The 129,170-nt window shown below is 44.3% G+C and overlaps 3 protein-coding genes across 6 annotated transcripts; 2 read left to right on the forward strand and 1 right to left on the reverse strand.

Moving 5' to 3' along the window:
- Positions 1-5,523: 5,523 nt before the first annotated feature.
- On the forward strand, positions 5,524-18,195 carry LOC115472558 (ATP synthase subunit d, mitochondrial-like; the record flags this gene model as incomplete). Its single annotated transcript, XM_030206854.1, has 4 exons — positions 5,524-5,538; positions 14,971-15,045; positions 16,868-16,930; positions 18,029-18,195. Coding segments are annotated over 4 exons (285 nt in total), but the record flags the coding sequence as incomplete, so codon positions are not given.
- Positions 18,196-20,242: 2,047 nt separating this feature from the next.
- LOC115472559 (5-hydroxytryptamine receptor 3A-like) lies at positions 20,243-71,648 on the reverse strand. Its single transcript, XM_030206856.1, has 8 exons — positions 71,606-71,648; positions 54,295-54,466; positions 52,135-52,315; positions 48,963-48,980; positions 28,532-28,672; positions 25,208-25,418; positions 22,679-22,852; positions 20,243-20,508 (listed from the first exon to the last, which is right to left on the reverse strand). Exons 1-8 carry the CDS (start codon positions 71,646-71,648, stop codon positions 20,243-20,245), a joined length of 1,206 nt encoding a protein of 401 aa, XP_030062716.1.
- Positions 71,649-114,752: 43,104 nt separating this feature from the next.
- LOC115473387 (ATP synthase subunit d, mitochondrial-like) lies at positions 114,753-127,169 on the forward strand. Of its 4 annotated transcripts, none has more exons than XM_030208318.1 (6): positions 114,753-114,865; positions 115,917-116,047; positions 122,859-122,955; positions 124,003-124,074; positions 125,802-125,864; positions 126,962-127,169. In XM_030208318.1, exons 2-6 carry the CDS (start codon positions 115,926-115,928, stop codon positions 127,091-127,093), a joined length of 486 nt encoding a protein of 161 aa, XP_030064178.1. In that variant the 5' UTR covers positions 114,753-114,865; positions 115,917-115,925; the 3' UTR covers positions 127,094-127,169. The 4 variants fall into 4 exon arrangements, with proteins under 4 accessions (XP_030064178.1, XP_030064179.1, XP_030064182.1 ...); XM_030208319.1 differs by having other exon boundaries at positions 114,824-114,912; XM_030208322.1 differs by lacking the exon at positions 114,753-114,865 and adding an exon at positions 114,896-114,916.
- Positions 127,170-129,170: the final 2,001 nt, after the last annotated feature.

Raw genomic sequence — 129,170 nt, forward strand, 5'->3', positions numbered from 1 at the left:
AGCAAGAAGCAAGATATTGAATTGTTAAAGTAAGGTTGGGAGGGTTTAGTTGGGAAAACATGTTTAAAAAAAGTCACGCAGCTCAAACACTGTAATTGCTTATTGTTTATTCAGAGATGGCTGTACCTGGATATAGTTTGAATTGCAATAAATAAAAATTTTAAAAAAATGAAAATTTGAATAAATAGATTGAAAAACATTATATAGTTTATTTTAGAAATACGAATGTGTCTATTTCTCGAACACAGTGGAAACTAAAAAAAACCCGCTTCATTAAACAAACCTCCTTGGGACGAAGGCGCCGGCTTCGTTACTTGGATACAAATGCCGCCTTCTCGGACTCTTCTACGATTGGCTAGAGCTGGCGGATGTGGCGTATGACGGACGGTCGGGTGACGGGTCGACAATCGACAACATTGCTTGAAGGCCATTTTTGGTGTCTCCCGGACACGGAGTCCCGGTAAGTGCGGGCCGCAGCCTGGCTGCAGATTGGGAAACTAGCAGAAAGTGGGTAATACGGTGGTGGGACAGTTACAGAGCAACGAGCGGGAGTCGGCCACTCATTTACTGAATTTCCGGTTGCTTCTTGGAGTTTAAGGATGTCTCATACGTGACAGGCTGACCTTGTTCTGTCCGCTGTTCCTGGGGCACCTCGGTTCGTCTTTCTTTTGCTTTAAACCCATAGTTCTGTCCTGTTATGTCCCGACACCCGGCCTCTGGCCTTATTTTCTCCTGTTCTCTTCCTTAGAGTGCTGAATTGATTTCAGATTTGCTTGGAAAGGTTGACACACTTCTTTGATTTTATGACTGAAAGGCGTTTTAGCAAGAACCTAATAAAGTAAAACTAAACTACAGTCCTGTAGGGTTCAGGATTCACGTTTTAACCGAACCCGAAGGGATTTGTAGTTGTGTGGAGGAGTAGCCTAGTGGTTAGAGCCGCAGGGAAGCCTGGTTCAAATCCCACTGCATTGCATTGTGATCTTGGGCAAATCACTTCAGTCTCTCGACTCTGGGCAAGCTTAATTTGTAAGTCCTCTGGGGACAGGTTACCAATTGTATCTGAATGAAACTTGAACAGAGCTATCAATCAAACGGCATGAGCTTAAATATGAATATTTTCCAATTTACTATGTTACTATGTTTCCTAAGAAAAGCAAGACTGGAAATCTGTGCATTCAAAGGGATAACTTCAGTATTGCATGAACCCTGCTGGGCAAATCTGCAGCCAGTTGGCAATCCTGTTTCTACCCTAGTGAGCGCCAGTTGTGTTCCCGGCTGTCTGTCTCTTATGGGCCCCACTGCCATTAGTCTCGTAACAATGCAAGGTTTGTTGGTTTGAGTAGCTGAGAAGAACTCTCCTTTTTTTTTTTTCCATGCTCAAGTCTCCCACCTAGTATTTTTGCACAAGTGTAAGGATTCCAGAGACCTAACCCTGGAATGGCGGTCATTATTTACTTATTTATTGCATTTGTATCCCACATTATCCCACCTCTTTGCAGGCTCAATGTGGCTTACAATACATCATGAATAGTGGAAAGATGAAAGAAAGTATACATTTAGTATTACAGAGGATCTAGAGTAACGTGCTAACTAAGAACATGATGGTAGTTTAACAAGCAAATGTTGTAAGGCAATTCTGGATGTACGTTTAGGAGTTCATATTTGTTGATCTTTGTGGTATGCCTTGTTGAAGAGATGCATCTTCAATAGTTTGCGGAAGTTAGTTCGTTCATAGATCATTTTTAAGTTGCGCGGCAGCGCGTTCCAGAATTGTGTGCTCAGGTAGGAGAAGGTTGACGCGTGCGTTAGTTTGTATTTTAGGCTTTTACAGTTGGGGAAGTGAAGATTAAGGAATGTGCGGGATGACTTTTTAGCATTCCTGGGTGGTAGGTCTATCAGGTCTGACATGTATGCTGGGGTGTCTCTGTGGATGATTTTGTGAACTAGGGTGCATACCTTGAACATGATCTGTTCTTTGAGTGGGAGCCAGTGTAGTTTTTCTCTCAGGGGTTTAGCACTTTAATATTTTGCTTTACCGAATACGAGTCTAGCTGCAGTGTTTTAAGCTGTTTGAAGTTTCTTGATTATTTGCACTTTACAGCCAGCGTAGAGTGCATTGCAGTAATCTAGATGGCTGAGTACCATTGATTGTACCAGGTTGCGGAAGAGGGCCCTTGGGAAGAAAGGTTTTATTCTTTTTAATTTCCACATTGAATGGAATATCTTCTTGGTTGTTTTTCGCGTGGCTCTCAAGTGTTAGGTGTCGGTCAGTGGTAACTCCAAGAATTTTTAGGGTGTCCGAAATTGGAAGATTCAGTTTTGGTGTGTTAATGGTGTTGAATTTGTTCGTGTTATGTTGCGAGGTGAATATTAGGCATTGGGTTTTTTCTACATTGAGTTTCAGCTGAAAAGCGTCCGCCCATGTGTGCATGATCTGTAGGCTTTGGTTGATATTGGAAATTTCCTTTAAGTCTTGTTTGAATGGGATGTAGATCGTTACATCGTCTGCGTATATGTACGGGTTAAAGTTTTGGTTTGATAGTAGTTTCGCCAATGGTATCATCATTAAGTTGAATAAGGTCGGTGAGAGGGGGGGATCCCTGTGGAACTCCGCATTCAGGTATCCATGTGGCTGATGTATTCGAATTAGCTGTCACTTGGTATGATCGTGTGGTTAGGAACCCCTTGAACCATTTGAGAACGTTGCCTCCAATTCCGAAGTACTCGAGGATGTGTAGTAGTATTCCATGGTCAACCATGTCGAAGGTGCTAGACATATCAAATTGTAGAAGTAGTATGTTCTTGCCAGTTGCAATCATTTGTTTAAATTTATTCATGAGTAACTAGTACCGTTTCCGTACTGTGATTAGATCGGAATCCTGACTGGGAGTCGTGTAGTATTGAGAATTTGTCTAAACGGTTTGTGAGTTATTTGGTTACCATCCCTTCCGTTAGTTTGGTTATTAAGGGGATGGATGCTACTGGCCTGTAGTTGGTTAGTTCACTGGCACTCTTCTTTGGGTATAGGGGTAAGTAGAATGTTTCCTTTCTCCTTCGGGAAGAGTCCAGTTTGTAACATATAGTTCACGTGGTTCGTGAGGTCTATTATAAATTGTTGAGGGGCAGATGTCATGAGGTTGTTTGGGCATATGTCTAGTTTGCAATGATATTTGGCGAATCTTTTGAGCGTTTGGGAGATATTATCGGAGGATACTATCTCGAAGTTAGTCCAGGTTCTGTCTGCTGGGTATACTCCAGGGTCTGGATCTAGACAGTCAAGCAGTTCGGCGTAATCGGCGGTACTGACCGGTATTTTAAGTCACAGTTGTATGATTTTCTCATTGAAGTATCTTGTGAGATTGTCTGCTCCTGGTGTATCTTTGCTGTTGGTTGTGACTGGTGTGCTGTCTAGTAGTTTATTCACGAGTTGGAAGAGTTTATGTGTGTCTTTGTAGCCTGGTCCGATTTCAGTTTTATAAAATAATCTTTTAGTTTGTCTTATGGTGTATTTATATTTTCTTTGAAGTTGTTTCCAGGCGTTAAGTGTGGGGTCGTCTTTCTTTTTGTTCCACGCACGTTCTAACCTTCTGACTTGTTTTGAGTTTTTTCAATTCTTCATTGAACCATGGTGTTGATTTCTTCCAGTGTGAGGTTCTGGTTTGAATTGGGGTGATGTCTAATATTGATCTACATCTTTCGTCCCATTCAAGGAGGAATTGGCTTGTGTCTGTCTTTGTTGTCCATCCGTTGTGGTAAATCTGTTGCCAGAATAATACCGGGTCTATTTTTCTTCTCGTGGTGTAGGTTTTTTGTTCTTGTTTAATAATTGTGTTTTTCGTTCGCCATTGAAGGGAGATGTGTGTTTTATAGTGGTCTGACCACGGTGCGGGTGTCCAACTTGTGTCTGTTAGTGAAAGGTTTGAATCTGGATCGAATTTGTGTGTGATAATGCCTATAGTGTGTGTCCTTTGTTGTGAGTTGGTTGTGTATCTGGTATGTGAAGGTCCCATAGTTGTAGAAACTCTTTGCATTCTTGGGTGCTTGTTAAGGCAGGATCTTCAAGGTGCAGGTTGATATCTCCTATTATAAGGTTTGAGGCAGAGACACAAGTGTTTGAAATGAAGTCCATGAAGTGTATTTGTGAGTCTTGCCAGTTGCCTGGAGGTCTATAGAGTAGGATTACATTAAGGTGTTCCTGCAGGTTTGGGTGATTGATTCTTACCGAAGCGATTTCAAGTTGTGGTATAATGGATTCAGCTGTGGTTGTGATAGTGAATTCGGATTTGTATATTATGGCTATTCCACCACCTCTTTTTCCGTTTCTTGTCCAAAGGGTAATTTTGTATCCTGGTGGGCATAGATCTAAGATTATGGGGTCTTTAAGGTCATGGATCCAGGTTTCAGTGATGAATAGGAGGTCACGATTGTCTGTAGTGATCCAGTCTGTTATAATCTCTGTTTTATTTACTACTGATCTGGCATTTATGTACCCCAGTTGGATTGATTGGTAGGGTTCCATATGGGGAGTAGATGTGTTAATTTTTATTAGGTGCCTGTTTTCTTGGTATCTGGTTTTATTTCCTTTCTTCCCTTTCTGTTGGTTATTTCCGTATGTATTTGTTTTTCCTTTTATTTGGTTGTTGTTCTTTTGGTCTGGTAAGTTGTAAATGGGTTGTTTGTATGTTTTGTGTATTGTGGGTAGATTGTTGTTTAAGTTGGGAGTGGTCCATGCGTGGTAGATTAGGGGGAGGAAGTAGATTATCATGAGTAATTTATTGGTGTTCATGTTGGCTGTAGTTCGTGGTACTTGGTAATGTTTGAGAGTATTAAAGAATGAAATTTGTATGGACTTCAATCAGTGTTGACATCAGGCAGTGTGAACAATTAGTAGTGAGTAAATGTAATTCCATGCGGTATTCGCATTAGGCAGTCTTATCATCAACCGGTGTCATATTAAGCGTTATCAACATTTAGGCATGTATGATAAGAGTCTCAATTATAGTCCGTGGTGTGGTTCTCGTCTGAGGCTCAATTCAGATTAGTATAGGGCAGCTGGTGCTTATAGGAACATGCTACAACGTTGCTGAGCCATCCATACAGTAAGCATGTAAAGGGAGCATGCTACAACGTTACTAAGCTACTAAAGTAGTTAAATCATTTAAAGGGAGCATGTTGCAACGTTGCTAAACCAAACATACTATAAGCATTTGCAGGAAGTCTTTACAGGTTTTGTAAGCCACATAGAGCCTGCAAATAGGTGGGAAAATGTGGGATAAAAGTGCAATAAATAAATAAAATAACTGAAGTAGGATGACTTATTTCTGTGGTCATGTGTCAGTGCTGGTGATCATGAAGATCAAATAGAATTGTTTGGTTTGCTGGGGCTGACTGATGCTGTTCTTTTCTTTTAGAGCACAAAAATGGCAAGCCGTAAAGCAACTCTGATGGCCATTGGGTGGCTTTTGTAGAGAGGGTACCTCCAAATCAGAGAGCAATGTTTAATAATCTTAAAACCCGGAGTGATACGATTGCGGCCAGGTTAGTGCCTGCATGTTAGTGAATGAAATGTTTTCACAACTGAAGCAAATGAAATAAACTATGACTGTCAAGAGTATCAGAATGTAATATTAAGTATTTCAGCTAGGACTACTTTTCTCTTGCCCAGATACAGAAATGTGAAGAGTACTTGGCAGTCTGTGGTTAAGGTGGATCACAGAATAAAATAGCTGAAGTAATTCACAAATTAAATGTATGTGCATGAACTGAAGCTTTGAAAGGAGTATGTTAAAATTAGCACCTTCTATTCCAAGAAACACAACCTTTTATCAAGCTGTTCCCCAACCTGAGTCCTGGGTGCAATTGTGATTTGTGAACCTCTTAAATGCTATAAAAGCTGGCAAGCAACAATAAGATTACAAAAAATCAGGAAGATCAAATCCAACCAACCAAGTTAAACCTTAAACTCACTATAGTAAACTTGGGTTCAGAATAATTTATCTTTTTATATATATATATATGTATGCACTTTAAAAAGATGCTAAAGTGTTTTAAATTGTTTTAAATGTGCTCAGACCATACCGTTTACACCCATTATATCCCCAAGAGGAATATGTGATGGTGTCACAATGGAACCATCATTGCACATATGATGTTCCACCTCCTAATATTTGTGTATGTACATACAGCTGCGCCCAAGTAGATCTTACTCACCAATGTATGCGTATATCTATAATACATATGTATAAGTCATGGACTATTCACATTAAATATTGTTAGACTTGAGCTCAAACCTCCGCCCATAAATTATGGTACATTCCATATTACCTTCTGATACATGGATAATAAAACATACAGTTCACCGTTTGTTTAAACCTAAAGGAGGAATATGTTAATTCATGACACCCTGATTTCTCTTCCCCCACATATCTTACACAAACCAACCCACAATGCGATATACACACATATTCACATAATTATTTCACTTCCCTTGGGGTATATTGTGCTCGTGCTTGTGCTTCATTAAAATCGCATATCATTCATCCATTCCAATCTTGCCATCAAAATAACTGCTCCCTTTAACTCTGGCCGAGTTTCAAAAGTCTTCATCAGAAATGGAAACTAAAAATAAAAACACACTCTTACAAACAACCCACACTTACAGGGTAAAGTATACACTCACAATGCTTCAAACAAACTCAATATATTAAAACAAAATAACTCACAATACTAATCTTTTAAACCAATTTTCAGGCATCATAAATCCCCCGGATGGGATCGCCTCTGGAGTCCTTCCTCACTCCTCGGAGAGCATCTGAAGTCAGGCTCCCATGCTCCTTAAGTGCCTGAATTAATGAAGCTCTGGCCTTAACATTTACCAGCTGGAAACAGCTTCCCTTAAAGTGACAGCAACTTTCTTAAAACTTTCTTAAACCCTCCCAAGCCTGCAGCCCTTAAACGTGAATACCAAACCACAGAAACAATTGTAAAACCACAGGGGGTCAAATTAACACCAGTCAAAGCCACTCCACCTCCCTGTTCAATCCAGAAGGATGAACAGTGTTCCAGGAGAAAATCAGACGCTGCTCCTTTTGGGCTAGAATTTCACTTAAATTGCCCCCTCTGGTCAATTCAATGTGAAGCAGCACTGTGTAACGTAAATCCTGAATATGATGATTATACTCCTGCCAGTGTCCAGATAAAGGAGCCTCAGGCTTACATATACGGATGTTACTGACATGTTCCCCAATCCGAATCTTGATTTTTCTAGTTGTATAACCAATATAAAAAAGCCCACATGGACACCATATACAGTATACAACCCCCTGAGAATTACAGTCTGTTCTCTTTTGCATGTGAAATACCTGTTTATTATGGGGGGGCTTAATTGTATCCCCCTCCTGCACATATCTACAGTACAAGCACCCCCCACATTTATAATGTCCCGGATGTTCCTGAGATTCTTCCCTAGGTCTGGAGAGGATTTCCCCCAAATTTTGTGCCCTGCTATATGCAAAACAGGGAAATTCTTGAAAGGGTGCATGCACTTGCAGAATGTGCCAATGCCTATAAATCAACTCCCTAATGTTATTAGACATCCTAGAAAAAGGTAAAACACATACTAGAGATTTTTTCTCCTCCTGAACACTAGGACGAAGAAGCCACTGACGGTCCGCACTAGATGCTCTCTTATATGCTGTGCGGACAACTTGGTCAGGATACCCCCGTCGATTAAACCGCTGACACATATCTGCCGCTTGTCTACTGAAATCCACTTTCTCAGAACATATCCGCTTCAGCCGCAACATTTGACCTGCTGTAATATTATTGCGCAAATGTCTAGGATGGAAGCTAGAATAATGGAGCACCATATTACAATCTGTTTCTTTTCTGTAGATCGAAGTGCCTATCCTTCCTCCTTCTATCTTGATGGAGACAAGTTTACTATAGTGAGAAGCAACAATAAGAGCCAGATCAGCAAAGACTTTCTTGATGTTTGATCCATGCATTAAACCATTGTTTAACTTTGAGGTGGCAAAACTTCCTTTCAAATGATCCACTGAACTTTAGTTGTCTTTCACTCTTTTGTAATTTTTGTCCTATTTTGTGTGTGTGTATATATACATACACCATATGCATTCTGTTTCTGATCTATTTTGCATCAGTCAGCATCTGACTGGAGGTGGGACGGTAACTGATTAGATTGTAAGCTCTTTGAGCAGGGACTGTCTTTCTTCTATGTTTGTGCAGCGCTGCGTATGCCTTGTAGCGCTATAGAAATGCTAAATAGTAGTAGTAGTAATGTTAATATGTTTCTGTACTGCCTCCTGGGCTCTATGCAGAGCTGCTCAAGACAGTGTATAAGGTAAACAGAGAATATAAGCATAAAAAAACAATTATATGAGTACATTACCTGATGGTCAAATTGTGTTATAAGTACATAAGTAATGCCACACTGGGAAAAGACCAAGGGTCCATCAAGCCCAGCATCCTGTCTATACATGTTATTCCTGGAATTGTTTTAAATTTACTACATTGTAGTTTCATCGCATGCCCCCTAGTCCTAGTATGTTTGGAAAGCGTGAACAGACGCTTCACATTCACCTGTTCCACTCCACTCATTGTTTTATATACCTCTATTATGTCTCCCCTCAGCCGTCTCTTCTCCAAGCTGAAAAGCCCTAGCCTCCTTAGTCTTTCTTCATAGGGAAGTCGTCCCATCCCCGCTAGCATTTTAGTCGCCCTTCGCTGCACCTTTTCCAATTCTACTATATCTTTCTTGAGTTGCAGCGACCAGAATTGAACACAATACTCAAGGTGCGGTCGCACCATGGAGCGATCCAACGGCATTATAACATCCTCACACCTGTTTTCCATACCTTTCCTAATAATACCCAACATTCTATTTGCTTTCCTAGCCACAGCAGCACACTGAGCAGAAGGTTTCCCTGTATTATCGACGACGACACCCAGATCCCTTTCTTGGTCCGTAATTCCTAACGTGGAACCTTGCATGACATAGCTATAATTTGGGTTCTTTTTTCCCACATGCATCACTACTACTACTACTACTTAACATTTCTAGAGCGCTACTAGGGTTACGCAGCGCTGTACAAAATAAAGGACGGTCCCTGCTCAATTGAGCTTACAATCTAAAGAACGAAATGTCAATTTGGGCAGTCTAGATTTCCTGGGTAGAGGTGTAGAGGTTAGGTGCAGAAGGCGAAATTGAAGAGGTGGGCTTTAAGCAGAGATTTGAAGATGGGCAAGGAGGGGGCCTGACGTATGGGCTCGGGGAGTTTGTTCCACGCGTGGGGTGAGGCGAGGCAGAAAGAGTGGAGCCTGGAGTTGGCGGTGGTGGAGAAGGGTACTGAAAGGAGGGATTTGTCTTGAGAGCGGAGGTTACGGGTAGGAACATAAGGGGAGATGAGGGTTGAGAGGTTAGGAGGGGCTGCAGATCGAGTACATTTGTAGGTTAGTAGCAGAAGCTTGAATTGAATGCGGTACCTGATCGGAAGCCAATGAAGTGACTTGAGGAGAGGGGTGATATGAGTGTATCGGTTCAGGCGGAAGATAAGACGTGCAGCAGAGTTCTGAACGGACTGAAGGGGGGATAGGTGGCTAAGTGGGAGACCAATGAGGAGTAGGTTGCAGTAGTCAAGGCGAGAGGTAACGAGAGTGGATGAGAGTTCGGGTGGTGTGCTCAGAGAGGAAAGGGCGGATTTTGCTAATGTTATAGAGGAAGAAGCGACAGGTCTTGGCTATCTGCTGGATGTGCGCAGAGAAGGAGAGGGAGGAGTCGAAGATGACACCGAGGTTGCGGGCAGATGAGACGGGGACGATGAGGGTGTTATCAACTGATATAGAGAGTGGAGGTAGAGGAGAAGTGGGTTTGGGTGGGAAGACAAGAAGTTCGGTCTTGGCCATGTTCAGTTTCAGGTGGCGGTTGGACATCCAGGCAGCAATGTCGGATAAGCAGGCCGATACTTTGGCCTGGGTTTCCGTAGTGATGTCAGGTGTGGAGAGATAAAGCTGGGTGTCGTCAGCATAAAGATGATACTGGAAGCCATGAGACGAGATCAGGGAGCCCAGGGAAGAGGTGTAGATAGAGAAAAGAATGGGTCCAAGGACAGAACCCTGAGGGACTCCAACAGAGAGCGGGATAGGGGTGGAGGACGAGCCATGAGAGTGTACTCTGAAGGTACGATGGGAGAGATAAGAGGAGAACCAGGAGAGGACGGAGCCCTGGAAACCAAAAGAGGACAGTGTGTCAAGAAGTAAGTTGTGATTGACAGTGTCAAAAGCGGCGGATAGGTCGAGGAGAATGAGGATGGAGTAATGACCTTTGGATTTGGTGAGGAACAGGTCATTACAGACTTTGGATAATGCTGTTTCTGTCGAGTGAAGTGGGCGAAAGCCAGATTGAAGCGGATCGAGGATGGTATGAGAGGCGAGAAAATCAATGCAACGGCTGTGAACGATTTTGGAGAGGAAGGGTAGGAGGGAGATGGGGCGGTCGTTGGAGGGACAGGTAGGGTCAAGTGAAGGTTTTTTGAGGAGAGGTGTGACAACAGCATGCTTGAAGGTGTCGAGGGCAGTTGCGGTGGAGAGAGAGAGGTTGAGGATATGACAGATGGGAGGGGTGATAGTAGGAGAGATGGTGATAAGTGGGGTCTGAGGAACAGGTGGTGCATTTCGAGGAGGAGAGAAGATGGGCGGTTTCCTCTTCGGTGATATCAGGAAAAGAGGAGAAAGAGGCTTGGGTTGATTGGTTGAGGGAATGGGTGATAGGATGAAGAGGAGGAGAAGGTTTAGTCGTGAATTCGAGGTTGATCTTCTGGACCTTGTCGCGGAAGTAGTCAGCCAGTGATTGAGGAGAGAGTGGGGGGGGGGGGGGCGGGTGGGAGCGGAGGGCACTTTGAGGAGGGAGTTGAGGCGAAGAGACGACGAGGGTTAGAGCTGAGGGAACTAGTCAAGTGAGTGTAGTAGTCCTGTTTGGCGAGGAATAGGGAGGACTGGAAGGAGGATAGCATGAATTTGTAGTGAATGAAGTCAGTATGGGTGCGAGATTTCCTCCATAGGCGTTCAGCCGATTGGGAGCAGGAGCGAAGGTAATGAACGGGTGCAAGGGTTAAGCCAGGGCTGGGGATTAGTGCGCCTTGTGGGACGGGAAACAGACGGTGCAAGGGTGTCTAGGGCGGAGGAGAGAGTGGCATAGTACTTGGAAACAGCCTTGTTGACGGACTCGGAGGACGTGATGGACGGGAGGAGATCGGAGATATTAGCGGATAAGGTGGGGGGGGGGGGTCAACAGCCTGGAGATTCTTGGAGGTAGTGGTTAGTGTTGGGTGGTACTAAGGGGGAGGGTGATGAAGTGTGAATGTGATCAGGTGATGGTCAGAAATGGGAAGAGCAGAGATGCAGAGATTAGAGGGCGAGCAGGTAGAGGAGAGGACTAGATCAAGACAGTGACCAGATTTGTGAGTAGGGGTGGTGGAGCTCAGTTGGAGGTTGAAGGAGGAAGTTAGGGTGAGGAATTGAGAAGTGTATGAGTCGGATGGGTTATCAGTGTGTATGTTGAAGTCACCAAGAATGAGGGATGGGGATGAGGGCTCAAGAAAAACGGAGAGCCAGGCATCAAAGTCGGTAAGGAAGGAAGGGAGGGACTTATCAGGGGGGCAGTAGATGACTGCAACTCGGAGTGGCAGCGGGTAGAATAGATGGATGGAATGGACTTCAAAGGATGAGAAGCAGTGAGACTGTGGTAGGAGGAGGGGTTGAAAACTGCAGGAGGGCGAAAGTAGTAGGCCAACGCCGCCACTGCGGCTAGTTGTGCGGGGCGAATGGGAGAAAAGGTAGCCTCCGTGGCAAAGGGCTGCGACTGAGGCAGAGTCGTCGGGGGGGTGAGCCAGGTTTCGGTTAGGGCGAGCAGATGGAGGGAATGGGAGATGAAGAGATCATGGGTGAAGATAAGTTTGTTGCAGATTGAGTGGGCATTCCACAGGGCACACGAGAAGGGGGGAGGAGGGGAATGGAGATGAGATTGGAGATATCGCGGGAACGTTTGCATAGATGAGACGAGTACGAGGACATGTGTGGTGGACCTGGGTTGGGATTGATGTCTCCCGCGGATAGCAAGAGAAGGAGCAAGAGAGAGCGGAGAAGGGTGGGGGAGGTAGGGGCGACGAAGGCGCCGAAGGCGGGATGCGCAGAGGAGGAATGGGGAAGGGTTCATGGCAGGAAGGAGGTGTTGGAGGTTGAGAGCTAGGAAGGAGGAGGAGGAGGACAGTAGGGATGGTGAGGTGGTGGGGGATAGGGGTAGGTAGGGTATTGCAGTAGTGGGCAGGACGGGGGGGATGGGTAGTGAGTTCGTGTGGTAGACAGCGGAGGGAGGGGGAAGAGATTGGGGAGGGATAGGGTGAGGAATAGAATGTGAAAGGGGGCCATAGGTAGTGAGAGAGGTAGGGAGTGAGTGAGCAGGCAAGTTGGTCAAGCTGGTGGGGTGGAGCAAGCTGATGCAGATGGACTGGAAGCTGGATCAGTCGGGCTGGAGCAAGCTGGTGCAGATGGACTGGATCGAGCAGGGGACACTGGATCAGGCTGACTGGAGCAAGCAGAATTAGGCGGGCTGGAACAGCAGAAGCAGAAGGCTGGAGAGCTGGATCAGGCTGACTGGAGCAAGCTGGATTAGGCGGGCTGGAATGGCAGGAGCAGGTGGCTGGAACAAGCAGGAAGAGCTGGTTCCGACAGAGGCTGGAGCAGATGGACTGGGACGAGCAGGAAGAGCTGGATCAGGCGGGCTGGAGCAAGCTGGATTAGGCGGGCTGGAACAGCTGGAGGGGCTGGAACGAGCAGGGAGAAGCTGGATCCAGGCAGACTGGAGCAAGCTGGATTAGGTGGGCTGGAACAGCAGGAGCAGGTGGCTGGAACAAGCAGGAAGAGCTGGATCCAACGGAGGCTGGAGCAGATGGACTGGGACAAGCAGGAAGAGCTGCATCCGACAGAGGCTGGAACAAGTGGACTGGGACGAGCAGGGGGAGCTGGATCAGGCGGGCTGTAGCAATCTGGATTAGGCGGGCTGGAACTGCTGGAGAAGCTGGAACGAGCAGGGAGAAGCTGGATTAGGCGGGCTGGAGCAGGTGGCTGGAACAAGCAGGAAGAAGCTGGATCCGACGGACTGGAACAGGGTGCAGATGGACTGGAACGAGCAGGGAGAAGCCGGATCAGATGGAGTGGGACGAGCTGGATCAGGCGGGCTGGACCAAGCTGGGGCAAGCAGGAAGAAGCTGGATCCGACGGACTGGAACAGGGTGGTGGAGATGGACTGGAACGAGCAGGGAGAAGCTGGATCAGATGAAGTGGAACAAGCTGGGTCAGGCGGGCTGGACCAATCTGGAGCAGATGGCTGTAGTAAGCAGGGAGGCTGGAAAAGCTGGGTCAGCAAAGTGGAGCGAGCTGGAGCAGGCAGATGGAACAGAGCAGGCAGGCAGATGGAGCAGATGAGGCATGCGGATGGGTCAGAGCAGGCAGGAGGGAAGAGCTGGGCCTACAGACTCATTTGCAAAGCAAGGCTGTCTGGAAGGTTTGCTACCAGGTCAGACAAGGTATCCAAGCAGTCTGAGGCTGGGGACAGGGACCCATCCTTATCCTCCATCAGATCCCCTTTCGCCATGACGCTGAACTCATCCTCTGAGTTATCCTCTGACACAGAACCAATGATGAAGTGCGAGTGCTGGTCCAGGTTAACATCTTTGGGCCGAGATGCCTCACTCATCGTTTCAGTAAGACAGGGGTTCTCAGCACTGAAAAAGCAGCAAGCAAGGCAAACATACACCCTGCACTTCCACTGTAGATCGGGACAGCGCAAATGCTGTCCGTGAGCCGTCAATCCCCGACTCCTTCCACCAGTGGCTCCATCCCTTTCAAGTGCTGCTGGCCTGGGATTTCCCCTTGGCTGGCGGGGGTCTCCAACCCCTGTCAGATAAAGCCTTGTCCAGTGCCGGTCTCCAGCGCCACCGCATTGCCCAATGCTTGCGTATGCTGGTCGCTACTCATGCAGATTGATCTCAATGGTGACACTTTGCAGTTGCTCACATTAAACGTCATCTGCCATTTAGCCGCCCAGTCTCGTAAGGTCCTTCTGTAATTTTTCACAATCCTGTTGCGAGTTAACGACTTTGAATAACTTTGTGTCATCAGCAAATTTAATTACCTCACTAGTTACTCCCATCTCTAAATCATTTATAAATATAATAAAAAGCAGCGGTCCTAGCACAGACCCCTGAGGAACCCCTCTAACTACCCTTCTTTATTGTGAATACTGCCCATTTAACCCCACTCTCCTATCATATCCATTTCCTCCTATCCCATGACCCTCCAATTTCCTCTGTCCCCTTCTCCTCTACTGCTAATTCCAGACTCCGTTCCTTTTATCTCGCTGCACCTCATGCCTGGAATAGACTTCCCGAGGATGTACGTCTAGCCCCGTCTTTAGCCGTTTTCAAGTCCAAGCTAAAAGCCCACCTCCTAACCACTGCTCACTTGCCCTGTACCTTTTATCCCCTCCTCTTTAATTCCCTTACCTCTTAGTTGTTCTGTCTGTTACCTGTCTTATTTAGATTGTAAGCTCTTTGAGCAGGGACTGTCTTTTATGTATGGTGTACAGCGCTGCGTATGCCTTGTAGCACTATAGAAATGATAAGTAGTAGTTCAATTACTCTATCACAATAAAATATGAAAAGATCTTTTAATGGATACTTTTTGTAAATATAGATACTATTGTGTTATTGTTTAAATATTACTGTAAATGGCCAAAGTAATGAATATGTGGTGGTTCTTTGTTTTGTTAAATGAAATTAAGAGAGAGAAATCCAAATATTACACAGATCTGGTTCCAGCCTGTTTGTTTTGCTTTCAAAGCTAAGTCCAAAGTACATTTTAAATACCTTGTGATTTGATTTTTTTTGCATTCAGTTTAATGCAGTAACAGTTCCTGAGCCCATCAATACTCAAGAGACGGCCAAGATTGATGCCCAAGAGCAAGAAGCTGTAAGTATTACATTTATATGTGTGTTCTCTCGGATTAGTCTTGAGATGCAAAAGTTAGATTTGGTGGGAATGGGGAAAGAGAAAGCAGGAGGTGCTTATGATAATACAACAAAGTTCAAACCTTCCTATTTTGAGCCTCTGCTTAAGTAAAATATCATCAAACAAATGAGATTTCTCCCTCTTGGAATGGCCCCATTGGGTGCTGATATTATACTTCTGGTACAGATTGCTTGGCAGTAGTGTTAATATATGTGTGGGAGTGTCTATGCACATATGAACAGATTGAAATTGATCATGCAGTCTCAAAAGCTGCTTTGGGTTGGTTATTCTGGTGGTATTGTACTTTGAAAAATCCCAGGGAGTCAGGGTACCCTGTCCTAGCTTAACTGTTTAAAAGTGCCCTAGAAATAAGTGCCTGAACTCTGCAACTCAGCAAAACCAAAGCTCATAATGGACACTACATAACCCCTCCCCTCTTATATCCCTACTGTGTCTGAAACACATGAACCTTATTCGACCACATCGTCACCTTGTATTTGTTTCTCTACCGGACTTGGCGAACGCCTTTACGGTACTATTAGGCATATTTTCAAAGCACTTAGCCTTCCAAAGTTCCATAGGTTTCTATGGAACTTTGGAAGGCTAAGTGCTTTGAAAATGAGCCCCATATATGTAAGCCACATTGAGCCTGCAAATAGGTGGGAAAATGTGTGATACAAATGTAACAAATAAGTTTTTATTGAATGAGTTTAGGTAATCTTTTACAGAAGTATACCAATAGGTGTGTTGTCACAAGAATATTTATAGTAATCACAGCATCTTTATAACATCTTTTTAAAGTTTTTAGATGTGAAGTTCCAGAGAATCTTGGAACAAACTACATTGCTCATAATAAACAAATCAATAAGTCAGTAAATCGGGTCAGTCCATGTACATTGGAAATGTGTTAACCTACATGGAGTCATATTCCATTCATTAACATATATTGATTATCCAGTTTGGTTCTTGTTTGACTGTAATAAAGAGAGTCCAGTTGAAATTCTGTGCAGGGATACAGAAGACCTTGGTCTCGCCTTCAGCTATTTGGCCAGTTTGGGATAAGCCCGTTTTCCTTCCTGGTTGTTTCTCCCCCTGCTTCTCCATTTCAGACTTGAGAGAGAACATGTATTATTTCACAATGGCATTTGGAGTGATGGCATATCTCCTGACATATGGCATAGGGAATTCCCAGCATTGTAAGGAAGGTATATGCCACTTTAGGGTTCAAGTCAATAGTAAGAATCCTGTTGGGTCTATGTATCCAAAACAGGACCGCTAGTTTTAGATCTAGATGTAACGTTATGATGAAAATGTCTGTTTCTGACTTAGTTCAATCTTATTTTTGAACTTGTTACATCCTCTCCTCTCCCAGTTGATAGTAGCCATTGGTTTAAGGAAGTCATTCTCTCTCACTTGGCACTATATTTTGATACAAAGGGGAGATAAGTATGAGAGGATTAGCATTTGTAATGGAATTTGCATCACAGATTCCTGGTGCTCTTAGTAACACTTTCTTGACTTGGAGCCACCCCCTCAGTTGTGTAAAACTCTTCCTACCAAGGCTCATCAATGAACAGCTGGAGTTTGTTGAAGCTGTGGTTGATGGGATGCCATATTTTTCTTCCATTTATGGACAGTTGCTTAGGTAATAGGAGAGTTGCTTCCCCCTACCCCCCCCCCCCCCCCCCTTGTAGATTACATAGAAAACAGCACTAGTTGGTTTGAGTCATCTAGCTTCAACTTTTAATGAGTGGTTTATTTGTAACCTTTTGATCTCTTGCAGAACAAAAATGCAGCTGCCTATGTGGAGGCTTCTAAAACCCTAGTTGCCAAGTATGAGAAAGAGGTAAGTTCAATACACTTTTCTTCTTCCCCATGTTCTCTCAGAACAAGGAACTGGGAATTTGGGTTTAAAAGTAGAACACAACAGATGAAAGTTCATCCAGTTTTCCTTTTTCCTGCCTAATGCTGTAGCTCAGACTCCATCTGATCTCCATTGTTCTTTCTTCTTTACTACTTGGGGTTGTACCATGTTTTCTTGGATTATGTTATCAGAGTTGATCCTCTTTCCACTAAGAGGCTCTTTTATGTATTCACTACCTTTCTTGGGGAAGAATGTTATGTCACACCCTTCTGAATTTTCATTTACTAATCTTTTCTTGTTATCTTTAGTTTTGAATGGGTGGTTTTGCTTATTTGCTTACAATATCAAATATGCGGAAAGCAAAATGTCCAAATATCCTTAGATTTTGCTAAATACTGCCAAGCGGAAGGGACCACTTCATTGCATAAATATGTAACCAAATGAAATCTGAACTGCTCAGGGGAGATGTTCAAATATCTCTCAATTCTCCCTCATGGGCTTCTATCACTGATTTCCCAGCTCTGGTAGGTGAGCAAATAACTGTTCCTCCTGACGCAGCTTTTACGAAACAAGGGGGCCCTTACTTCGTCAAGGAATTGTGGCGTGCTAGATGTTTAAAGATCAAGGATATGCTTCTGAAGAAGATTGTCAGAAGTTCTGAATAGAGCTAAATGATTGTTTTTCATGGTATGCACAGCTTTTTTTTCTTATTGTTTGGCTCACTTTTTTAAATCTTTTTTTATAAGCCTTTAATAAGTTTTCTAGTCCATCGGAGTGGATCCAACCATTGCAAACTTGTGTAGTTTCTCCGAGTTTAACAGCAGTTTTTTCTCCACATATTGCAGTTGTTTTCTACTGTTTCTTTTTACCGGAGTTTGGAAACCGGTGATAGAAGCCCATTTGAGGGGAATTAATTGTTTGAAAACCTCCCCCGGGCAGTTGAGGTTTATTTGTTTACATATGTTTACTTGCAATGAAGGGATCCCTTCCGTTTGGCGGTATGTAGCAAAATACTAGCATATTTGGATATTTATTTGCTTACATCTTGTTATATTTTCCATTCTCCCTTTATTTTTTCAGCTGCAAAAGTTTAAAAACATGATTCCTTTTGACCAGATGACCATTGCAGATCTGAATGAAGCCTTCCCTGAAACCAAGCTTGATAAGGAAAAGTATCCCTATTGGCCACACAAACCTGCTGCTGAATTGTAAATATCTATTTATTTTAGAAACGGCAAATGATGATAACCTTGAATATCTGAGAAATAAAATTAAATATTGTACAGAGTGTCCCGTGGATTTCTGGTGTTGGGGGAGGAGGTGGAGAGGATAGCTGGATCTTATTTATGAAATGGGTACACATGGCTTATAACACACAACATTTGATTTTCAATTTAAGCAGAGGGAGAAGCAGAACCTTTCACTCAAAGCTTGGGTATACTGTTTTAGCAATAACCCCAGAAGTTAATATTGATGATATATCAAAGCTTCACTGGGTTTCTTAACATGTTTTATGTACATTGAAGGAAATGAGGGAAAGGGTTTGGATGTTCAGTTGGAGAGCACTGGAGCGAAAACAGAAGCTTAGCAGAGTACTTTATTCTAATAGTTTGGAAACTCTTTTGGTTCTTTTAAAAATTAGCTGTATAATTTTTTTCCATCTAGGGTAAAGCCTTAAAAGTTTCTTAAGTCATGGTTTTATTTAGACAACAGCTCATAATTACAGCATTCATTCTAGATTCATAATACAACAATCTGCACATTATTCTGCAAACCTCTGTTAGGCTCTTTTCCTCATGTGAATCTGTTGTCCTGCTTGCTTGTTTTAATTGTTTATGAATTGAACTCTATATTCTTGCACATTCTAAGCTTTTGTACCCCATATATTTAGTGTCATGCAGTTGGGAGACTCAGTGACAGGCATATTTTCAAAGCACTTAGCACTGGAATGCTAAATTGTACAGTTTTCAGATCCTATGCATGAGAAGAAACACAGTACACAATAGGGAGGGGGGGGGGGGCTATGGGTAAGGATAGTTATATTGTTTCTCCTTTTGCATTCCTATAAAAATAAAGGGGCTCATTTTCAAAGCACTTAGCCTTCCAAAGTTCCATAGGTTTCTATGGAACTTTGGAAGGCTAAGTTCTTTGAAAATGAGCCCCTTTATTTTTATAGGAATGCAAAAGGAGAAACAATATAACTATCCTTACCCATAGTCCCCCCCCCCCCCTCCCTATTGTGTACTGTGTTTCTTCTCATGCATAGGATCTGAAAACTGTAAAATTTAGCATTCCAGTACATGAATCTTTGAAAGTATTGCCTTGCCGTTGAGAACTTAAACTTCTGAAGAAATTATGGGGCCCTTTTGCTAAGGCACAGTAGGCCTAACACGGGCCTACCTCATGTTAAAAGAGAACTACCGTGTGACGCTCTGAGGCATCCTGCGCTAGTTTTCTGCTTAGCGCATGCTAATCCCACACTGGAAAATATTTCTTTTCCAGCGTGGGAGGCACACCCATGGGCAGAGAGTATGCATGGTTGCTCTAATCGGGTAGTGTGGGCACATTACCATGCACAACCTGATTAGCATGAGGGTATTGTAGGAGCCTTTATCACCTCCTAAATAGGTGGCGGTAAAGGGCGCCTGTGGTAACGTGGAAATTAATGCATGGCCATTTTACTGGCGTGCTAAAGGTGGCCGCAGCAAGGTAGGGCGGGCCACCTTTTAGCACGCTTTAGTAAAAGGACCTCTGTGTGCGGAATGATATCGCACCCAGTGTTTACATTAAGGAAAAGATTTGCTACACTTTTTTTCAGTATTTTAAATGGCTGAAGGCCAATGCAGTCGCTATTTTATAATTTAGTTATATAAGGATTTGTTATAAAGAAGAGCCTTGGGAACTTACAATATTTCAAACATCTAGTGGCTGCAGTGCTATATAGCAGAAAGTGGGTTCATCTGAAGTAGGTGTTACACATATTTATCATTGTCTAAGGAAAAATTTAGTTTCAAATGAGAAATCTGTATGAAGCACGATTGACTGTCAGAATGTAGGAAGAACTGGTGATAGATGTTTTTTTGTGATGAACTCGTCCCATAGTATTTCCACCAGTCTCACCTTTGCATTCTTTGTCACTAATATAGTTGTACTGTTTTGGGGGTTGGTAGTTGGCAAAGTGTGTGCTGCCTCAGTTCCTAGCAATCAAAAGAAGTGGGTACTTCTAGCAGCTAAAAGCTCCCCTTGAACCTCAAAACTTGAAAATTAGCAAGCCCTAAAACAATCCTTAAAGTTTCATATTGTGCTAGTCCATTTTAGAGCAAGAATGACACAGAACAATATAATACAGCTCATATGAATATAGAATATGCCCCTTTCTATGGCAGCAAGAGCAGACGCCTTTTCGGTGTGGGCTGGATCTTGGCTTTTGATGAGGGCCACTTGCATCTCTATCAATTGCACTTCAGAATGGATTTTCTTCAAAAGTCTGATCTCTTCATTGTCTGTCTTCATCGGGCTCAGATCCCTGGGTTTGCCCAGTGCTTCATTAGGAATGCAGACTGAAAAGGGTAGGAGATACAGAAATTGAGTGTCGGTGTAAGTCGGAATAACTAATCTACATGAAATCTTAGTTTTAGGCTGGGGTGTGCTGCTGGTGTCACCGTTTTCAGAGAATGTTCATGGTTGATAAATACAATAAACAAAGTTGTCATGGACTTGTCTAACCATGGTTAACAAAAAAGATAAAGGTGGACTTACTAAAAACATTTCTTGACTAGGTGTTTGGGAGTTTACACTTCTTTCCTCAGATCAGAAGAGAATGTGCTAAAAAATAACACTGCCCAATCTTGTAATAATGTTTGTTTTTAATTTTAGCGCCTTTAAATACTTCTACTTTGACATTGCTGGGAACAGTTACTTTCTGTTCACCTGGATGAGCAGTGGCAAGGCCCATGTGCCTTAAATGTGAGCTTGAGAACCAGGGTAGTGTGGCATGTTCAGTCTTTATTTGAGTCTTGCTGTATTCTTAAGACTGCTGTGTGTGGGGTGGGGGGTGGGGGGGGGGAAGAGCACTGTGGATTAGAGAAATTTAGTAATGCTCATACCTGTTTGCTGGAAAGTGGGAATTGGATTAAAAACTTCATCCTAACTACACACAGATGCATCTGGATGTACAACATCTTGGTATTGGCATTTGTTTGTGATGTATAAGGAATAGGATATGTGTGTCTTAGTCATAAAGTGGAATTTTGAAGTCTGTCCGCTGCGTATGGTGTTTTAAAGTATTGAATTATGCCTGTATGATGATGATAATTCTCCATCTCTGGTTTGCTCTAGGATGAAGTTCAAGGCTTGTGATAGATCTGTAGGTTTTGGGGGTAATTTTTATAAACCTTTTTCCATATGTCATGGCTGTGTATACATGTGAGAGGGCATATTGAAAGAGCATGCCTGGTTTTACTCGAACTGCATATTGATGCTTCCAGAGGGTGTAGTATGGCTCGAATAGAGGTAGACTTGCGATGCATACATGTGTCTCATAAATATTTGAATACATGGTGAAGAGTATGCGCACACATTTACGTGTTTTTCAGAGTCGGTGCAAGTTTGTGCATGGGGATTAGTAAACTAGTGGAGCTGATTTTGGGTATGTATTTTGTAAAGGCTCAATAGTGCTCTAAGGTTAGGATTATTTTACAACAACAAAAACCCAGATATGAGGTCCGTTAAGAGTGCTTCACTGCCAGCTGTGGCAAGGGTTGATTTTTAAGATTTTATGCTTTTGCTTTTAAATGTTTTTATATGGAAATTGTCCATTTTATTTTCTGAGGCTTTTAAAAGTTAGATCTTGTCCAAAGTTATGTGGTCAGTACATATTAATAAATTTGAGATACCATTGACGTCATCTATTCGTTTAAATTCAATAAATAAGGAACTTATTTGGTTATGTAGTTCCTGTGTTATGGAACTCACTACCTGTATCAAGAAGATGTGAAACCAACTATCTAAGGTTCAGAAAATTGAAATCTTGGCTATTTACCAAATATCTGAATTAGGTTCTAGCATTAGTTTATCTCATAATAGCTAAGATTGTTAATGATTAGTAAGGTTTATTTGCTTTTTTTCAAATGTATTTTTTTCCTACATAAAACGTTCTTGAGCCAAGTGGTAAAGATGGTATATAAATATTCTGTTTAATTTAACAAAAGTGTTAGTCGCCATGTGTAGTTCCCCCACCCCCATGCCTCCCACAAATAACTTTTGTGTTTTGGGGTCCTATCAAAATGAGGAATGTAATGGCCTTTCTTTAGGGTATGTGTGTGTTTGTGAATACAGCTGACTGTAAATTTATCCTGACGACAGCAGTATAATACACACAAATACACAAAATATATCCCACTGTGATATCTAAATTTTTTAGATGTAGCTATCACAGTGGGGTATATATTGTGAATTTGTGTGTATGTGTGTGAATCCATATTTTTTGATATTCATTTTGTAATATCATTAAGGATTTCTAAGTTAATATTGTTGTCCTATTTTTGTACTTATCAAGTGGTTCAGGACTTAGCCATCAACCTTCACTTCATACTGTGTAGTCGTATAACAGTAGATTACTTTTTTCCTTATTGTTATATGACATCAAAATATTTAAGAATCTGTGGGACAGAAAGTCTAAAAAAAAACAACCAATGCACTTTGAATATCTATGAGGCTCTGCATACGAACCCAGATTGGAGTCGTGTGACATTTTAGTCTTTTTCTTGTCTCTCTTGAAGTATTTGAGCATTTGGTTGATGAGCCTGGGTAAAGGATGCTGAGGCTTTTCTTTCAGGTACAGTAAGAAGAAAATCTCAAGCAGACCAGTAATCATGAACATAAATGAACCTGTGAAAAACAGTGCTGAAGAAGAAAACAAAACTCATTAAACCTGTACAGATTTGGATGTGACATTAAATTTATCTTGTGGTCCATAGCTGCTCTTCATACAGTCTAACTGTAGCCAAGAAAATGCACTGAGGTGATTTAATTTCCTTTTTTTTTTGCTGCGTACAGAAATTTCAGTGTTGTAAGCACTCTCTCTCCAGGCCCTAATTTCCTCCATTCATTTTTCATAATGGCCCCAAGGCTGGCTGGCGTCTATCTACTTTGCTAATGGACACAAGCAACTTCTGTTCAGGAGGAAAATCAGTGTCATGCTTAGAACCCAGGGTCAAAAGATACCTTTCCTGAAAAGCTGTATAATTATCACAACCAGAAGCCCCAGCTGTATCTGGGAAATGGGCTGAAATGAAGTCATGCATCATTAGGTAAAGATCATCTCTGCATACTTCTTGTATGCTTATGTAACTAATCCTACGGTGATGTGAAAGTGTTTGCCCCCTCCTGATTTCTCATTTATATATGTCACACTGAATGTTTTGATCTTTAAACAAAATGTTATGTTGGACAAAAGGAACCTGAGTAAATTTAAAAACTGGGTTGTGATTTATTATATCATTTTAGTTAAAAAAAAAAAAAAAAAAAAAAAAACCAGTTACCCATGTGAAAAAGTAATTGCCCCTTGAAGATCCTTCTACTAAGTTGCGGTAAAAACTTTAGCGTGCCCATAGATGGGGTTTTCCCCTGTGCTAAGGCCATTTTACTGCTGTGGTAAATATGACTGAATTTTTCCTTTTTTAAATCAATGGCCATGTACTAATTTTAATAAAACAAAAACCGGGAAACTCGCCCACAGCGATATCTCAATGTATAAATTACTAATAGCATGCGGTGGAAAATTTCAGCACTATGTACTGTAAAGTGCGAAAATAAAAGGAGGAAAAGACCTCAGCAATTCTTTTTCTCATTGTCACCAACAGATGAAAAACTACTCATTGGCCGAAAAACTCCTAAACCTTTTTACTTAACATACCCCTATTAAATCCCCTAATGAAGCCTCAGGAGAAATGGGTCCCCTTTGGGATTCAGTGGGAAGATAATTGCTTTTTTTTTGCGAGGAACGATGAGAAGACTGTGATTTTCAGAAGTGCACACTGTTAAGTTATAGATTTTGGAGGTTTTTGGCCGATGATTAATCTTTCGTCTGTTGGTAACAATGAATTGTTGAAAACCACAGACCCTGCTGAGGTTTTTTTCCTCCTTTTATTTTTGCACTTTACATAGTCACAAAAGGGAGGGTAAAACAGCATACAACAGAAACAAAGGAAGCAACACTGGGCCTTCAGGATAGAGATAAATGTCCTTTAATGTGAAAATGACCCAACATGGGCTGTGTTTCGGCGTACTAGCGCCTGCCTCGGGTCAGACTGATCCTTCAAAATCTAGACAAATGAAGACATTCAAGCATTTCAGATTTATTACCAGAAACTGCTAATTGTCCCCAACTGGGGGGGGGGGGGGGGTCTTTTACTAAAGCTCAGCTCGAGTTATCTGCAGCAGGGCCCATTTTATTCTTATGGACCCTGCTGCAGATAAGTCAAGCTAAGTTTTAGTAAAAGATCCCCTAGGTGACTTTTCAGGATATCTACACTGAGTACACAGGAGAGACATTTTCATGCACTTCTTTCATTTATCTTGTACATATTCATTGTGGATATCATGAAAACCCAACTGGGCTGGTGGTTGGGAGGTGGGGCTAGGGCTGGGCAGACTTATACGGTCTGTGCCCTGAAAAAGACAGGTACAAATCAAGGTAAGGTATACACAAAAAATGGCACATGTGAGTTTATCTTGTTGGGCAGACTGGGTGGACCGTGCAGGTCTTTTTCTGCCGTCATCTACTATGTTATGTTACTATGGATGGATGTTGCTGCAGGACGGAATTGATAACTATTGTTCTATATAACATAGTAGCAGCCTTATTTGCCTGATTTTGTTCATGATCTGAGAGCACAGCTGTATTGAATATATGTCTTTGTGTCCCTAAGTTTGAGCTCTAACATAGAAATACAGGAAGTGATTTTTGGATTTGCTCTTGTCTTTCTCACTAGTTCAAGATGAGTTACAGGAGGTATTAAGTAATGGCAGATAAGGACTGTAATAACCTCACATTCTCCCATCTAAAGATTCTCTATGCTTGGCTCAGGCTTCTTGTTTTTCTTAAATTTTGCATTCCGCATCCCCAGCACTTGGAGACAGTTCCAAGCGTTTGTCACTCTTTCCACAAAGAAATATTCCTTTTATTGCTCCTGAGTCTACCCTTCTTGAGCTATCTAGCATGACCACTTGTATTAGATCAATAAAATTAAAAGATACCTATTATGGGAGGATTATTGGAGGTAGAAGGCAGGATTTCATTAAGCAGCAAGGATAAAACTGAGACTCCAAGAATCAGTGTTATTTTGAAACTGATCTTGTCTCCATAGTTCCCTGGGATGCTTGAAATGGCTATATCCAGTATCAGAAAGCAGGTGGTTGGCAAGAGAAGATTCAAAACATATAAAACTGGTCTTCTTGTCATGGATATCTGTCAAAAAATCAAGACAGGTAAGAAATAACTAGCTGGTTAGTGTGCTAACCAATCCCTGTGATACAACTCTGTAGCCAAAGCAATGTGTGTTGCCATTCTGCTGAAATGAACTTTTCGTACAAATGGGACTGTTCTGTGGATTCTTTTTCAATTCCCTTCCATTAGACATTGTTGCAATCACGGAGACGTGGCTAAATGGTTCGCATGAATGGGATGCAAACATACCAGGCTATAATATGTTTAGGAAGGATAGAGAGAGTCGTAAAGGTGGAGGAGTAGCTCTATATGTGAGAAATGATATCACAGTGACCGAAATAACAGGGACCTGGGGAAAGGAAGAAGCGATATGGATCACCTTAAAAAGAGAGGATAGAACCTCTATACACGTGGGTGTTGTCTACAGACCTCCAAAACAATTGGAGGAACTAGATAAAGACCTGATCGCAGATATTCAAAAGTTGGGAAACAAGAGAGAGGTGCTGTTGCTGGGAGATTTCAATCTGCCGGATGTAGATTGGAAGGTTCTGCGGAATCGGAAAGAAATAGAGAGATCGTGGATGCTTTACAAAGCGGTTTGCTCAGACAAATGGTGACAGAACCCACGAGGGAGGGAGCGAGCGACACTGGATCTGGTGCTCACAAATGGGGATAGCATGTCAAATATCCAAGTGGGTGCCCACCTGGGCAGCAGTGACCATCAAACGGTTTGGTTTGATATTACAGCTAAAGTGGAGAGCAGCCACTCAAAACTCAAAGTTCTGGATTTCAAGCGTGCTGACTTTAGTAAAATGGGGGAATACCTGAGGAAGGAGATGATGGGCTGGGAGGAAATACGAGAAGTGGAAGGACAGTGCTCCAGGCTGAAAGAAGCTATAAATAGGGCCACGAACCTTTATGTAAGGAAAGTAAATAAAAGCAAGAGAAAAAGGAAACCGATATGGTTCTCCAAGCAAGTGGCTGAGAAAATAAAGGCTAAAGAGTTGGCGTTCCAGAAATACACAAAAACTAAAGAAAAGGAACACAAGGAGGAATACAGGATGAAACTGAAAGAAGCCAAGAGAGAGATACGTCTGGTGAAAGCGGAAGAACAAATGGCTAGAAATGTAAGGAGGGGTGACAAAAATTTCTTCAGGTATATAAGTGAAAGGAGAATGACGAAAAAGGGAATTGTGAGACTAAAAGATACTGCGAACCGCTATATGGATAATGATGAAAAAGCAAATTTGCTAAATAGATACTTTTGTTCTGTTTTCACAGAAGAAAATCCTGGAGAAGGACCGCGATGGACTGCAAAAAGTACAAATGAGATTGAAGTGGATAGAGCACCGTTCACGGAAGAGTGTGTGTATGAACAGCTTGAAAAGCTAAAGGTGGATAAAGCCATGGGACCAGATGGGATCCACCCCAGGATATTGATGGAGCTCAGAGAGGTTCTGGCGGGTCCTCTTAAAGATTTGTTTAACATATCCTTGCAGACGGGAGAGGTTCCCAGGGATTGGAGAACGGCGGCGGTGGTCCCTCTTCACAAGAGTGGTGATAGGGAAGAAGCTGGAAACTACAGGCCGGTAAGCCTCACTTCGGTTATTGGAAAAGTAATGGAAGCGATGCTGAAGGAAAGGATAGTGAATTTCCTGGAAGCCAATAAGTTGCAAGATCCGAGACAACATGGTTTTACCAAAGGGAAATCGTGCCAAACGAATCTCATTGAGTTCTTTGATTGGGTGACAGGAGAACTGAATCAGGGACGAGCTATGGACGTAATCTACTTAGATTTCAGCAAAGCTTTTGACACGGTTCCCCACAGGAGGCTCTTAAATAAACTGGATGGGCTAAAGATAGGACCCGAAGTGGTGAACTGGATTAGGAACTGGTTGACGGACAGAAGTCAGAGCGTAGTGGTGAATGGAATTCGCTCGGAGGAGGGAAAGGTGAGTAGTGGTGTGCCTCAAGGATTGGTGCTGGGACCGATTCTGTTCAATATATTTGTGAGTGACATCGCCGAAGGGTTAGAAGGTAAAGTTTGCCTATTTGCGGATGATACTAAGATCTGTAACAGAGTAGACACCCGGGAGGGAGTGGAAAACATGAAAAAGGATCTGAGGAAGCTAGAAGAATGGTCTAAGGTTTGGCAATTAAAATTCAATGCGAAGAAATGCAAAGTGATGCACTTAGGGAATAGAAATCCTCGGGAGATGTATGTGTTAGGCGGCGGGGAGAATCTGATAGGTATGGACGGGGAGAGGGATCTTGGGGTGATAGTATCTGAGGATCTGAAGGCGACGAAACAGTGTGACAAGGCGGTGGCCGTAGCTAGAAGGTTGTTAGGCTGTATATAGAGAGAGGTGTGACCAGCAGAAGAAAGGAGTTGTTGATGCCCCTGTATAAGTCGTTGGTGAGGCCCCACCTAGAGTATGGTGTTCAGTTTTGGAGGCCGTACCTTGCGAAGGATGTAAAAAGAATTGAAGCGGTGCAAAGAAAAGCTACGAGAATGGTAAGGGATTTGCGTTACAAGACGTATGAGGAGAGACTTGATGACCTGAACATGTATACTCTGGAAGAAAGGAGAAACAGGGGTGATATGATACAGACGTTCAGATATTTGAAAAGTATTAATCCGCAAACGAACCTTTTCCGGAGGTGCGAAGGCGGTAGAACGAGAGGACATGAAATGAGATTGAAGGGGGGCAGACTCAAGAAAAATGTCAGGAAGTATTTTTTCACGGAGAGAGTAGTGGATGCTTGGAATGCTCTCCCGCGGGAGGTGGTGGAAATGAAAACGGTAACAGAATTCAAACACGTGTGGGATAAACATAAAGAAATCCTGTTCAGAAGGAATGGATCCTAAGGAGCTTAGCCGAGATTGGGTGACAGAGCCGGTGGCGGGAGGCGGGGATAGTGCTGGGCAGACTTATACGGTCTGTGCCCTGAAGAGGACAGGTACAAATCAAAGTAGGGTATACACAAAAAGTAGCACATATGAGTTTATCTTGTTTGGCAGACTGGATGGACCGTGCAGGTCTTTTTCTGCCGTCATTTACTATGTTACTATGTTTTAAAATCCCTTCTGAGGGGTAACAAATGCAGTGGTATAAGCTTCAACAGTTTAATACCTCATAAAAGATGCTTGAATATTCCATGCTTTCTTCTGAGACTCCTGCCACATTTTTGCTTCTGATTTTTATCTTGTTAAAGTTCCATTCTCCAGTGCTTAAATAGAGCTTTTTGCTTCTTCTGGTTACTTGGGCTGTGTTCTTGATGTTTCTCAATACAACTTCTTTGACTGTAGGAGCAGGAAGAGAAAGGCGATATTCATAATGACATACTGCATGGTGCTGAAGCCTACAGCCTACTGAGATAATAAGTATGGAGAATTGTTCTCAAAGATTGGGCCCGATTCAGAGATTCACAGATATAGAATGAGAGAAGAGTCTTAGTAAATTGGTTGTGACTACTTATAAATCTAGAAAATATGTGCAAAAGTTTCGTTAATAGTTTGTTTGGATGCCTCTCTCTATATATCCAAATGTGGAAGCATTTTTGTTTCTACAGTAATAATCTTTTCTGTATTACTCCTGGTAGAATGTTGTATTCTGTACAATTTCTTTTATTACTGTGTAGACTTCATCCAGCATAAAACCCTGGCTCTTCAATAAAACCCATCCTCCAGCTTAGCCTTAATCACCCCTCCCCCAGCACTCACTTCCCTCCCTAAGCTCTCCGCTCCCTCCCTTCTGCCTTTTTGAGGTTCAGTCCCCAGTTTTCTCTACCCATGGCCTTTCCAGGATAGACACCCTTATGTTTCTCTTTTTCCACCCCCTAGTAGGATTCCCTCCACCTCCTCTCTCAAACCCCTCCCTCATGCACACACATCCCATAGCTCTCTCAGAACCCATCTCTTCTCCCCCCTCACAAATGCCCATAGATTTCTCTCACAATCCCTCAGTATGCACACCACTGTAGCTCTCTGTCAATCCTCCCTCCCTGAGGTGCAAACCCCTCTCTCAACCCACTTCCACCCTGGTGCTCACAACACCATAATTCTCTCTATGTACTTATTAAAAAGGGGTTAGACGGTTTCCTAAAGGACAAGTCCATAAACCACTACTAAATGGACTTGGGAAAAATCCACAATTCCAGGAATAACATGTATAAAATGTTTGTATGTTTGGGAAGCTTGCCAGGTGCCCTTGGCCTGGATTGGCCGCTGTCGTGGACAGGATGCTGGGCTCGATGGACCTTTGGTCTTTTCCCAGTGTGGCATTGCTTATGTACTAACTCCCTCCTTCCCACAAACACTATTTTTGTGAATCCCCTCTAAATACAGCTCCCCAGCTCTTCCCCCTCCCCCTCCCATAAACATACCAACAAATAATGATGTTAGAAGCAGTCTTAGATATCATTACCATTACAGAGACATGGTCTAATGTCTCCCATTAACAGGACACAACCATACTAGGCTATAATCTGTTTATGAAGGGTAAAGATAGTCAAAAAGGAATAGTAGTAGTGCTATATATGAAAAATAGTATTAAAGTGGTTGAAATATTGTGTGTGGGGGGGAGCTGCGGAAAAGGTGAAGCAGTATGGATTATCTTGAAAAGAGAAGATGGAACTTCTATCCACACAGTGGCAGCTTCTGACCTCCATCACAAATGAAGAGTATGGACAAAGATCCGATCTGATATATCCAAAAGCTGGAAATGAAGGGGAGGTGCTGTGGAGGGGCTTTGACCTGCTGGATGCAGATTGGAATGTCCCATCTGCAGAATCAGAAAGAAGTAGAGAGATCATTTGTGCTTTTCAAACTGCTCTGCCCAGACAAATGGTGGTAGAATCCATGAGAGAAGGGGTGACACTGGATCTAGTACTCAAAAAGAGAGAAAGTGAGTTAATGACCAGGTCGGTGCCCATCTGGGCAATAGTGATCATCATATGGTGTGGTTTGATAGAAGAGCTAAAGTGGAGGGTAGATGCACAAAACTCAAAGACCTAGATTTCAAACATGTTGACTTTAGTAAAATGGAGGAATACCTCAAGAAAGAGCTGATGGGATAGGAGGATATGAGAGAACTGGGAAGACAGTAGTCCAAACTAAAAGGAGCTATAAAAAAGGCAACAGCACTTTATATAATGGAAAGTAAATAAAAGCAAGGGGGTGTTTCTCCAAACAAGAAATTGAAAAAAAAAATAAGGTAAAAGAGTAATGTTTGTGAAATACAGAAGATTGCATGAGAAGGAATAAAGAAGAAAAGAATACAGGATAAAACTCAAAGAAACAAAGAGAGATGTATGGCTGGCAAAACCACTCGTAGAATATAAAATGTCTACAGATATAAAGATAGGTGACAACTTTTTTTTTCAGGTACATTGGGGAAAGGAGGAAGACTAGAAAAGGAATTGTAAGAGTAAAGGATGCTGGGAACAGCCATGTGGAGAATGATAAGGAAAAAGCATACATGCTAAACAAATACTTTTATGGTCATGGAAGGAAACCCTGAAGAAGGATCACAATCGACTGACAAAGATACATGGAGGAATGGAGTAGATACTGTATTGTTCCTGGCAGAAAGTGGTTATATTAACTTGAAAAATTAAAAGTGGTCAAAACCTTGGGGTTGGATAAGATACATTCCAGGATTATGAGGAGTCCAGAGAGGTTCTGGTGGGTCCTCTAAGACTTAGAGATCTCTCTATATAAAACGCACCTCCAACGTTCTAATGAAGCCTCACTTCCCCAACGTTCTAAAGTGAAGTGGCTGAGAAGTTTTCGTCCATGAGTGTCTGCCCCGCCCACGCGTCAAACGTGATGACATTGAGAACAGAGCAATGACACTCTATGAATCACATCACCCACCCACCCCCAACATCAAACACCCCCCTCTCACCACATCCACACACCCGCCCCCCCCCCCCACATCACTCCCTCCCTCCCAGTTCAAGGCCCATCACGCACCTCCCACCGAGTTGCATACTCCCCCCTCCCTCAGATTTAAACACCCCCCTCTGCATTAATGACACCTGCACCCCCCTGCCGTGGCACTCTGGATACCACCCTTTCATCCGAAATACCTCCCCTCTGCTGACAGATCCGAAGTTCTGTCCTGCGGGGCGTGGCTTGATGAATGAGCATCTGTTGAAGTCTCTGTGCGTGCGTCTGACATCAGAAACTTCAACAGATGCTCATTCAACAAAGAACGCCACGCAGCCCAGAACAGCACTTCAGATCCGTCAGCAGAGGTACGCGACGGCTTCAGGGGAGGTATTTCGGAGGAAAGGGTGGTGTCCAGAAGGTCGCGGCAGGGGGGGTCCAAAGGTCAATAACGCGGAGGGGGGGGTGTTTAAATCTGAGGGAGGGGGGGCTCTGCAATTCGGTGGGAGGGGTGTGAAGGAGGCCTTAAACTGGGAGGGAGGGGGGTCTGTAACTCTGGAGGGACTGAAGGGGGGCAAGGGACCGAGCAGGGTGGTGTCCAGAGGGTCGCGCCACGGGGGGCCAGGCAGTAACGTGAAGGGGGGGGGGTTACAATCGGAGGGAGGGGGGAGTCTGCAACTCGGTGGGAGGGCGTGAAGGGGGCCTTGAACTGGGAGGGAGGGGTGTCTGCAACTCGAGAGGGAGGAAGACACAAAGGGGCGGAGGGGGGTCTGCACCTCGGAAGGGAGGGGGGTATGGAACTCGGCAGGGAGGGAGGATGGGTGGGAGTTTACCTTGCTAGTGCCCGTTTCATTGCGTTTCGAAACGGGCCTTTTTTACTAGTTATTTTAATAAATCCTTGGAGACGGGAGAGGTTCCATATGATTAGAAAAGAACGGATGTAGTTTGTAAGCTTCACTTTGATGGTTGGAAAAGTAATGGAAGTGCTGCTGAAGGAAAGAATAGTGAACTTCCTAGATTCCAATAGATTACAAGATCCAAAGTAACACGGTTTTACCAAAGGAAAATTGTACTAAACAAATCTGATTGATTTCTTTGACTGGGTAACCAGAGAACCAGATTGAGGACACGTGCTAGGTGTAGTCTGCTTGGATTTTAGCAAAGTTGATGAATAAACTGAGTGGGCTACCCAAAGTAGTGAACTGGATTAGAAACTGGTTGACTGAGAGATGACAGAAGATGATGGTTAATGGAATTCACTTGGAGAAAAGAAAGGTGATTAGTGCAGTACCTTAGAGATCAGTACTAGGGTTGGTTCTATTCAATATTTTGGGGAGTGTTGCAGTCACGGAGACGTGGCTAAATGGTTCCCATGAATGGGATGCAAACATACCAGGCTATAATCTAGGAAGGATAGAGAGGGTCGTAAGGGTGGAGGAGTAGCTCTATATGTAAGAAATGATATCACAGCGACCGAAATGACAGGGACCTGGGGAAAGGAAGAAGCGAAATGGATCACCTTAAAAAGAGATAATAGAACCTCTGTCCACGTTGGTGTTGTCTACAGACCTCCGACACAATTGGAAGAATTAGATAAAGACCTGATTGCAGATATTCAAAAGTTGGGAAAGAAGAGAGAGGTGCTGTTGCTGGGAGATTTCAATCTGCCGGATGTAGATTGGAAGATTCTATCTGCGGAATCGGAAAGAAGTAGAGAGATCGCGGATGCTTTTCAAAGTGCTCTGCTCAGACAAATGGTGACGGAACCCACGAGGGAGGGAGCGATGCTGGATCTGGTGCTCACAAATGGGGATAGCGTGTCAAATGTCCGAGTGGGTTCCCACCTCGGCAGCAGTGACCATCAAACGGTTTGGTTTGATATGACGGCTGAAGTGGAGGGCGGCCACTCAAAACTCAAAGTCCTGGACTTCAAGCGTGCTGACTTTAGTAAAATGGGGGAATACTAAGGAAGGAGCTGATGGGCTGAGAGGACATACAAGAAGAGGAAGGACAGTGGTCCAGGCTGAAAGAAGCTATAAATAGGGCCACAAACCTTTATGTAAGGAAAGTAAATAAAAGCAAGAGAAAAAGGAAACCGATATGGTTCTCCAAGCAAGTGGCTGAGAAAATAAAGGCTAAAGAGTTAGCGTTCCAGATATACAGAAAAACTCAAGAAGAAGAACACAGGGAGGAATACCGGATGAAACTGAAAGAAGCCAAGAGAGAGAGATATGTGTGGCGAAAGCGCAAGCGGAAGAACATATGTCTAGAAATGTAAGGAGGGGTGACAAAAATTTCTTCAGGTACATTAGTGAAAGGAGAATGACTAAAAAGGGAATTGTGAGACTAAAAGATACTGCGAACTGCTATGTGGATAATGATGAAGAAAAAGCAAATTTGCTAAATAGATACTTTTGTTCTGTTTTCACAGAAGAAAATCCTGGAGAAGGACTGCGATTGACTGGCAAAAGTACAAATGAGAATGGAGTGGATATAGCACCGTTCACGGAAGAGAGTGTGTATAAACAACTTCAAAATCTAAAGGTGGACAAAGCCATGGGACCGGACGGGATCCACCCCAGGATATTGAGGGAGCTCAGAGAGGTTCTGGCGGGTCCTCTTAAAGATTTGTTTAATAAATCCTTGGAGACGGTAGAGGTTCCGAGGGATTGGAGAATGGCGGATGTGGTCCCTCTTCACAAAAGGGAAGAAGCTGGAAACTACAGGCCGGTAAGCCTCACCTCGGTTATTGGAAAAGTAATGGAAGTGATGCTGAAGGAAAGGATAGTGAATTTCCTGGAAACCAATAAGTTGCAAGATCTAAGACAACATGGTTTTATCAAAGGGAAATCATACCAAACGAACCTCATTGAGTTCTTTGATTGGGTGACCGGAGAACTGAATCAGGGACGAGCTATAGACGTAATCTACTTAGATTTCAGCAAAGCTTTTGACACGGTTCCCCACAGGAGGCTCTTAAATAAACTGGATGGGCTGAAGATAGGACCCAAAGTGGTGAACTAAATTAGGAACTGGTTGACGGACAGACGCCAGAGGGTGGTTAATGGAATTCGCTCGGATAAGGGAAAGGTGAGTAGTGGAGTGCCTCAGGGATCGGTGCTGGGGCCGATTCTGTTCAATATATTTGTGAGTGACATTGCCGAAGGGTTAGAAGGTAAAGTTTGCCTATTTGCGGATGATACTAAGATCTGTAACAGAGTAGACATCCGGGAGGGAGTGGAAAACATGAAAAAGGATCTCAGGAAGCTAGCAGAATGGTCTAAGGTTTGGCAATTAAAATTCAATGCGAAGAAATGCCAAGTGATGCACTTAGGGAGTAGAAATCCACGGGAGACGTATGTGTTAGGCGGTGAGAGTCTGATAGGTATGGACGGGGAGAGGGATCTTGGGGTGATAGTATCTGAGGATTTGAAGGCGACGAAACAGTGTGACAAGGCGGTGGCCGTAACTAGAAGGTTGCTAGGCTGTATAAGAAAGAAGAAGAAAAGAGGTTTTAACGCCCCTGTATAAGTCTTTGGTGAGGCCCCACCTAGAGTATTGTGTTCAGTTTTGGAGGCCGTATCTTGCTAAGGATGTAAAAAGAATTGAAGCGGTGCAAAGAAAAGCTACGAAAATGGTATGGGATTTGCGTTACAAGACGTAAGAGGAGAGACTTGCTGACCTGAACATGTATACCCTGGAGGAAAGGAGAAACAGGGGTGATATGATACAGACGTTCAAATATTTGAAAGGTATTAATCCGCAAACAAACCTTTTCCGGAGATGGGAAGGCGGTAGAACGAGAGGACATGAAATGAGATTGAAAGGGGGCAGACTCAAGAAAAATGTCAGGAAGTATTTTTTCACAGAGAGAGTGGTGGATGCTTGGAATGCCCTCCCGCGGGAGGTGGTGGAGATGAAAACGGTAACGGAATTCAAACATGCGTGGGATAAACATAAAGGAATCCTGTCCGAAAGGAAGGGATCCTCAGGAGCTTAGCGGAGAATGGATGGGAGAGGCGGGGCTGGTGGTTGGAAGGCAGGGTTAGTGCTGGGCAAACGTATACGGTCTGTGCCCTGAAAAAGACAGATACAAATCGAGGGGCTGGTGGTTGGGAGGTGGGGCTAGTGCTGGGCAGACTTATACGGTCTGTGCCCTGAAAAAGACAGATACAAATCAAGGTAAGGCATACACAAAAAGTAGCATATATGAGTTATCTTGTTGGGCAGCCTGGATGGACCGTGTAGGTCTTTTTCTGCCGTCATCTACTATGTTACTATGACATTGCTGAAAGGTTAGAAGGAAAAGTTGCCTTTTTGCAGATGAGACAAAGTTTTGCAACAGAGTGCACACCAGAGGGAATGGACAACGCAATGTACAAAAAATAAAATGGTCTAATATTTGACAATTTAAATTAAATGCAACAGAGTGCACAGTGATGCACTTGGGATGTAGAAATTCACAGGAGTTGTATATGATATGGGGTGAGACTGATATTCATGGACCAGGAAAGAGACCTTGGGGTGATCTTGTCTGAGGATCTCAAGGTGGCAAAACAGTGTGACAAGGTCATGGCCAAAGCCAGAAGGATACTAGACCACATAGAGAGAGGCATGACCAGCAGAAAAAAGGAGATGTTAATGCCCCTTTACAAGTCATAAGGCAGCACTTGAAGTTAAGGATATAAAAAGAGATGAGTTGGTTCAGAAAGTGCCAAAAGACATATGTAAAGAGTCTTAAATCTGAATATGTATACCCTAGAGGAAAGAAGGGATAGGGGAAGGGATAGATGTTTAATTACTTGAAGGATATTAGTGTATAAACAATTTTTTTTTAAATAAGGGGAAGCAACCTGGGGGGGGTCATAAGAGCACAGGTCCTTTGGGGGGAGTGAAAGGGGGAGTTGTGTCTTTCTAGGATTGTGAGTGGGGTAGGGGGTGGGAGGAGGGTGGGGTTGAGTTAGTATTGGAATTGTTTTTGCAACTGCGTTGAGGGTAGTAAGGAGGGCAGAAGGGAGGGAGAGACAATAGAAGTTGGATTTGTTTTCAAAAAGTTATGAATCTTGAGAATGTATTGCATTTTGTTTGTATATGGATTTCTTTAATAAAAAAGATTTAACATAAGATAAGGGGAAGCAATAGTGCCAGAGAACATGAATTAAGGTTACAGGTGGTAGATTTAGGAGTAACATCAGAAAACACTTTTTCACAGAGAGGGTGGTGGATGCCCCGGATACCTCCCACTGGAAGTGGTGGGACAAAAAAATGTGAAGGGAATTAAAAAATGCATGACATATAAACACAGAAGATCTCTGTAGAAAGAGGAGGGAATCAGAACAAAACTCAAATGAGTGTTATACTTTAAACAGGACATAGGGGCCAATGCTCAACACTTATTGGGCTTGTAATGTTTCATTTAGACCAGTTTTAGCTGGTTTTGTGCCAATGCACAAACATTTTCAGTATTGCTTTTACCATTTGCGGAAGCAGTGACCAAAAACACAATGCAAATGTATTAAAATGAGCTCATTAGTATTAAAAGCAAGCCCATTAGCATTAAAATGATCATTCCCTGTGATGCACAGATGTTTCTGTGCAATGCACAGAAGAGAATGCCTACCTGCAACATTTACATTTTACTGGCAGGTCTGAGGTGGAGTTACACGTGAGAGGGCAGCTTCTTGGTGGAATGGTCTGCTTGAAATTTTTTAATTCAGGTGTGTGTATTATATGAGTGTGTTCTGCCTGGAATAGTGCTGTAAAAAAAAGTATAGGTAAACAGAAAAAGATAATGCTGATGAGCTCATATGATGTCCATCTATGACGCACGGGTAAAGCGGTTTGCTTTACAACAGGATCTCTCATGAGATTTCTCTTGTTATAAAACTTTGCTGTAATAGAACCCATTCTTACTAGTGCATGTATCTTGCTGTCTGAAATGGTGCCTGTATCTTGTGTGTCTGTCTTGCACATGTACTTTGTGCAGGCATTCTGCTGCAACTGGAGCTATGGATGGAGGTTTCTTCCTGAGTTTTCTACAGGAGTATGAAGATGGTGAGCAGAAGAGAGAGGACACCAAGGAAAAGAGGAAATGGCAGCTGTCGCCATTTCTGCTTTCTTTTTCCAGGGCATGCGCAGACCATTGACACTTACCGCAGGACTGTTCTGCACATGTGCTAGGCGCTTTCCCTACTGAACTGGACCCAGACTTTCCATGAATCCCATTTGCATGCAATTTCCTTGAATTTTGAGCATCAGCCCCATAGGCAGATGTAACCTGCAAGAAATGACATGTATGACTCTGGCCACTTTGTTGGACACACTGGATTGGGGTAGACTGGCAGTAATCGGGGCCCCCAGGCAGTAAAGGTTCTTGAGGCCCCCCTGGCCACTGCCTGCCACCCCACCAATACACTGCCACCTCCCTCCACACTACAACCCACCTCCCCACCACCGCAGTTGCTGCCCCCTCCCACACACTAAAGCCATCCCCGGTCTTACCTTGAAGGGCCCTGGTGGCCTAGTGGCTTCTTCGGGGGCAGGAAAGAACCCCACTCTTTCCTGCATGCTGTCACGACTGTTCCCGGTGCTGCTTGTGTTTTAAAAATGGCTGCCGAGACTTCCCACAGTAGTCTTGTGGGTCTGGGCAGCCATTTTTCAAACACGGCAGCCGTGCAGAGCAGAGTAGCAACAGCGGGCAGGAAAGAGTGTAATTCTTTCCTTCCCCCACAGAGGTCACTACACCACCAAGCAGGGGCGTATCTGCGTGGGGCCTCAGGGGCCTGGGCCCCTGCAGATTTTGCCCTGGCCCCCCCTACCGCCATCAACCCTCCCCCGCTGCCGTTCTTACTTTTGCTGGCGGGGGACCCCAACCCCCGCCAGCCGAGGTCTGCTTCCACCTGCCGCTGCCTTCAAAACTTCTTCTTCAGCCGGCGGGGGACCCCAAACCCCCGCCAGCCGCCCCGCGCTGTTTAAAATTCATCTTCGGCCTCCGTGGCCGTGCTGCTGGGATAGGCGGCGCTGTTGAAATCCACTTCGGAGTCTGACGTCGCAGCACGTACAACGTACAACGACGTCAGACTCCGAAGTGGATTTCAACAGCGCCGCCTATCCCAGCAGCACGGCCACGGAGGCCGAAGATGAATTTTAAACAGCGCGGGGCGGCTGGCGGGGGTTTGGGGTCCCCCGCCGGCTGAAGAAGAAGTTTTGAAGGCAGCGGCAGGTGGAAGCAGACCTCGGCTGGCGGGGGTTGGGGTCCCCCGCCAGCAAAAGTAAGAACGGCAGCGGGGGAGGGTTGGCGGCGGGAGGGGGGTGGAGAGACTAAGTTATTGGTGGCGGTGGGGGCTCGGCGGCGGCGGCGGGGGGGGGCGGGGGGGGGGGCGCTAAAATGTGCCCCCTCCCTCTGGCTCTGGCCCCCCCTACCGCCGGAGTCCAGATACGCCCCTGCCACCAAGGCCCTTCAAGGTAGGACTTGGGAGGGCTGTAGTGTGCAGCGGCAGCAGTGGGCAACCTTGCAGAACCTCCGGCCCTGTAGGGGTATTTACCTGAGATCTCACCTTTGCTGGTCTTGGCCTATACAAGCCTATAACCATATGGATGCTACAGCCTGTGACCTGAGTGCATCTTTAACTTTTAGAACCTAGCTTTCTTGCAAAGGAAAATTACTGCTGAGCATTGCAAGATTATTTCATCCAAGGACATATTCTTTGTTGCAAACTAGTCCCGTTATCTCTTGGGAACAGTGGACACAGCTCCTGGAGTATGCAATCTATAACAAAGGCTTCTTGGTGATCATGAAGCTGGCTGAACATGATGTCATCGTATGTGATTGGGCCACAGGTATCATCTGGCCCTTGGATACCAGAAGTTTTGGACTGAAGAATCAGAGAGTCGGAGAAAAAGAGCGGAAGAAAGCTAGAGTCGGAGACCACCGAGCGGAAGGAACACCAGAAGGAGGAAGAGGAAGAACACCAGATGACTGGCAGGTGAACGGAATGCTCGGAAGAGCCAGAGACTGATTTTCCTAAAAGCAGTGAACTGTATACCTTGTGACAAACTCACAAGGTTAGCTCAGCTACCACAAGGCCTTATCTAAGACTGTACCATTTGTATCCAGAATAAATCTTGGACTTATTCTTGTACTGAGACTCGCTGAGACTTCTGCTACAGTCAGAGGAAAGAATCTGCTTCTCTACCATTGGGAGTCTGTGTCAGATGGCAAGGTGAGATACCAGGATATATTTCCTGTGGTCTCGGGGAGAGTTAGTCTTTAGTTTTATCTGAGATAGACAGGGTTACATCAGGATTTCTGGTCTGTGTATTGCTGATAACTGTATTTTGCATAAGACAAGTTAGGTTCTTATAATAATCATTAGGATATATATATATATATATATATATATATATATATATATAACAGTACTGAAGCAAAGTGCCAAGCAAAATACAAAAATACTTGTTATAAAAATAGATTATCACCAGAATAGATAATACAATCTGAATACTAACAGGCTAACTAAATAAGTGAATATACAAATCACAACTGATATCCTAATCTATATTAATAAATCCCACCTTGAACGTTCTGAAGCTCACTCCAAGGCAGAGAAGCACAAAAATCCTGTAGTCTTCATAAGCTAGGACCAGTCACCCTCACTCATAGACCCGCCCTCAGCCACGCCCCATCTGTACATAAAATGCTACCTCAACTTTCTGAAGACAACCTGCTGAAGCCATCTGCAAAATCCCTAAACAGTTCGTAAGTTCATGGTGGTGAAGCCATCCAACTCACCATGTCTCTGCCCCGCCCTCGAGGGCAGAACACAGAGAGTAAAGGGATCCATAAAGGCACCCCTACCAACTGGCAACCCCCTCCAACAAACAACGACCCAGGCAGGGGGAGTGTTTCTGTACTCCTCCCCTGCCTAGGAATTGCTACAGACTGCTGGCAAACTCCCCAACCACACGACCACAAAAGCCACCCGCAACCATCTCCCCCCCACACACACACAAACACACACACACATAAACACACACAAACACACACACATAAACACACACACAAACATACACACACATAAACACACACACACGCAAACACACACAAACACACACACACGCAAACACACATAAACACACACAAACACACACACGCACACATAAACACACAAACACATACACACATAAACACACACACAGAAACACACACACACACAAAGACAAACACACACAAACACACACAAACGCAAACACACACACATAAACACACAAACACATAAACACACAAACAAATGCACACACACAAACACACAAACGCAAACACACACACACAGAAACACACACACACAAACGCACAAACACACACAAAGACATAAACACACACAAAGACACAAACACATGCACACACACACACAAACGCAAACACACACACATAAACACACACACAAACGCAAACACACATAAACACACACAAATTGCAAACATACACACACAAACACACACACACACACACAAACACATACATAAACACACAAACAAATGCAAACACACACACAGAAACACACACACACAAACGCACAAACACACACAAAGACATAAACACACACAAACAAATGCACACACACACATAAACACACACACAAACGCACACACAAATTGCAAACATACACACACAAACACACACACACAAACGCAAACACACACATAAACATACACACAAACACAAACACACACAAACAAATGCACACACACACACAAAGACATACACACACAAACACACAAACGCACACACACACATAAACACACACAAAGACATACACACACAAACACACACACAAACGCAAACACACACACATAAACACACACACAAACGCAAACACACATAAACACAAACGCAAACACACAAACACACACACAAATTGCAAACACACACATAAACATACACACATAAACACACACAAACACACACACACACAAACAAACATAAACACACACACACACAAACACACACATAAACACGCAAACACACACATAAACACACACAAACACACAGAAACACAAACACACACACACACACACACAAAACACAGAAACACACACACACACACAAAAAAACAAACACACACACACACAGAAACACAAACACATACAAACACACACACACACATACATACAAACACACACACACAGCCTCGACGGTGCACCTCTAAGTGCCCCCCCGCCGCATCGCCACAACAACCCGTGCAACGGGGCACCAGAAAGCCCCTACCCCCCTTCCCTCCTCGCCGCATCACCCAACCCCTCCCCCGCCACTTCACCAAGCCCCTCCCCCCCCCACATCGACCGCCTCGCCACCCGCGACCGCTAATAAAACTCTGCCCGGCGGCTGCTGCTGCTTCTATTCAGCAGCAGCAGCCTGTACATAAAGAAAACAAACAAACAAAAAAACAACCTCCTAAAACGCACCTCCGTGGAGAACCATCTCACATTGGCTGACGTCTCTGCAGCCGCTCCTCCTCTCCCCTCAACGTCAGTGCCCCTGCCGGAAGACCCCGGAGAAACGCCGAGACGTCAGATGGGAGAGGAGGAGCGCATGCTGAGACTTCAGCCAATGTGAGATGCTTCTCAACGGAGGTGCGTTTTAGGAGGATTTTTTTTTTGTTTTCTTTATGTACGGGCTGCTGCTGCTGAATAGCAGAAGCAGCAGCCGCCGGACACAGTTTGTATTAGCGGTTGTGGGTGGCGAGGGGGTTGATGAGGGGGGGAGGGGCTTGGTGATGTGCCACGGTGTGGGGGTCGGGTGATGCGCGAAGGGGGGGACAAGGGGCTTTCTTTGGGTGCTGCGCCGGCTGGGGGGGAAGGGGGGGGGTCTCGCTGGACATGGGTGGCTGGAAGGAAGCAGGGGGAGGGGAGGGGAGGGTCGCTGCACATGGGTGGCTGCAGGGGGGGCAGGGAACAGGGAGATAGGGATGGGGCTCCACACACCACATGGGTGCCTGCAAGGGGGACAGGGGATACAGGACAGACACTGCAGGGCGGGCAGGGGGACAGAAGGGTTGGTGGTCATCAGGGGGGACAGGTGGGTCGATGGACATGGCTGGCCACAGGGGAGGAACAGGGAAAAAGGAGAGGAGTGTCCTCAGACATGGGTGGCTGCACAGGAGAGGAGGGTCGCAGGACATGGGTAGCTGCAGGGGGGGCAGGGGGACAGAAGGGTCGCTGGACATGGCTGGCTGCAGGGGGGACAGGGGAGAGAGGAGGGACGCTGCACATGCGTGCCTGCAGGGGGACAGGAGGGATGCTGAGGGGGGGGGGGCTGAGACCACATGGGTGGCTGCAGGGGGAGCAGGGGAGACAGGAAGGACGCAGCAGGGGGAGAGGAGGGTTGATAGGCATGGGTGGCTGCAGGGGGATGCTGGACATGGGTGGCTGCAGGGGGAACACGGGGAGAGGAGGGTCGCTGCACATGCCTGGCTGCAAGGGGGCAGGGGAGAGGGAGGGGGTGAGGGGGTTCCTCACACCACACACGCAGTCGCTCATTCTCTGTCTGCCACATACACTCTCACTCACACACTCACTGTCTTTGTCCCTCTTTCTCACACAGTGTCACACAGAAACACAAACACTGTCTCTCACACACTCTCTCGCACAAACACATACACTCTGTCTCTCTCTCACATTCTCTCTCTGACAAACACGCTCCATCTCTCACACACGCTCTTTCTGAAACATACACTCCAAGGAAAACCTTGCTAGCGTCCGTTTCATTTCTAACAGAAACGGGCCTTGTTTACTAGTGATTATTATAAGAACCTAACTTGTCTTATGCAAAATACAGTTATCAGCAAGAGGAAACTCACAAGTGGAGTTTGAGGAAATTGACTTGTTCCAGCAGCAGAAATATATTGTATTTTTGTTAAAGGGGGGGAAACTTTCAGAGGGTATACCCAATATTTCTACAAAATACTTTTTCAGCATGTCTTTAGCAGAGAAAAGAGGAGATTTGAGGAAATTCAGGAAATGTAAATTATTCCTCCTTAGCTGGTTTTCCAAATAGTCAATTTTTCATTTCTGGAAGTTATTTTCTATTATTACCACAAATATAGAAGATTTAACAGATTTTACCTCATTTTCTAAGGCGTCCATCTTGGTAGTCTGCTCTCCAACCTTACCAGACAGTAAATTATGAGCTTGAGATAATTCCACCACCTCTCCTCGTAGCCAGGGCTGGTCAAACCCAGTAAGCGGGGTAAGCACCGCAGGAGGGCGCCTGCCTTCAAAGGCGCCGCTGCGGTGTTGCGCCACCATACCACGCCGCCCTTGGTGGTTTAAATCTTTAATTTACCTCCGTCCCAGCAGCCATGTCATTTCAAAACCCTGCCCATCTCCAGACTTCCCGCCCTTCATGAGTTCGTTCCTTCAGAGTCCCACCCTCGAGGAAAGAGGAAATGATGTCAGAAGGCGGGACTCTGAGGGAACGAACTCATGAAGGGCGGGAAGTCTGGAGATGGGCAGGGCTTTGAAATGACACGGCCGCTGGGACGGAGGTAAATTAAAAAAGACTTAAACCATGCAGGGTGGCAGGAAGAAAAAAGGGGGATGTTGGGGGGAGAAGAGGGTGGGCAGGTGGCCATAAATGGGAGGGGGATGGGGGTGAAGGAGAATCACGACATGGATGGCAGCGGGAGGGGAGGGCAGGGAGGGGACAGAGGAGACTCGCTGGGGATGGATGGAGGGGGCAGGGGAAAGGAGAATCGCTGGGGATGGATGGATGGATGGATGGATGGGGCAGGGGAGGGAGAGAAGAGAATAGCTGGGGATGGATGGATGGAGGGGGGCAGGGGAGGGGAGAGAAGAGAAGAGAATCACTGGGGATGGATGGATAGAGGGGGCAGGGGAGAGAAGAGAAGAGAATTGCTGGGTATGGATGGATGGAGGGGGGCAGGGGAGAGAAGAGAATTGCTGGATATGCATGGAGGGCAGGGGAGAGGAGGGTTGCTGGACATGGGTGGATGGAAGAGAGGGCAGGAGAGAGAGGAGGGTTGCTGACAATGGATGGAGGGGAGATCAGGGGAGAGGAGAGTTTCTGGACATAGGTGGATGGAGAGGAGAGTTGCTGGACAGGGGTGGATAGAGGGGACAGGAGGGTTGCTGGGCATGGGTGGATAGAGGGGGTTGCTGGATATGGGTGGATGGAGGGGAGAGAGGAGGGTTGCTGGACATGGGTGGATGGAAGAGAGGGCAGGGGAGAGAGGAGGTTTGCTGACAATGGATGGAGGGGAGATCAGGGGAGAGGAGAGTTTCTGGACATAGGTGGATGGAGAGGAGAGTTGCTGGACATGGGTGGATAGAGGGGAGAGGAGGGTTGCTGGACATGGGTGGATGGAGGGGAGGGCAGGGGAGAGAGGAGGGTTGTTGAACATGGATGGAGGGGAGGGCAGGGGAGAGAGGAGGGTTGCTGGACATGGATGGAGGGGAGGGAGCAGTGGCGTAGCCAAGGGTGGGCTTGGGTGGGCCCAGGCCCACCCAGTACCAGCATGGCTATAATGTGGCCGGCAGGGATCCCCAAGCCCCACCAGCCGAAAACTCCCAACAACTGTCCCTCCTGCATACCTTGTAAATAGCAGATCTTCGCCTGCAGTGAGCAGTGACTGATGCATACTGCTCGCACCGGCCCCATAGCCTTTGCTCTGATGTATTCTTGCCTAGGTGGAAACAGGAAGTTGCATCAGAGGGAAGGCTATGGAGCCAACATCAGCAGTGTGTATTAGTTGCTGCCCGTTGCCGGTGAAAATCTGCTATTTAAAAGGTATGCAGGAGAGGGAAGATATTTGAGAGACCATATGGCATGCAGGTGAGAGGAGAGACCACATAATCTGTGGGATGAGGCGGGGTTCTTCTGCCCACCCATCTTGGGCCCAGGCCCACCCAAACTTTGGTGTCTGGCTATGCCCCTGGTAGGGAGAGAGGAGAATTGTTGGACATGGATGGAGGGCAGGGAAGGGACGACAGGAAGGAGATGATGGATGAAGGGGAGAAATTCTGGACATGGATGGAGGGGAGGGAAGACAAAGGAAGGAGATGCACATGGATGGAGGGGAAGGGAGAGAGAAGAAATGCTCGACATGGATGGAGGGGAGGGAAGAGAGAGGAAGGAGATGAGATGAGGGAAAAGGGAGAAAACCTACACATGGATGGAGAAAATAGACAGCATGATCAGAAAAACAATCACCAGACAACAAAGGTAGAAAAAAAATCATTTTATTTTCATTTTAGTGTTTGGAATATGTCCACTTTGAGAATTTACATCTGCAACATCTACTATCTTATTTTGCAATGTATAGCAATGTGTTTCTTTCTATTTTTCTGGTATTGTGCTGCATGCAGAGTCTAACTTCTTAGGATTTCAGGTTAATTTTTGAAGAGGGGCTATCTCTGTTCTGCATGTGTGACTGCAAGGCCAAGTGTCTGAATAGGGATCGCTTTGTTAGATTCTGAGATTTTGCTAACACATTGTTCTACAGAGTTGGCAAGACTGTCTGTTCTCATAATTCCTGGTCTGTATGCTAATTTGGTTTGTGTCATTTTAAGTATAATGGAGCTGTAACAGCTTACAGAAATTATTTATAATGAACCCCCCCCCCCCCCCCACAAGTTATTTTTCTTCTATACTGGTGTAATATTTTCAATGATGCCATGGTTGGTAAAAGGGGTGTGACCACTGTAGGGGCGGCGCCATAGTGATCCCACCCCTGGATGGGTAGGGGCGCCAACTAATAGGCTGCAGGAGGGCACCAGAAACCCTAGGACTGGCCCTGCTCGTAGCAAACCAGCTATTTGTTGTAAAGTTGTGTTTAGACCCTGGAGACAACAGATGGTTTTACAATTTCTCCAATCTTCATGGAGGGTTCGCTCAGTCTTTCCACAGGCAGGGGAGTTTGTAACGCCAAACCTGTCTGGTATGCTATTCCCACTGGTGACAGCATCGCAACGGGGTCTCCACACACAGCCGCTGGGACTCCGCTTCTGGGCTTCTCAGCTAGCTGTCTCACCGTTGCCATCGTTTCTCCTCCAGGTCTTGGAGGCATTGTCATCGGAGGGGGACTCAAGGTAACCCCCTCTGCACTAAGGTCCAATGTATCTTGTGGACCCCTCAAAGCGTCGGCTCGAACTCCCGGCGGTTGCATGCCCGACTCCTCCAAAGTCAGCTGTCGAGCGGCAGGAGGGTTCAGCCGGCCTGTGGAGGTAGGCACACTGGGCTTCCCTTTCCTCTTCCCCATTTTGGGTCTGAGAGCACTCCCGTTCAACAGAAGCTTATAGCGAGGCAGGAGCTGCTTCTCACACATCCACACTAGGCGTCATCTTGGATCGGCAGCACCTATGTTGTTTTAATCATTCCTGCAATAAACGTAACTCCCTAATCCTTTATTTGTTCTGTTTGTATGTCTTGCATATATAGGAGAGCAGCTATATGTCTGCCCCCATTCTTCTTCTCTGCTATGCTGGCTCTGACCTACTGAATTTAAACTGTACCTGTGGAGGTGAGGAGCTCACTGTGAGAGTTTGGGGTGGGGTCAATATTAAGGGAATTGTATACAAATTCTGCATTGCTCAGTTGTACAGCATTTCCCCCAGTAATACTAGATAAATATAATAGGTATGGTTATTGTGGATGATGGGAGTCTTTGTATCTAATCTTTTTCCAGTTGCTAAAGTACCTTAATCGTTTATGGCCCCTATTCACATTCTCTTCCTAGCTCTGTCCCTTCCTAATCTTTTCCCTCACCCCCTACCTCTCCCTGCTACAGGAACTCACTTCCCATCCATTGACTTCATCACCTCACCTTCTCTCCTACCCTCTTCCTCCCTCTTGGCTTTTAATCTCCGTCTCTTTCTTCCCTCCATTTTGCCTTCCCCATTCCACCTAAATACCTCTCGCCTTCGACGCCTTTGTGGCCACACCTCTCCTACTCTCCTCCGCTCTCTTTTACTCCTTCTCTTACTCTCAGCTGGTGACATCAATCCCAATCCTGGCCCTCCTCACCAACTATTATCCAAACTCTACAGATCTCACCGTGACCTCTCTAACCTCATCTCTATTCCTCTACTCCCCTCCTCTTCTCTGCCCTTCTCTTGCGCCCTATGGAATGCCCACTCTATCTGTAACAAACTCCCCTATATCCAGGACCTCTTTATCTCGCGTCACCTCCATCTGCTCGCCATAACAGAAACCTGGCTCTGCCCTGATGACTCTGCTTCAGTCGCAGCCCTGTGCCATGGCGGTTATATATTTTCACATACTCCTCGCCCTGCTGGCCGTGGGGGCGGTGTTGGACTACTTCTCTCTCCCTCCTCCAGATTTCAACCCCTTCTTCCACCTCAATCTCACTGTTTTTCCTCCTTTGAAGTCCACTCTATCCGCCTTTTCTCTCCTCTGCCTCTTCAAATAGCGGTCATTTATCGTCCCCCTGATAAGTCCCTTTCATCCTTTCTCAGTGACTTTGATGCCTGGCTTGCCTTCTTCCATGATCCTTCCTCCCCCTCTCTCATCCTTGGTGACTTTAATATTCCTGCTAATGATCCTTCCAACTCTTATATTTCCAAGTTACTCGCTTTAACGTCGTCCTTTAATCTCCAACTATGCTCCACCTCCCCCACTCATCAAAATGGTCACTGTCTTGATCTCATCTTCTCCTCCAACTGTTCACCTTCTAGTTTCCTTGCCTCTGATCATCCCTCCTCTGATCACCATCTTATAACTTTCACACTTAAATCTCCTCCCTCCCAGTCCCGTCCTATCCTATCTAATTTATCTAGGAATCTTCACGATATTGACCCTTCATCTCTATCCTCCCATGTTTCAAACCTCCTCTCTACTGTGGCACCATCCACGTCTGTCAACGAGGCTGTTTCTTCTTACAACAATACTCTATCCTCTGCCTTAGACACTCTTGCACCTTTGATGACCCGCCCTGTAAGGCGTACAAAACCCCAACCTTGGCTGACTTCTAATATCTGCTACCTACGTTCCTGTACCCGCTCCGCCGAACGCCTCTGGCGGAAATCTCGGGCCCTTGCTGATTTCTTACACTTTAAGTTCATGCTGACCTCCTTCCAATCTGCTCTTTTACGTGCCAAACAGGATTATTATATCCAACTGACCAACTCTCTTGGCTCTAATCCTCGACTTCTCTTCACCACATTGAACTCTCTCCTCAAGGTGCCCCTCCCCCAACTCCCCCTTCATTATCTCCTCAGACCCTTGCTGAATTCTTTCACAACAAGGTTCAAAAGATAAACCTTGCTTTCTCTACCTCACCACCTCTCCCTCCACTAGTCCGTTCCCCTCTCTCTCCTTCCCCTCATTCCCTTTCCTCCTTTCCTGAAGTTACTATTGAGGAAACTACACTTCTCCTTTCTTCCTCAAAATGTACCACCTGTTCCTCTGATCCCATTCCCACCCACCTTCTTAATGCCATCTCTCCTACTCTTATTCCTTTTATCTGTCACATTCTCAACCTCTCACTTTCCACTGCGACTGTCCCTGCTGCCTTTAAACATGCTGTGGTCACACCTCTCCTTAAGAAGCCTTCACTTGACCCTACTTGTCCCTCTAATTACCGACCCATCTCCCTCTTCCTTTTCTCTCCAAATTACTTGAGCGTGCTGTTCACCGCCGCTGCCTTGATTTTCTCTCCTCACATGCTATTCTTGACCCATTACAATCTGGTTTTCGCCCTCTCCACTCAACCGAAACTGCGCTTACTAAAGTCTCCAATGACCTATTACTGGCTAAATCCAGAGGTCAATATTCCATCCTCATTCTTCTTGATCTTTCCACTGCTTTTGACACTGTCGATCACAGCATACTTCTCGATACCCTGTCCTCACTTGGATTCCAGGGCTCTGTCCTTTCCTGGTTCTCTTCCTACCTCTCCCTCCGCACCTTTAGTGTTCACTCTGGTGGCTCCTCTTCTACTTCTATCTCTCTGCCTGTCGGCGTACCTCAGGGTTCTGTTCTTGGTCCCCTCCTCTTTTCTATCTACACTTCTTCCCTTGGTTCATTAATCTCATCCCATGGCTTTTCCTACCATCTCTATGCTGATGATTCCCAAATCTACCTTTCTACCCCTGATATCTCACCTTGCATCCAAACCAAAGTTTCAGCGTGCTTGTCTGACATTGCTGCCTGGATGTCTCAACGCCACCTGAAATTAAATATGACCAAAACCGAGCTTCTCATTTTCCCCCCCAAACCCACCTCCCCGCTCCCCCCGTTTTCTATTTCTGTTGATGGCTCTCTCATTCTCCTTATCTCCTCAGCTCGAAACCTTGGGGTCATCTTTGACTCTTCTCTCTCCTTCTCTGCTCATATCCAGCAGACCGCCAAGACCTGTCGTTTCTTTCTTTACAACATCCGTACAATCTGCCCCTTTCTTTCCGAGCACTCTACCAAAACCCTCATCCACACCCTTGTCACCTCTCGTCTAGACTACTGCAATCTGCTTCTTGCTGGCCTCCCACTTAGTCACCTCTCCCCTCTCCAGTCGGTTCAAAACTCTGCTGCCCATCTCATCTTCTGCCAGGGTCGCTTTACTCATTACCCCTCTCCTCAAGACCCTTCACTGGCTCCCTATCCGTTTTCGCATCCTGTTCAAACTTCTTCTACTAACCTATAAATGTACTAACTCTGCTGCTCCCCAGTATCTCTCCACACTCGTCCTTCCCTACACCCCTTCCCGTGCACTCCGCTCCATGGATAAATCCTTCTTATCTGTTCCCTTCTCCACTACTGCCAACTCCAGACTTCGCGCCTTCTGTCTCGCTGCACCCTACGCCTGGAATAAACTTCCTGAGCCCCTACGTCTTGCCCCTTCCTTGGCCACCTTTAAATCTAGACTGAAAGCCCACCTCTTTAACATTGCTTTTGACTCGTAACCACTCGCCTCCACCTACCCTCCTCTCTTCCTTCCCGTTCACATTAATTGATTTGATTTGCTTACTTTATTTATTTTTTGTCTATTAGATTGTAAGCTCTTTGAGCAGGGACTGTCTTTCTTCTATGTTTGTGCAGCGCTGCGTATGCCTTGTAGCGCTATAGAAATGCTAAATAGTAGTAGTAGTAGTAGTAACTATTGTTGGCTCTGGCCACTAGGGGATGCTGTGTGCAGTGCAAAGAGCATAGGGTAGAAGGGTCTTCACTATCTCCCATGATAGTGGCAGATGCTAGAACCTCATGAGAATGAGGGGCAAAAATGTGAACATGGGTTGATGTAGAGCAGGGGAGAGTCAAGAGTGAAGAAATCCTTGGATGGAGGGAGTAAGAGTGCTGAGTTCAAGGAGAGGGAGCTAGGCTCCAGTGAATATTCAGCTATTTTTTGGGAACTGCCAGGTACTGTTACTTGGATTGGCCACTGTTGGAGACAGGATGCTGGGTTTGATAGACCTTCAGTCTCACCCAGTATGGTAATTTTTATGTTCTTATTCATTTATTTGGTACATAAGTACATAAGTAATGCCATACTGGGAAAAGACCAAGGGTCCATCGAGCCCAGCATCCTGTACACGACAGCGGCCAATCCAGGCCAAGGGCACCTGGCAAGCTTCCCAAATGTACAAACATTCTATACATGTTATTCCTGGAATTTTGGATTTTTCCAAGTCCGTTTAGTAGCGGTTTATGGACTTGTCCTTTAGGAAACCGTCCAACCCCTTTTTAAACTCTGCTAAGCTAACCGCCTTCACCACATTCTCCGGCAACAAATTCCAGAGTTTAATTACACGTTGGGTGAAGAAAAATTTTCTCCGATTTGTTTTAAATTTACTACACTGTAGTTTCATCGCATGCCCCCTAGTCCTAGTATTTTTGGAAAGCGTGAACAGACGCTTCATATCCACCTATTCCACTCCACTCATTATTTTATATACCTCTATCATGTCTCCCCTCAGCCGTCTCTTCTCAAAGCTGAATAGCCCTAGCCTCCTTAGTCTTTCTTCATAGGGAAGTCGTCCCATCCCCGCTATCATTTTAGTCGCCCTTCGCTGCACCTTTTCCAATTCTACTATATCTTTCTTGTGTTAATTCCAGGTACTCTGGATATTTCTCTGTCCTAGGAGGGCTCACAATCTAAGTTTGTACGTGAGGCAATGGAGGGTTAAGTGACTTGCCCAAGATCACAAGGAGCAGCAGTGGGATTTGAACTGGCCACCTATGGATTTCAAGACTGCTGCTCTAACCACTAGGCCACTCTTCCACTCCTCCACAATTTATGTTCTGTATCACCAATTCAGACTCCCTTTATATCCTTCATCAACCTAATCCTCTGAGTCAGAAGTTCAATGAAGAGAGCAAAGAGCAGTGGGGACAATGGGCACCCTTGCCGAGTGCCCTTCTCGATCGGGAAGGCTGAAGAGTAACCCCCATTAATACAACCGCTTCTGCGAACCCAGGAGACCAGGTCCCATTCCCATACATTGCAGCATTTCCCACAGGTAGGGCCACTTCACCCTGTCAAATGCTTTTTTGGCGTCTGTGCTCAAAAGGGCCACTGGAACTTCCCTCTGTTGGGCTTCCCACAGAACATGTAGTGTACGGCACATATTATCTGCCACTTGCCTACGAGATACAAACCCTGATTGATCTGTACGTATCAATTTTGGGAGTACCTGGACCAACCTATCCGCCAATACCTTAGACAAGATTTTAACATCTAAATTTATCAAGGAGATTGGACGGTAGGATCCACAAAGTGCCAGATCCCGCCCTGGTTTCAATAACACAGATATACATTGTCAGTAATAAGAAAAGAAAAACAATTCATTAGGGATGTAAAGGCTTTAAAATACCATCAAAATACCTGAATGTAGCCAGAGTGAAATGGATAATTCACATGACTGTGTGTCAAATGGAAACTTATTGACATCTAGGTTGCAAGTTGAGATTATTTGATGGGGGCCACCTATAGCCATGGTACCATTATGCATAAGCTTAATATAAGGCATCTGAGGTGCTTTATCCTCACCAACCCTAAATAAAGCAAAAATGTTAATAAAATGAAGACTCGGATATAAGTGATTCTGCAGCAATACATATAAGGCAATCTTACTTGTTTCCAGAATAAATCCACCAATAATTCTGAGTGAGCTTTCATGAGGATTTTAATTTGCAGCATGGGTGTAAGAGGCTCTTTTACTAAAGTGCAGTCAAATGTGCAGTTACCGCAGCTTAACGCAGGAGTTTACTGCATAGTAACTGCAAATTTAGGGGGCCTCTTTTACAAAGCCGCACCAGCGGTTCCTGCGTGGGAAATGAGAGGAAGCTCATTCAGTTCCTATGGGCTTCCTCTCATTTGCTGAACAGGAATCGTTAGTGTGTTTACTAAAAGAGGCCCTTAAAACGGCAACTACTTTGGGGGGGGGTGGGACAGAAGGGCATACCCATTATGTCCTCTACAGGTCCTGAGTAAAATGTCCATTAGCACATGATACTTAGTGTGACCTTAGCATGGAGGTGGTAAGTGGTCCCACTCTAATGACACATTAATTAGCAATTCGTCAGTGTAGTGTGCTAATTACTAAATGCCTTCAGTGCCCACTCTCTGCCTATGACACACTCCCTAACACAAAAAAAAACATGGATAGGTCTACTAAAGGGCGTTAAGCCCTAACATGCACTTATTGTTTACCGCAACGTGTGTTAAAGTGTGTTAAAGTGTTTTCTGGTAAGTAACCTGTTTGTGTGTGCTAAAGGTGGAGAATGGGCATGGATGTGCTATCCAGTTAGCACATTCTGATTGCCCTTAACCCTTGTTTAATAAGACATGGCAGGGGCTCCCCCATCAATTTTTTTTAGGTGAACATTGGTGCACAACCTGAAAAAGAAATACTGGAAATTGCCCTATTTCCTTGGTGCACTAATTTTTGCTAGCACCTTTTTTTTCCCCAGTGGTAGCTCAAGGTGAGTTACAGTGAGTATTTTCCCTGGAGAGCTCACAATCAAAGTTTGCAGATGAGCCAAGGGAGGGTTAAGTTTCTTGCCCAAGATCACAAGGAGCAGTAGTGGGATTTGAACAGACCACCTCTGGATTGCAAGACCGGTGCTCTAACCACTAGGCCACTCCTCCACTAAAGCGTCAGGTGCACTAACAGAACTAGTGCATGGTATATGCTAAGAAGCCCATTGTATATCTATGAGCTTCTTAGCATTTATGTTAATTCCATTAGTGTGCACAAAGCTTCAGTAAAAGGACCCCCCCCCCCCCCTTAATATGCAGTTTACTCCAAGGTAACTGTAAAAATACTGCAAAGCCCCCAAAATAGTTGTGTGCTAGCTGTAACCACACAGTAAACCACACATTTAACCTCCAGATTCTATATAAGGTGCGGCAAGTAGCACACATTCAAAATTGTGTGTGTGGCCAATTTACATGTGCTGTTCAATTGAGTAATGAGCCAATTAGTCATGATAATTGGCCAATAACAGCCAATTTATCATCACTAATTGGCAATAACTGGAATTTACGTGTACTGCTTTTTAGGCGTAGTCTAAAAAGAGGTGTGCTTAAATTCCAATGCACATAGCTTAAAAGGGGAGGAGTGTAGGCGTATCAGGGGCATCAATCACATGCACGTTGTTAATAGAATTTGGGGGAACACGCGTACTTTTAGGTGTGGGTATTTACACCAGGTTTTCAGAAGCATAAATGGCTGCTCCTAAATGTATGTATGTTCCCCCAGCCTATGTGCTATTCTACAAACTACATCTTACTGTAGACACGGTTTATATAGAATAGTGCTACTCATATTATTCCAACATGCCTACATTTAAGACACCTCATATAGAATCCGGCCCTAATGATTTATTAAGAGGGCCCCTTAGTCTTTCAATCATAGTTTTGCCCCACCCCTACATCATTTCTCACTTGTTTTAATAATTTTAAGTTTCATAAAAATAAAGAAAAAAAAAGACTTCAGCTTCCTGCAAAGATAAATCCAATAGAATCTTACTGTTCTACAAAGAAGATGTCTGGGACCCAGAATAAGTTCACTGGCAGTGTAATATAGGTGATATTACAGAAGTCCTGAGGATTCCAAGACAAAAATTCATTTTTCCAATGCTGGAAGATAAAACGTTTGTTTATTGATGTTTGTGAAAAAGAAAGCTCAATTTCTTGTTCACCTAAGAGAAAATATTACTGAAAACAAAGATTCTTACCATTAGTAGCCAGATGTAGAAGGTTGCAGTTTGTAACTTTTCAACCTAGAGAAGTGAAAGGGGAACGGTTTAGTATCATGGCAATTTTATATAATGAGGCACTTGCCAGCATAGGTTGTTTTAGATAGCAAAATAGCTGTTTTTGGTGCATATTGACTGTACCATGTTTTTATTTTTATATTGTGTGTGTGTGTGGTTTTTTTGTTATTATACATGTGGTTAAAATTATGTGGTAGACATGTTAATCCACTTTAAAGTTAATAAGTAGAAATAAAACAAAGAAAAGAAAACAAGAAGATACCTTTTTATTGGACTAACTTGATACATATTTTGTACTAGCTTGTGGAGGCAATACTTTCATGTGATATTGTATTATTTTCTTCACTTTATTGTGTTTTATTTTTATTTATTATATATGTAAATTTGTACTCTGCCTAGAACTGAAGGAAGAGCAGAATATAATTTTTTTAAATATTTCCAATTCCAATCTCATTTACCCTCAGGCCCACCCATATCCCTGCCCAGGGCTGAATTTATGCATATCGTGGCCCTTAAGGGCCTGCCTTTGATTAAGTAGGAATTAAATTTTAGCTTTAATAGTTTCTCATGACAGTGAAGTGTGAGGCAGCTTGTAATATGAGACTCTAAGCTGTAGCTTGGTTAGCTTATACATAAATTCAGCTCTGCTCCTGCCTCAGAACACTTTCTGTCCCCCCCCCCCCCTTTTTTAAATATTCTAATTCAACTAACAGTTCGTCATACGTCCTGTAATTTAGTTCTGCTGTCATTGACTCCTTTTTGTACATATGATCCCTGCTCCCGCTGTCTCATGAGCCTTTCCTATTGGCTTCATGCCTGCTGGGTAAGCAATCCCCCCCTCCCACTGTGTACTAGGAGAAGGTCTCTATTTTTTAAATGCCTTAAACCCTGCAACCAGCCTGCTCCTAACTTGCTGCCAATCCTTGAAGCTGTTTTGTCTTTTTACCAGTGTCACACAATACTCACCAGCCACTGATCTCCCAGTTCCTTCAGGCTGAAGGTGCTGGGTTGAAGGACAAATTCCTTTCTGCAAAGACAGTGGCTCCGGTTCAGCAACTTCAGATGCAGTCTTGTCTTTTGTTTATCTGCATTAATGTATGTTACTATTGGAACTAGTCTTGAGTCTCCTTGTGTTGGTAAGATACTTGTTTAACTCCTTGACAATCACTGTGTTGGACATCTTTTGTTTGGGCAAGTCACAGTCAACAGCACACGATCATCCAATGTAGTGTACAATTCTACAAGGATTCCCTCATGATCTCTGAAGCATCCAATGGTAATTAAAGAATGTACAAATGAAATGTAATTGGATTTTGGAGAAAATGAGGTGATAAAAATTGAGGACTACTTAAACCACTTTTTTCAGTTTTGGCGGAAACTTAACCCGTGATCAAAATTTGTTGCATGGTTTCAACTGAAACCGGCTGCCCCTCATCTGTTTCGCTCCCTTATTCCCTCCCTCCCCCAAACAGAAGCAGCTCTTCTCCTGGACCCCTGAGCCTACCTTACAATTGGTGGTCTAGTGGTGCAGTTGGAGCAGAAGCAATCCCCGGTTATTCCTGCCCATGTTGGCTCCAATCTCAAAATGGCTGTTGTGACCTCTAACCGCAGTCTTGCAAGTACCCTGCAGCTCCTAAACAGTAGATCCACAGTATTTTTTGTTTGGTTTGGGGTGGACATATCTTTCATAGGAAAGAGAGCCACAGTCATTCCTCATCCTATATAATAATTTGCACCTCCGTCTGGATGCCTGGGTTTGTAACACACTTCCCATTGGTCCATCCTGGCGATGATTTCAGATGGTGGACCAATGGGAAGGGAAGACAGCACCAGCCAGCGGAGGTGAGTACCCCCTCCTTCCCCCCATCCTCCCTCCAAGTTCCAGGTCCCCCTCCCCTTCGAGTTGCAGGATGCCCCCCTGTCAAGACTCTTGAGGCTTGTTAACTTGAGGCTTCATTATCTTGCAGTATAACCTTGGCACACAGTCACACCTAGAGTCTCTATTATTTTTATGAAGTCTCTTTATTGAATAAATCACAGATAATTTACTCAAAGTCAGATGTTCTGCCCCAGGGCACAGAGACTCCACAGTTCTGGGAGCTGTTTCAGTGGTTGGAGGTGAGATCTAAAGAGAGGTAGCTTATTGCAGGTGAGAAATAGTTGAGTAGATAGGAGTGGTTCAAAGCTGGGTGACTGGAATGTGTGATATCTCTTTAAGGGGGAGATATTTTGAAGGTAAAAACCCAGGTTTGTTGCAGGGAGTTTCAGCAGGACAAGCTGTCTGGGCCATGATGGTAAAAATGCCTCGTGGCCAGAGAGGCAGGGGGTCAGGAAGGCTCACAAGCCCAGGGAGGAGGAGTTAAAGACCAATCGGGACAGAGCCTGCCGTAGGGTGGCAAGGGTGGACCGAGAGGATGGCCCTCGATTGGAGGGAAGTCATGCCTAGCTGACCTCTCAGGACAGAGTTAGTAAGAATGATCAGGAAATGACAGCAGTTAGACAAAAGGGGCCAAGCTTGGCTAAGAAAGAGCGGAGGTCTAGGCAGAGACCCAAACTAATGGTAACAGTTATTATACAAATAGGCAAGTGTGGCTGCATTTACCTACAAACTACATTACACATAATGCACTGCTCATGTAACTTTGCAGTGAGACTGCAACCATGAAAGTCCTAGGAAATGAGAATAACAGTAAAGGCATTAAACACGTTTTAGGATCACATTACGAACTAGGGCAAGGCTGCTGGAGGACAGAACACCCCCTCCCTCCGAGTTCCACGCCCCCCTCTCCTCTGACTTCCATGCCCCCGCGCCTCCCTCCCTCCCTCCCTCTCTCTGCCCTCCGAGTGCAAGCACGACCTGTCCTCCGGCAGCCCCTCGCCTTCCTAAGTGCCGGCTGTAATTTTTAAAATCTTACCTCGGGGTTTGGCATCAGCATTGAAGGCGAACGGCGCTTCAGACTGCCTTTGCATGTGTCCCCGACGAGGTAACTTAGATGACTAGTAAAATTCAGAGGGAGGGGGACTGGAACTTGGTCGGTCGGGGATTTCTGCCATTCTGTTTGCTTTTTTTGACCACTGCTGCACACTGGACTGAAGATCTCAATATACTATTCACAGGGACTCCAAGGTCTTTTTCCATTGTAGTGACTCTTACTATGGAATCCAATATTATGTACCCAAGATTAGGATTATTTTTTCCCTATCTGCATCACTTCCATCTCTATCTATCTATCTATCTATCTATCTATCTATCTATCTATCTATCTATCTATCATTTATTTTACCCATTTAACTTCTTGATAAAGACAGCAGTTATGAGTGTTATAAATGGTTTACAATCAATAAATTACTCAAAGCATTACATGAAAATATAATAAAAACATATAATTCAGTAAACAGAGAGCAAAGCGTAATAATGCATAGGTGTGTGTAATAAGAATTCTAACAGGAAAGGAAAACCTGCCTATCTCAAATTTAAGAAAAGGTATAAAAGAAAAAATTTAAATGGGGTGGGTTTTAGTTGAGGTAGGGTTGGTGGAATCCTGGTCTGCTCTACGACTAGCATGTGGGTTTCCCTGTGTGCTGAGACCACCTTTAGTGCAGACAGAAAATGTCTGAGTTTTCATTTCCTTAATTAATGGCCACATGCTAACTTCCCAATTAGCATGTGGTCATTAGCACGTGAACCCTACCGACACCTAACCATGCACTAATTGGTAGGCACACGGCAGTGTAGCTATGCTAACCAATTAGTGCTGGGCATGCCTATGCTCCACCCCAAAACACGCCCCCCAGTGCTAAAAAATGTGGGAACTGTGCACAGATGCCAACACTACAGAGGGACGCCAGACTGTACCCTGCTGTAGTCCATTTTCCCAGTTAGTAAAAGCAGCTTAGCTAGGTTCAGCCAGGTTGACAGCGCAGGGGGAGCGAGAGTGGACTTCCGCCGGCGCACATTTTCAGTGTTGTACAATGAAAAAAATAGGCGCCGGCACCAGCAGAACTCCATTTGGGGGAGCGGGTGCTCCCCTGGCGCCCCCCTAGCTACGCCACTGAGTAAAAGGACCCCTAAGGTTTAAATTCCAGCAGAAGTTTCCCTCTAGTTATATCAGTATAAACTAACAAGAGAAAAAAAAAGTGTTTAAATAAAACAAGGAATTTAAAAGCCAGCACAATTTTAAATAAATGAAAATCTGAGAAAATCAAAAAAGATACAAACGGAACACCTAAACCGAAGGGATTTCTAAGATTCCTCTCCAAGAGGCAGAAGATGGAGTAATCTGAAACAGCAACTGCTCTTTGGCTGTAATGGTACATTGTTTACTCTTTGTGTTTCTAGAACCAAGAGTTAAACAGCTCAGTATTTGGTTTGTCAGCTCTCCATATTAAACCAGACAAGGTGCTTTTGCTGCTAAACCCTGCAAGACTGCAGATCTCTTCTGCCCCCTTTTGTTGTTTTTTTTTCAACATGGCACCAGCTATACACACACAAAAACGAAACCCAAAACCCCTTACGTATAACCCAAGACACAATCCAAACAGTAAGGGTGGACCAAAAATTCTTGGCAGCCAGAAGTAAGATGCAACAAACTTTATTCAGCACCACTCATTTATATGACCCATATTCACTCTATATAGAAAAATAGCACCAATCTTAGGGCCCTGTTTACTAAGCCGCGTTATAGGCACGTTAGTGTCTTTAAGGTGCATTAATCATGTACGCACGTTAACCGTGTACATGCCTACAATATCCTTATAGGTGCCTACATAGTGCACATGCTAATTGCAGGCGTGTTAAAAATGCTAACGTACCTTAGTAAACAGGGCCCTTAGATTGGCCTGTGTCATTTTGAAAGCCAGAAGAAGTGAGATAGGAGTGAGTGGATCTGTTCTGTCTGAATTAAACCCCTAGATGCTTAAGAAGGGTGTGTAGGTGCTGAGGGGACCCTTTGCTTTCACTGGTTTGGGAGGCGTATAGGAAAGGGGAGCTTTGCATGTAGGGTTTCAGCAGTAACAGCAACAGCACAACGAGTAATGCAGGCAAGTGGGAAAGGGGTTAAAATGTTCTGATGGGGATGGGGAAGTGGTCAGGAGAGTGGGAAAGGGGTTAACATGTTCTGATGGGGAAGGGGAAGTGGTCAAGTGAGTGGGAAAGGGGTTAAAATGTTCTGATGGGGAAGTGGTCAGGAGAGTGGATAAGGGGTTAAAATGTTCTGACGGGAATGGGGGAAGTGGTCAGGAGAGTGGGAAAGGGGTTAAAATGTTCTGACGGGGATGGGGGAAGTGGTCAGGAGAGTGGGAAAGGGGTTAAAATGTTCTGACGGGGATGGGGGAAGTGGTCAGGAGAGTGGGAAAGGGGTTAAAATGTTCTGACGGGGATGGGGGAAGTGGTCAGGAGAGTGGGAAAGGGGTTAAAATGTTCTGACGGGGATGGGGAAGTGGTCAGGAGAGTGGGTAAGGGATAAAATGTTCTGACGGGGATGGGGAAGTGGTCAGGAGAGTGGGAAAGGGTTAAAATGTTCTGACAGGGATGGGGGAAGTGGTCAGGAGAGTGGGTAAGGGGCTAAAATATTCTGACAGGGATGGGGAAGTGGTCAGGACAGTGGGAAAGGGGTTAAAATGTTCTGACGGGGATGGGGAAGTAGGTGAGTGGGAAAGGGGTTAAAATGTTCTGACGAGGATGGGGAAGTGGTCAGGAGAGTGGGAAAGGGGTTAAAATGTTCTGGTGGGGATGGGGAAGTGGTCAGAAGAGTGCCCTGATGAGGAAAGGGGTGACGGTGACAGAATTTCCTGTGGAATGGAAAAGTGCTAAAAGGGGAAAAGTCGGTTTGTATGTTAAAATGCCTCAAGGGAGGAAGTCAATAAGGCTCAGACAGAGGGGACCTTTTCTGATCATTCAAAAGGGGAAAAGGGATCCTAAGTACATAAGTATTGCCATACTGGGACAGACCAAAGGTCCATCAAGCCCAGCATCCAGTTTCTAACAGTGGCCAATCCAGGTCACAAATACCTGGCAAGATCCCAAAAAGCACAAAACATTTTATGCTGCTTATCCCAGAAATAAGCAGTGGAGTTTCCCCTGTTCCATTTTAATAATGTCTATGCACTTTTCCTTTAGGAAGCCGTCCAAACCTTATTTAAACCCCACTAAGCTAACCGCCTTTACCACATTCTCTGGCAACGAATTCCAGAGTTTAATTACACGTTGAATGAAGAAACATTTTCTCTGATTTGTTTTAAATTTACTACTTTGTAGCTTCATCGAATGCCCCCTAGTCCTAGTATTTTTGGAAAGGGTAAACAGACGCTTCATGTCTACCCTTTCCACTCCACTCATTATTTTATAGACCTCTATCATATCTCCTCTCAGCCGTGTTTCCTCCAAGCTGAAGAGCCGTAGCCGCTTTAGTCTTTCCTCATAGGGAAGTCGTCCCATCCCATTTATCATTTTCATCGCCCTTCTCTGCACCTTTTCTAATTCCACTATCCACCTTATAATCGAAAGAGAAAAACACCCATATTCCGACCTAAATCGGAAGATGGACGTCTTTCTCTCGCGGGTGCCCAAATCGGTATAATCGAAAGCCGATTTTGGGCGTCTTCAACTGCACTCCGTCGCAGGAACGAATAAAGTTGACGGGGGCGTGTCGGAGGTGTGGCGAAGGCGGGACTGGGGCATGGTTATCGGCCGAGGAGAGATGGGAGTCTTTAGCTGATAATTGAAAAAAAAAAAAAAAGGCGTTTTTACCACGATTTTGGGTCACTTTTTTGGACCCTTTTTTTCACGAACAAGTCCCAAAAAAGTGCCCCATCTGACCAGATGACCACTGGAGGGAATCGGGGATCACCTGCCCTGACTCCCCCAGTGACCACTAACCCCCTCCCACCAAAAAGAACCCCACTTTACAAACTTTTTTTGCCAGCCTCAAATTCCGTACCCACCTCCATGACAGCAGAATGTGTTCTATCCTTTGACAGCCTTTCCCTGGTCCTGATGTGGGTCTCGGGTGAGTGTGACACCTTTTCTGATAAGGGCACTGTAGAGTCACATCAGCAATGCATTGTGGTGGGTGTAGGGTATTGGGCTCCGAGATTCCACTAGCTTGTGTTAAATGCTCACGATGTTGGTAGTTGGTAGGCTCTACTCCCATGGTGCTTTTCCCTCTGCTTACTGGGTCAGAGTGTGCCCTGTTTTGTTTCCGGTAGTCCATGAGGTAGTGGCCATTTTCTAAGCTAGTTTTAGATCCTGTTCATGTGTTAGCCACGTTATAGCACTTAGTTCTTACCTTGAATGTTGCTGAAAGAGGGCATTGTACACCATTCTGCCAGCTCGGACCTACTGAGAGACTCGTTGCCAGTGGGGCACAACCTCTGATTTGCAGTTAACTGTGAGTAAACGTGCTTATTCAAATAAAGGACGTTTTCAGCGAGATTAGTCTTCAGGTGTCAACTGGTGTGCCAAGATTATACAGCAGCAACAAGCCCTGTCCTTGGAGCACTTTTAGTGGGTACTGCAGTGCACTTCAGGCAGGCAGACCCAGGCCCACCCCCCCCCACCCGTAACACTTGTGGTGGTAAATGGTTGGCCTCTGAAACCCACTGTACCCACATGTAGTTGCCCCCTTCACCCCTAAGAGCTATGGCAGTGTTGTACATTTGTCCCTCCCACGACCAAATGGCTTGGATTAGGACTTTTCTGAGCTGGATGTTTTTATTTTCCATTATCGCAAAAAAAAAAAAAAAAAAAAACCCGCCCAGCTCAGAAAGGACCAAATCCATGGCATTTGGTACGTCCAAACCGTATTTTCGAAACAAAAGATGGACGCCCATTTTTTTTCGAAAATACGGTCTGTCCTGCTTCTTCACGTACCCGTTTTCGGACATAGACGCCCATGGAGATGGGCGTTCGCGTTCGATTATGCCCCCCTATATCTACTATATCCTGCCTTCAGTTATTTGACTTAGAGGAAACATAGTAACGTGAGTAACATAGTAGGTGATGGCAGAAAAAGACCTGTACGGTCCATCCAGTCTGCCCAACAAGCTAAACTCATATGTGCTACTTTATATGTATACCTGACCTTGATTTGTATCTACCATTTTCAGGGCACAGACCGTAGAAGTCTGCCCAGTACTAGCCCCGCCTCCCAACCACTGGTGCTGCCACCTAATCTCTGCTAAGCTTCTGAGGATCCATTCCTTCTGAACAGGATTCCTTTATGTTTATCCCACGCATTTTTGAATTCCGTTACCGTTTTCATCTCCACCGCCTCCCGCGGTATGGCATTCCAAGTATGCACCACTCTCTCCGTGATACAGTTATAAAGGATCAGCATTGTTGGATTATTTGTAGTAAATAATTAGCAGATTTTAGTACACACAGCTTCAGCTTTAGAAATGTTAATTTCTTTCTTCATCTCTCTCTCATTCACCCCTGAATAATTCACTGCTGAGTCACTTTAAAGTTGAAGTAACAAAACATCTGTTTACTCACAGTTTGCAGTTAGATTATAATCAGACAGGCTTATATATACATATTACTATACATTTGTATTATCAGCTCCTTCCATGTGCTTAGATGGTAATGGATGCTCACACCACCATAGATCCTCTCAGGTTAGGAGAGATCATGAGCTCCATGTGCTCCATGTGCTGCATCTAACCCCCAACAGGAAGTTGCATAGCTGTGTGACCTCTCTAAGTAATTCACATCAGAGGTCACAGAGTAATCACAGAGAAATAATAGGTGACAGGCAATGCATGTAAAATACAATTACATTCCAACAAACCCCTTCTCATGCATAACTGTCATGCAATTATTTATTCATACAAAGTCCAAGCTTTATACGCAGATTCACAAAATGTTCTCTGGGTAACGGTTTGGTCATGATGTCAGCTGTCATCTCACTGGTGTGACAATAGTGTAGACTGATGACCCCTTCTTTCGCCAACTCTCGCACGTTGTGGTATTTCGTTGCGATGTGCTTGGTGCGTGACTGAACCTTGTCATTCTGTGACAGTCGGATGCAGCTCTGATTATCTTCCATTATCTGGATTGGTCTCTGTTCAGCTATTCCGAAATCCAGCAAAAGTTTTTCAATCCACATCAGTTCTCTGCACGCTTCCGATACGGCCACATATTCAGCTTCTGTAGAAGACAGACTCACAATACTTTGTTTATGACTGGCCCATGAAATTTGTACATTTCCATACATAAACACATATCCACTTGTGGATTTATAATCAGAATGATCCCCTGCCCAATCTGAATCACAGTAACATATTAGTTTTGGATTACTATTGGCTGAAATCTTTAATTTACAATCAATGGTACCCTTTAAATACCTTACCATCCTTTTAACTGCAGTCCAATCTGATTTGGTAGGTGAGCTGACCCTTCTGCTCAAAATTCCTATTGCATTTGCTATATCAGCCCTGTATGTGGTAGCTAGATATAAAAGCTTACCTATGGCTGATCTATATTGGATGTTATCTGGTAAAGGTTCTCTTACTGTTTCATCCTTCAGAAAATCAGTGATCATGGGAGTGCTTACAACTTGGGCATCTTGCATACCTAAACTTTCAATAAGCTCATTTATTTTCTGCTTCTGGCTTAGAAGATAAGAACCATCATTTTGTTTCTCAATTTCTATCCCAAGATAGTATGACACATTACCAAGTTCTTTTATCTCAACATTCTGGTTTAAACACTTTACAATGTCCTTGTACTCTTGCTCACTTTTGCTTGCAATGAGCAGATCATCAACAAAAGCTAAAATGTATGCATATTGTCCATTTGTGCACCTAGTGTACAAGCATTTATCTGCTTCACCTTGCTTAAATCCTAAATTTGTCAATATTTCATGCAATTTTTCATTCCAACATTTTTCACTTTGCTTTAATCCATAAAGACCTTTGTTAATTTACACACTAGCTGTCTTTGTTTTGTATTTATGAAACCTGTTGGCTGTTCCATGTACAAGTCTTCAGTTATATCTCCGTGAAGAAATGCTGTTTTCACATCAATGTGGTTGACTTGCATGCCTTTTGAGACTGCAATGCTCAGAAGTGTTCTGATTGTCGTGTGTTTCACTACAGGTGCAAACACTTCATCAAAATCTTCTCCATATTTTTGAAGATATCCCTTTGCCACTAATCTGGCTTTATACCTTTCCACTTTTCCTTGTGCATTCCTTTTTAACTTGAATACCCATTTGCATCCTATAGCTTTCTTGCCAGGAGGTAATTTTGTAAGAATCCAAGTATTATTTTTATCCAATGCATCAATTTCTTCTTGTGCAGCTTTATGCCATTCAGCAGCTTCTTCTGCTGGCATTTTCTCAATCTCATCCCATGTTAAGGGCTCTTGAGCTTCTGCTGACTTTGTTAGGTAAGACAGTCTTGGGGGTGGAACACCTTTGTTTTCCCTGGATGAGCGTCTGACAACAGGTTGGTCTGACCTTTCTGCATCCTCTATATCTGAGAGTTCTTCTCCAATTGATTCCCCTTCTCCAACTGTACTGTCTTCTTCAATGATCCTTTCTGTGTCTGCTTCCTCTGCCTGTTCCTCATTAGATACAGGTGAGTTGCTTTCAGACATCTGCCTTGGTATGGCATTTATATACACTGGCATGTCTATTATGGTTCTAGTTTCATATTCTGGATGATAAGGCTCATCTGGGATAATCCAGCCTTTATCAACCCTTTTGTTTTCATCAAAATATGTAACATGTCTTATGCCAACAATGCCAGTTTTCAGATTCAAAATTCTATATCCTTTGTGTCCTGGAGCATAGCCAACTAAAATGCCCCTTTCTGTTGTGGAATCCAGCTTATGCCTTCTTTGCTTTGGTACATGAGCATATGCTGTACTTCCAAATGTTCTTATGTGTGACAGGTTTGGCTTCCTACCATGCCATGTCTCATGTGGTGTGCGCTCAGCGCCTTTAGTTGGCATTCTGTTTTGTAGGTACACTGCTGTGAGAATGGCTTCCCCCCATAGTCTTTTAGGGAGATTGCTATCTGACAGCATACACCTGGTCATTTCCACAAGTGACCTAAATTTTCTCTCTGCAACAGAATTTTGCTCTGGTGTATAAGCTACTGTTGTGATATGTTGAATGCCTTCTTGTTCTAGAAATGTGCGCATGCTTTGTGAAGTGAACTCACCACCATTGTCGGTCTGAAGAACCTTTGGTTTTCTTTCAAATTTATTTCTCACCATGGCTACGTATTTCTTCAGCATGTCTGTGACTTGACTTTTTTCTTTCAGCAAATAGGCCACACAATATCTAGAGAAATCATCCAAGAATATTAGCACAAATCTGTTATTTCCCAATGATGGGATATTAAACGGTCCACATAAGTCACTGTGTATTAAGTCCAGCACTTTATTACTCCTATTTCCTGTGTATGCAGGAAATGAGGGTCTCACACCTTTTTGAGTAACACAGTCTATGCATTTCTCCATTTTACCAGCATTCTTCCTTACTTGCGCCATATGTGAGGCTTCACCTGAAATGTTCAGCTTATAAACATCATTATGCATAAAAGCTTCAGCATACACTTCATCATTTTTAGAGATTGTGCACTTACTATTTTCAAAATGAATCACAAATCCCTTCTTATCTAATGTAGATACACTAAGCATATTGCAAACTGCTTGGGGAATATACAAGACATCACTTACAGGAATTTCTTTAACTTCATTAGACACTTTGCATTTTAAGAATCCAATACCTTTTGCTTGGATCTTAGCAGTCCCTGCGTTTGCAGTTTTAAGAATACCTTCCTCTGGACACATTTCCTGAAAGAAATCTTTACAATTGGTTAAATGGCATGTGCTCCCTGAATCCAAAATCCAAGTACTTTCATTTGAATTATTATTTACCATAGTCAAAGATTTTTCTGTCATTAGAAAGCCCTTGTGTTTATCTTTGTCCTTCATACATTTCCTGGTTTGAAAATTCTTTAGTTCCATTGGCTTAGGTGAGCTAGAGGGAGTGTTTTGTGTTTCCTTACACCATTTAGATACATGTCCCTCCTTTCCACATGAGTAGCAAATCAGCTTGCCCTTGGGTGGAGTTTTCCCATAGCTCCGCCTTCCTCTGTTCTTTGCCAAGAAATTTGTTTCATTTCTCTCTGACTTGCTTTGAGAACACATCTCCTCAGAATCATTTATTATGCATTCCTGCCTTAGTTTTGATGTTGTCTGTTCAAAAGATTGCCCTTCAATGGCCTCATTTACAGACCTAAAAACATCAAACTTCTTTGATAGTGAGGTAAAAAGAAATGCTCTTTTCAATGCATCACACATGGGAATTCCAGAAAGTTCTAGCTTTTGAAATGAAGACATAAGATACATAATGTGATCATTACATTTACTTTTATCCCTTAATTTGGTTTCATTCAACTCTGCTAACCAAATTGGTTGCTGCTTTGCATATGTAGTTGCATACATAGTTCTCAGTTTATATAAAATGTCCTTTGGTGTATCTTTTCCCTCCACTAATATGGCTTGTTTCTCTGAGAGAGCTTCCAAAAGCATGCACTTCACATAATAGTTTGCATTGTCCCATTCAGCCATATTTTCAGCTGTTCTGTCTTGATCTAAGCATATATTTAATCTTTTTGCTCGAAGGAGACATATGAATCTTAGTTCCCACTGCCGATAATTAAACTCAGTTAATTTAGGCACCTTGAGAGAATAGAACAATGGTGAATTTCTTCCCTCAGCCATTTTCTTAGCCTTCTGTCTGCTGTGTGGGGGGAGAGAGAGACAGACTGAATCTTTCCTTTAAAACTTAAGAGAAAAATGTGGCCTTTTTTTCTGCCTGGTAATATTTCTCTTCTTTTTCAATTCCTGACCCTGGGCCCATAACCCTTTTGTTGGATTATTTGTAGTAAATAATTAGCAGATTTTAGTACACACAGCTTCAGCTTTAGAAATGTTAATTTCTTTCTTCATCTCTCTCTCATTCACCCCTGAATAATTCACTGCTGAGTCACTTTAAAGTTGAAGTAACAAAACATCTGTTTACTCACAGTTTGCAGTTAGATTATAATCAGACAGGCTTATATATACATATTACTATACATTTGTATTATCAGCTCCTTCCATGTGCTTAGATGGTAATGGATGCTCACACCACCATAGATCCTCTCAGGTTAGGAGAGATCATGAGCTCCATGTGCTCCATGTGCTGCATCTAACCCCCAACAGGAAGTTGCATAGCTGTGTGACCTCTCTAAGTAATTCACATCAGAGGTCACAGAGTAATCACAGAGAAATAATAGGTGACAGGCAATGCATGTAAAATACAATTACATTCCAACAAGCATAACTTATGAAGGTTTTCTACAGCTGACTAAATTGAATCTAAAGTTACCACTGGAGGTCTATCCAACAAACGTAGAGGCTCCAGAGAAATTCCAGAAGAAAACATCATAGTATCGTGTTGAGAGACTCCAGCGCCACCATCTGTATTTGATGCCGTTGATGAACCAGACACTGGAATATGATTGAATACCTCGGGCCTCAATTGTGCTGGACTTGCTGGCACTCCAGGAGTTTTCCAGGCTTCCTCCCTTGGCCCAAGCTATCCAGCTTCGACCACCCAGGGACACGGGGGGGGGGGGGGGGGGGGAGGGGTTCAGGTCCCGATGGGCTAAGCGAAACATCGCTCACCATGTTGGGGCTCATCCTAGCCTCAACCACAGCTACACCTGTAGAAGGAGGAACTGCAACGTTGGTAATTATTGCAGTTTAGCACTGAACAGAAGATGACAACTGGGGGGGGGGGGGGGGGGGGGGAGGAGGAACACCCCAAATCTTGACCCTTCACTTCAGCATGAACAGGTAAGAAAAAATATCCCCCCAAAAAATAAAAATCACAGAATGGCAGAAGTACACTTGAGGCAGTAACAACCATGCCTGGATTATCTGGGCACAGAAAAGTGAAGGTAAAATAGTAGGTTTTAAGGCCTTTGGTTTCTAGACAAAGATAAATTGGTAAACAATTCCACAAGGCCGGGGCTGAATAATTTAAAGCAGAAGTACAAGTAGATTCTAGTCTTTGCAGCGAGGGAAGTAGAGATGTGATTGTTCTAGTTATGACTGTCTCCTTTCCTATTGGTTAATGGCGTTCCTTTCTTACTTTGATTATAATTGTTGTACATTGCTTTGATTTACATGTTTAAAAAAGCAATTCAGCAAGTTTTAATAAACAAACAATTTTTGTTTAATGATCACAATATCCATGATGGCATTCTTTTCATATTTTATGTGTTGATTTTAGTATTGTAAACCGCCTAGGTATTTTTATTTTAGTTACATTTGTACCCCGCGCTTTCCCACTCATGGCAGGCTGAATGCGGCTTACATGGGGCAATGGAGGGTTAAGTGACTTGCCCAGAGTCACAAGGAGCTGCCTGTGCCTGAGGTTCCCCAGGACCAAAGTCCACCACCCTAACCACTAGGCCACTCCTCCACTGTTGCTACTATTTGAGATTCTACATGGAATGTTGCTATTCCACTAGCAACATTCCATGTAGAAGTCGGCCCTTGCAGATCACCAATGTGGCCGCGCAGGCTTCTGCTTCTGTGAGTCTGCAGGACGTCAGACTCACAGAAACAGAAGCCTGCGCAGCCTTCTACATGGAATGTTGCTAGTGGAATAGCAACATTCCATGTAGAATCTCCAATAGTAGCAACATTCCATGTAGAAGTCGGCCCTTGCAGATCACCAATGTGGCCACGCAGGCTTCTGCTTCTGTGACTCACAGAAACAGAAGCCTGCGCAGCCTTCTACATGGAATGTTGCTAGTGGAATAGCAACATTCCATCTAGAATCTCCAATAGTATCTATTTTATTTTTGTTACATTTGTACCCAGCGCTTTCCCACTCATGGCAGGCTCAATGCGGGCAATGGAGGGTTACGTGACTTGCCCAGAGTCACAAGGAGCTGCCTGTGCCTGAAGTGGGAATCGAACTCAGTTCCTCAGTTCCCCAGGACCAGAGTCCACCACCCTAACCACTAGGCCACTCCTCCACTCTTTTTTTTCTTATACTGCACTTTTTTGTGCAGTATAAGAAACAACCCTTTTTTCCCTCAGTACCAGCTAATACCAAACCGTTTCCCCAACCATTTTGAGCCCAATACACATCCATGTTAACACAAATGTTTAGGGGCCCTTTTACTAAGCTGCGGTAAAAGGAGCCCTGTTTTTGCTGCATGCAGAGTCCCCTTTTACCGCAGCGGGTAAAAAAGGTGGAAAAAAGAAAGGGGGAGTAGGAGGAGTAGGCTCTTGAACAACACTAGTAGGCGACGTAGGTTAGGAACAATCTCTTTATTTAAATATACACTCGACTCAACACAGCCGTGTTTCGGCGCTACAGACGCCTTCTTCAGGAGTTTTGAATTTACTAAGAGATGATATTTCATGTGCTCCATTGTCAATCAGTATATACTTTGTGCATCCACTGATCGGCACCTGGTACTGAGAAATGGCAGTTTGTAGAAGTTTAACCTGAATTGCTAGATCTGATCTGCAAGGAGCTCTTCTGAACACTGTGCGCTCAACTTTTCAAAACTCCTGAAGAAGGCGTCTGTAGCGCCGAAACATGGCTGTGTTGAGTCGAGTGTATATTTAAATAAAGAGATTGTTCCTAATCTACGTCGCCTACTAGTGTTGTTCAAGAGCCTACTCCTCCTACTCTCCCTTTCCTCAGATTCTACTTTTCGTAGGAATTTGTGTACCTCCACCCTTGTGGTGGTTTGGCTTGCTGGAAAAAAGAAATGGCCGTGTAGTAAGTTGGCACTTGTCACACGGCCATGTCGGGGGGGGGGGGGAGCACTTACCGCCACCCATTGAGGTGGTGGTAAGGGCTCCCACGCTAACCTGGCGGTAACCGGGCAGCGTGTGTCTTTGCTCGATTACTGTCAGGTAACCCCTATGCTAGAAAATATGGAACAATTTTCCACGGCGCATGCTGGGGTGGATCTACTGCTGGCACCCACATTGGGCCAGCGGCGGTAGTTCCATGTTGTCACGCAGCAAGCTCATTGCCACATGGCAACTCTTTAGCAAAACGGCCCCTTAATAGTAGCACATTAGCCTCTGCAGAACTGCTGTGCTGCGGCCACAAAGAGAACCCATATGGCCAAGAGGGAAAAGGAGGAGATGCAGTGCACGGGGTGAATGCTCTACAAAGCAGAGCCTGCCCCTTTGTGCCCTGTATGCTGCCCCACACTCACAAGTTAAAAAAGAAAAAAAGCAATCGCTTGCATCATTCTTACAGTAAATAGATGGAAGACCCACAATGGAAGTTTCTTAGCTTATACCTGAGGAGTACATTTGAACATGCTCATTTTCAAAGCACTTTGACCTACAAAGTTCCATAGGTTACTAATGTAACTCTGTAAGAGTAAGTGCTTTGAAAATAAGCCTCGTTCAAGTCTCTCAACTGGATAACCCCACCTGTTCCAGTAAAAATCCATTTCCAGTAGGTGCTGGACCTCTGTCCCCTGTATCAGCATTGTGTAATAGACAATATAAAATATATCTAAATAAGAAATGTTTTTCTTGTAAAGTCCAATGAATCGGCTTTTCCAGGACAGAGTAACTCTGAAGTTTGATTGCGCCCTATTTCTCCCAAGCGAAATGAAACGGTGGTAAGAAACATTTTATTGCTAAAGGCGCCCAAACAAGTTTTAGCTTAAGTGACACTCTTTATTGGACTCACCACTGACAGAATGGAAAATAAGTGCAAATCCACATCGACTATTAAGGGTTCCGTCCAGTTTTTCTTGGGCACGGTATAGGATAAAAGTCTGTTCTGGGAAGAAATATTCAGATATTTGATAATGTCGTGGAACTCACAGATTTCTTGTGGCGAAGTCCACTCTGTAAAGAAATCACAGCACTGACATTAGTGGAAAGGAACAAGTTTCCAGTCCAAATCAGATAATGAAGATGAATCACCAAGAGCCACCTTACAACTCCCAACAGGAACAATGCAAGTGTTGAGATGAACATTAACAGTGAGTCTGAGACACACTGACCTCCAACATACTCTGGTATAGGGATGAAGTTGACTCCTGACATGGTATGCACAAAATTAACCCATCTGGAGACCAAGTTGCCCCTGCTGACCAGTCTCTTATCATACTGTCAAGAATTAAGATATGCACGGGAGCCAACTTTTCAAAATTATTAGGGTGCTAAGCCTAGTGGAAATAACTCCTCCCTGGACATATACAAGGAATTTTCTCAATATTAGGTGTGCTCAAGAACCCACAGAGCTGGATCCTATGAAGACATGGAAAGAAAACATTACAAGATCATTCCAGGTAGATGCCTTCTAACTACGAGTTAGCGTTGAAGGTTCTGTTGACTCTTGTAAATTAATTAACCAGAATACACGTCCAAAGGTCAAGTCACTTTACATGCCCATCTAAACCATATGGAATTCATGTTCAGAATTCCACTTTGTTCCATGTTTTCGTGGCATTCACAGGTTTTTATGGTTATTTGCACAGAATTTTAAAAAAGTATGGGTTTTCTATATTTGTTTTGCAGGAGTTTCATATCCATTAATTAGAGTGTGAACTCAAAGCTGTAAAACTGAACCCTAGCTGTGCCAGTTTCTTAGTGAATCACCCATGTAACGGACACTAATAAGTAAATCTTTCATCCTTTCTCTGTGCAGTGGCCCAGGAATAATTGCAGTCTTGTACAGACTTCAGCTTCTAATCCCTTCCGCTTACCCGGGGACAGGAAAATACTCTACCTCAATGTAATTGGCCTTGAATTGTAGAGGCATAAACTATGCAGAATCCCTTGGTTCCACCCTGGAAGTGATATTTTTAAAAACTATTTTCAGGCATGTACATGACTGGCATTCCATAAAACTATATACATATTGCATAATTTTGGATGTACAGAGGCCTCAAGATCCCAGGGGGTCTGCAGACAAGAAAAACTATCCGAACTCCAGCTATTGAACATGCACACAATTTGCAAAGTTTATAGATGAGAGAGAGAGAGACCGCTTTTGATCTTACCTGGATCCAGTAACAAAAGGATTACCATTAGACCGAGTTTCCACATATTTTTTGCTTTCTTCTTTCCTAATAATAATAATAAAAATTATTATATGAATGAGATCAGATCTGGCTTCTGCTTGATTCGAGTATGTTTTTATACGTTGATGGGGTGAGGGGGGCGGTGCTGGATTAATGCAAAGAAAGAGGTTGTAGTGGATGTGATAATATTTAATTGAAAGTCTGCTAATGACTAAATGCATTCTGCTTGTTCTATTAGTCTCTTTACTTTAAGTGGTTCTTTCTCCAATGTGATATTTATTTATTTATATGTTGCATTTGTATCCCACATTTTCCCACCTATTTGCAAGCTCAATGTGGCTTACATAATGCCGGAGTGATGATTGCCACTTCCGGATCAAGGAAATACAAATTGGAATAACGTGTACATTCTAAATAGATTACAGAGTGATATTGCCTTAATGTTCATGGTTGGAAGAGTGATTTACATTATGCCGTAATGGCGGTCACCATTTCTGGATCTGGGAAATACAAAGTGGTAAAGCATTGTTATTCATTGATGATGACATAAATTGAAGGTGATATTACAATAACGTTCATAAGTGATAAAGTCAAGTACAGGGTAGTTAGACAGTCAAATATAAAAAGTTCATTTACGGTACGGACACAGATGGTGGTGCATAGTACGTTCCACGTGTCCGAATAGTGAGGTAGTCCAGAGTAGGGTGTTCGGTTTTGTTGATATTTCGTTGTTTGGTATTTAGGATGAATCATTGTGGCATGCATTTTTGAACAGGCTGGTTTTCAGTAGTTTTCGGAAGATTGTTAGGTCGTGCATTGATTTATACTTAAGTCCTTTGCAGCTAGGGTAATGGAGGTTCAAAAATGAGCATGATGACCTTTTTGTGTTCCTGGTTGGCAGATCTACAAGGTCTGACATGTAGATCGGGGCTTTAGCGTGAACAATTTTGTGAACCAAGGTGCAGACTTTGAACGCAATACACTCCTTTAGTGGGTGCCAGTGTAGCTTTTCTCTTAAGGGTTTGGTGCTTTTGTATTTCGGTTTTCCGAATATGAGTCTGGCTGCTGTGTTTTGGGCTGTTTGGAGTTTCTTAATGATTTGTTCTTTACATCCGGCGAAGATGGAGTTGCAGTAATCTAGGTGGCTTAGCACCATTGATTGTACTAGGCTGTGGAATATTTCCCTTGGGAAGAAAGGTTTCACTCTTTTGAGTTTTCACATAGAGTGGAACATTTTCTTTGTTGTGTTTTTTGCATGAGTGTCTAGTGTGAGATTTCGGTCGATTGTGACTCCGAGAATTTTCAGGCTGTCTGAAACAGGAAGGATGTGTTCTGGGGTGTTTATAGTGGTAGATTTGTTATTATTATATTGTGAAGAGAGGATGAGACATTATGTTTTTTCTGCGTTGAGTTTTAGTTGGAATGCATCCGCCCATGAATTCATTATTTGGAGGCTGTGTTTAATTTTAGTTGTGATTTCTGTTAGATCATGTTTGAATGGGATGTAGATCGTGACATCATCTGTGTAAATGTAGGGATTCAGGCCTTGATTGGATAGTGATTTGGCTAGGGGTGTGTCATCATTAGGTTAAAAAGGGTTGGTGAGAGCGGTGATCCTTGGGGTACTCTGCAATCAGGCTTCCATGGTGATGATTTGTTCGAATTTGATATTACTTGGTATGTTCTTGTGGTTAGGAATCTGTTGAACCATTTAAGTACATTTCCTCCAATACCGAAGTATTCTAGGATGTTCAATAGTATTTTGTGGTTAACCATGTCGAATGTGCTGGACATGTCGAATTGCAGGAGAAGTACACTATTGCCAGTTGCAATTATTTGTTTGAATTTGGTGAGAAGAGTGATTAATACTGTTTCGGTGCTGTGGTTGGACTGAAATCCTGATTGTGATTCATGTAATAATGAGAATTTATTTAAGTAGTTGGTAAGTTGTTTGGTTACCATACTTTCCATTAGTTATTGTAGTAGCATCCATCCCACTGGCAGTCATTTGCTTTTTTCTTTGGGTCTTTAGGTATGGAGTGAGTAGTATATTTCCTTTGTCCTTAGGGAAGGATCCCTATTGTAACATGTAATTTAGGTGTGACGTGAGGTCTGTTATGAAGCGTTTAGGGGCTAATTTGATTAGGTTGTTAGGACAGATGTCTAGTTTGCAGTGGGATTTGGCGAATCTATTGATTGCTTGGGTGATGGTTTCGTCGTTCAGTAACTCGAAGTTTGTCCAGATTCTGTCTGCTGGGTATTCATCGGAGGAAGGGTCCAGACAGTCCATGAATATTTCGTGGTCAGTGGTATTGGGTGGTAGTGTGAGTCGTAGTTTTATGATTTTTTCATTGAAGTAGTTAGCAAGGTTATCTGCTGTTGTGGTAACCGGTGTGGTGTCTAGCAGTTTGTTCAGAAGTTGGAAGAGTTTGTGCGTGTCTTTGTAATCTGGCCCTATTTTGGTTTTGTAGAATGACCTCTTGGATTGTCTTATTGTATATTTCTATTTTCATTGCATTTGTTTCCAAGCATTAAGTGTGTATTCATCTTTCATTTTTTTCCATGCTTGTTCAAGTCGTCTGACTTGTGTTTTTAATATTTTCAATCTTTGTTAAACCATGGTATCGAATTGTGTCTTCGCGAGGTTCTTGTTTGTAGTGGTGCTATTTTGTCTAGTATGTTCCTGCATCTGGTGTCCCAGTTCATGAGATAGTGTTTGGAGTCTGTTTGTGCTATCCAATCATTTTTGTAAATCTGTTGCCAGAATATTTCTGGGTCTATTTGGCCTCTCGTGACATAGGTTGTGCATTCTTGCTTGTGATGTAGGTCTTTTTTCCGCCATTGTAGTGTTAGGTTTAGTTTGTGATGGTCTGACCATGGTATGTCTGTCCATTTTCTGTTTGTTAGTATTAGGTTAGATTCTGAGGACAGTTTGTGTGTGATGAGGTCAAGTGTGTGGCCTTTGACATGGGTTGCTTGCAAGTTAGGGCAGTTGAGGTCCCATAAAGCGCGGGGTACAAATGTAACAAAAATAAATAAATAAATAAAAATTGAGGAAATCCTTGCATTCACGTATATTTGTTGCATTAGTGTCTTCTAGGTGTAAGTTTATATCTCCTATTATAAGTATTTTGGAGTAGGATACACAGGTATTCGATATGAAATCCATGAAATGTGGTTGGCATTCTTGCCAGTTACCTGGCGGTCTGTAAAACAAGACAGCGTTTAGGTGATCAAGCAAAGGTGGTATGGTGAATTCTAACAGAGGCAATTTCAAGTTTTGGTGTTATAGACTCGGCTGTTGTTGTAACGGTGAAGTGAGATCTGTAGATTAGTGCAATGCCTCCTCCTCTTTTTTCTTTTCTTGTCCAGTGTATGATTTTATAACCTGGTGGGGGGGGGGGCAAAGTTCTAATATTACGGGGTCTTTGAGATCGTGAATCCAAGTTTCACCGATGAATAGTAGATCAAGGTTATCTGCTGTGATCCAGTCTGTTATTATTGTTGCTTTGTTAACTACTGATCTGGCGTTTATGTCTCCCACTCAAATTGTTTAGTAGGGGTCAGTTGGGTTCGAGGTAGTGTTAATTTTCATTAATAGTCTATTCTCCTGTAGTGTGGGTTTGGTGTGTCCTTTCTTTCCCTTATATTGAGTTTGTCCGTGTATAGTAATTCTTCCATTGTTTTGTTTGTTATTATTCTGGTGTGGTGTATTGATTGTATCTAGGTAGTCTATTATTGATATTGATACATTGCAGAATGTAATTATATTTGAAAAAAGGCAACTTGTATGACATTTTTCATTCCTCTTCAGATCTTTGGGCTTCCATTACTGTTCATCTGAATTTCCAAGTTGCCCACTGTGCACTTATCCACATTCAAATTTCTCTTCTGCACAGTCTGCTAATGCTCCCTTTTCCCCCACCTTGGCAATCTCCCATTCTATTTATGTTTATAACATGACATTTATTTATTTAAAGTATGTATATATATACCTCTTTCCTGTATAAAAGTGCTGTAGAACATCAGTAATCAAGAACATCCAAATTATCATAAAAAAGAAATAGTAACGTAGAAATACAACAGATAAAAAAAAGTGCCAATATGTATTTATGTATTTATTTGTTTATTTATCAAATTTATATCCTGCCTATCCAATACATCTAAGTGGGTTACAAAATACAGCAACTAAAACAAGACGTACTATACATTCAGGGCCATCAACCGACAAAGCTGGGCCTGGAGCAAACAATCTTCTGGGCCCCACTGCCGCCACCCCCTCCACTGCTGTTCTCCCCCATTGCTCCTCCTTCTGTCCCTCTCCCGTAGCAGCAAATGAAAGAGTGCTCTGCCAGCTATAGGTCTTTGTTTCTGCCACATCCCGCCTCCTGTGAAGTAAAGCGAATGCTACATACCTGTAGAAGGTATTCTCCGAGGACAGCAGGCTGATTGTTCTCACTGATGGGTGACGTCCACGGCAGCCCCCTCCAATCGGAATCTTCACTAGCAAAGGCCTTTGCTAGTCCTCGCGCGCCCATGCGCACTGCGCATGCGCGGCCGTCTTCCCGCCCGAACCGGCTCGTGTTCGTAAGTCCAGTATGTAGCAAGACAAATACAAGGGAAGACACAACTCCAAAGGGGAGGCGGGCGGGTTTGTGAGAACAATCAGCCTGCTGTCCTTGGAGAATACCTTCTACAGGTATGTAGCATTCACTTTCTCCGAGGACAAGCAGGCTGCTTGTTCTCACTGATGGGGTATCCCTAGCCCCCAGGCTCACTCAAAACAACAACCATGGTCAATTGGGCCTCGCAACGGCGAGGACATAACTGAGATTGACCTAAAAAATTTACCAACTAACTGAGAGTGCAGCCTGGAACAGAACAAACAGGGCCCTCGGGGGGTGGAGTTGGATCCTAAAGCCCAAACAGGTTCTGAAGAACTGACTGCCCGAACCGACTGTCGCGTCGGGTATCCTGCTGCAGGCAGTAATGAGATGTGAATGTGTGGACAGATGACCACGTCGCAGCTTTGCAAATCTCTTCAATGGTGGCTGACTTCAAGTGGGCTACCGACGCAGCCATGGCTCTAACATTATGAGCCGTGACATGACCCTCAAGAGCCAGCCCAGCCTGGGCGTAAGTGAAGGAAATGCAATCTGCTAGCCAATTGGATATGGTGCCCACAGCCACTCCCCTCCTATTGGGATCAAAAGAAACAAACAATTGGGCGGACTGTCTGTTGGGCTGTGTCCGCTCCAGATAGAAGGCCAATGCTCTCTTGCAGTCCAATGTGTGCAGCTGACGTTCAGCAGGGCAGGAATGAGGACGGGGAAAGAATGTTGGCAAGACAATTGACTGGTTCAGATGGAACTCCGACACAACCTTTGGCAAGAACTTAGGGTGAGTGCGGAGGACTACTCTGTTATGATGAAATTTGGTGTAAGGGGCCTGGGCTACCAGGGCCTGAAGCTCACTGACTCTATGAGCTGAAGTAACTGCCACCAAGAAAATGACCTTCCAGGTCAAGTACTTCAGATGGCAGGAGTTCAGTGGCTCAAAAGGAGGTTTCATCAGCTGGGTGAGAACGACATTGAGATCCCATGACACTGTAGGAGGCTTGACAGGGGGCTTTGACAAAAGCAAACCTCTCATGAAGCGAACAACTAAAGGCTGTCCTGAGATCGGCTTACCTTCCACACGGTAATGGTATGCACTGATTGCACTAAGGTGAACCCTTACAGAGTTGGTCTTGAGACCAGACTCAGACAGGTGCAGAAGGTATTCAAGCAGGGTCTGTGTAGGACAAGAGCGAGGATCTAGGGCCTTGCTGTCACACCAGACGGCAAACCTCCTCCATAGAAAGAAGTAACTCCTCTTAGTGGAATCTTTCCTGGAAGCAAGCAAGATGCGGGAGACACCCTCTGACAGACCCAAAGAGGCAAAGTCTACGCTCTCAACATCCAGGCCGTGAGAGCCAGGGACCGGAGGTTGGGATGCAGAAGCGCCCCTTCGTCCTGTGTGAGGAGGGTCGGAAAACACTCCAATCTCCACGGTTCTTCGGAGGATAACTCCAGAAGAAGAGGGAACCAGATGACGCGGCCAAAAAGGAGCAATCAGAATCATGGTGCCTCGGTCTTGCTTGAGTTTCAACAAAGTCTTCCCCACCAGAGGGATGGGAGGATAAGCATACAGCAGACCTTCCCCCCAATCCAGGAGGAAGGCATCCGACGCCAGTCTGCCGTGGGCCTGAAGCCTGGAACAGAACTGAGGGATCTTGTGGTTCACTTGAGATGCGAAGAGATCTACCAAGGGGGTGCCCCACACCTGGAAGATCTGTCGCACCACACGGGAACTGAGCGACCACTCGTGAGGTTGCATAATCCTGCTCAGCCTGTCGGCCAGACTGTTGTTTACGCCTGCCAGATATGTGGCTTGGAGCACCATGCCGTGACGGCGAGCCCAAAGCCACATGCTGACGGCTTCCTGACACAGGGGGCAAGATCCGGTGCCCCCCTGCTTGTTGACATAGTACATGGCAACCTGGTTGTCTGTCTGAATTTGGATAATTTGGTGGGACAGCCGATCTCTGAAAGCCTTCAGAGCGTTCCAGATCGCTCGCAACTCCAGAAGATTGATCTGTAGATCGCGTTCCTGGAGGGACCAGCTTCCTTGGGTGTGAAGCCCATCGACATGAGCTCCCCACCCCAGGAGAGACGCATCCGTGGTCAGCACTTTTTGTGGCTGAGGAATTTGGAAAGGACGTCCCAGAGTCAAATTGGACCAAATTGTCCACCAATACAGGGATTTGAGAAAACTCGTGGACAGGTGGATCACGTCCTCTAGACCCCCAGCAGCCTGATACCACTGGGAGGCTAGGGTCCATTGAGCAGATGTCATGTGAAGGCGGGCCATGGGAGTCACATGAACTGTGGAGGCCATGTGGCCCAGCAATCTCAACATCTGCCGAGCTGTGATCTGCTGGGACGCTCGCACCCGCGAGACGAGGGACAACAAGTTGTTGGCTCTCGTCTCTGGGAGATAGGTGCGAGCCGTCCGAGAATCCAGCAGAGCTCCTATGAATTCGAGTTTCTGCCCTGGGAGAAGGTGGGACTTTGGATAATTTATCACAAACCCCAGTAGCTCCAGGAGGCGAATAGTCATCTGCATGGACTGCAGGGCTCCTGCCTCGGATGTGTTCTTCACCAGCCAATCGTCGAGATATGGGAACACGTGCACCCCCAGCCTGCGAAGTGCCGCTGCTACCACAGCCAAGCACTTTGTGAACACCCTGGGCGCAGAGGCGAGCCCAAAGGGTAGCACACAGTACTGGAAGTGACGTGTGCCCAGCTGAAATCGCAGATACTGTCTGTGAGCTGGCAGTATCGGGATGTGCGTGTAGGCGTCCTTCAAGTCCAGAGAGCATAGCCAATCTTTTTCCTGAATCATGGGGAGAAGGGTGCCCAGGGAAAGCATCCTGAACTTTTCTTTTACGAGATATTTGTTCAGGGCCCTTAGGTCTAGGATGGGACGCATCCCCCCTGTTTTCTTTTCCACAAGGAAGTACCTGGAATAGAATCCCAGCCCTTTCTGCCCGGATGGCACGGGCTCGACCGCATTGGCGCTGAGAAGGGCGGAGAGTTCCTCTGCAAGTACCTGCTTGTGCTGGAAGCTGTAAGACTGAGCTCCCGGTGGGCAATTTGGAGGTTTTGAGGCCAAATTGAGGGTGTATCCTTGCCGGACTATTTGGAGAACCCACTGATCGGAGGTTATGAGAGGCCACCTTTGGTGAAAAGCTTTCAACCTCCCTCCGACTGGCAGGTCGCCCGGCACGAACACTGGGATGTCGGCTATGCTCTGCTGGAGCCAGTCAAAAGCTCGCCCCTTGCTTTTGCTGGGGAGCCGAGGGGCCTTGCTGAGGCGCACGCTGCTGACGAGAGCGAGCGCGCTGGGGCTTAGCCTGGGCCGCAGGCTGTCGAGAAGGAGGATTGTACCTACGCTTGCCAGAAGAGTAGGGAACAGTCTTCCTTCCCCCGAAAAATCTTCTACCTGTAGAGGTAGATGCTGAAGGCTGCCGGCGGGAGAACTTGTCGAATGCGGTGTCCCGCTGGTGGAGCTGCTCTACCACCTGTTCGACCTTCTCTCCAAAAATGTTATCAGCACGGCAAGGCGAGTCCGCAATCCGCTGCTGGAGTCTATTCTCCAGGTCGGAGGCACGCAGCCATGAGAGCCTGCGCATCACCACACCTTGAGCAGCGGCCCTGGACGCAACATCAAAGGTGTCATACACCCCTCTGGCCAGGAATTTTCTGCACGCCTTCAGCTGCCTGACCACCTCCTGAAAAGGCTTGGCTTGCTCAGGGGGAGAGCATCAACCAAGCCCGCCAACTGCCGCACATTGTTCCGCATGTGTATGCTCGTGTAGAGCTGGTAAGATTGAATTTTGGCCACGAGCATAGAGGAATGGTAGGCCTTCCTCCCAAAGGAGTCTAAGGTTCTAGAGTCCTTGCCCGGGGGCGCCGAAGCATGCTCTCTAGAACTCTTAGCCTTCTTTAGGGCCAAATCCACAACTCCAGAGTCATGAGGCAACTGGGTGCGCATCAGCTCTGGGTCCCCATGGATCCGGTACTGGGACTCGATCTTCTTGGGAATGTGCGGATTAGTTAAAGGCTTGGTCCAGTTCGCCAGCAATGTCTTTTTGAGGACATGGTGCATGGGTACTGTGGACGCTTCCTTAGGTGGAGAAGGATAGTCCAGGAGCTCAAACATTTCAGCCCTGGGCTCGTCCTCCACAACCACCGGGAAGGGGATGGCCGTAGACATCTCCCGGACAAAGGAAGCGAAAGACAGACTCTCGGGGCGGAGAAAGCTGCCTTTCAGGAGAGGGAGTGGGATCGGAAGGAAGACCCTCAGACTCCTCGTCAGAGAAATATCTGATGTCTTCCTCTTCTTCCCACGAGGCCTCACCCTCGGTGTCAGACACAAGTTCACGAACCTGTGTCTGCAACCGCGCCCGGCTCGACTCCGTGGAGCCACGTCCACGATGGGGGCGTCGAGAGGTGGACTCCCTCGCCCGCATCAACGAAGCTCCCTCCGCCGATGTCGTCGGGGAGCCCTCCTGGGAGGTGGCCGCAGTCGGTACCGCACGCGGCACCGACGTCGGGGACCTCACCCCGGGCGATGGGCCAGCCGGCGCCACGCTCGACGGTACCGGTGGCGCAAGCACCGCCGGTACCGGAGGGGTAGGGCGCAACAGCTCTCCCAGAATTTCTGGGAGAACGGCCCGGAGGCTCTCGTTCAGAGCGGCTGCACAGAAAGGCATGGAGGTCGATGCAGGCGTCGACGTCAGAACCTGTTCCGGGCGTGGAGGCTGTTCCGGGCTGTCCAGAGTGGAGCGCATCGACACCTCTTGAACAGAGGGTGAGCGGTCCTCTCGGTGCCGATGCCTGCTGGGTGCCGACTCCCTCGGCGACCCAGAGCTCTCGGTGCCGACACGGGAAGGGGACCGGTGTCGATGCTTCTTCGACTTCTTCCGAAGCATGTCACTGGAGCTTCCCGACACCGACGAGGACGTAGAATCCAGCCATCTCTTCCTTGGGGCCGAGACCGAAGGGGGTCGGTCTCGGGGGGGCTGTACCGCAGGAGCCCTCAGGGTGGGGGGAGACCCACCCGAAGGCTCACCGCCACCAGCAGGGGAGTGGACAGCCCTCACCTGCACTCCAGACGAAGCACCACCGTCCGACGACATCAGCAGACGAGGTCCCGGTACCACCGACGTCGATACAGTCGCCCGATGCCTCAGCGCCGATGCAGAGGTCCGATGCCTCGATGCACACGATGCACTGGCGGCCGAGGGAGAAGGTCTGGACGCTGACGACGTCGATGCACTCGATACCCCCGGTGCCGATGCCGACGAAGAGCCCGAGAACAAAACGTTCCACTGAGCCAATCTCGCTACCTGAGTCCGCTTTTGCAAAAGGGAACACAGACTACAGGCCTGAGGGCGGTGCTCGGCCCCCAGACACTGAAGACACGACGCGTGCCTGTCAGTGAGCGAGATTACCCGGGCGCACTGGGTGCACTTCTTGAAGCCGCTGGAAGGCTTCGATGTCATGGGCGGAAAAATCACGCCGGCGAAGTCAAAAGTCGAAATGACGAAGAATTAGCACCAGAAAAATTTAGCAAGAAAATTTCGACCGAGGCCTAAGTGAGGCCTACCCCGACAACGAAAGAAAACTTACCGGGGCAAAATCTGAAAATACAGGAAGGGAAAAAAACCGAAGAGGTCTTCCGAAACTCTTCCCGAACAGTTTTGAACGATTTTCCGAAGAAAAACACGTCGAAAAGGACGCGCGAGGTCGACTTTCCGGGGCACGAACGGCGCAACACGACCGTACCGAGCGCGGACAAAAGAAGACTGACGAACACGAGCCGGTTCGGGCGGGAAGACGGCCGCGCGTGCTGTTGCGCATGGGCGCGCGAGGACTAGCAAAGGCCTTTGCTAGTGAAGATTCCGATTGGAGGGGGCTGCCGTGGACGTCACCCATCAGTGAGAACAAGCAGCCTGCTTGTCCTCGGAGAACTTACTGTTTCCACATAGGCAGGATGTGGCAGGAAGCAGAACCTGTGGCTGGCAGAGCAGTCTCTTTTGATAGCCGGCACCAGGCCCTCCTTGAAGGCTAGACCCGGGGAATCTTGCCCCCCTGGCTCCCCCTCTCAAAGGCACTGTATACAATAAAACAAAGTACACAATAAAACAAAAACGGGGAATCTTGCCCCCCTGTTCCCCCTCTCAAATGCACTGTATACAATAAAACAAAGTGCACAATAAAACAAAAACATAAAACATCATTATTTTATACATCATCAACAAAAATATCAGAACACAGCATAAAATTATTATACATCATCAGTGTATTCCAAATAGCTGGTCCTGCTACCAGGGATGTACGAGCATGATTTTCAACAAGACGGACTCAGCGAACAGATAGTACATCCAAAAAGTTACATGCCTGAGATCTCATCCCCTTGAAAGTTGACAAACCTTAAACCTCTGAATCACAGCAAAAGCAGCTTCACTACGTTGAGCTTTAAAAGCCAACATCAAAATTTTAAATTTGATGTGCTAAAAAATTGGCAACCATTGAAACTTCTGCAATTGGGGAGTCACATGCTCAACCCTACTCATACCCTCAATTAACAAAGCCGCATAGGTTTGGGCTACTACTACTACTACTACTTAACATTTCTAGAGCGCTACTAGGTTTACGCAGCGCTGTACAAATTAACGAATAAGGACGGTCCCTGCTCAGAAGAGCTTACAATCTAAAGGACAAAATGTCAAGTTGGGATAGATGAGATTTCCTGAGAAGAGATGTAGTGATTAGGTGCCGAAGGCGACATTGAAGAGGTGGGCTTTGAGCAATGATTTGAAGATGGGTAGGGAGGGGGCCCGGCGTATGGGCTCAGGGAGTTTGTTCCAAGCATGGGGTGAGGCGAGGCAGAAAGGGCAAAGTCTAGAGTTGGCGGTGGTGGAGAAGGGTACTGAAAGGAGGGATTTGTCATGAGAGCGGAGGTTACGGGTAGGGACGTAAGGGGAGATGAGGGTAGAGAGGTAAGGAGGGGCTGCAGATCGAGTGCATTTGTAGGTGAGTAGGAGAAGCTTGAACTGTATTCGGTATCTGATCGGAAGCCAGTGAAGTGACTTGAGGAGAGGGGTGATATGAGTATATCGGTTAAGGCGGAAGATAAGACGTGCGGCAGAGTTCTGAATGGACTGAAGGGGGGATAGATGGCTAAGTGGGAGGCCGGTGAGGAGTAGGTTGCAGTAGTCAAGGCGAGAGGTAATGAGAGAGTGGATGAGAGTTCGGGTGGTGTGCTCGGAAAGGAAGGGGCGAATTTTGCTAATGTTATAGAGGAAGAAGCGACAGGTCTTGGCTATCTGCTGGATATGCGCAGAGAAGAAGAGGGAGGAGTCGAAGATGACACCGAGGTTGCGGGCAGATGAGACGGGGACGATGAGGGTGTTATCAATTGAAATAGAGAGTGAAGGGAGAGGAGAAGTGGGTTTGGGTGGGAAAACAATAAGTTCAGTCTTGGCCATGTTCAGTTTCAGGTGGCGGTTGGACATCCAGGCAGCAATGTCGGATAAGCAGGCTGATACCTTGGCCTGGGTTTCCGCAGTGATTTCTGGTGTGGAGAGATAAAGCTGGGTGTCGTCAGCATAAAGATGATAGTGGAAACCATGAGAAGAGATCAGGGAGCCTAAGGAAGAGGTGTAGATTGAAAAAAGAAGGGGCCCAAGGACAGATCCCTGAGGAACTCCAACAGAGAGCGGGATAGGGGAGGAGGACGAACCATGAGAGTGTACTCTGAAGGTACAATGGGAGAGATAAGAGGAGAACCAGGAGAGGACAGAGCCCTGGAACCCAAAGGAGGACAGTGTGTCAAGAAGTAGGTTGTGATTGACAGTCTCAAAAGCGGCGGATAGGTCGAGGAGGATGAGGATGGAGTAGTGACCTTTGGATTTGGCGAGGAACAGGTCATTGCAGACCTTAGATAGTGCCGTTTCTGCAATGCTCTCCAAGATTATTGTGGAAGACCACAAAAGACAGCATTGCAGTAGTCCAAATGAGGTAAAAACATAATTCTGCATTACATATCGAATTTTTTCTACAGAAAGCAAGTCTTTAAGTCTTGCAACCAACCATACTTTAAAACATACAATTTTAATAACAGCAGAAATGTGCTGCTTAACCGGTAGAGTAGTATCCAGAATTACTCCTAAACTTTTTACAGACCCTAGAGCAATCATTAAAAAGAGTATATAACCTACACTTAGGGGCCTTTTATCAACTGGCAGTAGGGCTGCTGCCAGGCTGGCACATGGCAGTTCCAGTGCTACATAATAGCTTTTCTACCTTCAATGGGCAGTAAGGGATCTGGCAGTAAATAGCTATGCACCACTTTTTAAAGTAGCACATGGCCATTTGCTGCCTCTATTCTGAAAATGCCTTTTTATCCGCTGTGGTAAAAGGTGGCCTCAGTGTACAGCAATCCCATGCACTGATGCCCACCTTTTATCGCCACTTGGTAAAAGGGCCCCTTACAGAGCTGCCAAGTTACCCCAGTTACAGGAGGAAGATTTTGAGCCAGAGCTGGATTTCTAACAACCCTATCCTGATGCATTGACATACAGCACTGAGTTCAATGGCCAAAATCACGGATTACAAATCCCACACATATATGGGAAATGGATAATTTAGTAGACCATTACATAAGGATACACTATATATTTCCTCAGTCATATATTGCTAAAGAATGAATTCAACAACCTCCTAATAAAAGGAAGTTCTAAGAAACCCTCCTTAGTTTGGAGAAATCCAGGTTTTCACCTCCTTTCTAAACAACATATAAGTTGCCTCTGAATGGAATTCAACTAGCATTTTATTCTACAAGATGGAAGCCATAACTGTGTATGTCCACAATGTGTGACATATTCAATATATCTCCCACTTCCATGGAATTATCAACTGTGTTCTGTGTCTACACTGTAACTCCCATCCTGGCATAAACCAAGTAAACCCAAGCACAGACCTTCCATGGCCCTGAAGGACAATATAACTTGGTGTAGTCAATGCAAAATTGCGTAACTAATAAAAAATTATGTGCGCATACTTGCTTATCTTTTAGGAAATGCTGCAGGGTTTTGTTTTTTACTAAAGCATTTAGCTGAGGTATTTATTTATGCACTTGTAGCTTCTGCCTAGCAAATACATGTTGTTTGGTTTGTATGATTTTATGTATGCTGTTTTTATATTTTTAGGTTTTTCTTTTTATGTTCCATTTTATTGCAAACTGCTATGATGGACTTCTTTTAGAATGGCAGGGCTAGAAAGATAATGGACTCAAAGCAAACTTAAATGACCCTCACACTTTAAACATGGCATAGAGGGGTGTTAGATGCACAGAGCAGCAAATACAACTTTGGACACATTGTTGGGCAGACTGGATGGATCATACAGGTCCTTCTCGCTATCATGTACTATGTTACTATGGGGCCCTTTTACAAAGCAGCAGTAAGCCCCATCGCTTGCTTACTGCATTCTAATCTGGAGCTACCGTTGGCCCAACACAGGTGCTGGTGGTAGTTCCAGCACCAGTGTATACCATTTCCTGCGCTGGGAAAAATAGGGATGTAATTTTTAGTATGGTGCTAGCTCGGTGGTAACTGGGCAGTGCCACTTGCTACCTGGTTACCGCCAGGTTAGAGTGGGAGCCCTTACCGCCACCTCAATGGGTGGCGGTAAGTGCTCCCCCTCGCATGGCCACACGGTAAGAACAATCTTACCGCATAGCCATGGCTATTTTCAGCCTCTTCTACCTGCTGCAGTAAAAAGGGCCGCTGTCACGTTTTCCAAGCAGGAAACTGGGTTGTGAGCCCTTGGACCACTGCCGAGGAGTGGCAGTGGCAGGCAAAACCACCCCACACTGGAGACTAGGCAGAACAGGACTGGACCCCGGACTGGAGTTGCAGCAGAGGCAAACAAGCAGGACTTGAGCAGAGCAGGTACCCTTAAACTTCACCTGCACTTGGCCACTTTTCACCCGGAGTTGAGCTCCTGGCTGCAGGTGGCCGTCAGGACTTACTGGGCAAGGCAGGACTGGACAACAGCTAGGCAGCACAGGGACTGAGGGTCAGAGGGAAAAGGACTAAACATGGGCAGCAAGGCAGGAAACTGTCCGGGACTCACAGAAGGGACAACACAACACAAGGCAGGGAAAGGAACAAGCTAGGGGACAGAAACTGGAAGCTGCAAGCTGCCACTAAAACAGGAAACAAACACTGACAAACAAGGAAAAGAACTAAAAGCTGCAAGCAGCCACTGAAGACAGACAACACAGATAACCTAAGCACTACACAAAGAACTGCAAACAAGGAACAAGACTAAGAAACAAGCAAACCCTAAACTAAACACAGACTAACTAGAAACAAACAAGAATCTCAGGCAAGAACTACACTAGGCAGAAGTGCAACAAGCACCAACGTACCAGGGCCTAAGGCGATGCAAAGGCAAAGCAGAAAGATCCCAGAATGGCTAATAAGCCCAGCAGCAGCTGAGACTCAGCTGCAGAAATCACCAGGCAACTATGGGAGCTGGGCAGGTTCAATCCAAGCAAGCAAGTCTACAGAACTAACTCACAAAGAACAGACAGAAGCCAGCTCAGAAGCTGACCACAGGAAATAAGGTGAGTCTGAGAGGGGTCACGGCCACAGACGTGACAGTTGCAGTGCATGGCAAATACGGCCCCCGTCGCTAGTGCAGCTTAGTAAAATCCATTGCTTATTTCTGGGATAAACAGCATAAAACCTATTCTTTTGAGATCATGTCAGCAGGTGTGTAGCCAGACCTTGGGGTTGGGGGGGGGGGCTTGAGCCCAAAGTGGGGGAGGCATACAATTTTAACCCACCCCCATGCTCTTGGCCCCCTGTGACTCCACATACATTAGTCCTGCCAACAGAAGCTCCTCCACCTAAAGCCATGCAATTGCTGATGCTTTTCCTGGACCACTGCAGTGCAAAGCCCCCACCCCAGCACGTTTGGTTTTCATAAAACTGAGCATACATGGGAGAGACTTTCCCCCCCCCCCCCCACTTACTTGATTTTATTTTATTTTTTATTACATTTGAACCCCGCGCTTTCCCACTCATGGCAGGCTCAATGGAGGGTTAAGTGACTTGCCCAGAGTCACAAGGAGCTGCCTGTGCCTGAAGTGGGAATTGGAACTCAGTTCCTCAGTTCCCCAGGACCAAAGTCCACCACCCTAACCACTAGGCCACTCCTCCACTGTTGCTACTATTAGAGATTCTACATGGAATGTTGCTATTCCAGTAGCAACATTCCATGTAGAAGTCGGCCCTTGCAGATCACCAATGTGGCCGCGCAGGCTTCTGCTTCTGTGAGTCTGACGTCCTGCACGTACATGCAGGACATCAGACTCACAGAAACAGAAGCCTGCGCAGCCTTCTACATGGAATGTTGCTAGTGGAATAGCAACATTCCATGTAGAATCTCCAATAGTATCTATTTTATTTTTGTTACATTTGTATCGTGCGCTTTCCCACTCATGGCAGGCTCAATGCGGCTTACATGGGGCAATAGAGGGTTAAGTGACTTGCCCAGAGTCACAAGGAGCTGCCTGTGCCTGAAGTGGGAATCCAACTCAGTTCCCCAGGACCAAAGTCCACCACCCTAACCACTAGGCCACTCTTCCACTCCACATTTTCATGCATGCATAGAGTGTGGGCCTCCCTCGTGCATGCTCAGTTTCACAAAAATCAAGCATGTGGGGGGGGGGGGGGGCAGTGCATTAGTGACCCAGGCAAAGTGCTGCCAACTGCCAGACGTTGGGGAGAGAAGAGACTCTGCGGTGGGGCTCCGGAACCTCCGTCAGCCAACTCAGTAGACAGCACCTCAATTTGGGGGGGCCTAAACCCAAATTTGGAGACCCAAGCCCCCAAGTCCCCCCTCATGGCTACACCATTGCTTGTCACGTACCTGGATTAGCCACTGTTGGAAACAGGATGCTGGAACTGATGGATCTTTCGTCTGTCCCACTATGGCGATGCTTATGTAGAGTACTTATGTGCTTATGGTTTATACCATCTATTGTTTAATTTATTGGGCTAATATCTCGAAACTGAAACAAAAAAAACAACAAATAGTGTGAAATGTGTAGTAACAAGATAAAAGAATATTAGACAAAGAATGCAACAATTATTATAGTTATAGCACTGAAGTTTTAAACCTCACAGATTTTCCAAAAGGATAATCAAAAGGAAGTGTATTCTTTATGTTTATCAGAGGAAGAAGACTACCTTGCAAAATTTATGGTAAGAGTGTCAACGTACTTTGTTATGCATATTTTCCTTCTCTTGCCTGCTGTTCTTTCTAGGCATGTTTTATTACTGAAAATCACTGCACTTCCAAATACCATAAAAACAATGCACGACTTGATTGCCTTCCGGAAACTACTAAAGACCAACCTGTTCAAAAAGACCTGTCATATTGATACTTCATAAATGACCTGACTTCAAAACTCTACCAGAACAAGATAATATCGTACTCTTTATACGGTTTACGTTAATTGCTTGTCACTAAATGATCTTTCTTAAACCTGTTATGTACTGTTTAGACACTTACTTTAATTGATCTTATTACTGTTTGTACCCTAAACCTTATAATACCTTGTATTTTCTCATTCCGTAAATGGCGATTGCCACTTCGGCTTTATGTAAGCCACATCGAGCCTGCAAAGAGGTGGGAAAATGTGGGATACAAATGCAAAAAATAAATACATATGTGTTGGATTTGGTAACACAGGGGCCCTTTTACTAAGCTGTGCTAAAATGGATGATTCCTGTGCGGGTTTCCCTGAGTGCTGAGCCCACTTCTAGCGTGGCTGTAAAATAGCATTCCATTTTTACCATTAATGGCCAAGTGCTAATTTCTAAATTAGCGTGTGAGCCCTTATTGGCACGTTTTTAGCAGGTGGAAAGGGCTCATGTGTTAGGTTGGTGTGTGGCAGTGTAGCAGCATTAACTGATTAGTGCTGGGTACGCCTAATCTCTGCCCCCCCCCCCAAAAAAAAAAAAAAAAAAAACATCTATTTTTTTAGTGCTTAACACTGTTTAATAAAAGGGTCATTTATTTGATATACTACTGCCTTTCTGTGGGTACAGCCAAAGTGGTTTACATATATTATGTGCAGGTACCAGGGGCGTAGCCAGACTTCGACTGGTGGGGGGGGGGGGGGGGGGGGAGAGCCAGGGCCCAGGGTGTGGGGGGCACATTGCGTGGCACCCTGTTCTGTTTTCAGTCGTTGTGTACTCGCATGCTCAATTTCATTAAAACGAGTGTGCACAGTGACTGAAAACAGGACAGAGCACCAGGCAATGTGAGACCAGCGTGGGACAAATGCTTTAGCTGAAACCGGGGGCCCCAGAGCCAATTTGGGGGGCCCAGGCCCCCACAGCTACGCCACTGGCAGGTATTTTTCTCTGTCCCTAGTGAGCTCACACTCTAAGGGGTCCTTTTAAGAAGGTGTGGTAAAAAGTGGCTTGCAGTAGTATGGGTGCATGTTTTGGACGTGCGCTGGGCTATTTCTTTACTGCATCTGGAAAAAAGGGTTTTTTTTTAATGGGCTGGGAAATGGACATGCAGCAAAATTAAAACTAGAGTGCGGGGGTCACGTGATGCCTGCTACCTAGAAGGCAGCGAGAAGGAGAGGCTCCACGCCCAACCTGCCAATTTCTGCTACTATTACAGGATTACAGGGCTTCGGTACGCGGGGGACTCACTGTTTGAGAAGCGGGCTGTGCCTGGCAAACACTAAACGGGAGACCCTCCCGAGGAATGCCCTCAAAAGCTCAGAAAAGTCTGAGGAGCAGGCTGCACAAAATGGGGAGCCTGCACAGGTCGCAATCGCAGACTCGACTACAAAGTGGGCACAGGAGATCTCGCGTTCCGTCTCCTCAGCCCTGGAAGACAAGCTAAACAAACTGCAATCGGCAGTAGATGAAATTAATGAGAAATCTGACTCACACTCGGCTCACCTGACAGAAGCGGAGCAGCAGATTTCAGCAAGAGAGGAGGAGGTGCAGAGTACCGCCGTGCAGATCGCTGCGCTTCAAAAAGAGGTCGAGGAGATGCGGGAGCGCGTGAAGGAGCAGGAGAATCGCTTCCTTAGAAATAACTTGTGGGTTGCCTGAAACAGTGGTGGACAAGAGACTATACGAGTTTTTTGTTAAGTAGTTGCTGGAACAGCTGGGCTTGGAAGAGCAGGGAGGCTTTTTCTGCTGCGACAGAGCGCATCGAATTGGACCACGTGGCGAGAATAACAGCAGGCCCCGAAAGGCGATTGCTCATTTTGTGAACTGGCAGGCAAAAGAACAGATTTTAAAAGCCTCAAGAGCGAAAGAGAAGCTCGTTTATGAGGGGCATCGCCTACTGTTGTTTAATGACTATTCGACGAGAGTGGCACTTATGAGAAACGCAATGGCGCCTACTTGTTCTGCCCTATACAAAAAGGGGGTGCGATTTGCTTTATTATATCCGGCCAAATTGAGGATCTGAGCTAAGGGAAAAGTGCTTCTCATTAATGATGTGGCAGCGGCGAGAGCCTTCCTGGACAATTATAACAAGGAACAGGGGTCGGGCCCAGCGGCAAAGGAATAATAAGGAGCCCAAGGAGCGGGAGTGGAGAAGTTTGATTCAGCTGCGATCTTCATCGAGGACAGAGGATTAAAGCCTGGCTATGTGAGGAAATATAGTGGTAACAATTACTATGAAATATTATGGGGCTCGGACAATTGGACACTGTAGTGCACGGGGCTGGCAAGTAGCATGGCCCTATGCAGCACAAGCGAGTAGCCGCTCAGTTCTCTTTATACCTATGTTTTTGTTATCTTTAGGGGGTTGAAGAAAACTTACCGGACATTACACGTTAAAGTGGAAAGCCTTGTAATACTATAGAATTATCCTGTTAGGGCAGGGGGAGGGGGGCGGGTTGCTTCTTCTGTTGACTGTTGTAGGTATGTGAAGGATGTGGGAAGGAGATATGGAAGGGAGGGGAGGGGGGAAGTGGGGTTGACGGACTGGGGCAGGAGTGGGGGGGAGGGTGGGGGTGGGTGTATGGATGGGTGAATGAGGGATGTATGTGGGGGAAGGAGAAGGGGGATAGGGGTAGGGGAGGGAGGAAACTCATGCCATATTTGGTGATTAAGGGGCACACTGTCTTCGAAAGGAATGGAGGGGGAGTGAGAGCAAGAGGAAGGGGCATTGTAACTGCCAGGATCTTGAGCGGGAGGGAACCTGGACCTTGCGGATTATGCTGGGAGACCAGCGGGGTGAGCACTGAGTTTGCATGTGTTGAAAACCATATAAGTTCCCAATATGGGTAGTCTGAAAATAATTATCCTTAATGGCGATGGGATACATTCCCCAATTAAAAGAAATAAAATCCTTATGTGGCTGAACAAGGAAAGGGCAGGTATTGCACATCTCCAGGAGACCCATCTATCCACACTAGAACATCAAAAATTGAGGAGGGGTTGGGTGGGGGAGGTGAGCTACGCAGCTTATAATTCTAGACAGAGGGGGGTAGCCATCTTAATTCACAAAGAACTCCCTTTTAACACCCATAAGGTGATACAGGATAAGGAGGGTAGATATGTGATGGCCATAGGTGAAATTTGGGGACAAAAGATCATGCTCTGTAATGTCTATGGACCTAATGTCTATTCTCATAAATTTTTCTCCGAATTAGTGGCAAGAGTGGTACCTTATTCTATCAACTTATAATGGGAGGGGATTTTAATATCGTGGCAGACCCATCCATTGACTTTAAACCAAAAAATAATTAGAGGGGGGAATTGGGAAAATAAAGGGGTCAATTTTGTTTCTGCACAACTAGGGTTAGTAGACATATGGAGACTTTTTCATCCACAAGATGAGGAATTCACATTCTACTCTCATCCCCATGGGGTATACTCAAGATTAGATCATCTGTTAGTTGGGTCTCCGATGGTCTCTAGGATCACGAGAGCAGAGATAGTTGATAATGTGCTAAGTGACCATATGGCAGTGGACATGGATGTTTCCTTTGTGGCAGAGCCGGGCGAAAGGATATAGAAGTTCTCACTCTCACTGATTAATGACAGGGAGTTCCACAAATTTTTATGAGCTAAATGGCTGGAATATCAGAGCCATAACCAAACACAGGAGGTAAATGCAGGGATGTACTGGGAGGCATCTAAGGTGGTAATGAGAGGATACATTATAGCGTACATGGCAGGGAAGAAGAAAAAAAGGGAGGCAGGCTTACTAAAACTGTCACAGGAGTACCATCAAATATGAAGAGCGCATCTGCTGCATATGAGTGATGCACTTAAGCTGCAACTGACACAGGTTAGGAAACGGATAGATGACATACTGACCCAGAGAGCGGAGAGGGATGTATATTTTCAGCGCTTTATATTGTTTAAGTGGGGTAATAAGGCGGGAAAGTTGATGGCAAACTTGGTGCGGCCAGTGCGCAAGCGGAAAGTCACCTCTCACATTAGGGATGATCAGGGAACTGTGTATACTAAGGAAACCCTATCATGCAGCAATTTGTCAAGTATTACAGTTCCATATATGCAGCCAGGGACTTGGACATGAACCGGTGTGAGGCATTCTTTCACGACATACAACTACCGAACATCACGAAGGAGAAACTGGACACCCTAAATGAGCCAATCACAGAAGGAGAAATTAGGTTAGGTATTAAATTCCTGAAGCTCACCAAGGCACCAGGGCCGGATGGTTTTGGGCCTGAATACTACCGCATTTTAACTGACTTGGTGGCACTGGCCCTGGGAGCATGGTTTAACGGGTTAGTGGAAGAGGGACTGAATATACAGAGTAATATGGCTCACATTGTACTTTTGCCAAAACCAGGCAAGGATCCGGCACAGGTGGGCTCTTATCACCCTATCTCTTTATTAAACCAGGATGTAAAAATCCTGGCAGCCATACTGGCCAGACGAATAAATAAGGTGTTATCGGATCTGATTAGTGAAGACCAAGTGGGTTTTGTCCCAGGCAGGTACAGATCCATGAATATTGTGCGAGCTATGATGGCTACACAGGAGTGCAAGGGTAAGGGAGGGTTGGAGGCCATTGTAGGGTTAGATATGGAAAAAGCTTTTGATAGCATTTCGTGGCAATACTTATTTGAGACCCTGGGGCGGTTTGGCATATCAGGAGCGGTAGTGTCTTGGATCAAGGCCTTGTATAATCTCCCCATGGCAAGGTTGTTAGTGAATGGAAAACTTACAGCGGGCTTCCCACTGCAAAGAGGTACGAGGCAAGGAAGCCCACTCTTTCCCTTACTTTTTTTTTAATGGCAATCGAAACATTGGCTATAAAGATATGCAGTAGCAAGGATCTTAAGGGGATAAGGGTAGGAAATAGGGAGCTTCGCTTAACTCTATTTGCAGATGATATACTATTATATGTGACAAATGCACGGGAAGACCTGCCATGAGCTTTGGCTCTGATAGGGGACTTTGTTGGTCTTTCGGGACTGAGAGTTAACTGTTCTAAATCAGAATTATTGCCATTATTGGGACTAACAGGGGACCCTGGGATGGATGGGCTGCCTATTAAGCCAGTTAAGGGAGCAATGAGGTGTTTGGGAATCTTTCTTGGCACAAATAATCTAATCTTTTATAAGCGAAACATGACCGACTAGCTGGAGAAAATTAGGCACTTATGCGATAAATGGAAAGATTTACCACTTTCCCTGATGGGAAGAGTAGCCCTAGTAAAAATGATCTTATTGCCCAAGATTTTGTACTCACTTTAAGCAGCTCCCATATGGGTCCTGAGGAGGGAGGAGCGGTTGTTTCGCTCCATTATCCGAGCCTTTATCTGGCGCGGGAAAGGCGCAAGGATAGGGTACTCTAAGCTCATACTTAAAAAGGAATGGGGAGGCCTTGGGCTCCCTGACCTTCGTTTGTACAATGTGGCAGCGCTGATGCGCTTCATATATGAGGGGATGGAAGGGCAGTACCGTTTTCTACCTAGAGACGGATTAGATGAGTGTTGGAGGAGGCACAGAGAAGGCCTCCAGTATTCAACGTACAGAATTAATTTTTCATTTTTAGACACGGAGAGATGGAGATTTCTCCCCTTCTGATCATGAGAACAGTTATTGCTGGAAGCAATTCACTCTACCCCCCCCCCCCTCTTGACCAGCCAGGTAATTGTAAACCTGTCTGCCCACGATCTCTCCCATAAGTATGGACAGGCCTCAGGGAATTTGGGCGACAGAGTTCTTTTCTATGTCTTTTGTAGGGGGTCACTTCAAGGCAAGAGAGAATGACTTTTCTGTAACCGTGAGAGGAAATAACACATGCAGAGACTTCTTTTTCTGTCTAGAAAAATAGATCAAATATTGTATCTCACAAAGGAGAGGCAATAGACCCCCCCCCCCCCTTTGAGAAACAGACCTCTGGAGCCAGGTAGCAATAGCTTTTATTATGTATTTCTTTGAACACAAGAGAATCTATGTTTTGACATGTCTCCAAACACAGGGTTTGGGCTGTCAGGAGAGAAATGCAACACCCAGTTAAACTCTTGTCTCCTCTCTTTAGTATAAGAATAAGGATAAAGGAAAATACTGAGACAAAAGACCAAAAGTTCTGACAAATATATTTCTTTTGTGGGAAAACTGTAAACAGAAGAGCGATAATGATCCAAAACATTTTGTCACTTTTTGACAACAGAACAAATGCATCTTCTAAGGAAATGCAAACATATGCTATGTATTTCTTTGTTGATACTATAAACACAGAGATCCTAACTGTACCTGCAAGATGCTAGCTAGGGGAAGGGAAAACCTCCCCTCCCTCTTACTCCTTTGTACTGCAAGGGAAAAAACCCTATATAAACTTTTCTGTAAGACAGGAAAAGGTCAGCGTACATCTCTTTTGGCCCCACGCCAGGGAACTGAAAGAATGTCCTGACCTTTTCCACTGAATTTCCATTTCTGTACATGTTCTTCTTTCTGTCCTGTTCTGCATACTGTATCTATACTATTTCTTATTTTTTTCCTAATTTTTGGATAAAGAATAAACCTGTGTTAACCCCAAGAAGCTTCTTTTGGTTCTTTTTGTTTCTAGCTGTTATTGTTTTAGTAGACCTTACCAGCTGTCCAGGTTTCTAAGATACCAGCTGGAGGTTTTGTCTGTGCGTAGTGCTGGTTCTGTTTGGGCTCTGGGACGCGGCACAAACAATAGTGGTGTTTCTGCTTGGTTCTTCTGGAGCGGATCAAGAACTGCCCGGCTCCACTGGACCAGAGCCAGCCGTCTGCTAACAAGTGCATGTTGACAAGTCACATCCTGGGCTTGGAGATTTTCCTTTTTTAAAAAAAAAAAAAAATACATTTCGTAAAAGCTATATTTTTATCTTTGGAATTGCAGAGCTCTGAGCTTCATTGGCTGCCCCTGCACACGTGCCTTCCCATCATCAACGTTACTCTTCCTGGAACAGAACAAATTGTTAGTGCAGTCTGCAAACTTTCTCCAGGCCCCTAGGTTTTACTGGCAGGCTTCTTTTACCTGCCAGTGAAATAATGGTTTTCAGTTTGTGCAACTGCAATCATAAATCCATTATTTAAATGCACCCCCCCCCCATTCAAGGCAATAAGGCTATAATGACAAAACAGCTACCGTAAAGACAGTGAAGCAGCGCAACAGTGAATTAAAAACTACATTCTGGTGGTCCGCAAATTGAAAAGCGAACCCAACCTCCCGCTCTTAGAGGTCTGCAACCCAATATACTTTTTAGAAAAATCTTATCTCTACTGCAGAGTTTAATTAAACTGGAATTCGGACTTGGTGTACATATTGCAGCTGTATAGAGAGAACATTAGGAGGCGAAAACAGTTTAAAGAAAAGTAGGGCTTTTTTTTTCCAGGTGGATGCTCATGAAAGCTGTCTGTGTAACTTCCATAGCTGGTGGCTTCTCTGGTTTAGAAGGGACTAGGGGTACTGTGAAGCAGACATCACAAACACCTGAGGAAAGCTCAAAGCCACCTGCTTGTGATATTCTGGACCCTGAAGGGAAGTGTGGGGATCCTTGGTTTCTACCAGGAATGCCTGGATTATAGGAGGAAGGTGAGGGATTAAAAACAAGCCTAAGCACCACTTGTTCTGGATGAGTCAGGATTTCTGACAAAGCTGGAATTTAAAAAGAACTGGAGAGTGAACGTACTGGAGGACCTTTGAATGATAATTAACCAAAATAAATACAGAAAGACTTTGAGCCGTCTCTTCCAAAGTGTGCATATTGTAGTTGGTCTAAATATCTTTTGATTTCCAACCAGGGATATTTTATTTCTTATATGGTGCTCAGTGCGCTTACAAATGTTAAATGAAATAAATGTTATATATGATAAATCTGATTGAGAGCATTACAGTTGAGACAAACTGCAGCTCATCCATTCATTTCTTTTAATCCCATTATCCCATTTCCCCCAGCTGTATCGTTAGATGTATCAGAGTGGTACTAGTACAGTTTTAAGTCAATAGCATCATTAGTATTTGGCTACACACACATAGGATTTGCAAATGATGAGACTGCATGAAATTTATTTAATGGTAGGCAAGGCGAAAAGTACAAACAGGAAGAAAAGGTAAAGGTGTGGTTGTACCTGGCAACAAACTCCAATGAAAAAGAAAGCCTAGTCCCAAAAGCTAAGAAAAAAGTTGGGTACATTTCTTTTTTTTTTTTTACATTTTCTATACATCTCTCACCCTAGACAGAACGCCAGTCAGAAGGCTGTAGGAAAGATTTATTTAAGAATTAACTCCCCCCCCCTACTCCTTGGCACCGTTTTAGCTGGCAGGGGGAGAATTATATACGCTGCCTCCAGTGAATTTCCCTCTTACTCAACAACCAAAAATTTTCAATTTTTGCAATGGGTAGATTTGCTATGCTTCACATGTTAGAATTTGAAGGCTGCAATGAAGCACTTCTTCACACTGAATAACAGGTCAAATGAAATTTATGCAAACTACAATCCCAACCCTACATAAGTATTGCCACACTGGGACAGACCAAAGGTCCATCAAGCCCAGCATCCTGTTTCCAACAGTGGCCAATCCAGGTCACAAATACCTGGCAAGATCCCAAAAAAGTACAGAACATTTTATACTGCTTATCCCAGAAACAGTGGATTTTTCCCAAGTCCAATTTAATAATGGTCTATGGACTTTTCCTTTAGGAAGCTTTCCAAACATTTTTTAAACTCTGCTAAGCTAAGTGGAGGAGTGGCCTAGTGGTTAGGGTGGTGGACTTTGGTCCTGGGGAACTGAGTTCGATTCCCACTTCAGGCACAGGCAGCTCCTTGTGACTCTGGGCAAGTCACTTAACCCTCCATTGCCCCATGTAAGCCGCATTGAGCCTGCCATGAGTGGGAAAGCATGGGGTACAAATGTAACAAAAACAAAAAAAAAACTGCCTCTACCACATTCTCTGGCAACAAATTACAAAGTTTAATTACACGTTGAGTGAAGAAAACATTTCTTTGATTCATTTTAAATTTACTACTTTGTAGCTTCATCGCATGTCCCCTAGTATTTTTGGAAAGCGTAAACAGACGCTTCGCATCTACCCGTTCCACTCCACTCATTATTTTATAGACCTTTATCATATCTCCCGTCAGCTGCCTTTTCTCCAAGCTGAAGAGCCCCAGCCACTTTAGCTTTTCCTCATACGGAAGTCGTTCCATCCCCTTTATCATTTTCGTTGCCCTTCTCTGCACCTTTTCTAATTCCACTAGAGATGCGGCGACTAGAATTGAACACAATATTTGAGGCGCAGTCATTGCGCTTCTGAGACAATGGTCATGTGGCCATGTAAGCAGCGTGACTTCCAGTGCAGGAACATCCTAGCCAGCTTTGGAAAGAATTCTGAGGAACAAACTAGTCTTTTTCATGATTAAAAAACAACAGCATGCCTTTAGGAAATATACCTCCCCCTCCCTCGTTTACTAAGCCGTGCGGCAATGCTGACACAGTCCATTCAAAGAAAATGGGTTTTGTTGGCATTTGTGTACCTCAGCTGCTAGCGTGGCTTAGTAAACGGGGGGGGGGGGGGGGGGTAGTGATTTACTGTGCTCTGTATGTGATGACAAATTGGAACACAGAGGGTTGCAGTTGGGTTGAACAGATTACGGCGGCTGTGCAAATGTTTAAGACAATGATGGCGAACCTTTCAGAGACTGAGCGCCCAAACAGCAACCCAAAATCTAATTATTTATCGCAAAGTGCCAACAGGGCAATTCAACCTGAATAACAGGTGCCGGTACTCATAATGGGCGGGGTCACCACATGACTCCACCCCTATGATAGCCACATCCCTTACACCAGCCATGGCGCATATAAATAGACATCACTGAAATATTATACTAGTATAGGAAAAAAAATAACATGATTTTTTTTCATTATAAATCACTTCTGTAAGCTGTTACAGCTCTAGTATACCCAGTGCAAAATAAGACAGCAGATGTAAATTCTCAAATTGGACATATTCCAAACACTAAAATGAAAATAAAATGATTTTTTTCTACCTTTGTTGTCTGGTGATTTTGTTTTTCTATCCATATTGGTCCTAGTCTCTGATTCTGCTGCTCTCTATCTGTTCTCTTAACTCCGTTTCCAGGACTTCCTTTCTATTTATTTCTTTACTTTCCTCCTTTCTTGCCCTCCATCCATAAGTAAAAGCTGGGTCCTCCTCTGTGGAATTGACTGGAGGAGGTATAATGCGGATCCAGCTTTTGCCTATTTTCTCCATCCATGTGCAGTTTTTCTCCTCCCTGCCCTCCCCTCCATCCACCATGTCCAGCAACCCTCCTCTCCCCCCTGCCCTCCCCTCCATCCACCCTTGTCCAGCCACCCTCCTCTCCGCTCCAGCCACCCATGTCCAGCCACCCTCCTCTCCCCCCCAGCCACCCAGCATCAGGCATCTCACCCACCCATCCCCCCTCCCTCCCTCTCACCCAGCACCAGGCTGCCCGAGCACCAGGTCACCAGCCCACCCGCTCTCCCTCCCTCCCTCCAAGCACCAGGGCCCCCCCTCCGAAATTTAAAAGTCATACCTGGTCGAGGTTAAGGCAGTGTCGGCAGTGAAAAGCGTGCTGGCTCAGCGCGCCTTCAGCCTTCCCTTCTGTCTCTCAAGCTCTGGTCCCGCCCTCATTTCCTGTTTCCGCAAGGGTGGGACCAAAGCTTGAGAGACAGAAGGGAAGACTGAAGGCGCGCCGAGCCAGCCTGCTTTTCACTGCTGCTGCTGCCTTAACCCCGACCAGGTATGACTTTTATTCAGAGGGGGGCTGGAACTGGCTGAGGTGACAGCTCTGCGTGCCCTCTCTGGCATGCGTGCCATAGGTTTGCCATCACTGGTTTAGGAGCTCTTGTTCAAATTCTGGGATTCACTGAACAGATGACACAAACCCTAGATGCAGGACGTCAGACTCACAGAAACAGAATGAAGCCTTGCGCCAGAAGAAGAGGACCTCGGCTGGCGGGGGTTGGGGTCCCCCGCCAGCAAAGGTAGCCAACAGCGACGGTGGTGGCAGGGGAGGGTTGGTGGTGGGAGGGGGGTCGAGAGGGTCATCGGCAGGGGGGTCCAGGGCCAAATCTGCAGGGGCCACGGGGTTACACCACTGCCTAGATGATAATCATAACTTTAATCAGATTGAAAATGATACAAAAGTGGGGAAAGCCCAGACCAGATATAGTCCATGTATTAAAAAAGGAGGAAGGAAGGCCAAACAACAGCCGGCATGGTTAAAAAGTGAGGTGAAGGAAGCTAATAGAGCTAAAAGAAAATCCTTCAGAAAATGGAAGGATTCGACTGAAAATAATAGGAAACAGCATAAGGAATGGCAAGTCCAATGCAAAGCACTGGAAGGCAAAGAGAGACTTTGAAAAGAATATTGTGTTGGAGGCAAAAACAGATAGTAAAAACTTATCTAGGTATATTAGAAGCAAGGAACTGGTTAAAGGGAATCAGTTGGACTGCTAGATGACTGAGGGGTAAAAGGGGCACTCAGGGAAGACAAGGCCATAGTGGAGAGATGAAATTAATTCTTTGCGTCAGTTTTCATCCAGGAAGATGTGGGAGAGATACCGGTGCCAGAAATGGTATTCAGTGCAGATGAGTCAGAGAAACTGAAACAAATCTCTATAAACCTGAAAGATGTAACAGAGCAATTTGACAAACTGAAGAGTAGCCGAAACTGAAAACTAAAGTTTGGTTGTCTGAATGTGAACCATTGAGGCCCACTGGAGATTATCAGAGCTTGCAGTTGACAGCCCTCTGCTAAAACCACAGGAGATTATTACCCTCCTCAGTCCCAAGAGCTGCAAGCACAGGCTGACAACTGACAGGCAGATGATCAAAAGCCCCGCGCTGTTCCAAACAGCTATTAGATCTATGACCAGAGATAATGCACGCAAATTTAAGCAGCGCAAATTATCTCTGATCATGGGGTAGAAGTGCGGGCGAATTGTGCATGAGCATGCGCTCAGCACAATCCTCCCGCACTTGTTTGACAGCTCTGGGCTGTCAAAAGCCCAAACCTGTCAAACACAGAGGCTGGAGGTCCATGGGACCACCAGGCCCTGACTACCCCTGCCCCAAGCAACGGGGGCTGGAGGTCCGGCGGACTTCCGGTCCCCTCGACGATCCCCCCCTCCCAGGGTCAGGGAGGGCTGGATGTCTGGTGGGTCTCCAGCCCCCCAACCCCCAGAAAATGGTCCCTGGTGGTCCAGTGGCCGCTGGCCAAACCCCCTCTCCCAGCGAGCGATTGGGGGGGGGGGGGCTGGAGGTCCGCCGGACCTCCAGCCCCCGTTGCTTGGGGCATACTTACCCTCATACTTACCCTGTTTCTGGGAGTCAGTGGCTGTGCTGGCTTCTGCTTGTTTCTGTGTCTGTCTCTGTCTTAGTTTCTCTCTGGCTCTGTGTGCTGATTGCCTTACTGGACCTCACCTGTGTGGGCTATGCCTCTTCCAAGATTGCCACTAGAGATCATGGTAGCCATTTTAAGAGCAGATTCAACACAGGTAAGCACAACTGGGGATCACTCCAGCCCTGACAACACCCTAGACCACCAGGGACTGTAAGATAGGTCTGAGGGGAGAACCTACAGTGGGCGGGGGTGGGGGGAAGGCAACTTCTGTTTGGAGGGGAGGGGGGGAGACAAATAGAACAAAGCACAAATTTTCAGCTTCCACCGAAAACACAGTTTTGGCCAAAACTGCAGTGGCACAAAATTTCATCTCCTTTAGTGTGGCTGGCAGAGATCCCCAAGCTCCGCAGGCCAAAGACCTCCTCCCTGCCAATCAAGCTTACTTCTTGGGCAGCCACCAGCACTGTCCCCAAGCTGCTGCCAGCTATAGGCCCCTCCACAGTGCGCATGCTCACTTTTCACACATGCACGAAACTGAGGATGGCAGCAGCTGCTTAGGGACAATGTCGGCGGCTGCCCAAGAAGGTTGTTTGGCGGGAAGGAGATCTTTGGCTGGCAGGCTTGGGGATCCCTGTCAGCACAGTGGAGGAGTGAAATCGGCTGTCTGGCCACTTTACTGCAAAACTGAAACCATGTTTGTAGCCTTTTGGCCAAAACTAGGCAGAAAAAAGGATTTGGGCCAGTTTCAGCACTGTAACTGAAACCAAAATTCAGTAGGCCTCTATTTGAAATTATTAGTTGGAAGCATTTGGAGATTGTTTTAAAAATAGCTTTTCCATGCATGATAAGACAAGCTCCTTAGAAGATGTCACAGTTGTTGAAAACGGAAAGAACAATCACAAGTTGAGATGTTAGAGGATTCAGAACATTTGTTTAGTTACGAATTATTTTCACCTGACTAACTAAAGGCCCAAAGAGTCACTTGAAGAGGATCATTTTCAAAGCACTTAGACTTACAAAGATCCACGGGTTACTATGGAACTTTGTAAGTGGTTTGAAAATGAGCCCCTTAGTAACCTTGTAAGCCTAAATGCTTTGAAAATACACCTCTAAGTGGCCCTTTTATTACAGCCTAATACATACTAAATGCTGTGCATCTTTATTATATACCTCTGGGCTATGTGGGCACAGGGCCCAGATGTTGTGATGCCAAGATCAGCACATATTCAGCAGCGATAAAAATGCTCCTACAAGAGCTTCCAATATCAAGACATTTCTAGTGCTTTCATCCAGAGGTATTCAAAGATGAGCAAAAGCAAGGAACCAACGCCCAGTACTTCCAGTCAGGCAAAGGACCAGAAACATCACAGACTCTGCATCTGGCAATAACAGAGAGCCTGCAAGAAGGATATTCTGCTGCTCTGATTGACAAGATGAGAGGAATGTAGTTATTGCTGCCAGAACACCTAAGGTTTTGAAGAGAAGTGCCAGAAATGTGACAATTATTGATCGGGCCATATGCTGGGATAGTATGTACTTAACATCAACTGAGGATGAATTTGATTTTGAAAGATATCCGGATCAGGAGTGTGCAAAGTATCTCTGCATAGACAAGGATTCCACTGAACCCACAGAGAACAAATTGAGTACATTTCAACTAAATTTTTCACTTACACTAAAAGTCTTACTCTCATTTCTTCATAATTTTTTTTTCCATGTGTGTTTGTCTGTTAATAGTTTGTCTTCCTGCAGATTCTCTCACCTTTGTTTTTTCTCTCCACCATGAACCTCCCACAATACATACAGCCTCTCAGTCCCTATTTTCTCAATCCCACCTGCATAATCTCCATTTCTTCCTGCCTCTCTTCCCTTTGCCTGCTCCCTTCCCCATTTACAGCCTGTTTCTATTCCTGTCACACAGCTCTACTCCCACCCCATCCCCATTACCCAGCCTCTTTACAGATCCTTTCTACCTCTTTCAGCCCTTCACAGCAGCAACTTTTTCCCAATGTTTCTCTGTCTTTTTCATCTTAACCACTTAACATTTTACTTTTGGCAACATATGTAAAGGGTTATCTGTCTGTCTCCTTTCTACAGTGTCAATCTGCAGCGCTTCCCCTCCACACTGGCAGAAATGTCTTTATCCTTCCTAGGCTACAGAAGTTCCTTCTTCTCCCTCAAGCCCATCAATCGCACACAGCCAGCCAATAGGCTTCAGCAGCTCCCTCCTCTCCCTACAGTCTATTGCTCAGACATAGCTAGCCAATAGGCTACAGGGGGAGGCAGAAGCAGTAGCTAGGATACAGACACTTTCCTTCCTGCCTTCCCCTGCAGCATGGAATTGACAACTTTTTTTTTAATATAAATTCATAACATCAAAGACATAGCAGTTAGAATGAATTGGTTGCAGGAACGACAGGAGGAAGAAGTTGAGGAGGCTGAAGACACTAACAGCATCTGAGGATGAATTGATTTTGATAAATATCTGGATCACGAAGATTCATTTTCAAAGAACATAGACTTACAAAGTTACACTGGTTACTATGTAACTTTGTAAGTCTATGTGCTTTGAAAATTAGCACCTTTTGGGGCTAATTTTCAAAAGAGAAAAACGGCCAAAAAGTGTCTTAAAGCACCATTTGGACGGATTCCTTCTCAAAAGGTCCAAATCAGTCATTTTGAAACCCGTTTTGCAGACGTTTATCTGTGTATTTCATCTGCAGTGCATCCAAATCACAAGGGGGCGTGTAAGGGGCAGGATTAGGGTGGGCTTAGAGCATGCTTAACACTTGGACGTTTTACAGCTGTAATGGAACAAAACGAAAACATCCAGGGTGAAAACTTTTCAGAACAAATAAGGCAATAAAAGGTGCCCTAAATGACCACTGGAGAGAATCAGGGATGAACCCCCCCCCCCCCCCGTGGTTACTGGTCCATTAGAGCAGTATGCAGGACCCCAGAGTAGTGTATTGGTGGGTACAGTGCACTGTAAACAGGTGGACCCAGGCCCAATTGTGGTGGAAACTGTGAACCCTCCAAAACTGGCCAGAAACCCATTGAACCCACATAAGAGGTGCCCCCTTCACCCAAAAGGGCTATTGTAGTGGTGTACAGTTGGGGGTAGTGGGTTTTGGAGGGCTCAGCAGATAAGGGAGCAACGGTGAGATGTGTACCTGGGAGCATTTATATGAAGTCCACAGCAGTCCCCCCCTAGGGTGCCCTATTGCTCTCCTGGGACGTCTTGGGGACCAGTCTGCTAAAAATGCAGGCCCCTCCTATATCTCAATGGCTTGATTTTCTATGTTTTTTACTTGTGTATTTTCTTTCCAAAAATGGCATGACAAGATAAACACAGAGCCTAAAACCTTGTTACAAATGTTTTTTGTGGTTTCAAAACTAGTCATGTTTTCCATTTGGATTTGGGACATTTAGCGCAAAACGTCCAAAATTGAAAATGCCCTCCACGTAACTTATGATTTTTTTCCTTGAATACTAGCTTCTCTGTATAAGTTGTTTACTTTGACTTATTATTTTGAATCACTTAAAAATAAAAAAAATTTTAAGTGCGTAAGTGTATTGCATATTTACAATTGACAGCATTATTTTGTTCAGGTTCTTTGTTCAAATTTCAAATAAAATATATATTAGTCTTAATTTTGTACATAAAGAAATATCTCTTAGATTTACTATATATAGTAGGAGTCAAAGTTGGACAGTAGAAAAATAGTCGTCGGAGTCCAAGGTTTGGTGTACGGACTCCCCAGCCCTGGTTTTTTTTACCCAACATACCTCATAATGCTCAGGTTTAGAAACCCATAAACACTCTGAACATCCCATCTCATCAACAATAATGATATGATGCTTGTAGTCTATCAACTCCTATAACTTAGGTTCAAAGTGGATAACAAAAAAGTGAGAAAACATTAATTTACGTGATTAAAAATATGATTTATGGAACAAGTCTTCAAATGTTTACGAAAAGATAGATAAGGCATAATCTTAAATTCAATAGGCAAAGAGTGCTAAATATGGACTGCTTGATAAGGAAATGATGCCTATAAAGATTTCTGTATTTAACCCTGGAAAATAAAGAGGATGAGAATCCCCAGCTCGAGACTTACAGAAGGTATATCAAACTCATGACTAACGACGGGCAGCTACGGTAACTGTGCATTCATTGATGGTCCACACTAAAATATTCATCCTCTCTATTCTCCCCTTTACAATTACTTAGGAGCCAAATTATGTAATTAACCAGATATTAAATTAGAATGTGCGTTGGATCTACGATGCAGGCTGTATAGAGCTTCCTCGCAGGCCATGTTTGAAATGCCGGACTTAACCATTACTACAGAAAACCTACATCCTGAGGGAATTAGAAAAACTCTGGGCATTTTTATGGGTGGTCAGGAGCTGTTGGTTCCTTCCCATTACCTTAGAAATACCTTGAGTATTGCGTTCAGTTCTGGTTGCCAAAATATAGCGGAATTAGAAAAGGTTCAAAGAAGAGCGACTAAAATGATAAAGAGGACGGAACTCCTCTCGTATGAGGAAAGGCTAAAGAGGTTAGAGGTCTTCAGCATGAAAAAGAGACGGATGAGGGGAGATACGATTGAGGTCTACAAAATCCTGAGTGGTGTAGAACAAGTAGAAGTTCCAAAAGTACAAAGACTAGGGGACACTCGAGGAAGTTACATGGAAATACTTTTAAAACAAATAGGAGGAAATATTTTTTTCATTCAATGGATATAACGGAATTAGAAAAGGTTTAAAGACGAGCAACCAAAACGATAGAAGGGGATGGAACTCCTCTCGTATGAGGAAAGGCTAAAGAGGTTTGGGCTCTTCAGCTTGGAAAAGAGACGGATGAGGGGAGATATGATCGAGGTCTACAAAATCCTGAGTGGTGTAGAATGAGAAGTAAATCGATGTTTTACTTGTTCCAAAAGTACAAAGACTAGGGGACACTCAAGGAAGTTACATGGAAATACTTTAAAAACAAATAGGAGGAAATATTTTTTTCATTCAATGGATAAGCTCTGGAACTCTTTGCCGCAGGATGTGGTAACAGCGGTTAGCGTATCTGGGTTTAAAAAAGGTTTGGACAAATTCCTGTAGGAAAAATCCATAGTCTGCTATTGAGCTACACATGGGAAACAACTGCTTGCCCTGGGATTTGTAGTATAGAGTGTTGCTATGATTTGGGTTTCTGCCAGGTACTTGTGACCTGGCTTGGCCACTGTTTGGAAAACAGGATACTGGGCTAGATAGACCATTGGCCGGTATGGCTATTCTTTTGTTCTTATCTGAATGCTACTTTCTCTTGTTACTTGTGCAGTTTAGGTAAGCATAAAAATCTGGTAATTGTGATTTTTTTTAAACAAATTTTCATAAAGTTCCTGCCTCAGAGGATATTTAGCTACATCTGCAGTGACTTGGCAACCTAAACGTGGCAGACTTGTTGTGAAGTCCTTGTTAAAATGGCTCTCCCAGTGGTCAGCCCATGCTTGCAGTTCCTGGGACTGGAGGGTAATAAGCTGTGGTTAGCAGAGGGATGATGACTACAAGCTCTGACAATCTCCGGTGGGTCTCATTGGTTCACATTCAAAAACCAAACTTTAGGTTTTTATTTTGGCAGAGAGTGTTTAGATAGTTTTGGTAGCAGTTCTGGAGTGCCCTGAGCTTGCACAGCCATAATGATCTAGCAATAGTGAGGCAGAAGTCAGAATTGCTTTCAGAGCTCTCACTGGCCATGAGAAATCTGTCACGTCTGTGGCCGTGACCACCCTCATACTTACCCTGTTTCTGGGAGTCAGTGGCTGTGCTGGCTTTTGCTTGTTTCTGTGTCTGTCTTAGTTTCTCTCTGGCTCTGTGTGCTGATTGCCTTACTGGACCTCACCTGTGTGGGCTATGCCTCTTCCAAGATGGCTGCCGACTCCTCTATGCCAGTATCCAAGATGGCTCCCACTTGTCCTTCCTGTGGGCTGACTTCTCTGTGTGTCAAGCCTCTGTTTGGAGGCAAGGAGATTGCTGCAGCTGTGCCTCTGGTGTTGGAAGGGCTTTATTAATCACTTAGACACTGCAGCCCTTGCCTTTGCATCATCTAAGGGCCCTGGTATGTAGAGTGCTCTGTGCACTGCTACATTGTCCAGCTCAGTGTGAGTTCCTAGTGTTTGACTAGCTAGCTTGGGCACAGCTTTGCTTGTTAGCCTGTGTACAGCTTTTCTAGTTCTCCTGTGTTTGCTCATTGTGAGTTCCTAGTGTATGACTGGTTGGCTTGGGCACAGCTTTGCTTGTCAGCCTGTGTACAGCTTTACTAGATCTCCTGTGTTTGCTTAGTGTATGTTTCTAGTGTATGACTGGTTTGCTTGGGCATAGCTTTCCTGTTAGCTTGTGTACAGTTTACTAGTCTTCTTGTGTTTAGCCTTCTGGTTTTCCCGTGTGTGTTTTATTTTGCTTCTGGAGCTTCAGCCCTTGTTCTGTCTGTTGCCAGTACTCCTTGATACTGGAGCTCCAGCCTTAGTCTTGTTCCTTGACCTGACCATTGCTTTGAACCTGCCTACTGCCGGAACCCGGACATTCCCTGCCTGTCTGCCTTGCTATCGCCTAGGTGCCTAGGGGCACTTCTGTATCCTGATTCCTGCTGTTCCTGCTTGCAAGTTCCAGTTCTTCCTGTAAGAACTGCCGGCTGCCCGAACCTGAGGGCTCAACCCTCGGGGAACGGTGGCTAAGTGTAGGTGAAGCCTAGGTCCAGTGTGTTCCTGTCCATCGTTGACCATGTTGCTGCTCTGCAGATGTCCTGCAATGGAGTTCTTTGTAAATTAGCTGCTGTGGCCGCCATGGCCCTGAGATCGTGGGCTGTAACATGAGGGATGAGTGAATGCTGAGAAGATTGTGCCAGCTGGTAGCACAAATGAATACACTTTGCAATCCACTGCGATAGAGTCCCCTTTGTCACTGGTTGTGGATGCAGAGTAGACTGCAGAGAGAGAAATAATTGAGACAGTCGATTTGGAACTTTAGTTCGTTGGAGATATATGGTAAGAGCTCTTAAACAGTCTAGAGTATGTAATTTATTTATTGCATTTGTATCCCATATTTTCCCACCTCTTTGCGGGCTCAGTGTGGATTACAATAAGATATGAATAATGGAAATACATTTGTTACAACTTGGTTATGGGTTACATTGTACAAGTTATGCGAGACCATCGAAGTATCGTTAGGAATATAACAATGGGACATCAACATAGAAACATTGGAAGGAAACAATGGGAAGCTTAAAGGGCAGTATTAAGTCACAAAGACATATGGTGTACATATTTCTGTGAGTAAGTGTATGAGTGATGTGGAATTACAGGGGATGAGGGTCAGAAGTGGATGTATGATGCATTGATGAACAGTGAGTGTGGACTCTATGTGTTTTGGCTCTTTCCGTAAATTGTTTCAAACGGATTGGTCTTCAATAATTTGCGGAAGGAAGCTTGTTCGTAAATCGTTCTTAAGTTGCGCGGCAGTGTATTCCAAAGCTGCGTGCTCATGTGAGAAAAGGCTGACGCGTTTAGCGTCTTGTATTTCACGCCCTTGCAATTAGGGAAGTGGAGGTTGAGGTATGTTCAGGATGATCTTTTAGCATTTCTCGGTGGTAGGTCTATCAACTCGGACATGTAGGCTGGGGCTTCACCGTGAATGATGTTGTGGACTAATGTGCATACCTTAAAAGTGACGCGTTCCTTAAGTGGAAGCCAGTGTAGTTTCTCTTGTAGTGGTGTTGCCCTTTCATATTTTGGTTTTCCGAAGATGAGTCTGGCTGCTGTGTTCTGGGCTGTTTGAAGTTTCCTCAGTATTTGCTCTTTGCAGCCTGCGTATAGTGAGTTGCAGTAATCCAGATGGCTGAGGACGAGGGATTGCACTAGGTTGCGAAAGACGAATCTTGGGAAGAATGGTCTTATCCTTTTCAATTTCCACATGCAGTAGAACATCTTCTTAGTTGTGTTGTTTGCATGGGTTTCGAGTGTTAGGTGGCGGTCGATAGTGACTCCAAGGATTTTTAGCGTTTCTGAGATTGGAAGGTTTAGGTTTGGTGTGTTTATCGTGTTGAATTCATTTGTGTTGTGTTGGGAGGTGAGTATCAGGCATTGAGTTTTTTCTGCATTTAATTTGAGACAAAATGCATCTGCCCATGTGTTCATGATGTATAGACTTTGATTGATTTCGTTGAAGATTTCTTTGATGTCTTGTTTGAAAGGGATGTATATTGTCACATCATCGACGTATATATATGGGTTGAGGTTATGGTTTGATAGGAGTTTTGCTAAAGGGATCATCATTAGGTTGAAAATAGTTGGTGAGAGAGGTGATCCTTGTGGAACTCCACATTCAGGTGTCCATGCCTTGGACGTGGTTGAATTCGATGTGACTTGATACGAACGCAGGGTTAGGAACCCCTTGAACCAGTTCAGGACATTTCCTCCAATGCCAAAGTATTCAAGTATGTGTAGTAGGATTCCGTGGTCGACCATGTCGAAGGCGCTTGACATGTCAAATTGTAGGAGGAGTATATTGTTGCCAGTTGCTATTATTTGTTTAAATTTAGTCATAAGGGTGACTAATACTGTTTCTATGCTATGGTTCGACCGGAATCCTGATTGGGCATCATGCAGTATTGAGTGTTTGTTTAGATAGTTTGTGAGTTGTTTAGTTACCATTCCTTCGGTTATCTTGGTTATTAGTGGTATGGATGCTACTGGCCTGTAGTTGGTTATTTCGCTTGTGTTTTTCTTTGTATCTTTAGGAATTGGGGTAAGATTTTTCCTTTTTCTTTTGGGAAGAGTCCATTTTGTAGCATGTAATTTACATGCTTCGTTAGGTCTATTATGAATTGTTGAGGAGAAGATTTCATGAGGCTATTTGGGCATATGTCTAGTTTGCAATTGGATTTGGCATATCTTTTGAGAGTTTTAGAGATGAGGTCTTCTGATAGTTCGAATTCGGTCCAGGTTCTGTCTGCTGGGTGTGTTCCTTCTTCTGGATCTAGACAGTCTAGAAGAGTGGCGTATTCTATAGGACTAGCGGGTATTTTGTGTCATAATAGTATAATTTTCTCCTTGAAGTATTTCGCAAGGTTGTCGACGTCTGGTATATCTTTGCCGTTGTTTGTAACTGGTGTGGTGTCTAGCAGTTTGTTCACGAGGTTGAAGATTTTATGTGTGTCTTTGTAGTTTGGTCCTATTATTGTTTTGTAATGTAGTCTTTTTGTCTGTTTTATGGTGTATTTGTATTTTCTCCGAAGTAATTTCCAGTCGTTTAGTCTTTGTTCGTCTTTCTTTTTGTTCCAAGCTTGTTCTAGTTTCCTGACTTGTGTTTTAAGTTTTTTCAGCTCTTCGGTGAACCATGGGTTTGCTTTTTTCCTGTGTGATGTTCTGGTTTGGATTGGGGCGATTTTGTCTAATGTTGTTGTACATAAATCGTCCCATTCTTGGAGGAATTGGATGGTGTCAGCGTTTGTTGTCCATTCGTTCTGGTAGATCTGTTGCCAGAATGTTGTGGGGTCTATTTTTCCTCTCGTTGTGTATTTTGTTCGCTCATGTTTATTGGTCGTGTTTAGATGTGTTTTTCGCCAGCAAAGAGTGGCATTTGCTGTATGGTGGTCTGACCATAATGTAGGTGTCCATCTTGTGTCAGTGAGTATGATAGTTGAGTCCGATTCGAATTTGTTCATTATGATATCTAGTGTGTGTCCTTTTTCGTGAGTTGGTTGCATGTTGGGTGCTTGCAGATCCCAGAGTTTTAGGAATTCTTTGAACTCTCGTGTGCTTGGTAAGGTGTCATCTTCTAGGTGTAGGTTGATGTCTCCTAGTATAAGGATGTTTGAGGCAGATACGCAGGAGTTCGAGATGAAATCCATGAGTTGTGTTTGGGAGTCTTGCCATTTTCCTGGTGGCCTGTAGAATAGGATTGTGTTAAGGTGTCCTGTTAAGTTTGGATGGTTAATTCTTGTCGATGCAATTTCGAGTTGTGGGGAGGTAGATTCGCCCGTGATTGTGATGGTGAATGCGGGTTTGTAAATTATAGCTATTCCGCCTCCTCTTTTTTCTCCATTTCTTGTCCAGTGGGTGATTTTGTAATCTGGTGGGCACGTTTCTAAGATGGCGGGATCTGTGGGACTATGGAACCAGGTTTCTGTGATAAATAGGAGGTCTAGTTGTCTGCGATGATGCAATCTAGTATGTCTACTGAGTTGCTTACTGCTGACCTTGCATTGATGTATCCTAGTTGGATTGAGTGATATGGTTCCAAGGGAGGGTTTGATGTGTTTATTTTTATTAGTTGTCTGTTTCTTCGGTGGTAGAATTTGTTGTTGTCGTTGTTTTCCTCATTTTGTCGGTGGTTTTCATATCCGGAGATTATTCCTTTTGGTTGGTTATTGTGTCTTTGATTTGGTGGGTTGTTAAAAGGTTGTGCATAGGGTTGGTGAATTGTGGGTGAGTTGTTATGGATGCTGTTTAGGGTGTGCATTATGTGTATGTGAGTGCTGTGTGATTTGTGGGTAATGGGGTTGTTGTTGTCTAGGTTGTAGGTTAAGTTTGCGCGTAAGAGTAAGGTGAGACAATGGATGATTAGGAGTGTCTTGCTGGTGTTCATATCTATGTCTAAGGCGCTTTGGCAAATATTCAGCTGGTGTGCATTCAAGCAAATCAAAGTTTACATTTGTATTTAAGCTTGGCACTTTTGCTCCTCCGAATCATGCGGAGGAGAATGAAAAGTTGGTAGTATGATGACTTGGTTTAAGTGATAACGTGAGACAATCTTCGGCAGAAACTTTGGGTGAGTGCGAAGAATGGCCTTGTCATGGAGTAACTGTGTATAAGGAGGATTGTAGACTAGTGCCTGAATCTCACCAATATGTCGCACTGAAGTCAGCGTGATTAAGAAGAACGTCTTCCAGGTAAGGTATTTTAGATCCGTACTGTGAAGTGGTTCAAACAGCGAATGCATGAGTGTATTAAGTACTAAATTGAGGTCCCATGCTGGTGCTGGCGGACAAATGGGAGGGTACAAATGCATAATGCCCTTAAGACAACGCTTAGACAGGGGATGTTGCATGAGAGTCAAATTTTCCACAGCATCATGGAAGCCTGATAGGGCTACCAAATGAAGTTTCACTGATGCATAAGACAACCCAGATTTTGGTAGATGAAGAAGATAATCAAAAACCCGGGATATGGAGACAGTACTTGGGGAGAGAACCCTACCAGCACACCAAGTGGAAAATCGCCTCCATTTTGCTCCATAAGACTTCAAGGTGGACTGCTTCCTGGAGGCTAGCATAACTTGTAGGACACCTTGGGAAAAAAATCATGTCTGAGTTGGCCCCAGCAGCCAAGCCGTGAGAAGGAGAGATGGAAGGTCCGGATGAAGAAGGCTGCCCTGATGTTGCGTGATCAGGTCCAGTTCTAGAGGTAGTGGAAGTGGAGGCTGTCGTGTTAGGTTTAGCAAAAATGTGAACCATGCCTGTCTTGGCCAATGCAGAGCTATCAGCAGGAGAGACGCCCCCTCGGTCTTGACCTTCTTAAGTACTTTGGAAATGAGTGAAATCGGAGGAAAGGCGTAAAGAAGGCCTTGGTCCAAGGAATCTGAAATGCGTCTTCTGCTAGTCTGTTCGGACTGGGAAACTTTGAACAGAATTTTTAAGTAATTTAAGTAATTAAGAGTACGAGTCGATAACGAGAATGCGGGTCATTTTATCCGTCAAGCGGAAAGAAAAAAACTGTTAGGGGGGGCGGTGTTATGCCTATTTATACTGTATTGGGAGCGGGAACTTGCACAGCACATATATGCAAATGATTTATGATTTTTATGCTTTTGGCGAGTCCGTTGGTAACCCTAGTCACGGGGAGTGACTTCACTTGTGTGGCTGTAAGATAGAATCGGTACAGGGAGAACTGAGGCAATTATGTGCAGGAAGATAAGTGTGTAACTGGCTACTTCATTACTGCTGTATTTTCACGGTGGATCCCCGGCCAGGAGCGAGAAGTAGGTCTCTGTCCGCAGGCTCCGAAGTCTCCCGCTGCAGTTCAGCCATGCTGGGCTCGGTGGTCGCTCAAACAGGACGACAGGAGGAGGAGGGCGGCACGGCCATATCGTCACAACAAACAAGCACCAAGGAGGCGGAACTTCCGGGGAGACGGGGGTAAAGGTCAATGTCCCATCCACAACAAGCTAATTAAAAAAAAATCAAGTTAGAAGAAGAGGAATACTCACAATTGGCCTGGTGGTTAATATTTATTAGTCAGGAACAGCGATACTAGAAATAAATATTGTGAACGCTGTAGTATGGAACTGATGAAACAGCTATTATTTCCAAGTGGAACAGGAAGACCAGAGTGACCTAATATTTACACTGAGAGATTTTTGATACATTTTAAAAATGAAAATTTGAATAGATTGAAAATATTATATAGTTTATTTTAGAAATACGAAGGTGTCTATTTGTCGAACACACAGTGGAACTCTTTTTTTGAAAACCGCTTCATTAAACCTCCTTGGGAAGGCGGCGGCTTCGTTACTTGGATACAAATGCCGCCTTCTCGGACTCTTCTACGATTGGCTAGAGCTGTCGGATGTGGCGTATGACGGACGGTCGGGACGGGTCGACATTCGACAATCGACAACAGCATTGCTTGAAGGCCATTTTTGGTGTCTCCCGGACACGGAGTCCCGGTAAGTGCGGGCCGCAGCCTGGCTGCAGATTGGGAAACTAGCAGAAAGTGGGTAATACGGTGGTGGGACAGTTACAGAGCAACGAGCGGGAGTCGGGCACTCATTTACTGAATTTCCGGTTGCTTCTTGGAGTTTAAGGATGTCTCATACGTGACAGGCTGACCTTGTTCTGTCCGCTGTTCCTAGGGCACCTCGGTTCGTCTTTCTTTTGCTTTAATCCTGTTATGTCCCGACACCCGGCCTCTGGCCTTATTTTCTCCTGTTCTCTTCCTTAGAGTGCTGAATTGATTTCAGATTTGCTTGGAAAGGTTGACACACTTCTTTGATTTTATGACTGAAAGGCGTTTTAGCAAGAACCTAATAAAGTAAAACTAAACTACAGTCCTGTAGGGTTCAGGATTCACGTTTTAACCGAACCCGAAGGGATTTGTAGTTGTGTGGAGGAGTAGCCTAGTGGTTAGAGCCGCAGGGAAGCCTGGTTCAAATCCCACTGCATTGCATTGTGATCTTGGGCAAATCACTTCAGTCTCTTGACTCTGGGCAAGCTTAATTTGTAAGTCCTCTGGGGACAGGTTACCAATTGTATCTGAATGAAACTTGAACAGAGCTATCAATCAAACGGCATGAGCTTAAATATGAATATTTTCCAATTATGCTTCCTAAGAAAAGCAAGACTGGAAATCTGTGCATTCAAAGGGATAACTTCAGTATTGCATGAACCCTGCTGGGCAAATCTGGAGCCAGTTGGCAATCCTGTCTCTACCCTAGTGAGCTCCAGTTGTGTTCTCGGCTGTCTCTCTCTTGTGGGCCCCACTGCCATTAGTCTCGTAACAATGCAAGGTTTGTTGCTTTGAGTAGCTGAGAAGAACTCTCCTTTTTTTTTTTCCATGCTCAAGTCTCCCACCTAGTATTTTTGCACAAGTGTAAGGATTCCAGAGACCTAACTGATGTAGGATGACTTATTTCTGTGGTCATGTGTCAGTGCTGGTGACCATGAAGATCAAATATAATTGTTTGGCTTGCTGGGGCTGATGCTGTTCTTTTCTTTTAGAGCACAAAAATGGCAAGCCGTAAAGCAACTCTGATGGCCATTGACTGGGTGGCTTTTGTAGAGAGGGTACCTCCAAATCAGAGAGCAATGTTTAATAATCTTAAAACCCGGAGTGATACGATTGCGGCCAGGTTAGTGCCTGCATGTTAGTGAATGAAACGTTTTGACAACTGAAGCAAATGAAATAGAGAAAACTGTGACTGTCAAGAGTATCAGAATGTAATATTAAGTATTTCAGCTAGGACTACTTTTCTCTTGCTCAGATACAGAAATGTGAAGAGTACTGGCAGTCTGTGGTTAAGGTGGATCACAGAATGAAATAGCTGAAGTAATTCACAAATTAAATGTATGTGCATGAACTGAAATTTTGAAAGAAGTATGTTAAAATTAGCACCTTCTATTCCAAGAAACACAACCTTTTATCAAGCTGTTCCCCAAGCTGAGTTCTGGGTGCAATTGTGATTTGTGAACCTCTTAAATGCTATGAAAGCTGGCAAGCAACAAAAGCCTCATCAGCAAAGACTTTCTTGATCCTTGATCCATACATTAAACCATAGTTTATATAACTTTGAGGTGCCAAAACTTCCTTTCAAATGATCCACTGAACTTTAGTTGTCTTTCACACTTTTGTAATTTTTGTCCTATTTTGCGTGTGTATGTATATATATACCCACACCATATGCATTCTGTTTCCGATTTTGCATCAGTCAGCATCTGACTGGAGGTGGAAAGGTAACTGAATAGCTTTATTTATGTTAAAATGTTTCTGTACTGCCTCCTGGGCTCTATGCAGAGCTGCTCAAGGCAGTGCATAAGGTAAACAGAGAATATAAGCATAAAAAAACAATTATATGAGTACATTACCTGATGGTCAAATTGTGTGTACAACTTGACTAACTAATAAATATAAAACTAAATAATGTCAGTGTCAAAGTTACTGAGAATTCATTGGCTTCATCACCCAAGATCAAATTGCCAGTTATATAAGTACATAAGTACATAAGTACATAAGTAGTGCCATACTGGGAAAGACCAAAGGTCCATCTAGCCCAGCATCCTGTCACCGACAGTGGCCAATCCAGGTCAAGGGCACCTGGCACGCTCCCCAAACGTAAAAACATTCCAGACAAGTTATACCTAAAAATGAGGAATTTTTCCAGTCCATTTAATAGCGGTCTATGGACTTGTCCTTTAGGAATCTATCTAACCCCTTTTTAAACTCCGTCAAGCTAACCGCCCGTACCACGTTCTCCGGCAATGAATTCCAGAGTCTAATTACACGTTGGGTGAAGAAAAATTTTCTCCGATTCGTTTTAAATTTACCACACTGTAGCTTCAACTCATGCCCTCTAGTCCTAGTATTTTTGGATAGCGTGAACAGTCGCTTAGGGCCCTGGTTAATAAGCTGCACCAAGGGCACACTAGCGTTTTTAGCGTTCGCGAAATGCTAAAGACACCCATATGTTCCTATGGATGTCTCTAGTGTTTAGCGCATGCTAAAAATGCTAGTGCGCCTTAGTAGACCAACAAAAAAGGGTCCAAGTCTCCCGCAAAAAATACAAAAACAACAAAGAGAGTGGAAGGAAACCAAAATAGACCAGATGAACACAGAGTAAGAGCACCAAACAAGTTTTATTGGGACCCTACACGGTCCGTGTTTCGGCCAAACGGTCTTCTTCAGGGGTCTTCAAATTGATGTACACAGATGTTCCTCCCGAATTCTCATGGAGTAAAAGGCATGAACGCTGGTGCTATCCGACATCGAGCATAGGCGTAAAAACCTGTGTTTCCTTTCTCTCTCTTTGTTGTTTTAGTGTGCCTTAGTAAACAAGGCCCTTACTGTCTTGCCTTGATTGCTGTTTTCAATCTTGCTTCTATTTGGTTATGCTAATGTATATAGAAATCAAGGCATATGAGATTGATTACTTCTAGATAGAAAGAATTGTATAAGATATATATGTGTGACCTGCTGAGAGAAAAGGTACCAAAAGTGGGGTTACAAATAGCAGAGATAAAAGCTAAAATATTTCAGAGGGGTAAATTTGGGCAACTTTAATTTTTGAAAGTTTTGTGTACTTTAGGGTCAGTAGAAAAGGGACTATGCAATTTCTTTTCACAACTTTGAAGTTGTCCATGTTCTACAGCCTAAATACTGTGGGGTCCTTTTACTAAGGTGTGCTGAAAAATGGCCTGCAGTAGTGTAGGTGCGGGTTTTGGGCGTGTGCAGATCCATTTTTCAGTGCTCCTGCAAAAAATGCCTTTTTATTATTTTTGCCGAAAATTGACGTGCGGCAAAATAAAAATTGGCGCGTGTCCATTTTGGGTCAAGACCTTACCGACAGACATTGACTTAACGGTAAGGTCTCTTGCGTTAACCGTGCGATAATCGCCTATGTGCGTCAAGTCGGAGTTACCGCCTGATTTTCGCATGTAAACAATGAAATTACTGCATGGGCCACGCGTTAGTTAGGCAGTAACTCCGAATTGGCATGCGTTGGGCGCGCGTAGGCGCCTAAGCGGCTTGGTGAATGGGCCCTTGCAAGCGCCATATTAAAAAAAAATTTAATCCATAAGTATCAAGTATACATATATCATAAACTTGATCAGAAAAATAATCAAATATCCAACTAATCAAAAGGAAACATTACATATTTAGTCCACAATATTTGAAGGGATCAAAGGGAAATCTAATAAAGAAAATACAATATATCAAAGGGAGCAGAGTAAACTAAACAGAAATCTGCAGCCGGTTTGCATTACTCTAATGGCTGAATGTTAGGACTCACTAATACACCCATACCTTCCTAAAATCAATCAGTTGTTTAGGTTCAAAAAAAAAGAAAAAATTTTGACTGATTATATAATGCAACATTTAACAGGAAATTTCAACATTAAAGTGGCACCTAAAGCCAGAACTCTAGGCATAAGGGTGTTCCTACGCTTCTGCGTCACTTGTGACAGATCAGGAAATGTACGTATATTAGAACCTAAAAATTGAGCATTAAGATGGAAAACAAAATCTCTGTCATGTTCCAAAGTGAAAGTCACTAAGAGAGTTGTCCTAGTTGTTGTAGTCTCCAAGGAGATTTCCAAAAAAGCTGTTAAATCCAGGTCACTTAGCTCATCTCTCTTCCCTCGAACTGGAGCGCTATAGAAATGATGATTATTTATTTATTTTATTTAATTGCATTTGTATCCCACATTTTCCCACCTATTTGCGGGCTCATTGTGGCTTACAATACATTGTAAATAATGGAAATACAATTTGTTACAATTCAGTTACGGATTACATTGTGAGAAGTTATGCGAAGACAGAGTCAAGTTATCGTTAGGGAATAGGACAAGGAAAAGAACAATGGGACAATAGGAAGAGACAACGGGCAAATAATAGGGTAATAGAACCTTGGCAAAAAGAACATTTGGTATAACATTTTCTGTGAGTGAAGGTTTAAGTGTGATAAAATTACGGGGGATGAGAGTTCAGAAAAGAATGTATTGGTGTATTTCTGGGACAGTGAGTGTGGACTTAATGTGTATTGGTCCTTGCAGTAAATTTTATCAAAGAGATAAGTCTTCAGTAGTTTGCAGAAGTTGGTTAGTTCGTGGATTGTTTTCAAGTTGCGTGGTAGTATATTCCAGAATTGTGTGCTTATGTAAGAAAAGGTTGATGCGTGCAGCGCCTTGTATTTTATGCCTTTGCAATTAGGGAAGTGGAGGTTAAGAAAAGTTCGAGAAGATCTTTTAGCGTTCCTGGGTGGTAGGTCTATTAAGTCAGACATGTAGGCTGGAGCTTCACCGTGAATAATTTTGTGGACTAGTGTGCATACGTTAAAAGTAATGCGTTCCTTAAGTGGGAGCCAGTGTAGCTTCTCTCGTAAGGGTTTTGCACTTTTGTATTTTGGTTTTCCGAAGATGAGTCTGGCTGCTGTGTTCTGGGCTGTTTGAAGTCTCCTCAGTATTTGCTCTTTACAACCTGCGTATAGTGAATTGCAGTAATCCAGGTGGCTGAGTACGAGGGATTGCACTAGGTTGCGGAAGACGGATCTTGGGAAGAATGGTCTTATTCTTTTCAGTTTCCACGTGCAGTAGAACATCTTTTTGGTTGTGTTGTTTGCGTGGGTTTCGAGTGTTAGATGGCGATCAGTAGTGACTCCAAGAATTTTTAAAGTTTCTGAGATTGGAAGGTTTAGTTTTGGTGTGTTTAAGGTGGTGAATTCATTCGTGTTGTATTGGGAGGTGAGTATTAGGCATTGAGTTTTTTCCGCATTTAGTTTCAATCGGAATGCATCTGCCCATGTGTTCATGATGTGTAGACTTTGGTTGATTTCGTTGGATATTTCTTTGATATCTTGTTTGAAAGGGATGTATATTGTTACATCGTCGGTGTATATATATGGGTTGAGGTCATGATTTGATAGGCGTTTTGCCAATGGGATCATCATTATGTTGAAGATGGTTGGTGAGAGGGGCGATCCTTGCGGTACTCCACATTCAGGTGTCCACGAAGCGGACGTGGTTGAGTTTGATGTGACTTGATATGAACGCAGGGTTAGGAACCCCTTGAACCAGTTTAGGACATTTCCTCCGATGCCGAAGTATTCAAGTATGTGCAATAGAATTCCGTGGTCAACCATATCAAAGGCACTTGACATGTCGAATTGTAGGAGAAGTATATTGTTGCCGGTTGCGATCATTTGTTTGAATTTAGTCATTAGGGTAATTAGTACTGTTTCTGTGCTGTGGTTCGATCGGAATCCTGATTGGGCATCATGCAGTATTGAGAACTTGTTTAAATAGTTTGTAAGTTGTTTTGTTACCATCCCTTCGGTTATTTTGGTTATTAGTGGTATGGATGCTACTGGTCTGTAATTGGTTATTTCGCTTGTGCTTTTCTTTGTATCTTTGGGTATTGGGGTGAGTGAGATTTTTCCTTTGAGAAGAGTCCGTTTTGTAGCATGAAGTTTACGTGGTTCGTTAGGTCCATTACAAATTGTCGAGGAGCTGCTTTCATGAGGTTGTTTGGGCATTTGTCTAGTTTGCAGTAGGATTTAGCAAATCGTTTAAGTGTGTCAGAGATGAGGTCTTCTGATAATAAATCGAATTCGGTCCAGGTTCTGTCTGCTGGGTAAATTCCGTCTTCTGGGTCTAGACAGTCTAGAATTGTGGCGTATTCAATAGTGCTGGCGGGTATTTTAAGTCGTAGTTGTATAATTTTCTCCTTAAAGTATTTTGCAAGATTGTCGACGTCTGGTATGTCTTTGCTGTTGTTTGTAGCTGGTGAGGTGTCTAGCAATTTATTCACAAGGTAGAATAGTTTGTGTGTGTCTTTGTAGTTGGGTCCTATCATTGTTTTGTTTTGTAATGTAGTCTTTTAGTCTGTTTTATGGTATATTTGTATTTCCTCCGAAGTAGTTTCCAGGCATTTAGTGTTTGTTCATCTTTCTTTTTGTTCCATGCGCGATCTAATTTCCTGACTTGTGTGTTAAGTTTTTTCAGCTCTTCGGTGAACCATGGATTTGATTTTTTCCTATGTGATGTTCTGGTTTGGATTGGGGCAATTTTGTCTAATGTTGTTGTGCATATTTCGTCCCATTCATGGAGGAATTGGATTAGTAGTGGAGTTGAACTTCCGGGCTTCACCCCAATGTCAAATATACAGTTCTTATGAGAGGTGGCAAGCTCTCAGCGGGTATCTGCAAGACCTCACAAAAGAATGTATGCACTATCTCCATAGGAGAAACAATCAGAGATCTGGGGAAGTTCAAAAATCTCAAATTATTCTTCCTTAATTGGTTTTCCATATGTTCCAACTTCCAATCAACCAAAGATCTCTCCTTCAATAAAGACGTTTCCAAACTTCTCGTTTCAGCCAATTGCTCAGCCTGTTTCTCCAGTTGCTCTCCCTGTAATTTTAACAATTCTCCGTGATTCTCCACTTTGGATGAAATAACCACTGAATCATTTTTAAACAGGTCCACGTCCTTAACAGCCTGCTATAAAAGTGTTCAATGTGACCACAGCCAGTTTTTCAATCTCACCCAGCAATTTACCTCCAGAAGTTTCCTTCTGTCCTCCAGCCAGCAGCACAGATCCTTTCACTGTCAATCCAGGCTCCAAAGGTTCCTGTCCAACCGCCCCTCCTTGGGGACAGCTTCTGCCAACCACTTTGGGACGGGAAGCTACCTCCGGCATTGCTGCAAGTGTGCTTCTGGGTTGCGGGGGAGTCAGCCTCTGTTCTGGGCTAAGAGACGCCCAGCCAGTGCTAAGGTCCATTAGGTCTCTGAACGGTTCTCCTGAAGCAGGCTCTGCAACTATGGCGAGCTTTGACACCGCTCCCTCCAGTGTGGCCTGCACAAAACGCCTCGGTGTTGCCTGAGCTGGAGGGCAGTTCCTCAGAGCGCCTTTCCACTTCCCCATTCCATGCAGCTGAAGGCAGAAGCAGCAGCATCTGGAGTCCACAGAGGTAGGGAGAAGCAATGCGGCTCAACACCATCTTGACTCCCTGCAAGAGCTATTTTTCAAATGCATTTTTCCAAAAAACGTACTTTTTATTGATAAATGTTTCTCATTTTTTAAAGATGAGCCTGCCCATGGGTGGGAATATTGTGGGATATAAATAAAGATGTAATTAGTCCATACCTGAGGCTGAAAATGTGCAGGATTATGCAGTTGATATCCCTTGTGGTATAAATAGGTTACATACCCCACTTTTGGTGTCTTTTTGCTCAGCAGGTATATATTTAGTAATAGGTAGTACATTTTAATTAAATTTATGCAGTACATTTCTCACAGCCTTCTTGTCAGATGGAGCGTAAGCTACTGTTACATTCAGTGATATCGAGTAGGAGCAAAGCAGTATAAATGAGATATATATCTATTGCACATGAGGAAATAAAGGTGGCTGGATTTCTCTCTAATGTGTTCTGTATTATATCTGGACAGATTACAATCACTGCCTGAAAAACCACCAGCAATTGATTGGGCTTTCTATAGGAAGGCCGTTGCTAAGCCTGGTATGGTGGATGAATTTGAAAAGAAGGTGAGTGTCCGTCTCTTGCAGGATTTTATAAATCACAGTCTAAATATGTTTTGTACCAGTGGGGGAATGTAGTGCTTTCACTTGGTTAAAGGGGGACTACTACTACTACTACTATTTAGCATTTCTATAGCGCTACAAGGCATACGCAGCGCTGCACAAACATAGAAGAAAGACAGTCCCTGCTCAAAGAGCTTACAATCTAATAGACTACTGTATATCTGTTTTTTTTTTATTCTTTGAGAGCATTACTGTACATGAACCATTCCACCACATACTACAAAAATACTGTTTTTTTTTTTTTAAATCAATTCTGTTTTTAAGCATTAGTTCTGTCTTTTATTTTTTTAATGTTTCTTAATTAAGGCAGTGTCACTATTTGAAACTGTCATGGCAGGAATTCATTTGTGATACAGCAGTGATGCCTCACCACAGATTTCAATGTTCTGTTGACAAATCTCTCTTGTCTGTCCCCTTCTCCTCTACTGCTAATTCCAGACTCCGTTCCTTTTATCTCGCTGCACCTCACGCCTGGAATAGACTTCCCGAGAATGTACATCTAGCCCCGTCTTTAGCCGTTTTCAAGTCCAAGCTAAAAGCCCAACTCCTAACCCCTGCTCACTTGCCCTGTACCTTTTATCCCCTCCTCTTTAATTCCCTTACCTCTTAGTTGTTCTGTTACCTGTCTTATTTAGATTGTAAGCTCTTTGAGCAGGGACTGTCTTTTATGTATGGTGTACAGCGCTGCGTATGCCTTGTAGCACTATAGAAATAAGTAGTAGTAGTAGTTCAATTACTCTATCACAATAAAATATGAAAAGATCTTTTAATGGATACTTTTTGTAAATATAGATACTATTGTGTTATTGTTTAAATATTACTGTAAATGGCCAAAGTAATGAATATGTGGTGGTTCTTTGTTTTGTTAAATGAAATTAAGAGAGAGAAATCCAAATATTACACATCTGGTTTCAGCCTGTTTGTTTTGCTTTCAAAGCTAAGTCCAAAGTACATTTTAAATACCTTGTGATTTGATTTTTTTGCATACAGTTTAATGCAGTAACAGTTCCTGAGCCCATCGATACTCAGACGGCCAAGATTGATGCCCAAGAGCAAGAAGCTGTAAGTCTGGAAACCCTTTACGTTTATATGCGTGTTCTCTCGGAGTAGTCTTGAGATGCAAAAGTTAGATTTGGTGGGAATGGGGAAAGAGAAAGCAGGAGGGGCTTAGGATAATACAGCAAAGTTCAAACCTTCCTATTTTGAGCCTCTGCTTAAGTAAAATATCATCAAACAAATGAGATTTCTCCCTCTTGGAATGGCCCCATTGGGTGCTGATATTATACTTCTGGTACAGATTGCTTGGCAGTAGTGTTAACATGTGTGGGAGTGTCTACGCACACATGAACAGATTGAAATTGATCATGCAGTCTCAAAAGCTGCTTTGGGTTGGTTATCCTGGTGGTATTGTACTTTGAAAAATCCCAGGGAGTCAGGGTACCCTGTCCTAGCTTAACTGTTTAAAAGTGTCCTAGAAATAAGTGCCTGAACTCTGCAACTCAGCAAAACCAAAGTTCGTAATGGATACTACATAACCCCTCCCCTCTTATAGCCCTACTGTGTCTGAAACACATGAACCTTATTCGACCACAACATCACCTTGTATTTGGTTCTCTGCCGGACTTGGCGAGCGCCTTTACGGTACTATGTAAGCCACATTGAGCCTGCAAATAGGTGGGAAAATGTGTGATACAAATGTAACAAATAAGTTTTTATTGAATGAGTTTAGGTAATCTTTTACAGAAGTATACCAATAGGTGTGTTGTCACAAGAATATTTATAGAATAATCACAGCATCTTTATAACATCTTTTTAAAGTTTTTAGATGTAAAGTTCTAGAGAATCTTGGAACAAACTACATTGCTGATAATAAACAAATCAATAAGTCAGTAAATCGGTCAGTCCATGTACATTGGAAATGTGTTAACCTACATGGCGTCATATTCCATTCATTAACATATATTGATTATCCAGTTTGGTTCTTGTTTGACTGTAATAAAGAGAGTCCAGTTGAAATTCTGTGCAGGGATACAGAAGACCTTGGTCTTTCCTTCAGCTATTTGGTCAGTTTGGGATAAGCCCGTTTTCCTTCCTGGTTGTTTCTCCCCCTGCTTCTCCATTTCAGACTTGAGAGAGAACATGTATTATTTCACAATGGCATTTGGAGTGATGGCATATCTCCTGACATATGGCATAGGGAATTCCCAGCATTGTAAGGAAGGTATATGCCACTTTAGGGTTCAAGTCAATAGTAAGAATCCTGGTCTATGTATCCAAAACAGGACCGCTAGTTTTAGATCTAGATGTAAAGTTTTGATGAAAATGTCTATTTCTGACTTAGTTCAGTCATATTTTTGAACTTGTTACATCCTCTCATCTTCCAGTTGATAGTAGCCATTGGTTTAAGGAAGTCATTCTCTCTCACTTGGCACTATATTTTGATACAAAGGGGAGATAAGTATGAGAGGAGTAGCATTTGTAATGGAATTTGCATCACAGATTCCTGGTGCTCTTAGTAACACTTTCTTGACTTGGAGCCACCCCCTCAGTTGTGTAAAACTCTTCCTACAAAGGCTCATCAATGAACAGCTGGAGTTCGTTGAAGCTGCGGTTGATGGGATGCCATATTTTTCTTCCATTTATGGACAGCTGCTTAGGTAATAGGAGAGTTGCTTCCCCCTACCCCCCCCCCCCTTGTAGATTACATAGAAAACATCACTAGTTGGTTTGAGTCATCTAGCTTCAACTTTTAATGAGTGGTTTATTTGTAACCTTTTGATCTCTTGCAGAACAAAAATGCAGCTGCCTATGTGGAGGCTTCTAAAACCCTAGTTGCCAAGTATGAGAAAGAGGTAAGTTCAATACACTTTTCTTCTTCCCCATGTTCTCTCAGAACAAGGAACTGGGAATTTGGGTTTAAAAGTAGAACACAACAGATGAAAGTTCATCCAGTTTTCCTTTTTCCTGCCTAATGCTGTAGCTCAGACTCCATCTGATCTCCATTGTTCTTTCTTCTTTACTACTTGGGGTTGTACCATGTTTTCTTGGATTATGTTATCAGATTTCATCCTCTTTCCACTAAGAGGCTCTTTCATGTATCCACTACCTTTCTTGGGGAAGAATGTTATGTCCCACCCTTCTGAATTTTCATTTACTAATCTTTAGTTTTGAATGGGTGGTTTTGCTTATTTGCTTACAATATCAAATATGCGGAAAGCAAAATGTCCAAATATCCTTAGATTTTGCTAAATACCGCCAAGCAGTAGGGACCACTTCATTGCAAGTGAATAAATATGTAAACAAATGAAACCTCAACTGCTCAGGGGAGATTTTCAAATAATTCTCAATTCTCCTTCAAATGGGCTTCTATCACTGATTTCCCAGCTCTGGTAGGTGAGCAAATAACTGTTCCTCCTGACGCAGCTTTTACGAAACAAGGGGGCCCTTACTTTGTCAAGGAATTGTGGCGTTCTAAATGTTTAAAGATCAAGGATATGCTTCTGAAGAAGATTGTGAGAAGTTCTGAATAGAGATAAATGATTGTTTTTCATGGTATGCACAGCTTTTTTTCTTATTGTTTGGCTCACTTTTTTAAATCTTTTTTTATAAGCCTTTAATAAGTTTTCTAGTCCATCGGAGTGGATCCATTCATTGCAAACTTGTAGTTTCTCCGAGTTTTTTGGAACAGCAGTTTTTTCTCCACATATTGCAGTTGTTTTCTACTGTTTCTTTTTACCGGAGTTTGGAAACCGGTGATAGAAGCCCATTTGAGGGGAATTAATTGTTTGAAAACCTCCCCCGGGCAGTTGAGGTTTATTTGTTTACATATGTATTCACTTGCAACGAAGGGATCCCTTCCGTTTGGCGGTATGTAGCAAAATAGTAGTATATTTGGATATTTATTTGCTTACATCTTGTTATATTTTCCATTCTCCCTTTATTTTTTCAGCTGCAAAAGTTTAAAAACATGATTCCTTTTGACCAGATGACCATTGCAGATCTGAATGAAGCCTTCCCTGAAACCAAGCTTGATAAGGAAAAGTATCCCTATTGGCCACACAAACCTGCTGCTGAATTGTAAATATCCATTTATTTTAGAAACGGCAAATGATGATAACCTTGAATATCTGAGAAATAAAATTAAATATTGTACAGAGTGTCCTGTGGATTTCTGGTGTTGGGGGAGGAGGTGGAGAGGATAGCTGGATCTTATTTATGAAATGGGTACACATGGTTTATAACACACAACATTTGATTTTCAATTTAAGCAGAGGGAGAAGCAGAACCTTTCACTCAAAGCTTGGGTATACTGTTTTAGCAATAATCCCAGAAGTTAATATTGATAACATATCAAAGCTTCACTGGGTTTCTTAACATGTTTTATGTACATTGAAGGAAATGAGGGAAAGGGTTTGGATGTTCAGTTGGAGAGCACTGGAGCAAAAACAGAAGCTTAGCAGAGTACTTTATTCTAATAGTTTGGAAACCCTTTTGGTTCTTTTAAAAATTAGCTGTATAACTTTTTTCCATCTAGGGCAGTGATGGCGAACCTTTCAGGGACCGAGTGCCCAAACAGCAACCCAAAGTCTAATTATTTATCGCAAAGTGCCAACAGGGCAATTTAACCTGAATAACAGGTGTCGGTACTCATTGTGGGCGGGGTCACATTTGACTCCACCCCTATGATAGCCACACCCCTTACACCAGCCATGGTGCATATAAACAGACATCATTGAAAATATTATACTAGTATAGGAGAAAAAAAATAACAAGATTTTTTTTTTTCATTATAAATCATTTCTGTAAGCTGTTATAGCTCCAGTATACCCAGTGCAAAATAAGACAGCAGATGTAAATTCTCAAATTGGACTTATTCCAAACACTAAAATGAAAATAAAATGATTTTTTCTACCTTTGTTGTCTGGTGATTTTGTTTTTCTATCCATATTGGTCCTAGTCTCTGAGTCTGCTGCTCTCTATCTGTTCTCTTAACTCCGTTTCCAGGGCTTCCTTTCCATTTATTTCTTTACTTTCCTCCTTTCTTCTTCATTTCTTGCCCTCCATCCATAAGTAAAAGCTGGGTCCTCCTCTGTGGAATTGACTGGAGAAGGTATAATGTGGATCCAGCTTTTGCCTATTTTCTCCATCCAGCACCAGGCATCCCACCTGACGCCAAGCACCCCTCCCTCACTCCCATCAGGCATCAGGCCTTCCTCCCTCCCACCGAGCACCAGGTCGCCCGCCCGCCCCTCCTCCGAAATTTAAAAGTCATACCTGCATGGGTTAAGGCGGCGTCGGCAGCGACAGCAGCAGTGAAAAGCATGCTGGCTCGGCGCACCTTCAGCCTTCCCTTCTGTCTCTCAAGCTCTGGTCCCGCCCTTGCGGAAACAGGAATTGAGGGCAGGACCAGAGCTTTAGAGACAGAAGGGAAGGCTGAAGGCGCGCCGAGCCAGCACGCTTTTCACTGGTGCTGTTGCTGCCGATGCCGCCTTAACCCCGCGCAGGTATGAGTTTTAAATGGGGGGGCGGAAACTGGCTGAGGCGACGGCACGCGTGCCAACAGAGAGGGCTCTGCGTGCCCTCTCTGGCACGTGTGCCATAGGTTCGCCATCACTGATCTAGGGTAAAGCCTTAAGAGTTTCTTAAGTCATGGTTTTATTTAAACAACAGCTCATAATTACAACATTCATTCTAGATTCATAATACAGCAATCTGCACATTATTCTGCAAACCTGTTAGGCTCTTTTCCTTATGTGAATCTGTTGTCTTGCTTGTTTTAATTGTTTATGAATTGAACTCTATATTCTTGCACATTCTAAGCTTTTGTACCCCATATATTTAGTGTCATGCAGTTGGGAGACGTAGAGGCGTATTTTCAAAGCACTTAGACTTACAGCGGTCCATAGTAGCCTATGGACCTTTGTAAGTCTAAGTGCTTTGAAACTGAGCCCCTTTATTTTATAGGAATGCAAAGGAGAAACAATATAACTATCTTTACCCATAGTTCCCCCCACTCCCCATTGTGTACTATGTTTCTTCTCATGCATAGGATCTGAAAACTTTAAAATTTAGCATTCCAGTACATGAATCTTTGAAAGTATTGCCTTGCCGTTGAGAACTTAAACTTCTGAAGAAATTATGGGGCCCTTTTGCTAAGG

The sequence above is a fragment of the Microcaecilia unicolor genome, chromosome 6, assembly GCF_901765095.1.
Source record: "Microcaecilia unicolor chromosome 6, aMicUni1.1, whole genome shotgun sequence".
NCBI classification, from domain to species: domain Eukaryota; kingdom Metazoa; phylum Chordata; class Amphibia; order Gymnophiona; family Siphonopidae; genus Microcaecilia; species Microcaecilia unicolor.

Excerpts from the sequence above, each read along its gene's own strand:
- LOC115472559 (XM_030206856.1), bottom strand. The coding sequence starts at position 71,648 with ATGTCAGGAGTCAACTTCATCCCTATACCAGAGTATGTTGGAG. Across the intron at positions 52,316-54,294 it reads GACATCTTCTTTGTAGAACA|GGTTGGTGAGGATAAAGCAC; the intron begins GTAAGATTCTAT and ends TGCTTTATTTAG. Across the intron at positions 22,853-25,207 it reads CAATAATCCTCCCATAATAG|CACTGTTTTTCACAGGTTCA; the intron begins GTATCTTTTAAT and ends TTTCTTCTTCAG.
- LOC115473387 (XM_030208318.1), top strand. The coding sequence starts at position 115,926 with ATGGCAAGCCGTAAAGCAACTCTGATGGCCATTGACTGGGTGGCTTTT. Across the intron at positions 116,048-122,858 it reads AGTGATACGATTGCGGCCAG|ATTACAATCACTGCCTGAAA; the intron begins GTTAGTGCCTGC and ends ATATCTGGACAG. Across the intron at positions 122,956-124,002 it reads TGGATGAATTTGAAAAGAAG|TTTAATGCAGTAACAGTTCC; the intron begins GTGAGTGTCCGT and ends TTTTGCATACAG.